Here is a 144,179-nt window from a genome sequence, read left to right on the forward strand (position 1 = left end):
AGTATTATACCACCATATTGGATCATCATTCCAGTTTTACTTCCCACACGGGTAGATATCACTAACCTGTCCATTACTACCGTAATGCATTAGTCAACAAATAAACCAGCAGCATAAATATTTTGCTTATACAAATTTATATACAGAACTGTCAATCTTATTATCTCTCTGTCTCATATTTCTTCAGGGCAATCGAGGACCAATTAAAACCCGCAACTGGATTTAGAAGTTCGGAAACCTTTCATGGCTATAGCTGGGACAGGTATCACAATTTAGAAACAATAAATACTTGGATGAATACCTTAGTACAAAATTATCCTGGTATAGTACGACCAGTTGTTATGGGAAGATCAGTTGAGAACAGAGAAATTAGAGGTATCATCATCAATTATAAGCCAGAAAAGACTAATAAGCTAATGGGGATCCTGGAAGGAACTCTTCATGCTAGAGAATGGATCGCACCGGCTACTGTAACATGGATAGTCAAAGAGTTTTTAACTAGTACAGACCCGCAAGTCAGGGCAATGGCTGAGAATATTGAATGGCATGTATTTCCAGTGGTTAATCCTGATGGATATCACTATAGCTTCACAACTGTGAGTATTTAACCGAATTTTATTTAAGTTCATTCAAATGAATATGAAACCATATTTCCTGATATATTTTTCTGTTTTGATGTTCCCTAAGTCACTTTCACCTATCCTTCTAATAGCTAATATTACATAGATAATTTAAGATAGTTCATGATAAAAAAATCTCGAAGGATGGATATAATATGTAAATACTATACGTACCAACGAAAGTGACTAGAACCAAATTTATCTTATGTATATAAAAAAAAATGTAAAGATGTATTGAAATTGACAGCTACATTTGCGACGAAAGCATTTAGACGCTTTCGTGAGATTTCCATTTATATTTTCGACAGCATCGGATGTGGAGGAAGAATCGTAGCCCTGAAAGTTTTGGAACCTGTGAGGGAGCCGATGACGATATGAGCCATGGAGTAGATTTGAATAGAAACTTTGATTTTGTTTGGATGTGTAAGTTAAAACATAAATTCAGAATTTTACCACACGTACCAGTAACTTAATTCATCAGTGGTGTATAATTATAGTTTTAATCAATTTGTGGTTGTGTTGGCTACGGTCGCGCCTCCTACTTCTGCCAAGCTCTGTCCCACGGTCCGGGGTAGGGCGCCGGCTGTGAGCGGCAGGAGTTTTTGGTAAGGTTCGACTCCCACATACCCCACTTGCCGTGCGGGTGGGGATCCGGCGATTTTATCCTGTGGAAAAAAAAAAATGCTCTGTCCCAAACGGGGCTCAAATGTTTCAGCAATTTGTCAATGTTTCAACAGTTGTTTAATAATAATTAGTGTCGATTCAATCCCACTTTCTACCTTTAATGACCCCTGTCGCTCGGACGCGAATCAATTACATGAAAAGGAGCAATGTTACAAATTAACGTAATTTCCTATGAGCTCATTCAGACTGACAACTCCACCAACTTATTTCTAAACTTATTGCTATAATACTACAAGATAATAATGATTAAGGGTTCGGGTCAGAAGGATGAGTTATATATTCTAATACAATTGTATACCACAGTCTTAGGTAGCTGCCAAATACGAAATGGGTCATCACTTCCCGTGCATGGATACATTGTAGCAAGAAAACCCACCTAAAATGGTCAAGACTTGACACTTTAAAAAATACATTTATGAAAAATCTGAATAATTAAAATTAAATTATATCTTTAATGCTGCTAAGAACTTAAAGCATAAGATTTTCTCTTGTATAACGTCTGCTACATGACATGCTGATGATAAGGAATACCCAAACAAACCAGAAATGCCTAAACCAAATCTTTAACAAACATTTGAGTCTGAGCGGAATTGGGACACGGACTGTATTGAAATACACTAGACATTTCAAAAACTGGTCAGAAATCACTGCTTTTCTAACTTGTTTTCACAATTTTTTTAGCTGTAGGAGCATCAAATAATCCTTGTTCTAACACTTTCGCGGGACCGAGACCATTTTCTGAACCCGAATCTAGAGCCATATCTCAGTATGTCCTCAACTTGAAGCAACAGGGAGAGATAATATATTATCTTGCTTACCACTCCTATACTCAACTCATAGTGATTCCGTACAGTCATGTCACTGGATCTGACGTTCTGCTTGCCAATAATTATGCTGATATGGTAAGTAATAAATTCTGCAGCTAATGATTTTTAATTGTGAAACCGCGTTATTGCTATGTAAGTAACATTCTTGCAATGACGTAATTTCAGGAATAAGGATATGTGTTCATGCCTAATCTAGGATGTGCAATTATTCATGACACCTAGCCCACGAATCCATTGAATACACAATGTTTGAATACAATAATTAAACTACAATTTTATTTATTACTTTATTTCAGTATGAAATTGGTATACGAAGTGCCGATGCTATCGCAAAAAGATACGGTACAGTTTATAGGGTCGGCGTTTCGTCGGAAATCCTGTGTAAGTATTGAAATCTTTTTTTTTTTTTGATCGGGATCGAACCTCCTACGAGGTTGCCGCACCTAAGGGGCGTGCGGAGTATGTGGGACTGCGAAACCGCGGACCCAAGGATGTTTTCGGGATCCTACTCACAAAACGACTCCCCTGTACTCTTCGACCAAACATCCGATTCCCTGAGAGGGGGGTGATCGCGGTCAATACAACCAGATAGCGCAGTTCACCCCAAGCTCACCCGACTGACGGAGCCTTTGAGGCGAATCGAAGGCTCTGAAAGGTTAGCCACATGGGGCCATGAGTTCCTTAATCGAATTATTCCAATAAAAAAATTCTTTATAATTAATTCGTACCTACACAGTTATATGAATATTAGTGCTGTTGTTTCAGATCCCATTAGTGGCGGCAGTTTTGATTGGGTCAAGAAAGTGGCAGATGTACCTATCACTTTCTTGATTGAGCTGCGTGATCTTGGAGAATACGGGTTTCTTCTTCCGCCAGAACAGATCATCCCCAACAACCTTGAAACTATGGATGGACTTATCGAGATGGATCGCGTTACTAAGCTTCTTGGCTATTACTCGGCTGGTGCAATTAGTAAAGTAATTTCTTTGTCTGTTTTAGTTTTATGCTCAATGGTTATAGTTTTGTTTAATTAATTTTTAATTAAATTATTAGACTAATTGCTGATTTTATTTCTTATTCCCTTATCAATGTACATTTTCTTGATTGTTTGTTAACGAAATATAAAAAAATATATATTTATTGACACTAAAACACGTCAATAAAATAAATAAGCAAAAAAATAAGCAAACAAAAAAAATGGACAAAAAAGGACATCTGAAACGAGGAGAAAATGGTATAAACATCTTTCATTTTTTTCGTCTTGATACATAAATACCTTCTTTTTGGTTTTGCCTATTTATAGTTAATTATTTTACTCTTATGAAGTTATAGTATTTTATCCGCAAATTATGTGGTCCTGGAAGGTGAAGAGATTCAATGACAGCAATATTTTTTTAGTTACCTATAAACTTAAGCCCAAAAGATCTTCCATAACGATAGACGGCTCTATATGATACCTCTGGTTCCTCCACCAGACTGTGATAATCTAGCATTAGTTGAATTAACTAGGTTTAATAAGGCCCTATTGGAGATTCGATTCTAAGATTCTTGCCTATTTCGGAACAATTAGCATTATTATCAAACGAAATCGAACGAAGTGGAGAATATTGTTTGGCATATATTCCCGGTCACTAATCCTGGTGGATATAGCTATACTTTACTAACGTACGTTGGAATTTTATTTTATCCTGCTCATGAATATTCACAAGTAAGGATAACAAGTTTGAGTTAGTTATCTTTGTTTTAATTAGCATGAGTACTTACGTAGTATAGTTTTGTCACATTTGAGAACAGGATGTGGAGGAAAATAGGAAAATCGCTCACTCTACATAATGTGCTGAATGGAATATAAACCATGAATTGAGCAACGGAATTGATTTGAATTTCGGATTTTTGTGGATGAGTTATTTTTTAAACAAACATGATTTCTTTATATTCTATTAGTTACATTTTTAAAGGAGTATAGTATTTTAATTTATAAAAAGATTTTCGTAAAGAGCTTATTAAATTCGATTCCTTTAAAAAATATCATATATATAGCACGTGTTAGATACCGAATTATTATGATAATGCAAATACTTTGGTTATCAATCTGATATGATTATCATTAGGAAGCGATAAATTATAGGGTAATGGTAGAACAACATAATCTTCAACGACCGATGAAGATAATGAAAATATGTATAACAAAGTGGGTTTCGTTACTTGACAAGACATAGAATTTTATCTAACCAGTAACGTCTTTCATTATATGACATGAAGTCGGAAGTCTAGGTCGAAACTTATCCTATCTCTTAAGCTTTTATAAAATGAGAAACTAAGTTCTCGCTGTTAAGCCAAAACGCTGTCTGAGCTAAAGTATTATAACATGTTACTACTTCTACAACTGTAGGAGATTCACTTAATCCATGTTCAGAAGTATTTGCCGGTTCTAAAGTATTTCCGAACCAGAATCCAGAGACTACGCACTGAGAATTCAAAGAGAAGGCAACCTCGTGTACTATTTTGCGTTCCATTCATTCTCTCAAATGGTTCTAGTACCTCACAGCTTGTCGTTGCTGAGTGTTGTGGTATCGATGCTCGGTGACGACAAGTCGTGGAAGGCGATGCTTGGCGAGTGCACCATCTCGCAGAAGGAGGTGGCGGGGCGCGTGAGAGATGCACAGGCCCGCCGCCGTCGAGCGGGGCCAGGGAGGCGGATGTCGCCCAAGCCCTGGCCCACTAAGTGTTTCGGGTCTCCCTCACATGTCGGCCTGGGCACCGGCGAATTGGGCCTAAGAAGACGACGTGCAAGCTGCTCTGCACGCGTTTTATGCATGAGCATCCGAGTGATGGAAGGCCGGCTATCCTCAACCCACGCCGGTTCTGACTCAGCGGGGTATTCCGTAGGATAGACCATTCTAACCGGCGCCATCTAGGCAGGCTTCGGATTGCCTGCCGACCGAGAGGGCTGGTGGTCGTAGCACCGACGACCGCCAGTCCGGCGTCCGGAGGGGGAGGGGGATTGGAGAGACGTGCTCCGCACTAAGCGCTTCACTTTCCCCCCTTTGCCTTTTCATGAGCTCTGTCTCATGCGAGGTTTGGATGCTGGTTGTTGAGTAACAAGAGGTTTTAGTCAGTTCGACTCCGAGATTCCCCGCCCCCTTCATCCCCAGTGAAGGGCGGAAGTCCGGCGATTTCCTCCTGACAAAAAAAAACAACATGTTCCGACTCGAGCAGCCTCTCTGTGGTTATTGTTGTTCACTTTAAATTCAATAAGTAATTTAGATATAACATTACAATTACTTTCAAAACAACTAATATAATTTACACAACATAGACACATTAATTCAATCTCGAAGAATAGCACATTAGATAGTTGCTCATGATCATAAAAGCTCTAAAATATTCAAAGTATGTTTAATAATACATATACAGACAATAAAAAATATTGTATTAATATTTATATTAAACTGTACAAAGTAATGTTGGTTGTAACTAGTGATCATCTAATAAAAAAACCGGTTTATAATTCTTATAATTGAAGTTTATGACATTTCCACAGCAAAAAAAAAACAACAACAAATTGATGATAATGGTATCCATAGATCTTTATTAATTCTCAACTTTTTAAAAATAAACGATTTTTTCTTTTCAATTTGAAATATCAATAAAGGGTATGGATAAGCTTCAAGCTCGGCATGAAACAACTGATCTTGTTGGTACATCAGCCGAAATACTTTGTAAGTATTTAATACTCTGTTCATTTATTTCATGATATATCAAGTAATTACAATGAACATACATTATGTTAGGGTGAAACCTGTTCCTCTGTGACGTATATTCTGCCGCATAAGTAAGGAGGATTTTGGCATCAATTAATGTGAACAACAAGTTCTTAATTTGATCTCGACTAATTAAAATTATGTTAGGTAGGTACCTCGAATGTTTTAGAGACGCTGTCAGTGGCTCCACTTTCGACTGAGTAAAGGGTGGAACTAATGTGCCTATAGTATATTTGTTTGAGCTACGTGATATTGGAGAATATGGCTTCTTTATACCACCAGAACTGATTATCCCTAATAATGAAGATATCATGGATGGACTCATCGATATGGACAGAGTTACAAGAAAATTAGGATATGACCAGAATTCCTCGAATGTATTAGAGCTTAGTTTAATTTTATTGTTATGTGTTATCGTAAGGTTTTCCTATGATTGTTCTGCAGAATACATTTCTGAATTGACATGCTTTTCTCTCATTAAATAGAATCGAAATGTCGAAAAGCGGTCAGATATACTAGTCACTTAATATACCGTAACCAACTGCAAATGTCACCCAACTTTTAAATTTTAAGTAAAAATTTATCAAATGTTTTTTTTTAAATATCGAATGATCTATCCAAAAAACGAGAAAACACAATTTTGTGGCTTCATAATACCATGTTACGAAAACAATTGATTCTTACTGTTTGATTTTTATCACGTTATCTAATTCTTTCTTGGCGAAAATCATTCGTGAAAACTTATAAGATGCTTACTCGTACTAATGCCGATTTCACATACCAATATCACCAATAACGGTCACTTTTATTTATCGCAAATAAATTTTCTTAGTAAATTTTATTAGAATTGAATTTTGTAATGGCCGCTATCGCTTGGTACCACAAAAATCTATATAAAATTATCATAAGGCCTTACCTGATTTTGTTTACAATTTTACGACCTGACGTCATTGTGATTTCTAGGGAATGACATGACATAGAATAGTAAATCTGGGTCAGATTAAACTAGATAATCAAAAGAAGAAGAAGAAATAAAAAGTCTGAATAAATTAGAAACTAAATCTAGTATAAAATGTTCCTGCACAGCTATGGACAGACTGTTGATGGAAATGTGTAGAATGTGTTCGGAATTATTTTTGTTTTGACATTTGTATGCAGACGAGCATGTAGCCCAGATCAAAGTGAGTACTTACCATAGCTCAGATGTTAGCAACTCCCTAGATAGACAAGTCGCTGCTTACCGCTAATTATTCTTCACAATGATTGTTTGAAGAAGGACATGTTAAAATGCTCAGGAAACAACATGGACGGATGGGAGCTCTTTTCAGAGCCGGATGCTATGTTGCAAAATTATCTCTGGAGACGCACTATAGATGAAAACACCGGTTTCAGATATTGTGGATGAGCTCTGTTCTGTTTCTGCATACGTTCTGATTAAATTCCAGACATATACTTAAATTGTTATCTTCCTAATGCATGCGCATTCTACACTCTTGACAGAGTGGTTGTGGTCATGGTCGTGGTCAGTGGTCGTGGTCGTGGTCAGTCGAATCCTGCGATATGGATGCTCTTGCGATGCGACGCCATGTGGTACGATGTTTCGCAGAGTGAGAGCAATCATTTATGTCGGAGCGAGTCACAGATTTTATGAGGTCGGCCCATCGTGTTGGAGATCGTCCGCGAAATGTTATAATGCGCATACTTTCTGATTAATAGACATACAAATTGAATCTGAATAATGGCTATTTTGGATCTTGCAAAGAAATCAAGCGTTTCGATGTTCATTGTGAATTATATCTAGTACTTTATGACCGCAGATAATTATTTATCGAAAATCATAAAGACATATCTTCAATTTTTTTTATAGCTTTCAATTTATAAGTTTCCATCAGACATTGCCGAAACGGAATTCAAAGTACCATGCTATTTAAAACATTAACATTTTTTTGTTTCGCTGGAGCAAGTTTCGCCTACAGAAGCTATGAAAACCACAAAGTATACAATGTATTGCCTACGTCAGAAATTCACATACAAATGCTCGGTGATCTTAAGAAAGCCGGATACGATTTTTGGACCGATATCCTCACGATCGGTGGAAACGCAAGAGTGATGGTAGCCCCTGAACAGGAGCAAGAGTTTGTGAACTACGCACACAGTGTTGGTTTGAAACCTAATGTGACAATATCGAATGTTCAAGCGTAAGTACGTTTAATAAAATTTGTGAATATCAATTATTATTAAGTCGTGAAAACGTTGAAAGTGTAGGTAGTTCTCAGAATTAGCTCCCTTATAATTATAACTATCAAAATATATGTTTTGTACAATTAACTGGTTTAAAAAATCCATTTCTTTTGATTGAGTTTCTTTCAAAAGAATTGCACAATTTTTATGTTTCTATAGTCATCTTTCTACAAAGATGGCTGACTATAGAAAAAAGTAATTTATACCACGTTAAATTACTTGTTGGATTATTTTTAACTATGAAAGTAATTTAAGATATTGAATTTGAATAAAGACTAGTATTTATTTGTGTAATTACTGATGGTAATTGTATGGGAATGTTTAAGTCCACATTATTTAAAAAATGGAATAGTTATTTAAAAAAATCAGTTTAGACTTCAAATTCATGTCTCCAAATAAGAAGTAGTGTTCAAATTGTAACTACGAGTTCATGCAATCGATTAGTATTCCCTTAGACATAGCCCACTGAGTTTCTCGCTGGATCTTCTCAGTACGTTGCGATTCCGATCTATTGACAGATTGAGCGAAGCTCCGCTCTTGCTAGGGCTATTGTTAGCAAGTCTTCCCACATTGAAGTAGCCTACCTACGAAACCGTGAGTAGCCCTACAGGCTACCAGCAACTAGATAGGAAAAAAAAAAGATTAGCATTGAATGAACCGTGAACTCCTTCACTAAAAACAATAAAAATGACTTAATTAAATGATGACGAATTAATTGAATGACGGATGGCCGTTGGGGCCAGAAAGTTCTTGAGTGGCGACCGCGTACCGGAAGACGTAGCGTGGGTAGGCCTCCCACAAGATGGACCGACGATCTATTGAAGTTGGCGGGGATCCGCTGGATGCAGGCAGCGCTGGACCGGTCTTTGTGGAGAGGCTTGGGGGAGGCCTATGTCCAGCAGTGAACGTCTGTGGGCTGATAAAAAGAAGAAGAAGAATTAAATTATTGAAGCCACTTTTTTTTGCAGGCTAATCAACTCCCAACTACGACCTGCGACAAATGCACGTTCCAGCACTCTGGGTTCCTTCAGCTGGGACAGATACTATAATCTAGCTCAAATTCACGCATGGCTAGATGAGCTGGTCACTCTGTATCCCGAAGTCGTCACTACCATGGTCATTGGCACGTCATTTGAAGGCCGCGAACTTAAAGGCATCGTAATTGATTTCAAGAAAGGAGAAAGAGGCAACAATCCTCTGATTGGGATGATTGAGGGAGGTATTCACTCCCGTGAATGGATATCTCCGGCGACTGTCACTTGGATCATCAAAGAGTTCTTGACGAGCGATGATCCTGATGTGAGATTCTTGGCCGAGACCTTTATCTGGCACATTGTTCCGGTCACAAATCCTGATGGATACACGTACACATTCTCGGAGGTGAGACTTATTAAATTTCGATACTAGTTATACTCGTATTACTTACTAGCTGACCCGGCAAACTTCGTAGTGCTTCAATCGTTAAATAAAATACCTAAGCTTTTGTGTAAAATAAACTTAAAACAAACAAAAGGAATCCGTCCGACGGGGGACACATCAAAACACAACAAAATTGTTATTTTTATTTAATTCCGAGCACTTTCATATTTATCTACCTTTTAAACCTACTCTGGACTTTCATAAATAATTCAAGACCAAAATTAGCCAAATCGGTCCAGCCGTTCTTGAATTTTAGCGAGACTAACGAACAGCAATTCATTTTTATATATAGAGATGTAGAAGAAGATTATAATTTCATTCCGATAGAGGCACCCGTCACGTGCGGACGTGCTCATCGTCCACTCGATCGCCCGGTCTTTGTTCGCCCGGCTTTTGTTAGCCCGGCCATTGTTCGCGCGGCCTGTGTTCGTGATACATCTGCCGACCAAGTGTGTTTCCTGGAAGCTTTTATTTGTTTTGTTTTAGTTATTTTTGTGTTCGTGGAACATTTGCCGACAAAGTGTTTTCCTGCAAGTATTTATTTGTTTTGCTTCTTTTTGTAATTTCTGTTTTGTTGTGCTTTTTCTTTGTCCTGTAGTAATCGCGCCGCATTGCCACCTGTGTTCAATAGAACCGCTCAGGTCCGAGAAGTTGGGGCCTCGCCGCAAGGCGAGTGTTTTCAAGACCCGGGGCCGCCCCACCTGGGTACTCAGCGATCATGGACGCTGTATTCGTGGAATTCCTCCGACTTCGTCACCCACAGCTCGCCTCAGAGTTTCTGGCTTTCAAGGCCAATCACACTGCGAGCTCTCTCGAAGACTCCGCCGTGCTCGCTGCTCCTGCGTCGCCTTCGTGCAAAGCGTCTACATCGAGCACCGCAGCCTCCGTCGTGCCTGCCGTTCCTGCGTCGCCTATACTGGCGAGTAAAACTACTGCGTCGTCCGCCGTGGCCACCGTTCCAGCAGCGCGATCATCCGCGGCCTCCGTCGCGCCCTCCAAAACTCCTGCTTGTAGGTCACCTGCGCCCGCCTCCTCGTCCTCCGACTCTGACTCGGAGATGGAGGTCGACCTCGCCCCGCCTCATCGACGGATGGATTCACCCTGGTACAAAAGGGTAAGAAGCGTGCCGCGGAGTCTCGAGCTCTCGCGGCCGCTAAAATTAGCAAAGCCGCGAACGCGTCGCGCCCCCGCCCTCAGACTCCCGTTGCGCCTCCAGCCCGTGCCACTCCGTCGCCGCGACCGGTGGCGCAATCTAAAACTCAGACCCCTCCCCCGGTTATCCTTCAAGAGAAGGCAGCTTGGGACCGAGTTTCCCTGGCCCTTAAGGCCAAAAATATTAATTTTGCCAGCGCCCGTAATCTCGCCAACGGGATTCAAATAAAAGTAACGACACCCGACGACCATAGGGCCCTCTCAAGTTACCTCCGAAAGGAGCGTATAAGTTTCCACACTTATACGCTCCAGGAGGAGCGCGAACTCCGCGTTGTCATACGTGGAATCCCGAAGGAGCTAGATGCCGATCTCGTCAAGGCAGATCTGATAGAACAAGGCCTACCAGTAAATTCCGTGCACCGCATGCACACCGGCCGCGGTAGGGAGCCATACAATATGGTTTTAGTCGCCCTCCAGCCTACCCCCGAGGGTAAGCAAATTTTTAACATTCGGACCGTCTGTAGGCTCTCCGGTATTGCCGTCGAAGTCCCCCATAAAAAAGGCACTCCTAGTCAGTGCCATAACTGCCAACTGTACGGGCACTCTTCCCGTAACTGTCACGCGCGCCCCCGATGTGTTAAGTGTTTGGGCGATCACGCCACGGCCCTCTGCGCTCGCGACCAAAAAACCGCGACGGAACCGCCTAGCTGTGTCCTGTGCCGAACACAAGGTCACCCCGCGAACTACCGTGGATGCCCCCGAGCTCCAAAAATAAATCGCCGCGTCGCCCGTCAAAACCGCCTCCGAGCTTCCGGCCCAGACATCAAAGCCACGGTACCCTCTGTGCCGAAGGCTAAGCCTGCTTTCGTGCCGGCGTCGGTGCCCAGCGTCTCGGCTTGGGCTAAACCGTTGCCGTACACGAACACGGCTACAACTCTCTCCCCCGCGACTCGTCCCACCCCCGCGATACGTCCCTCCCCCGCGACCTGCCCTCCGACCGCGTCCGAAAATCTCGCTCTAGCGATTGACTTTTTTCAGTCGATCAACTTTGAGCGTGTTAACGCTTTGGGTGACGCCATTCGCGCCGCCTCCACTGCACAACATTTCATCGCCGTTGTGCAAGAATACGCTGACGTATACGCGTCGTTAAATACGTACGTCCTCCCCTCACTCCGCCGGTAATCAATGGCGTACATTAGTAGAATAAAACCCTTAACCGTAACAATAGGATTTTTTAACGCTTACGGTCTCGCAAATCAACGTGATCAGGTTTGTGATTTTTTGCGTGACCATCAAATTGACATTTTCTTAGTGCAGGAGACCTTACTTAAGCCGGCGCGCCGTGACCCTAAAATCGCGAACTATAACATGGTCAGGAACGACAGGCTCTCTGCCCGTGGTGGTGGTACCGTTATTTACTATAGAAGAGCCCTGCATTGCGTCCCGCTCGATCCTCCCGCGCTCGCTAATATCGAAGCATCAGTGTGCCGAATCTCACTGACGGGACACGCGCCGATCGTTATCGCGTCCGTTTATCTTCCACCGGATAAGATCGTTCTAAGCAGTGATATTGAGGCGCTGCTCGGTATGGGGAGCTCTGTCATTCTGGCGGGCGACCTAAATTGTAAACACATCAGGTGGAACTCACACACCACAACCCCGAATGGCAGGCGGCTTGACGCGTTAGTCGATGATCTCGCCTTCGATATCGTCGCTCCGTTAACCCCGACTCACTACCCGCTAAATATCGCGCATCGCCCGGATATACTCGACATAGCGTTATTAAAAAACGTAACTCTGCGCTTACACTCGATCGAAGTCGTTTCAGAGTTAGATTCAGACCACCGTCCCGTCGTCATGAAGCTCGGTCGCGCTCCCGATTCCGTTCCCGTCACGAGGACTGTGGTGGATTGGCACACGCTGGGCATCAGCCTGGCTGAATCTGATCCACCATCGCTCCCGTTTAACCCGGACTCTACCCCGTCTCCTCAGGATACCGCTGAAGCCATAGACATCTTAACATCACACATCACCTCGACATTAGATAGGTCATCGAAACAAGTTGTAGCGGAGGACTTCCTTCACCGCTTCAAATTGTGCGACGATATTAGGGAACTCCTTAGAGCTAAGAACGCCTCGATACGCGCCTACGACAGGTATCCTACCGCGGAAAATCGTATTCGAATGCGTGCCCTACAACGCGACGTAAAGTCTCGCATCGCCGAAGTCCGAGATGCCAGATGGTCTGATTTCTTAGAAGGACTCGCGCCCTCCCAAAGGTCTTACTACCGCTTAGCTCGTACTCTCAAATCGGATACGGTAGTAACTATGCCCCCCTCGTAGGCCCCTCAGGCCGACTCGCGGCCTTTGATGATGACGAAAAAGCAGAGCTGCTAGCCGATACATTGCAAACCCAGTGCACGCCCAGCACTCAATCCGTGGACCCTGTTCATGTAGAATTAGTAGACAGTGAGGTAGAACGCAGAGCCTCCTTGCCACCCTCGGATGCGTTACCACCCGTCACCCCGATGGAAGTTAAAGACTTGATCAAAGACCTACGTCCTCGCAAGGCTCCCGGTTCCGACGGTATATCTAACCGCGTTATTAAACTTCTACCCGTCCAACTCATCGTGATGTTGGCATCTATTTTTAATGCCGCTATGGCGAACTGTATCTTTCCCGCGGTGTGGAAAGAAGCGGACGTTATCGGCATACATAAACCCGGTAAACCAAAAAATCATCCGACGAGCTACCGCCCGATTAGCCTCCTCATGTCTCTAGGCAAACTGTATGAGCGTCTGCTCTACAAGCGCCTCAGAGATTTCGTCTCATCCAAGGGCATTCTCATCGATGAACAATTCGGATTCCGTACAAATCATTCATGCGTTCAACAGGTGCACCGCCTCACGGAGCACATTCTTGTGGGGCTTAATCGACCAAAACCGTTATACACGGGAGCTCTCTTCTTCGACGTCGCAAAAGCGTTCGACAAAGTCTGGCACAATGGTTTGATTTTCAAACTATTCAACATGGGCGTGCCGGATAGTCTCGTGCTCATCATACGGGACTTCTTGTCGAACCGCTCTTTTCGATATCGAGTCGAGGGAACCCGCTCCTCCCCACGACCTCTCACAGCTGGAGTCCCGCAAGGCTCTGTCCTCTCACCCCTCCTATTTAGCTTATTCGTCAACGATATTCCCCGGTCGCCGCCGACCCATTTAGCTTTATTCGCCGACGACACGACTGTTTACTATTCTAGTAGAAATAAGTCCCTAATCGCGAAGAAGCTTCAGAGCGCAGCCCTAGCCCTAGGACAGTGGTTCCGAAAATGGCGCATAGACATCAACCCAGCGAAAAGTACTGCGGTGCTATTTCAGAGGGGAAGCTCCACACGGATTTCCTCCCGGATTAGGAGGAGGAATCTCACACCCCCGATTACTCTCTTTAGACAACCCATACCCTGGGCCAGGAAGGTCAAGTACCTGGGCGTTACCCTGGATGCATCGATGACATTCCGCCCGCATATAAAATCAGTCCGTGACCGTGCCGCGTTTATTCTCGGTAGACTCTACCCCATGATCTGTAAGCGGAGTAAAATGTCCCTTCGGAACAAGGTGACACTTTACAAAACTTGCATAAGGCCCGTCATGACTTACGCGAGTGTGGTGTTCGCTCACGCGGCCCGCACACACATAGACACCCTCCAATCCCTACAATCCCGCTTTTGCAGGTTAGCTGTCGGCGCTCCGTGGTTCGTGAGGAACGTTGACCTACACGACGACCTGGGCCTCGAATCAATTCGGAAATACATGAAGTCAGCGTCGGAACGATACTTCGATAAGGCTATGCGTCATGATAATCGCCTTATCGTTGCCGCCGCTGACTACTCTCCGAATCCTGATCATGCAGGAGCCAGTCACCGTCGACGCCCTAGACACGTCCTTACGGATCCATCAGATCCAATAACCTTTGCATTAGATGCCTTCAGCTCTAATACTAGGGGCAGGCTTAGGGACCCCGGTAACCGTACTCGTCGAACTCGACAAAGAGGTCGACGTGCAACCTAACCCATGCATCAGCCCGCTGAGTTTCTCGCCGGATCTTCTCAGCGGGTCGCGATTCCGATCCGGTAGTAGATTCATTCGCGAAACAATTGCTCTTGAGTTGTTAGGTCTCCTTCGGAGGCGCTCGGGCAGTTGTTAGCAAATCCCACCCCTCTTGGCTGAGCCTTAGCTCGCCCACCTGTCCTGGTGAAACTGGAAAGGCCTTCGGGCCACCAGTAAACTTTCAATCATAAAAAAAAAAAAAAAAAAAGATTATAATTTACAGCTTTACCTCATTTTTTTATACTATAATATTTTCTAACAGGATCGTATGTGGAGAAAGAACAGGAATCCTGTGAATTATGTTCCGTGCGCTACTGGAAATTTAGATTTGGGCAACGGTATCGACTTGAACAGGAATTTCAATTTTCTTTGGATGAGTGTGTTTTTGTTTTTACATAATATTTTATGCTTTTCTTTGTATTGGGATTGTGTAGTCTATAAAATTTATATTAATGGTGGTAGGACCTCTGGAGAATCCGCGCGGGTACGTACCACCACCCTGCTTATTTCTGCCGTGAAGCAGTAATGCGTTTCGGTTTGAAGGGTGAGGCAGCTGTTGTAACTATACTTGAGACCTTAGAACTTATATATCAAGATGGGTGGCGCATTTACGTTACAGATCTATCTATGGTCTATGGTCTATGGGCTCCAGTAACCACTTAACACCAGGTGGGCTGTGCGCTCGTCCACCGAACTAAGCAATAAAAAAAAAATAAAAAAAATATTAACATTGTTGTAATTACCAAAACTGTTAGAACTAGTTAAGTTAGTGACATTCCATTTTTATTTCTTCAGCGACTGGCGCATCTTCGAACCCTTGTACACAAACTTACGCCGGACCTTCTCCGTCGTCCGAATTAGAAGCTCAGGCTATCTCCAACTACGTTCTCCGCTTAAAAGAAACTGGCAGCTTCCTCTACTATTTCGCATTCCACTCCTATTCCCAGATGATACTGGTTCCTTACAGCCATGTGTCAGGCCAGAATGTGTTGGAAGCTAGTAATTACGCAGACATGGTAAGAAAATATTATAATATTAAGTTTTATTTCATTAAAAATTGTATACAACTTTTGAGTGTGTATAATTTTAAGGGCATTCGCACGCTCAAAATCCATTTCGTAGACTTCTATGTTCTATGAAAATTGTTACAATAAAGCTATTACATACTGGTGGGTGGAGGACCTCTTGTGAGCCTGCTGGGAGCCTTGTAACCATAATATATATTACACTTATTCGATTGGTCTATTGAACATGAGTTTTCATTTAGAATCAGGAACATAGATTATAATATAATATCAGAGATTACCAATATATAAAACGGCTTCAATAAAATAAAAAGAGAATATCATCAATCTGGACGGAGTCAATTAAATATCCATTATTAAATATATTTATACAATTTAAGTATGTGCTTCTCTTGCTAGACAGCAGCTAGCAGCTTTCTAATAAGTAAATAAGTCATCAAAATCTATTCACCTAGAAAAAAAATCTAAGAGCACATACAAAACAGTCGACAGAATTCAGAACCTCCTCTTTTTTTGAATTGGTTAAAAATATAACTTACCTAAACGTTAATATGATAATTTTCCTTGTTCCCAGTACGAAATTGCTATCCGTGGCGCTGAAAAGCTGACGGCCAGACATGGAACTCAGTATCAGGTTGGAACCTCAGCGGACATTCTCTGTAAGGACGTTGACAATCAATCCTAAATATAAATCAATAAAAAACAAGATGTGTGGTGTCGTGGGATACCGGATAGGAACGAAGTTCTTTATTATAAAAATATTAATTTTAAGTTCTATTCGAGGTATAAAGAAAATAATTATTCGGGTATACATTTTTTATTATGATTTTTTTATTGATAAAAATAAAAATAAAAAACTACTTTACAAAGTTATTTCACAATGATTTATAAAAAATATATAATAATAGTAATATACACTGTATAGCCATTATACTAAGACTATACATAAGTAATAAAAATCTTACGTTACGGACGTTTTTTCCCGGTTAGTGTACCCCTCCGCATCGTCCCGCAAGGAACTTCGTTCCAAAAACCAGTCATTTACGAAGTAGCTTGCTTTTCCAGTATTTATTCTTAAAGGTCTTTTTCCGAAGCTCTGCCCGAAATTTTATCAGCATTTAATACAGCGTATTTTCATTTTAAATATTTTGTTTCTTTTTCATTTTCTCTTAGTAAATTGAATAACTTGGATTCGATAAAATTACATTACGCAATATTTTTATTACTGTAGATAGGTAGAGAAGGTTGTGGCCTATCTCAGAGATTCCTCAACGTGATTCCCGGTAATCCTTCTTGACATATACGGTCAAAGTCTCAATCCTATGATTTAACGGTAGTCCGATCCGTGAAATTGAGACATAACAGCAGAATCGAGCAAGGCTTTTGTATCTGTTCATGCCGATTAAAATAATCTACACCACTAATAATAATAACTGAAATTTACCATATAAGTTTTTATCTTTTTTTTTTTTTTTTTTTTTTTTTTTTTTTTTTTTTTTTTTTATTGCTTAGCTGTGTGGACGAGCTCACAGCCCACCTGATGTTAAGTGGTTACTGGAGCCCATAGACATTTACAACGTAAATGCGCCACACACCTTGAGATATAGTTCTAAGGTCTCAGTATAGTCACAACGGCTGCCCCACCCTTCAAACCGAAACGCATTACTGCTTCACGGCAGAAATAGGCGGGGCGGTGGTACCTACCCGTGCGGACTCACAAGAGGTCCTACCACCAGTAAGTCTTTATTGAGTACACAATATTGAGCTAACGTCGTAACAGTCTTTCGTTAAGACTTATATAAAACAATAGATCGTAATTTAAAAAAAAAAGACAGACGAACTTTGATTAAATCAACTCTTAGTTTAAGTCAATTGAAGTGTTTTAAAATTAAAAGGACAAAGATGTCTTAGGAATTTGGTTTAAATTATTTTTTTGTATCACTTAACTTAAATATTTTGCAACTTTGTTTTTTCAGACGAAGTCAGTGGTTCCAGTTTTGATTGGGTCAAAGGAGTCGCCGATATTCCTATAGTTTACCTATTCGAGCTTAGAGACGTCGGTGAGTTTGGATTCCTTCTCCCCAGCGAGCAGATTATTCCTAACAACGAAGAAATCGTGGACTGTTTGGTTGAAATGGATAAAACAACTAGACAGTTGAGATATTACTCTGGTACCGTCCCAATATACGCTTCGTTTATATCTTTAGCGACTAGTCTTCTGTTTCTGATATTAATGAAATAATTTTCATGAAATAAAAACTCTATTCGGTATTTTGGTTTTTCTTATTAACCGACTTCAAAAAAGGAGAAGGTTCTCAATTCGACTGTATGTTTTTTTCTTTACCTTATAACTTTTGACTGGGTGAATCGATTTTACATTTTTTTTTTTTTTTATTGCTTAGATGGGTGGACGAGCTCACAGCCCACCTGATGTTAAGTGGTTACTGGAGCCCATAGACATCTACAACGTAAATGCGCCACCCACCTTGAGATATAAGTTGTAAGGTCTCAGTATAGTTACAACGGCTGCCCCACTCTTCCAACCGAAACGCATTACTGCTTCACGGCAGAAATAGGCAGGGCGGTGGTACCTACCCGCGCGGACTCACAACAGGTCCTACCACCAGTAATTACGCAAATTATAATTTTGCGGGTTTCACTTTTATTACACGATGTTATTCCTTCACCGTGGAAGTCAGTCGTGAACATTTGTTGAGTACGTATTTCATTAGAAAAATTGGTACCCCGCCTGCGGGATTCGAACACCGGTGCATCGCTTCAACACTATTGCACCGGACGTCTTATCTTTTAGGCCACGACGACTTCAAAATACATACACATATAACATAGATATACATATAAGCAAGCTTATCAGTTTTTTTATCACGTTAGCTATGCTCTTGCTAAGTCTTGTTATGATGTCTATAGCCTTCAATAATCAGGCAGGATGTGATTTCATTTCTTCTTCTCCTAATTTTAATTTCAGCTTAAAAATGATAGGCACGGCATTAGCGTTCATTATAATTATCAAAATTAACAAAAAAACCTAAATTAATAACTAATGATTTGTACAGTTTTTTAAGATTTTTTCAGGGAATTTTTATTTCAATCAATTAAACTTCGATAAAGTATATCAATTGTTTTTCACAAATAATAAACTGCATTTATAACCACCGTGACGGGCAAGATAGAGGACAAACGTCCCAGAGGAGACAGTCCCACGAGATGGTCGGACCAAATACTGGTGGTAGGACCTCTTGTGAGTCCGCGCGGGTAGGTACCACCACCCTGCCTATTTCTGCCGTGAAGCAGTAATGCGTTACGGTTTGAAGGGTGGGGCAGCCGTTGTAACTATACGGAGATCTTAGAACTTATATCTCAAGGTGGGTGGCGCATTTACGTTGTAGATGTCCATGGGCTCCAGTAACCACTTTACACCAGATGGGTTGTGAGCTCGTCCAACAATCTAAGCAACAACAAAAAAAATTCGATCTTGACTGAGCATCGCGATGCCCTCCACGAAGTTAAAGATCGGACACGGAGGGTAATTAATTGTACACGAGCAATCACGACCCTCAGTAATGAGGGAAGCGATGCAAGGAGGATAATCAACACGAAATACTAACACAAACCGAAATCTAAAAAAAGGGTGCGTGTACTTATGTACGCGCGTAAGAAGTTATACTTTATTTTTATTAAATTTATTTCTTTTTTTTATATTAAATAATTAGTAATAAATATTTAACGTTAATAACTTAATAATGTTTAGTATGAATTATATTAAATAATAATCTTGTCATTTATATTACTAAAAAATGAATGCTAATGACACTTTTTTTTACGAGTGTACATGCGTGAAAGTTCACCTGCGGCTTTAATCAGACTCGCCAAGTTACGTCGGTCGTATTGTAATGAGCGATTTAGTGGACAACTTCATTCTGTTAATTTTGTGTCACGGTGCGCGTGCATCGTAAAACTTCACTCTCATCAATTTTTCATAACGCGCCTAAAGAAGTATAACTTCAAAAAAATTATCGTCATTAAGTACTTTAACGCCAAAAGAACATTTGGATCGTTATAGGGGAATGACGGTACACTATTAATATAACAATCCTTTACCGGTGCGCGCGGCGTCGTAGCAAAAAAAGACTCAAATAATAATAATAATAATAAATGAATTGTGTACACCCCTGACGATACGCGGCGTGCCTGAAATCAAATGTCACATCACACGACAAATCATAATCTTTTCGGCACAAGAATACTGTGGAGTCCACGTATTTTATATATTATTTAAATGTTTATATTTCAATTATAGTATGTATCAATGGAAATAAATACAAGCCAAAATCAAATTCTAGCCATTTGAATGATTTAACTTAGACGATTTACCTTCACCTATACTCAAGTGATGATTCACTTGATGATTATTTTTAGGTCAAGATAAAAAATAGCACCTAGTGTAATAAGAATTTTCAGAAGTAATCAAGCGTTCTGGTCTGAGATGGTTATTATTAGCAGTTATTATTCCAACGGCGTTCGAATCCCGCAGGCGGGTACCAATTTTTCTAATGAAATATTTACTTAACTAATATTCACGATTGACTTCCACGGTAAAGGAATAACATGTAATAAGAATTAAACTCGCAAAATTGTAATTTGCTTAGTTACTGATGGTAGGACCTCATGAGAGTCCGCATGGGTAGGTACCACCACCCTGCCTATTTCTGTCGTGAAGCACTTATGTGCTTTGGTTTGAAAGGTGGGGCAGCCGTTGTAACTATACTGAGACCTTAGAACGCATATCTCAAGGTGGGTGGCGGCATTTACGTTGTAGATGTCCATGGGCTCCGGTAACCACTTAACACCAGGTGGGCTGTGAGCTACTCCACCCACCTACGCAATAAAATTTTTTTTTGTCAAGTCTGTGTGTGTCCGTTATAGGACGGTATGTATAGGTACATACCGACTTACGCGTGATGATTCACAAAACGGCAAAGTTCTACAAGGGTTATTTTCTATTAGCACCATAGATTTCACTAAAATGTAATGGGTAAAGTTTAAACTACATTAATAGTGTTAATGATTTTAGAAAGAAATATATGAAAATGAAAGACATCTCCATTCCATTCACTGTCCATCAGCTGAACACTTTCAATTTATATGATAATATCTCGTAATGATCCCGTTTTTATTGTTTCCTTTTCTAACGTTGCGTAAAATTGAGCTGTTTAGGGAATATGACGCCATATGTGATATTAATTTCATTTACGTTCGATTTTAAGGTACATTTTTGGTTGACTTTGTACAAGTAATTTTATTCTGACAATAAATTTATGGTTATATATTATAATTTTTTTTTTGTTTTTTTTTTTTATCGCTTAGATGGGTGGACGAGCTCACAGTCCTCCTGAGAATTTTAAATAATAATATAAAAATATAAGAATAAAATAGAAAAATATAAGAATTTAAAATTTATAGTTCCAAGTTTCGAAGGGTCAAGATTCTCTGGTCACTTGCGATCACGAATATACTGTCATAAACTACAACTTATGTGTAAGCGGGATGCACCGAGGCGAACACCATCATGTCTGCGTGGTTCTAGACTAGAATCTTCTATTTCGGTTACAACCATTACGTTACATACCGTTATACGTCTGTTTTTTTTATTGCTTAGATGGGTGGACGAGCTTACAGCCCACCTGATGTTGAGTGGTTACTGGAGTCCATAGATATCTACAACGTAAATACGGCACTGCGGCATTACTACTTCACGGCAGAAATAGGCAGGGTGGAACCTACCCTTGAGGACTCACAAGAGGTCCTACCACCTATACCTATTTCTGCCGAGGAACAGTAATAAGTTTCGGTTTAAGTACTGGAGCAGCCGTTGTATCTTAAAACGGAGACTTAGAAATCATTCCTCAAGTTGGGCATTTACGTTGTTGATGTCCATAGGCTCCGGTTGCAACATAATACTAGGTGGGCCGTGAGCTCGTCCAACCATCTAAGCAATAAAAACAATCCTTCTTTATATTAGGTATCTACCACCTATATATAAAAGTCCTATCGCAAGTAAAGTGAAAGGAAGTCGCTATCTTATTTAAACCAAACAGCATTGAAACGTTACTGATTGTCAACCCTTCACAAAACCATCAATCATCTAAAAGCTGTTAATTACCTTGAAAAGTTTTGGAGAAACAAAAACCACCACATTAACTAGACCCCTCAATGGAGACATCTTAAATGACACAAAAGATCGACATTAAATCAACTAGACCAGTTTAAAAAGAACTGCCAACATTTATGAAATGTATGGCGCAAAAGATTATCTAATTTTGGATTTGTTTTAATTTCTTTGCCGCTTCTGTTCCAGTCAAGACCTTTTACAATAACAGTAAACCACTGTCGCGTTCGTTTATATATTACTGAAGTTTACGAATTATTATTAAGTTATTGTTGTGTTTGAAGTGGAAACTTCCGGAGAATTGGATCTTTCAAGCAAAAGCGACACAGTGGATGTCATTTTTAAAATGCTACAAGATTCTAAAGCATAAATTTGTTAGATAATCAAAACTTTATTGTGCAAATGAATGAACGATGATTTTAATTACCGATTAGACTCAAAATATCTCCAATTAGCTCGATACGTGGATGCAAGGGTATTAAAATTCTTCTGTCAAGTAACTTGTCGTGTAAAGCAATCAATAATAAGCGTGCCTTTGTTTGGGTACATTCCTATAAAAGTTAATAGTTAGCAACCATAGTTGATCCCCCAAGTTGATACCCCAAGGCGAGTTTTACCTTTTATTTATTTATTTATTTAAGGATTACCGACAGGGTTTACAGTAAGACATAAAATAACATTGACAAGTATAGAGCAATTGATAGCTGCAACTCTAATTATAGGCAATCACAGCATGCATTACATTAATATAATAATAGAGATTTAACAATACTATTAATAATAATAATAAAAAATTAAAAACAAAAGAAAGACAACAAGGGCAGTAATACCCGAGTACTCAGACCAAGGCTCAGACCAAGGCTGAGGCTGAGGTTCAACAACAACTTTTTATAATTTTGTTCTTAAAAGAAAGACAACAAGGGCAGTAATACCCGAGTACTCAGACCAAGGCAGACCAAGGCTGAGGCTGAGGTTCAACAACAACTTATTATAATTTTGTTCTTAAATATTGGAAGGGAATCGCCAAATATGTCAAGGTTTTCAACTTTTCTAACTAGATTATTATAAAGGTTAGTTAGTTTTTGTACGAATAGGTCGGGATATTGAGGATATCAAAATACTTAAAGTATAATTAAAATAACTTTACCATTTTAAACTAACGTGATTTTTATTGGCATTAACATTCTTGGTCACGAACCATTCTCCGAAGAAAAATGAAAACTATTGGAAACTCCGAAAGGGAAATCTTCTTCTTCGTCGTTCGCTCATTACTGAGGATCGCGACCATGAAGATTGGTCCGGTGAAAGGTGGATCGCATGTTGGATGCTGTCTCCAAGTGTCCTCTTAGTGTCAAACCGTCTTGTGGTACCCTGCTATTGGCTCGTTTCCCCTCTATCCGACCGAGAATGCGAAGCTTTTCCTAGTGACTATGCCTTGGAGACCGCGTGATGTGTCCGATAAAGCTAAGTGTTCGATCTTGGCAAATGGCGGAGAGCCACCTTGTGATGCAGAAAATAATAAAGCGATATTAAAAAACAACGCGAGATGAAACCGTCAAAATAGTTTTAATTATTTTTACGATTCGCGAAATTCGGCGAAAGTACATTGGTTGGTAGTCCTAAGGCACCTGGTACATAGGGCCCTCATAAGTTGTCTCCGCTTCACCCTGTCTTGGGCTTGCTCTTTAACATCACTCCGAGTCAGGCCGGCAACCCTCATCATGCTCTCCACGGTGCTTGGCCAAATGTGTACAGGGTGACCAGGTCTTCTGCAACGCGGTTGCCACTCAAACACGATCGATGCTGCGTTGCGCAGCGGATTCAACGCAGCAAATGGTTGAGGTATCTCTAGGTAATAGTAAATTCATTATCTGCTAACCAAACACATGTCTGCGGATGTGTGAACCAGACTATTTTGACGTTTACTGAAATTATGTGACACGTGTTTATCAGTGGCGCCTATCGTTTAGACACTCACATTAGACTACGGGCTTGTTAAATATTGCGAATTTTGTGTATACATTTTTATTTTTATTAGTAAGTACGGTTTTCACGTATCGCTGAAATAATTAATCATACTTTTTTGGTTTTATTGCAAAGATGGATGAAAGAGCATGGCCCATCTGCTGTTAAGTGGTTACTGGAGCCCATAGACATCAGAAACACGAATGCCGCCACCCACCTTGGGACATGAGTTCTAAGTTTCAGTTTGTACAGGACAACAGCTACCCACCCTTCAAACTAAAACCCATTACTGTTTTGCGACAGAAATAGGCAGGGTGGTGGTACCTAACCGTACGAGCTCACAAGATGCGCTACCACCAGTAATTATACAAATTATAATGTTTGAGAATTTGATTTACGGTGGAAGTTAAACTATAAAACTAATAAACAGAACGTCCATGGGTTTGGCTCCCTGGTTCTAGGGCGTAATTACAAATTATCTACATCGCCGAAAAAAGGTACTTGTGTATTAATTAACAAGAGAGAACTAAACCGTGCTCTGTGAAATGAACAAAACATTTAACGATATCACAATATAATATATTTCTCATCTATATACATAAAAGAGAATGTATGTTGAGAATATATGTAGTTCGCTTGTAGTACGTTTTCTGAATCGTCTTATGGCTTCTGTGTTTTAACATAAAATTGCATTTTGTTGCGGACGAAGCCGCGGGCACAGCTAGTTTTCAATAAAGTGTGATCTATCCCCAGTCCTTTTCACTCGTCTTAATATCACATCATCAGAAACCACTTTAAGATCGTACGCCAATCCAACTTTTGCGCACAAATCAATGAAGAGCTTTGTATAGTTTAGCCAGGTCCTTCCTAACTCTGTGCACCGGTAATCCCAGGGGAATACATGATGGTAATTATGATATCCTTCCCCTAAAGTAGCGAACGCCACCAGATTGTTCTCAGCTGATTTGATTGTTTTATCATAAGGCTTGTTGCCCCAGATATGAGCAGCACTGTTCACTAAGAAGAACACGTGGAAGTTGATAACGTATCTCATGATGGTGAGGTTCCAGGCGACTACTAACAATTCGTCCCATAATATTACTGGAAGTATTGTTGGGAGTCCAAAGCAGACAATAGGGATGAATGTTTTCGAATACCTGTGGACAATAGACAGCTTGATCTCATTAAATAAAAATGTACCCCATATCAGCATCGATGACTATTTTTACGTGAAAAAGATTTAGTGTGATGGCTTATCAAACATTAGATATAATTTAAGTCAAATCATCTCAATCATCATAAAGTGGATTTTAAATATGATTGATGACTCTTCTCCATTTGGACTTCGGCTGGTTCTCTTATGGCCTATATTAATTGGTACCAATGCTTTGGCTATAAATGGAGAAGAATAATATTGTGTTCGGGCTTAAAGGATTTTATAATACAAAGACAGTTGCGACCTCTCACTGAAGGGTTATGATATTGTGCCTCGCTATCCATTTAAGACGCCAGTCAGAGCAACAAAAAACTCACCGGTGCTGAAACATTAATGTAGGATTATCGAACAAATCCGAGAGGTCTATTAGTTTTCCTCTTTTCTTCACTTCAGGGTGTTTTCTGACGAACAACCAACCTATATGAGAATAAAAGAAGCCACGGCTTGCGTTATGTGGATCTGCGTCCGTATCGCTGTACTTGTGATGAACTCTATGGTCTCGAACCCAATGGGTGGCTCTTTGATTGGCCAGTGAAAGAAAGACCATTAGTAGGATTTGAAGAGGTAGCTTGGCTTTGTATGATTTGTGGGACCACAGTCTGTGAGCTCCAGCTGTAACGCCAATCGTTGCTGCTACATAACACAGGTACGCTGTCAAGCAAATTCATAAAAATTGACTATGCTATCAAAGAAACACTGTCGAAAACAAAGTGCTCGTGAATGCTTATAATAATATGTATATTAATCAATTTATGATTCATTTACATTTATGTACAAAATAATGATCGTTACGTAAGAAAAATATGGAAATAACAGTTGTACAAACATAAAAATAAAAAAAAAGTGACGTAATTAAAATTTTCGCGGAACGCCCAATGTATTGTATTCAAATAGTATTGAATTTAAAATCGCAATCTCTATACATTTTCGTAATGATGATCAAATCGTTTACTTTTTTGTCTTTGTTTGTTTTTAATACGCTTTTATTAGCTTCATACGTAGCATATATCAGTATGTATGTTAGTATGTAACGGAATCTTTGAACATGATTTTGACCCCCTTTAACTCGAAATTTAGCAAACTTATTAAGGACCGATGACAATTTAATATTTTAAGCAGTTTGATCCGTTATCCTTACTAGGGTAATCAGGATTAGCGATTTTTTGTTATCCTGAGACCCGGAGTGTGTGCGTCAAGACCAAGAAGGGAAACTACCAGGCGCTCCGATCACCTATTTCTCGGATAAGTTACCGACTGATTCAGATGAAATTTTTGCAAAATTTAAAAAATATGTTGGAAAAAATTCAAATTCAACCAAAAAATAAAAAATAAATAATAGTTTGAAAAAAAAACTAAAAATATGCTTTTATAGAAAATCCATAAATTTTAATAAATTTGAATTATAAATAGTGTAAGAAAAAATGTCTCTTTATTGTTAAAAAAAGCGTGAGTTGTATGGTAACAATAGTTATAAATATTTTATTTACATTAAAACACACGCAGATAAATAGCTTACCGAATCCAACTGAAGGCCACTTCGCTGTCGTACAACAAAGATATAGGCCATAAAATGTTGTAACGTGTAGATAAATATGTATGAATATATTCTTATAGACGATTTCATATTCCCTAGGTCCGACCACTGAAGGTTTGACACTATCATGTTCTAGTCTAGAATCTTCTATTTCGGTTACAGCCAATCCGTTATACGTCTGACTTTGTACCATTTTCGCTGCAATAAATTAATTAGTTACACCTTATCTTTTTCAGTTTCTTTTGAGGAGTATACATCGCAATGTGAATAATATTGAAATCTAAAAACCTTTCGGAGCCATTCAGAAAGCATAACTACTCCGTGGCAAAAATAAACAGGATATTGGTACCCACGCTTACGCCTTACGTGTTAATCACATATATTTATAATAATTAAATTCAGAAATTTTATAACACAATGCTATTTGTAGGTACATCGTAGAAGTCAAAGGACAGCATGCCTTTTCTTTGGTTGAGTTGAATCGCCGGGTCCCAACACTCACATATTGGGGCTATTGAATTGTGAGATAATACATAATACATATAATACATATTTACTAACAATCACGCCACGTTAACTGGTCCCGTGCTAAGTTCGTAAAGAACTTGTGTTACAGGTACCAGATAACGGAAATAAATGTAAGATTTTTATTATACACATACATATATTTAATATACATCCATAACCCTGGAAAAGACATTTATATTTATCATACAAATATCTTCCCTTGGCGGGATTCGAACCCGCGACCCCCTTGTGAAGTGACCATGTCACTTACCACTACACCAGACGGCCGTTAAGAGCCGTGAGATATATATACATACTGACGACGTGCGATATTGATGTGAAAAAAAATCAATATTTCTGCGAATCTTGTCATTTTATCAATGCTTTCCGCTCCTCTTATGACTAACACAACACGTTAATGATTCGAGAACTTTTTTTTTCGCGTTCTTGTCACATTTACAGAATAATAAACCGACGGCCGTGGGTAATTACGTGAAAGTTTGTGACTTCCTTCACTCGGTATTTTCGTTTGAATATTTAGTTGGGTTCGGTTACTAATTAGTTTCGTTAAAATTGTTTGAGTTACTTCGATTACTGCCTGGGTAATAATTCAGGGAAAGCTTTAAGGGTACAATAACAACAGTAAAATTACGAACGAAAAATCAAACCTGCAAAATTATAATTTGCGTAATTACTGGTGGTAGGACCTCTTGTGAGTCCGCACGGGTAGGTCATACCCTGCCTATTTCTGCCGTGAGGCAGTAATGCGTTTCGGTTTGAGGGGTGGGTAGCCGTTGCACTGTTAAACCTGTTGTAAAGTGAAACCTTACAACTCATGTCTCAAGGTGGGTGGGTGCATTTAGGTTGTAGATGTCCATGGACTCCAGTAACCAATTAACACCAGGCGGACTGTGAGCTCGTCCACACATCTAAGCAATAAAAAAAATGAAACTCTGTTAAAACATCACAGAGAACGGTTTGGCTTTACCGCGATTTAGAATAGATATGGATGTACCAAAAGACGTAGCTTGGGTAAGCTTCCCACAAGATGCACTAATGACCTATTGAGATTCGCGGGGATTCGGTGAATGCAAGCAGCCCGGTCATTGTGGTGAGTTTTGGGTGAGGCCTATTTCCAACAGTGGACGTCAGTGAGCTTGAGAAAGGTAGAAGATAGTTTTCAAAGTATATTTAGACTGAGCACACAAACCAACCACTCACCTTTAAACGTAAATAAATCTGTCAGAAATTCTTAACCAGTATTTGATATAAAATATATGTATAATCCAAAAAAAGATATACATTAAGAACTAAATAAAAAGTCTTAGCTTTGAAGATATATCTAGACAAAATTGTTAGTGCGATTTGTAACCATGAAATTCAGTGCGTGTGAACGCCGCCATTGTCCACAGAGCAATTTAAGCCAGTAATGAAATACAATAGTTTTGTTGAACCGTGTTTTATGTTTATACTATGTTTTATAACTACCCAGCTAAAGTTTTCAACAACGAACGTTTGTATACAAATATTAATCTGTAACAATAACTACACCGAGGGCAAGTTGGGACTTTTTGGCGGGAACGCGAGGAGTTAAATTGTGTGATTTGTTTTATTTTGTCTATTTAGTGTTTCTTCAGGTTTAAATGTGTAATAATGGTGGTTTATTAACTGTTTAATATCTGTGAAAGTGCACAAATGTGGGAAAATGAAACAAAGCTGCTGGACGTAACTTCTCGGGTTCCTCCAAAAAGTCCACTGAAAAAATCTCAGTAAATGACCACCATTTTACTGCGATTATATTTCATCCCATATCATCTCATTCCATTAAATTTCATCCCAGTTGATTAATGTCTCAAATTAATCATCTTCATTTCATTTCACTCCATATTATCATTTTTCATAAAATTAAGAATATAAAGTAAAATAAGACATGACTTAAAGGTCTTAGTTACCAGGTCATAAAATCTCTTAAAAAAAAGAGAGCAAGTTGGATTTATTAAATCACGTTTGTAAACAAGCTCGCTTAAAATACAAAACTATTTTGATTCGAACACCGGAAACCAATGAGCAACCCTCACTACTCCCGGGACGGACACAAAAAAACCGACACATCATAATTGATGGGGATACGACGCGCCATTTCGTCGGTTGTCGCCGCGTGATGACATTTGAGATGACGTTTCGAATGCCCGATGGCATTTACAGTAAACGATTTTGGCAACACCAAATCTTAACTAGACGTTGACTTATTCGTATGTTTTATTTGCATAATTCGATATAAGCGTCATAAAATTTTTTGACGTGACAACGTCTTATAATTCGATGGAGCCGGCTGCACGCACGAAAAAACATGACTCATGTAACACTCGTCAATTATTTATAGCAACGATACTTGCGGCGATAAAGGTAATGATTCTTTCGATATTAAATATATGTTCAGTGATATATTGTCGAATATTCGTGCTTTCATCATTAAAACAAATAGCATTGGTCCGCTAGCGCAGCAATTGTAGGTTATGCTGTAATTGACAAAACTATAACAATAGGTTAACAGAACTATTTCATGATGAGTAAAAAACCATTCCATCAGTATTTTCTTATGACGTTGTTACGTTCAACTATCGTCAGTAAACCGACTCTATAGACAACCGATATTTTTTTAAAATGGATATTGTTAAATATCTTTAACGATATTTTTGAAGAAAACTTTAAAATGTGTGTTTTTTATTCTTAAGCGTCAAATTTATTAAATCTAAAACTAACTTTGAGCTCCAATGATGCAAATCTTTTAGAATACAAACACTGACACGTTTACGACTGATTTTATTTTATGTCACACGATAAATCGTATCGTCTTCGATCGGCGGTTAAAAAAGCATTTCTAAGCTTTAGGGTGTTAGCCTACTGTGTTTTGAAAGTTAAAGTTTATTATTATTACTAATAGGTTTACTAATGTTCGTTTATTTATGATTGCATAGAAAACCTTTATAGTTCAGGTGACGAGAAACGTAAGATCAAAATGACGTGTTTCAAAAAACGTACGAGACAGATCGGCAGACTGAATTATGTTTTAACGCTATATAAATACGTTTTATACTACATTATACTTAATATACATTCATACACTTGTCCGTATATCGTGATTGGGTCTTCTGCGAAGCACCGTTCTTGCTAGGGCCAGTGAGCCCCGTGAGCTCATCTACTAACTCGGTGAATCTAGAGCAACTCAAAAAAAAAGTGTTGGTTAACCGGTCATCGTAAACTAACCCATAGACACAGCCCACTGAGTTTCTCGCCGGATCTCCTCAGTGGGTCGCGTTTCCGATCCGGTGGTAGATTCTGCAAAGCACGGCTTTTGCTAGGGTTTGTGTTAGCAACGACGTCAGGTTTGAGCCCCGTGAGCTCACCTACTAGTTTGCTGAATCTTGAATAACCCCTCGAAGTTACTAGAATAGGTAGGGGAAAAATTTTTTTGGGTACATGATACAAACTCCATTAATGTGGACATCTTTTACTGTATATCATGACTTGCTAATTATAGAGATGTTATTTTTGAATTTTTCGTACGATGATTTAGGTCTAGTATTAATATAAATTTTATATTGCTTTAATTTCCTATTTTAAATTTTAAGTCATTAATTTCAGCCATTTTAGTTCATTCAATCATTCGTTGTTAATGGTGGATTTTTTATGTTTGTTTGCCTATCTTTAATATTCAATGTGGATCTATTGTAATAATAGTTTCTCAAATAAAAATAAATAGACCTAATTTTTATTTTAACGCGCATACTAACATAAGTCTTGAAAAAATATATATATTAAAACTATTCATTTAAACTAATTTGAATGATATATTCATAGGAATGAGTATAGGGGAAAACCGAAAGTAGCGCTAGTGACGGAGAAAATAAAGAATTGAAGGTTTTAACGGTATGTGCATGCTATACGAAGAGAGGATGATCATGTGGCCATAAAGTCTCTGGGTATGAAAGTAGATGGTAATTTGAGACGGGGGCATCCTAAAAAAGTCTTGGATGGAGTTTATGAAAAAATATATCCGGAGAAGGGTATGAGTATGGAGATGATGTATGATAGGCCTGAATGGAAAAAATGACACGCTGCATCGACGCCACATAGTGGGATTAGGCCAAGAAGAGAAAAAGATTTAAGAAGGAGAGAGAGAGAGAGAATAATTCACCGAAACCTCATAGTGTCTCTGCTTCCCCGGAAGCAAAACAATACAGATAAAGTACTATCTGTATACAGTATTCATGTGTCTACAAAATTTACTCACTCAGGGCTTAACTACCCAAGTCTTGTAATGAGTATTGAATTATCTGGTAGTGTAGGCTACGAATAGGCCAGCACACGCACACGGTGACATCAAAAGGCGACGAAGGTAGTGGTTAGATTGCGGTATAATAGTGGGTATTCAGAGCTCGTATAGGTTAGGTATCGCCATCCTATTTAAGCCCCGAAGCAATCATGTGTTTGAAGGATGTGGGTCATATTTTGAAGGGCTCCGCAGTTATTGTGCAATAAAGACATCGACCTCATGTCTCAAAATGGATGATGGTGTTCACTTTATGTTGTTTCGCAGATTTAGTAGTAAACCGGCCACTCCGGGCAACACTCAAGATAATTAAGGTAATTTGACAAGATGACAAAGTGTATACAAAATCCACGAGTGCTCGTGATCCCAACGTGAATGTCCGGGCCAATCCGCGTACCTTAACATCAACTATATTAGAAGAAAAAAAACAAATCACACGTCCTCTATTTGTTCGATTGTGCTCAAACAAAACACGGTTACTCCATTAGCCAGTCAAGTCGCTTCTACACATTGACAGATGATGCCATTTCGGTCGGGAATCGAACCCGGGACTGGGGGAACGCGCCTAACGATCCGTATGATTTATTACTGTCATTACCGTTGTTTGGTGACGAAACGGGAAATATGCCAAAAAATGTATACGCGAAAATGCGTCTTAGGCGTACGCGTTAGGAGCGATAGTTTTGCTTGTTGCGTTATGATGTTGAGTTCATTTGGCAGTTATCGTCGACGAGAAGTCCTTTGTGTGATGATTGCGTTTTCGAAATGTCCATGTAACGCACTGATGAATGTATTAAAGAGTTTGGAACAGTCCAGAAGTGGGGTAATTATGGTTGTAATATAAATCTAATTACCTTTCAATTTGAGGTAAGCAGATGAATTTATGGTTTGGTAAATTATTTGATGAATGCAATTTAATAGTACGTCGTCTTATGAATTTGGGATAATAACACACAAAAAAAACATCACAAAAACAATAACCAACCCTACCTATAGATTGGTGAACAAGCTCGCGGTTCTCCTGATGCAAGACAAGAGTTCGATGTCTTAATAGCATTATATAACGAAGACGAATACTCACCATTATGTAAACTCCAGGAACAGGCGCGCTACACTTTACTTGATTAGTTTTAGTCACTATTACGTCTTAAGCTAATTAATTATTCTTACGATAAGCATTTGAAATCAGAAAAACAAATGTATATATTTATTCATCTATCTAATTTTGTGTTAAATTGCGAACTGGCTGGAAACATCCCATATGTTGTCTTCATGACTGAAACCCACTTGCTCTAAGCATTGGAGTAATTACGACGTAAGGAGGATCTTCCACCGAGCGGGTTATATTGCTCGGTAGACCGTCGCCGCGTCGGTCCGTTTTTTTATTTCTTTTTCATAAGGGGTCATACTAGATTCACCGAACGAGTAGGTGAGCTCACGGGGCTCTAACCTAGTGACGTTGCTAACACTAGCCAAGAGCAGTGCTTCGCAGAATCTAGCACCGGATCGGAAACGCGACCCACTGAGAAGGTTAGGTGAGAAGATCAGTGGACTCGACCCGAATGCTGCTGTTCGGAACTTTATATATATATAAGGTTATCTTCAAAATATCGTAAGGGAGATTCACCACAACATAACAGTCACCTTTTTTTTTGTTGTTGCTTAGATGGGTGGACGAGCTCACAGCCCACCTGGTGGTTAAGTGGTTACTGGAACACATAGACATTTACAACGTAAATGCGCCACACACTTTGAGATATAAGTTCTAAGGTCTCAGTATAGTTACAACGGCTGCCCCACCCTTCAAACCGAAACGCATTACTGCTTCACTGCAGAAATAGGCGGGGCGGTGGTACCTACCCGTGCGGACTCACAAGAGGTCCCACCACCAGTAAAAACCTTGAGACATGAGATCAAAACATTAATTGGTGCGAAGCGATGAGTGTCCCATACTTGATTGTTTCGCGTTGGAACGAGATACGGTTTCAAATGAGAACCAAACACTCGCTAGGATACAGAGCGGTGATTCATGAGCCAAGTAAACTTTTTGTCGTTTTGCTTTCAACCAATAAAATTCTCAAGACTATTCAACTTCAGAAATTACATACAAAATTGCCTAGACGCGATTTACATCGTAGGCGTTGTTCACACAAAACTTCACTATGAACAATCACAAACTTTTGCTCGAGTCGGGCGTGAGTTTTCAAAAGATTTTGTGCGCGTCCTTATCGTGTAAAAAAGGACGGTGTCACACAAGATACACTCAACTGTTTGTTATTAATTTCATCGTTGCCGATTATATGAGATTTCAAGAAATTCGGCTTCTCGAAATAAGAACTCGTGACTCACTATTGCATAAAAGTGAATAAATAGAGTTGACTTTAAGTACGGATGGAATAGTGAGAAGCTCATGGGCTATTTTAGAATGGTTACGTTAAATGTCCCATGAAAATAATTTGAATTTAATCCAATGAACGTTGCGCGTGATATATGGTTCCTACCTAATCGTTGGGAGGCCAAGGGTCTATTCCAACTATGCGCGGACCGGTAAGTGAGCTCGCGGGGTCAATCTTAAAGAATTGTTACAACTGATCCTAGCAAGAGCAGTGCACCGGATCGGAATCGCGACCCTCTGAGAAGATCCGGCGAGAAAAATGTAAATACTTAAAGCGATATGGATAATGGTCGATAATGTGGATAAAGATTCATAATAATATGTGGATAATAATTAATATTATCCACATAATATTATTATTAGTCATTAAGACTTCAGCAATCTCAGCCATATTCTAATCCGGGAGCTTAACAGATTATGATAGCAAAAATTTTTTGTAGACATTAATAACCATATGACAAATAGGTATCTTATTTTTACAATAATTAACCCATTACGAAATGAAATTTCAAATGTACTTTTTAGTGCTTTTTTTTTGGTCAGGTGGAAATCGCCGGACTTCCGCCCTCCCCTGGGGATGGAGGGCGGGGCATGTCGGAGTCGAACTGACTAAAACCTCCTGTCGCTCAACAAACCGCATCCGAACCTCGCATGAGACAAAACTCATAAAAAGGCAAAGGGGGGAAAGTGAAGCGTTTAGTGCGGAGCATATCTCTTCCATCACCCTCCCCCTCGGGACGCCGGAACAGCGGTCGTCGGCGCCACGACCACCAGCCCTCTCGGTCGGCAGGCTATCCGGAGCCCGCCTAGATGGCGCCGGTTAGAATGGGTTATCCTACGGAAACTTTTTAATGCTTACCTAAGTTATCTTAGTGACTTTTTCCTGAACTTATTGTCAGTCCTACGGTTTCCAATTTTAATTAGGTAGCCTGAAAATTGATTAAATTTTAAGGTTCACATCCACAGCTTCCAATTTAATATTAATAAAACATTAAATATACTATCGTAAATTTCTCTTTTGACTAGATGAGCTTGAAGTGGCTGGTTGTACTAGCCTTCAGCCACTTGCAATTCACTGGTTGTATAATATTTTCAAAACAGATCTGACGTGAAGAAGTACCCGTGGTATAGAAAAACCAATTTTACAAAGCAAACTAAATGAATATAAACATAACACGCATGTAATACAAAACTAATAATGCTCGCTGGTACAAAACGTCAGGTAAGATGACTTGCCTACCCGCTACATACTAATGTTGAGAAATAAAGGAGACATCTCCTTTCCTTTATCCCACATTATGTGGAGTAGGCGCAGCATGACCTCTTATCATGCTGTATAGGAGATTTGACATGAATTTACACGACTGGCCGATGGCTGGACATGAACCCATCTTGGGTAAGTTGGCAAATAAATACGACATATTGGTATCACAAAGTAAAAGTCCTCATCAAACTTAAGTGAGAATTATCAATTCATCATTCAATGTTAATGTTGATGATTTCAGAGAGTAACAAGTAAATAAACTACATACCGCACGCTTAGTATTAAAGGGACCTAATTCCTAAGAAGTCTAAAATGAGTTAGATATACTTACAAGACTTTTACAACGCCATCTAGAACGTGACGCTAAGAAACTAATATAAAAGTAGTTCTATCTTACTTTTATAAACTTTCGGTCTTTTTCACACTCGTGTCCTTGATCACGTTTTTTGAAATAACACAGACATATTCAGTGTTCGATCAACTGTTACGATTGAAATATTTCGGCGGTTATTTTAAAAGTGTCTTGTTAGTGTTTAGGTCAGTTTCATAGTATTATTTAAGGTAAGTTTTAGGCATATTTTTTGTAATATTTTGACTTTCTAAGCAATGAGACTTTTTAATAGTAAAATTGTTTTGTAGTAAAACAGGTTAATCAGTTTTAAGTCCATTTAAAACTAAAAAACGATAATGTTTCTTGATCACATTCGTGATTAAGTCAGTTCGTAAGTAAAATTTAGTCAAAAATATTTGTATTGGCGTACAATTTAGTGTTAGATCTATTTATTACAAATATTGATAACATGTCTAGAGTTACATATAGTTAAGGGTCTGTACTTTATTACTAATAATGCATATTTTTATTCACGGAATTTGCGATGTAGCTGTGTTCAGGATTGAGTCTTATTATAACTAATAATTGCTAAACATTCATTCTTTGCTTTTGGATTTATCAGAGTTTACTTTTAGAATGTCATCGCGATCAAGAAAAATTCTTGATTTAATTCAGACTGAAGATAGTAAAAGTCCTCATCAAAATCTTGACAACCAGGTAAGTAATTATTGAATTGAAGGCACTTTATTTCGCCTATGCTTACCTATATTAATCACCTAAAATATAATTATTTATCATTTATAGGCAGATACTTCATCTAATGAGCTGTTAAAACCTAGTGATACTATTGGAAGTCAGAGTATTGAAGTTCAGGTACGTTCTTTACTTTACTTTTATTTTCTATTTATTGATGTAATATTATTATATATATATTTAGCGTTGTATGTAAATAACAGGAAATTACCTTATCTTTATTTATATGAATCTAAAGTGTATGTGTGTGTAATAATAATTTAGTAACCTTTCCTAATTACTTACAGATATTATGTGATGTTAAAGATAAACCTGAAAATCAACAATATATGGATGTATCAGAATATTTTGAAGCTACTAAAGGCCGTAAAAGACACCTATAGATTATCGCGTTTCACCTGTTAATCCTGAGGAAAGCGATGCAGATTTAAGCGATGGTGACCCTTCTTTTCAAATACAAACGAGAAACGGGTAATGTTTTATTTACATCTATTTATCGTTCGAGTTCTAGTAGTAGTTCTTCTTCTACCTCAAGATCAAGTTCATCATCTAATAGCTCTAGCGATGAGTCTGCGGAAGAACATAATGCTCATAGCAAGGAAAATACTAAATCGGGACCGTCAATACAACTTGATAAAAGAACAAGTGACATAATGCAAGATACTATAATACATGATTCAACTTCGGCAGCAAATAAAGCAGCTGTTGCAGTTTTTAATAAAGGTAGAAAACGCACTAGACAACCGGAAAATTGGAAACAAAGGAAATCTAAAATTTTGAGAAATTCGGGTAACTCATATATTAATAGCAAAATACAATAACTAAAGCACGTCAACTCAAACCACCATGTAATGATACATGCAGATTGCGATGTTTTACCATTAATTTAATTAATTTTATTATTAATACTGTTCAAAGGCAAAATATTTTTGATACATATTGGGGAATTGGGGATATTTATATTCGGATAATTGTGGAGGGCAGAACAAGAATAAGTTTATCGTTACGGTATATCTTTACGCAGTGACACATTTGAATATAAAATCTATTACACATAAATACCTAATAAAGGGCCATACACAAAATGAGGCTGACAATGTACACAGCCTTATAGAGAAGGAAATTAAAAAGAATTTGAAATCGGGACCAATATATTCTCCCCATCAATATGTATCGATCATTAAAAATGCACGAAAAAAGGTTGCAGGTTTATAGTTAATGAGTGTTCTTTTAATAACTTATATGGTTTTAAAAATCTACAAGGATGTTGGGGGTATAATTTTAGTAGAACCAAAGATGGGAAACTGTTGTATGGAATGACATAAAAATGATTAAGGTAACAAAGAATACCCCGTTTTCTTTTTTTATTAAAGAATCATACAAACAGCAGAATTTTTCTGAAGTATATGTCCGGAACAGGCGAACTAAAATGTTGCCTTTAAACCAATTAACACTAGTTAAGGCTTACACAGGCAAACAAGAGTTGAGCGAGAATAAAAAAAAGATTTACGCGAGTTACTAAGAATTTGATACCTAATTTTTATTCTGATTTTTATGATTCCATTCTGTAATGTTAGCTGCAAAGAAACTGATTTAATTTTTATAATTTTAAATTATGTAAATTTAATTTATAAAAAAAGGATTAGAAAAGGTTTGTGAAACCTTTGTGTTGGAATTATACGATTAACTAATTTTGAAAATTATTATAAGAGAAGCTGCTGGAACTGATTTAAACCAAAGCAGCCCAATCAAGTTTAATGTGAGACTGATTAAATTATGTCTTAGAATTTTATTACTTATAGTTTGCTAGTTAATTAGATAATGATTGGTATCAAATTAAAAAGTTCTGTGAAACTATTAATTATGTTACTAAATAAACATAACCAGATTATATTAATTAGTTTTACAATGAAAGTGTATTTTTTAAGTTCTAGTAACATAAGTGCAACAACGTTAATAATTTTCGGAGTTTTAATACAAATTTGTCTTTATTGTTGATTTTAGTTTCCATTAAAAGAGACCAAACTGAGAAAAAATGTTATTATTTTTAGTAATAGTTTGACTTATACCTAGAAAGGACAGTCGCTTTATATGCGTGTTTAAAATTAAAATGACTTAAAACAAACTAAGTTGTTATACTTTTTAATGAATAACCTTTCATTTAATATTAAAAAGACCTAAAACTACATTCACAATTTTAACAGCCAGTAATATACAAAATAAATAATATATAATAAAAATTTAAACTACGTTTAAATCCTAATTTCATATACTTTGATAAACGCAAAAGTTAAACTGTACAATTATCATATTGCAACATTTATAGCTAGATAAACAGCCCGAGCTCTAATTGCAAATTGTTTTTAGCGATTTGCCAAAAAAGTGATTTTTTTAATTTAGTCACTTTAATACTAAGCGTGCGATACGGTCATTTGGTCTCAAACTAGGACCTATTATGTACTATGAGAACTAAAGACATGTACTAAATATATAAAATACTTATTCAAAGCAAAGAACCACTTTGTTGCACAAAAAAGTTTGCCCGATGCGGGAGTAGAATTCAGGACCCTCACCAACCAACAGCCAGGAGCGCGAATTACTGCGCCACAGAGTCTTTCATTATAAAATTTGAAAATTTTTTTTAAATTAAATTCAAGTTACTCGGCGTGGTTCACACTTGGCATACAACCGACAATGTAGTGAAGACGAACAGTAAACAAAATACTTATGATCGTAAATTTAGTCTATTGTGACTTTCTTATCATGACCTAGCGGTCGGAACTCTAGATGGCAACAGCTATAGCAAGTCGTTCGTTGAAATAACTGCGTAAATTAACACTAGCTCATGACTCGCCTGGCGTTAAATGGTCACCGGAGTTAGATAGTAAATGCCGCCACCCATCTAGCGACTCTAGGTCTATGTTTCATTATATGGTTATCACGCCGATTGTATGTTTTTGGATTTGTTTTTATTTCACGATTTTATTCCTTAACCGTAGAGGTATTTCGTGAAAATGATAAGATAAGTGCGTATTTCATTAGGAAATTTGATACATCTCTATGGATTCGAACATCGGTACAGTCGCATAAGCATTTAAAAAGAGCAAGTCCCGAATTTCGTACCGCTTCCTTTAATTTTGATTTTCTATAAAATAGTGTTTTTTAATTGTTTTTATTAAAACGCTTTTATTAGCGAATGTATGTTGGTATGAAACAGAATCATTCTAAATTGGTATGAAACAGAATCGTTTTAAAGGGTGTCAAAATCATGTCAAAATGATTTTGACACCCTTTAAAACGTCGGATTAACTCAAAATTTGGTATACTTATTAAGGACCGATGACAATTCAATATTAAAATAAAGGTATTTATTATATACTAGCTTTTGCCCGCGACTTCGTCCGCGTGGAATAGTTACTTTGGCATAACGCAAAATTTTACCCGCGACCTCATTTACAGCACTCAGGATTCGAACTTCATTACTGAACCGGTAGATGGCGTTGAAGAAGCTAGATTTTGAGATTTTTTGACAAACAATTTTTTTAATTTTTCGTAAAAAATATTTTTTTTTTCTTAATAAAATGTATCCTATGTTACTTCTAATACCTACAAGAATATGTGTACAAAGTTTCATGATGATCGGTTGAGTAGTTTTCGCGTGAAAGCGTAATAAACAAACTTACATTTACATTTATATATTAGTAGGGATTGCTTTTCAGGATATTATCAAAATAACCCTACTACTCATATCTGTTCATAAAATATTATAATTACGGATACCATGCACCTCACGCTTTTTTTTCTTTACGATAAAATCATTTAATTTTTTTCTTACACTATTTATAACTCAAAATTTTAAAAATTTATTTTCTATTTTTTAGTTGGATTTTCTATAAAAGCGTCTATTTATTAATTTTTAAAACTATTCTTTTTTTACATATTAAATTTATATCATCCGACGTTATTATTTCATAGCGAATGTAGTTTTCCAATTGGCAAAATAATGTGGCGAAACATCAACATAAGCCACGTGACATGTTGTTAATTTAAGAGCGCAACTGACACAGTATTATTAGGGTCGTCCATCACATCTGACGGTAAATGTTGCTCATTGTTTTAGTTGATTGTCATCGTACACGCGGCCCGTTGTTAATGAAATCTATATATTAATACGTGAAGCAAAAACTTTGTATCCCTTTTTACGAAAATTGCACGGACGGAGGAGTACGAAATTTTCCACGCTTATAGAGAACATAGAGAAGCAGTGCACAATGCTAATATTTTTTTTATATAATGCATAAAAGATACATTAATACAATAAAGAAAACATTACACACACTACATACCATGTATTTGATGCACACACGCATGCATACTATTTATTGACAAACTTTTGTTCTTGACGTCTGTGGTCAAATTGAGAATAGATTAAATATTGTTTGTCTTTATTAATATTTTTTTATAGTGTAGTCTTGGCGAAATTTGTGATTATAGAAGTATAAAATACAATCATAATAGTGTACAAACTTACAATTCCAATTAATTATAGTCGAATTTCGACTACTGCGGGGCCTTTTATTTAATCGTTGACTGAATAGGTTATCCGTGTGTTGCTCTTTGCTTTCATTCAATAAGTCTTTATTGTCCTTGTAGATAGACAAGCATACGACCTATCTGACGGTGAATGATTACCGTTACTTACAAAAACATATTTTAAATTAAACATAATTTATGTAGTTAACTATTCACAAACTGTTTGAATGTAACATAGGCCTCAAATAATATAATTGGTATCTCCTCGAGCATGAGAGCTGAGAGCTTTTTTTTATTGCTGAGGTGGGTGGACTAGCTCACGGCCCACCTGGTGTTAGGGGGTTACCGGAGCCCATAGATATCTACAACGTTAATGCCGCCACCTACCTTGAGATGTAAGCTCTAAAGGTCTCATAGGTACAACGGCTGCCCCACCCTTCAAACCAAAAGGCATTACGGCAGAAATTGGCAGGGTACCGTTGTACCTACCCGGAATCACAAGAGGTCCTACCATCAGTAATTACGCAAATTATAATTTTGCGGGTTTGATTTTTACTACACGATGTTATTCCTTCACCGTCGAAGACAATCGTGAACATTAAATTTGTTAAGGACGTATTTCATTAGCAAAATTGGTACCCGCCTGCGGGATTCGAACACCGGTACATCGCTAGATACGAATGCACCGGAGGTCTTATTCTTTAGGCCACGTCGACTTCAAAATTCGCCTCACGTTCGAGAATTCGTTATGTCATTTATTTCACTGATTATTGAAAATGTATGTGGTAAGGGCGGATATGGAGGAGAATAACCTCACCCAGAAGGATGCCAAAGACCGGGCAAAGTGAAGGAGTTTAAGAAAAGCGAACATTGGCACTAGACCGGGAAAACGCTAGGAAGAAGAAGATATATGTTTTCTCTATTCTAAATGTATATAATGAATTTAAGTCTTACCTGCCTTTATATAACAATTTAATAATTCTGCTGCAATTGTTTTATTAAAAGTACTTTTATGGCTTTACTTTTGGCTTTTTTTATTTTTATAGTATACTAGCTGACCCGGCAGACTTCGTAGTGCATCAATCGATAAACAAAAGACCTACAAAACTTAAAACAAATCAAAGGGAAAACAAAATTGTGATTTTTATTTAATTCCAAAGATTTTCATATTTATCTACCTTTTAAACCTTCTCTGGACTTCCACAAATAATTCAAGACCAAAATTAGCCAAATCGGTCCAGCCGTTCTCGAGTTTTAGCGAGACTAATGAACAGCAATTCATTTTTATATATTATATAGATTTTGAAAGCCGATGAGTATTAGTGTAATACTAAGAGAATACCTAAATACCTAACAATAAACAGACGTAGATAGAGAAATAAACAGGAACATGGCACCTGGCTGTGCCTTTAATGATTAGCAGAGCTAAAGTCTTTGACTTCGGGCCCATAGATTCGCACGAGAGCCCAATCACTTGAATGAAGTTTTTAATACGCTTTTATTAGCTTCAGACATATGTATGTTACATACAAGAGTATGTAACGGAATCTTTGAACATGATTTTGACCCCCTTCAAAACGTCGGATTAACTCGAAATTTGGTATACTTTTATTAAGGACCGATGACTATTCCTTAACAAAAAAATTTTTGAAAAATTGCAATTCAACTAAAAAGCAATAATAGACAACACAACAAAAGAAATGATAATCTAAAAAAAAAACAAAATGCGCTTTTATAGAAAATCCAACTAAAAAATATAAATTTTAATTAAAAATAATGCAAGAAAAAATGATTTTATTGTAAAAAAAGAGTGAGGTGCATGGTATCAGTAGTTATAAATATTTTATGAACAGATATGAGTAGAAGGGTTATTTTGATAATATTCTGAAAAGTACCCCACACTTTTTTTACAATAAATTTTTTTTTCTTACACTATTTTTAATTCATTTTCTATTTTTTAGTTGGATTTTCTATAAAAGCGTATTTTGTTAGTTTTTTTTTAAACTATTATTTATTTATTGTTAGAATCAACATAAAAGTCTACTAAAGTATCAGGAAATAAATGCTTTCTCTGGTCTAACGTTTTCACTTTTAGCATGTAGCACAAAAAAATAATGATAATTAATCTTTAGTTAGTAATAAAATCAATTTACCTTAAAATAATGTCCCAAAAAATATTACGAGACTAAGATAAAGTTAAACTATGGAATCACTCTGAAGTTTTAACTGAAAATTGACCTGCTCGAGCCATTAAAATATATGCTGAAATATTTAAACAGTTGAAATTTTATTTGCATAGCCACATTGTACGCAAAAACATATTAACTTCTCGTGGTATTTGTTGCATATTTTTAGGATTTTAAGCGGCTCTATTGAATTTCATTATACTTAGGTTCATTAGATTTTTAATAAAAAAATGTAGTCATTGTTATCAGATAAATCAAATAAACGAAATCATGTTAAAGAGAAGCGCTCAAAACACTCAAGACAAGTTTTTCTTATTGCCTGTGTAGGCAGGCGAGCACACGGCCCACCTGATGGTCAGTGGTTACCGTCACCCATGGACTTCAGCAATTTTTTTTATTGCTTAGATGGGTGGACGAGCTCACAGCCCACCTGGTGTTAAGTGGTTACTGGAGCCCATAGACATCTACAACGTAAATGCGCCACCCACCTTGAGATATAAGTTCTAAGATCTCAGTATAGTCACAACGGCTACCCTACCCTTCAAACCGAAACGCATTACTGCTTGACGGCAGAAATAGGCAGGGCGGTGGTACCTACCCGTGCCGACTCACAAGAGGTCCTACCACCAGTAAGAATTCCAGGGGCAGAGCCAAGCCGCTGCCCACCACTAAATGAAGTTAACCAGGATTTTTTGTTGCTCCAATTTCAATTCTATCTCACACAGCAATATTTTTACAGCTACATCACCATGTTTATCTTTAGGATGATGAGAAGTTCCTTCTAGACGTCTATTAGCTACGTGCTACTAAGAAATAAATAATTGCAGGCGTTATTTGAATGGCGAGATTGACGCAACACTGGAGACGAATACTTTTGACCATGCCGTGCTTATTATGCGTCTCGTTTTTAATCACATCTTCGAATGCTAATTTTAATATCTATATATTAATACGTGAAGCAAAAACTTTGTATCCCTTTTTACGAAAATTGTGCGGACGGAGGAGTATGAAATTTTCTTCACTTATAGAGAATACAGAGAAGAAGTGCACAATGCTAATATTTTTTTAAAATAATGTATAAAAGATACATTAAATCAATAAAGAAAACATTACACACCCTACATTTTTTTTTTTTTTTTTCCACAGGAGAAAATCGCCGGATCCCCACCCGCACGGCAGGTGGGGTATGTGGGAGTCGAACCTCACTAAAAACTCCTGCCGCTCACAGCCGGCGCCCTACCCCGGACCGGGTGGGAACCCAGTCGGAGTTATTGAGACGGCGGGACAGGGTTTACGCAGAGCACATTACATCCATCCCGCAACACACCCTACATACCATATATTTGACGCACACACGCATGCATACTATTTATTGTCAAACTTTTGTTCTTGACGTCTGTTGTCAAATTGAGAATAGATTAAATATTGTTTGTCTTAATATTTTTTATAGGCGAAATGTGTGATTATAGAAGTATAAAATACAATCATAATAGTGTACAAACTTACAATTCCAATTAATTATAGTCGAATTTCGACTACTGCGGGACCTCTAGTTTCAATTATTATTCCTGTCTTAATATCATTAGCTTACGATCGGGTATGATGTTACGGATAAAGGAAAAAGTACTATCTTCTTGTGTGAGTTAAGTGTGTAGGTAAAAAAGGCTATGTTATGTCAAATCCCTTTAAGAAAGTTTTAAATTGATTAATTATTTAAATGAATTAACTAACAGATGTCCAAGTTACTTTAATCAAATGAAGAGTGAGCGGTAACAAGATAGGCATTAAAAAAATTCAGTAACGAGCTAGACAGTCTAGGTTCATTAAAAGTTGAGATTTTAATGAAAACGAAGCATCTGATGCTGTCAATTTAATTACATGTAGTGAATGCGTTCAGTTAGATGCTACATTGAATTTTCTTTCTTTATTCGCATCTGCATTTTAGGAGCATTAAAAAATATTTAAAAAATTATGAGGATTTTTTTGTCTCTATTATCTATAGAAAACCTTCAGAATCTTTTAAATATTTCTTAATACTCCTAAAATGCAAATGGGATTAAAAATTAATGAAAGAGAAAATGTAGAAGAATTTTCAGAGGTTTTTTTCATGATAATATTATATAGTGTAGGGACACGCAAGCGCTTACGTGTCCCTACAATATTCCTCCCCTTAAAAATTTTTGTTACAATTATATAAATTTTTTAAGTTTAAAATTATACAATATATCTATATAATATATAATCCTAGTAGTTAGCAACGCACTGTGCAACAGCAGCCCGCCACCAACGCAACTGATACGGCTGGTTATATTTAAAGTGTGATTATATGTGATTATATTTGAAGTGTTTATTAATAACTCTATTTTATTTATTAAGCATTTATATACCTAATGCCCCAAAAGAGAGGCAATTGTACGAAGTATGTTATTGTTAACTGTGTTTTGTTTACGTCATTACTGTGTATTAGTTCTTTATTACTGAAGTCACAATTGGTAACAACATCTACAGTAGTGATCCAAAATATAGATAGGTAAGATATGATATTCGAACCGTTTCCATGTAAACTAAAATTAAATGTCAAATTTCAGAACAGTTCAATTTGATTTGGACTCATATTTCATTGTACTTGAAAAATGGCCTCGTTCAAAATAAGAAGGCAAATTGTGAAGAAGTGTACAGTTGTCTTATACTGGAGATTTTTAGGTGTTTTTAGATAACTCGATTAACTGCGACTGTGAAAAGTACAAAATTCTCTACTTCATGTTTGCCAATAAGAGAATCTTCCGCCTCCGAAAAAACTTCCGCTAGTGACTGGAATCGTTATGAAAACGATACTTCACAAAACAAAACAGGATAAAAAAGATAGTTTTCCAAAATTAATACGTGTTATTAGATATTTCACCTTAGTTAATGTAGCAGAAAAGGGTAGAAGAATTTATGACTTGCTATAAATTTTTGCAGCCAGGAAACACGCCCTGATACTCAGAGGTCAGGTAGATGTTGAAAAAATTAGGTAAATAAAAGTTAAGTTCTAGTTAGAGTGGATTTCCACTATTGAAAACCGTTAAAGTTTTAGTTTCTTGGATAATAGATTATTTTGAAAAATAGATAACAGCTTAAGTTAGTTAGCTTAAGGTAGATATGGATAATACTAAGATAATACTAAGATGCATTCAAAAACAATTAGATCGTCAATATAAATAAAAATTCAACAAAGCGAATGTTGCGCATCTAGATAAGACTCTAAGACAAGAGACTGATGAATAGACTAATATCCAAATAAACTAAAATCCATGTGGCCTAGTTGCTATAAATTTCACTATTAAAAATTAAATCCGCAAGATCGATGTTTTCAACGCGAATACATTTTAATCTCAATTGGACATGAGTAACCGCAGTTCTAAAGGACAGCTTGGTCACTGAGCTAATAGAGGTCACGATTTATGGCCACCCCATAAATTTGCGGGGCGACTTAACATGAACGTACATCGTAATATGGGAACACTGGCTTTTGTTCGTACATTTGGATTTGACTTCTTGAAATATTAAATTCCTTGTTCGAATAGGCAAGGGAATCGGATTCCGGTTGCAGTCAAAGACGGAACTATAATAATCTTTAATGCAGGAACATCTGGTCGAAATGAAAAATACAAATCCTATCATTTCATATTTGAATTACGATGAAATTTAGTGTTTAGTGCTATTGATTTGAGATCAATCTAAAGAATGGACGCTGTGGACCACGTAAGGTTTAAACGTGACGAGTCAGAAGGAATAATGGGAAAGGAAAGTTACTATTGACGGAACAGTAACTTGACATAATCAAATTATCATCAAAATAAACAAAAAATATACTCCCAAAATCATAGCTCAATAAACTCATAAGCATATAGGATTAAAAAAAAAATTTTTTTTTCGTATTAGTAAATAAAATTTATTCAGATTTTGAAATTTGATTTTATTCATGAAAAGAAAATATCAGATCAAGTAAGCAGAAAGCTGAAAAGTAATAGCAAAACTTTTTATGTTTTATTTGAAAATCAAGTTTGACAGTAAATTCATAGACTTACGCTGGAAGTTTGATAAGCTGCGAGGAAAATAATTAAAAAAAAATTTTAATGAAAAAACAATGCATTTTAAATGTCTAATGGCAATAGCTTTATTTTGTGCCAATATTATAATAACCCGAAGCAAAAGATATGATAACTTCATACTCTATAAAGCGACTCCCGTCGAACCAGATCACTTGATATTCTTTCAGAATCTGGACCGCAAAAAATATATCGATGTTGTGTTTTGGAAGAAGCCAAACAAGTTGTTCGAAGACGTCCACTTTATTGTGAACCCTTCAGACAAGGAGCTGCTATTGGAGAGAGCTCAACATTTTAATTTGGACCTAGACGTGCTATCAGAAAATATTCAAAGGTAATTTTCATTATTTCGTAATAGTATCGTAGTTTTTATTTCCTTACTAGCTGACTTGGCAGATTTCGTAGTACCTCAATCTATACTAATATTATAAAGAGGAAAGATTTGTTTGTTTGTTTGTTTCGAATAGGCTCTGAAACTACTGGACCGATTTGATAAATTCTTTTTCCATTAGAAGCCGACATTGTCCCTGATGAACATAGGCTACTTTTTTTTATTTATTTTTTTTGGTTTCATGTGTGTTTTAATGTTTCCGAAGCGAAGCGAGGGCGGGTCGCTAGTCGATAAATAAAAGACCTAAACTTTTGTATAAATAAAATTAAAACAAACAAAAGGAATCCGTCCGACGGGGGACACATCAAAGGAAAAACAAAATTGTTATTATTATTTAATTCCGTGCATTTTCATATTTATCTACCTTTTAAACCTTCTCTGGACTTCCACAAATAATTCAAGATCAAAATTAGCCAAAGCGGTCCAGCCGTTCTCGTGTTTTAGCGAGACTAATGAACAGCAATTCAGTTTTTATTTCCTTATTTGTGTTTTTAATTTAAAAGAAAATAGTACTAACTTTATAGATAAGTTTTGTAGCTTAATTCGACACGGCTTTTTATTATGATAATTTAAATAAATATATAGTTGCACACGCTGCGGTAGCTGCGGTGAAATGTATAAATCGAGTCTTGTTACAAATTGACATATTATAATTATACTTAAAACTGATCTTTAACCTTGTAGCTTTTTTTTAACCGTTTATTTTTAATAACCCGTTTATTTTCTTATTTAATTCGATATCCAAACTGTGCCAATATTTGAGTGTTGACATGAATTTTTTCCGTAAGGTAATTTTACAGACAGTGAAATTGTGGTACGAATTTTAAACAGCTAAGAGGTACACAGTTTTGCTCTGCAGAAGATAGTCTGATCCATTGATTAATGCCTTATAAAACTAAACGTAAAACATGTGTAAGTAACCAAGCAACTTGGTAACTACACTCCAACGGTACATTCATAGTAAAATATTTAGTTTTAACTAGCTGACCCGGCAGACTTCGTAGTGCCTCAATTGATAAATAAAATACTTAAACTTTTGTATAAAATAAAGTTAAAACAAACAAAAGGAATCCGTCCGATGGGGGGACATCATAGGAAAAACAAAATTGTTATTTTTATTTAATTCCGAACATTTTCATATTTATTTTAAACCTTTTAAACCTTCTCTGGACTTCCACAAATCATTCAAGATCAAAATTAGCCAAATCGGTCCAGCCGTTCTCGAGTTTTAGCGAGACTAACGAACAGCAATTCATTTTTATATATAGAGATTTGAAGTAAAAACGAAATACCATACATTTCTTTCCATAAATTGTTTCTATAAATAGCCAGGACCTCAATATTGTCGTCATTTTCGATAACTTTAACAACTATTCCAAGCACAAGTTTATTATAGCCTACCAGCTAATTTATAAAATAATCTCATTTTCAGAGCATTCGACAGTCAAATAGTAAAAAATTACCTTCGATTACGTGTGGAATCTTATACCTGGACTAATTACCACAATTTAGTGGATATCTATCAATGGCTAGCAGATTTAGCTCTGAAAAATCCTTCCGTAACAGGACTTATGTCTATTGGAAAGTCTGCGGAAGATCGAGATATATTTGTGATTGGCATTAACCGGTCGGGGGCCAAATCTAAAGTTATTGTCGAAGGCGGTATGCACGGAAATGAATGGATATCTACAGAATTCCTGTTATATTTGGCTTATAATCTCATAATGTCCAATCGCACTACAAACGAACGATTGTTTGAATTGTCTAACAACTATCACTGGTATCTGTTACCTGTCTGCAACCCCGATGGATACGAATTTAGCCATAGTGAAGTAAGATTTTATTTGCATTAACAAGTATGTAGCTATATTCTGATGGGCGTTTTACATGTTTCTTAATTCAAATTAAATCTTGGGTTAATTTGGACACGCTCACTACACGTCTTGAAAATTTGCGTTTCAGCCTAGAAGACGTAATGGATAAGTATTGCTGAAGCAGTATGAATCTAGTTAAAGTTTCTATTGTTAATAGCACTGTTAAAATTGAGATAGATTATATACATATAGAATATTGAAGTAGACTTAGATGAACAAACTCCGACCTTACGTTGTGTTTGTAATTACTTATCACAAGGGGAACCCTTAGTATAGGCGTTGCTCATCAAAGCATTAAATCTTGTAGTTAATGAAACCTAACCTACTTTCGAAGATAATAATTGAACGAAAGTTATTTAAGAGACTTTATTGAATTACAGGACCGTTTGTGGATGAGGAATAGAAGGAACGTGGGTCATGGATATTTCGGTGTAGATTTGAATAGGAATTTCGATTATAAGTTTGGAAGTGAGTTTGGATTTTTTTAAATACCTATTTTTTTCCCTTGCTGATGAGTACTACATATTTGGTGATAGACGATACAACAAGGATCCTATTCTTCAAATAAGAACATTCAAGATTCAACCACGTCTACATGACAGGGTGGTTGTATCGACCTATAGATACTGGCAACATGTACCTCGTTGATAAGAAAACAAATACAAAAATGCAGTCAAGGAAGAATTTTAGATAAGGAGTGGTAGTACGTCTAGGATTAACAAAGTCACTTACTTGTATTTTCTGATTAAAAGCGGGCCTGATTATCATTATTATGATAATACGATTTAGAACATTTTAAGTGTTCTAAGGTGAAACTAAAGGTCAATGTAACGATGTTTGACCGAACAAAAAATGCGAAAATTGATTAGAAGATTTAATTTTAATTCAACCAAGGCGTCATAATAATGATAGAACTCAATTCACGCTATAAATTATTTATTCAGTTTTTGTTAATGTGTGAGAAAAATATGAAGAGTTACGGTATCAAAGTCTATTTCCGCCACAGGTCATTTTTATTGTCTTATTTAAGTATAGCTTGACCATTACTTAAACTTAACTTATTGTGGAAATTGATTAGGCATTTTCTTTGTAATAAAATCTTCAAACTAGTTAGGTGGCTTAATAGTATAGATACAATTCTCAAGGCTGCATCATATATCAAAGCGGAACGCATTACTGCTTCACGGTAGAAATAGGCGGAGTACCTTCACATGCAAGTTCACAAGACGCCCTACCGGTATGCAATTAACAACTAAGCTACCCAACTAAGCTAACAAATACCTAACTAATGTATAAATATATATATTTAATTAATATCCTTATATTGTTTGGCCGTCAGAGCATAACATAATTCCCAATTCAAAAGACGACAGCTACGGTGGACCGGTTCCGTTTTCGGAACCAGAATCAAGAGTCATCAGGGACTTTGTTACGAAGGAGAGCGAAGGCCTCAAATATTATTTTTCGTTTCATGCATACGGTCAAAAAATTGTAATACCGTACTCGGAGAGCAAAAACAATATGGAGCACGATGAATTGGTAAGTCGTTGTTCAATTGAGGCATTTATTGGTCTTGCAGTAATTCAAGTTAGAACTGAAATAATCGAAACATGACTGTAAATTGAAATTTTGGAGTAGATAGTACAATCATCCGTAATAGTCGTATCTTGAACTTATTTAATATATTTTGCGATTATCCAGCCTATTGGTAGTGGTGTGGCATAGCGATTATCCACCCGATGTCTTCCTGTGGGTGTAGCAAAAGGTGAATTAGAGACATCAGCATCACCATAGGCATCAGCTGTTTTGAGTATGAAACCGATTGACCGCCGATTGACTTTGATCGCCAATGGGTAATTGTCTTTGGTAGGGTGTATTCTGATCTTCCACGAACGAATATTTTCATTCTGTCCTTTTCTCTCCTGAAGTAACGATGCAATCCAATTAGATGAGCAGGGTAGTATATTCCTATGAAACCGACACCCACTTTCTGTTCTAAAACAATATTCAGTTCATTGGCAATGAGCTCGAGGGACTTCAGGTAAGCCAATGAATAGACCAGCCCGTCCAAACAAGTAAAAAATACTATTAAAGAACTAGCCCTAATAACTATTTTGGAACAGGACAATTTGGGAAAACAAGCCATCATAAAAATGTTTAGAACAAGCGGAGTGAAATACAGTATCAGCACTGGTTACGGTGAGTATATTTATATAAAAATTTAATTGTTTTCAATCGTCCATGATTAGCCTATTCGTTCTACATGTGTACTATTGCACAAGCACTTATTCCATGTGGTGCCATTTGGTTACCGGAACCCATAAGTTGTATATATGTAGCCGTATACCTTGAAAGAAGAGGAACTCCAAATGATTCAACAGCTAGATTATATAGGATGCTTCGCTGCAGAATATTCAAGGCTATAGTTGGTACCGCTGGTACCGCTACTGTTTTAGAATCAAGAGAGTTTATAATTGAAGAATTAGACAGTTAGATATTAGTGAGTATTCTGCGAGGGAATGCATTCTGGTTTAAATTACAACATTCGTTGTAATATTTAACTCGTAATTGTGAATTCAACCTTATTTGAAAAATTCACAATTACAGTTTCAAATCAGGTAGCGTTATGCTATTCCCAGATTACCTTAACCGCTGAGCGGCAGGTGAGTTCGTGTTCCTAAGGTAGCGAAAAAACTATGTAATCATGTACTTAACTATCGTTTTTAAAGTCATTTTAGAGATTTAATATTTTGTTAAACGAGACCAAACCCTACCAAAACCTACTGGTGGTAGGACCTCTTGTAAGTCCTGACGGGTAGGTACCACCACCCCGCCTATTTCTGCCGTGAAGCAGTAATGCGTTTCGGTTTAAAGGGTGGGGCAGCCGTTGTAACTATACTTGAAACCTTAGAACCTATACCTCAAGCTGGGTGGCGCATTTACGTTGTAGATGTCTATGGGCTCCAGTAACAACTTAAGACGCAGTAAAAGCAATAAAAAAAAGCGAGATTTGGATACTTCTAATCCTTTATATAATATAACATTATACATTATCATTAACATATCATGAAATCATTGGAAAACGACTTTATTTTTCTCATAAAACATTTCTTTATGTTTAGGAACACGTATAGCAGGCAACAGCGCTGCTTGGGTAAAGAAAGATCACAAAGTAAAGTGAGTACATTAAACATATTTCGCTTCTCTTATTTTTCATCTTCACTAAGAGGATTATTCTTGGGAATAAAGCTTATTGATTCCTTTGAAACTTTAGATACTGAGGCGTCATTTTTTCTTACGTAATCAGCTGGAACAAATTGCGTACCATATTGATTTCGCATATCCAATACGCGACGTCGCCTACGTCAATTTATTTAATATTTTGTTATGCTTATTACAATCTAGTACCATGAAATAGCTATTTAATACATATCACTGGTGGTAGGACCCTCTTGGGAGTCCGCACGGGTAGGTGCCACCACCCTGCCTATTTCTGCCGTGAAGCAGTAATGCGTTTCGGTTTGAAGGGTGGAGCAGCAGTTGTAACTATACCTGAGACCTTAGACCTTATGTCTCAAGGTGGGTGGCGCATTTACGTTGTAAATGTCTATGAGTTCCAGTAACCACTTAACACCAGGCGGGCTGTGATATCGTCCAGCCAGCTAAGCAATAGAAAAAAATATATATATTAATACATATGTATATGGCATTGCTTGTAGATGAAAAATCCGAGATTGTCTCATCTTGCTTCCTTTGAGCAAGCGGGTGAACTAATGTTGGACATTGATTTGCTCTTACAACTTGCGATATCATTTTTATAGGTACGTCTACACATTTTTTCTACGAGATAACGGAACATACGGCCACGCGTTACCCCCTGATCAAATTCAGCCTACCTGTGAAGAAGCCCTCAGCGGATTAGTTGAAATCATGACAGCCAAACCGAAGCGCGTCAGGTCTAATTTGTTTAGCCCGGCATCAAGAGCAGCAGCAAATCTAATTTTGCTACCGTGTCTGGCTTTGATAATTAATTGTATCATTCAATTTCTTGCAGTCTTTTGATTATGATGCTTTGGAATATTCTCGTTTGTTTTTGATTTTAATAATTTATGGTCTATATTATTATCCTCTATAGTAGAAACAGACACTAAGAAACAAAAAGCCGAATAAACCAGTAATAATTATTGAAGGTAAATTGTTAGGGCTGCGGAGAAAATGAAATAAATTAATATCACAAGATGATATACATAAATAACAAGAATAGTGGATAGTGGAGTTAGTGAACTTGTTCTTATTGGACTAGTGTTTGTCTTGTATGTGTCAGTCCGTCTCGAGCTTCCATATCCATAAAAATCTATAATAGCTTGTCTCTATTGCTGGCTGTTGTATGTAGAACGCTAAGCTGTAGTTCTTTTTATGTACTTATGAGTCGTTAGTAAAGTGAATTGTGAAAGTAGCTTATCTATAGGTGTTTGAGAGCCTGATTACGAAAGGCCATTATCTAAACTATACACTTGGCATGAGCAACAAGAATTATAAGCAAGTGGCTCCTTAAGCCGCCCATTAGAGTCCCCAAGATACCGCAACTTGGTTGCACGCCAGATGCCAAATGACCGCCACTTGAACTTACTGCCTGCACAATAGCTGCACCTTGGCATATCTTGTGTTTTATGAGGCTTGGTGAGGTTATTGTCAAATTTCATTAGGATAATTTCGGTATCACTTCGAGCTATAAGACATTGGAGGGTTGTTTTTTCTTTTTACAATGAATAGTTCGGAATAGTGATGGCAGTTGCTTATGGACAATAAGGTATAAATATGGATAATGTTCGGATCGTCGTCAACCACCTACCTATTGAGAAGAACTTAAAGCTCTCTTTGAAGAAAAACGTCCTATTAGTATGTTCAAGATGAGCATGGAAGAAGCTTCCTTCCAGAGCTCAGTTGTATGCAACAGAAATAATCTCTAGAAATGTAAAAACTGTAAACGAACTCAGTGATTCTAGATAATAATAAAAATCGGTAAAAAAACTTTTAAGTTAAACGGTTTTATGTGCACTGAAAACTACAAAATAAATAAATAGTTACTTACCTATCAACCTACGTAAGTGATCTCGGTCATTAATATCTCTGATGGTAGTGGTTGTTATAACATGAACCATGTCAGCGGCCGAAAGGCAGTTCATGAAAGAACACTAACACCAGGGTTTGCTTGGTAGGTAAACTAAGCAGCCCACACTATAACAAGTAGGTATTTAGACCTTCTAGTTCAGAAATATTTTAGTACTAGGCAGAATAGCTTTTAGGCATATTAGAATAAAATAAAAACGTGGGGCCCCTCTGAAATCATACCTATGGCAGAGCATATCTTATACTTTGGTAGATCATGAGCTCGGCGCTCGCTGGTGAAGCCGCCACGGCTGGTTATTGATGGTCAAAACCTCCAGTTACGATTATAGTAAGTCGATTCAGCGGACCCTGGACTCCGGAGCTATGAGGTTTCGGATGCGACCGGGATAAACCGCTAGGATGATAATGATGACGATTATAATAAGTCGATACAATCCACACTTAGTATAGTAGAAAGTAATATAGAAATAATAATGGGCCCCACGTTTTTATTTTAGTCTAATATGCCTAAAAGCTATTCTGCCTAGTACTAAAATATTTCTGAACTAGAAGGTCTAAATACCTACTTGTTATAGTGTGGGCTGCTTAGTTTACCTACCAAGCAAACCCTGGTGTTAGTGTTCTTTCATGAACTGCCTTTCGGCCGCTGACATGGTTCATGTTATAACAACCACTACCATCAGAGATATTAATGACCGAGATCACTTACGTAGGTTGATAGGTAAGTAACTATTTATTTATTTTGTAGTTTTCAGTGCACATAAAACCGTTTAACTTAAAAGTTTTTTTACCGATTTTTATTATTTTATTCTAATATGCCTAAAAGCTATTCTGCCTAGTACTAAAATATTTCTGAACTAGAAGGTCTAAATACCTACTTGTTATAGTGTGGGCTGCTTAGTTTACCTACCAAGCAAACCCTGGTGTTAGTGTTCTTTCATGAACTGCCTTTCGGCCGCTGACATGGTTCATGTTATAACAACCACTACCATCAGAGATATTAATGACCGAGATCACTTACGTAGGTTGATAGGTAAGTAACTATTTATTTATTTTGTAGTTTTCAGTGCACATAAAACCGTTTAACTTAAAAGTTTTTTTACCGATTTTTATTTTCTTGTTTTTAGTATTTAGTGAAATTGTCTACCAAATATTCCTCATTCTATTTAATTCATTCAGTGCATCATTATTACATGGTTTCTTACCTGATAATTTAGTACAATCTAATTCCTCAATTCATAGCCCTTCCAGAGACTTGACTCGACTTAGAGCCACGTATGCTTGTCCTTCCTCAAACAATTTTGAGCCCAAATATACTACTGCATGGTCGACGGTGCTGCCCTGAATTTTATGGACGGTGAATGCCCATGACAAAACTAAGGGCAACGTCCTTCTTTCAGCCGTACCATAATTGAATTTTGCTGGAAACTGTATGGCTTTAGGGTAAATAACGTGCATGCCGTTACATTGCACGCCGGCAAATCCCGAAGTGAAAACGCTGTGGTCACCTTGATGCCATGAAGCCCGAATAATTCTAGCAACGTCATTAATACTAATGAATACATTTGGAATTTCAATTCTTTCAGGTTCACCGTTTTCAGGTATATCTGGCACACTAAGTCGTATTAATTCTTGTTCACTAATCTGGACATTTTCGTCAATGCGTACATCTCTATAAAGCGGGTTATTTCTAGTTAACCATCTTAAAGCGCTGTAGACTTTTTCGCGAGATATTGTGAATTCTCTTGTGATGTTCAAATTCTCCAAACGTTCTGTAACTACAACGATACCCACCTGGCTGGAAGATCTTGGAAGCATATTAGATAATCTTTCACTGACCTCAAAGATATCTTGGGCAACAACACTGCTTGTCCGCGGAAACCGTACTGCCCGTATAGCCCAGTAAATTTTACGATTTTAACAAACGGGATGATTCTACACAGCAAGCGCTGCTCTGCTTGCGTCAGCGTTTGAATCTCATCTGGTATTGAACCTGGATCCAGATTATTCCAATACGCCTTTGATTGTGTTATTGTTTTATTACTGGTCACATGTGTTTGGCAGCGCAAACATAAAAGTAATGTTGTTTTTGAAGACAGTTCTGCAGGTAGATATCCTAATGCAGCTGTGTTGTAACGTACAGTATGAATTTGGTTAGGATAACAATGCTTCGTGCAAATGTCACAAACGTGTATACACGATGTGTTAATAGCATTTTCAAACGCTTGTACATGATTTTCAGCTCTGCGTTGCTGTGCACGCTCACGTTGGTTATTTCACCTGTCGTGGCGTTGCTCTGTGTGGGCGTGTTTCTGAAGCTTCTAACTCCTTTCGTCTCTCACGCCGTCCTGTTAGCCTGGCCTCGTGTTGCTCAGATGTTTCTGACGCTAATAGCTCTCTTTGTCTGTTACGTTGTAATCTTAGCCTGGAGTCATGACGCTCAAGTGTTTCTGACGCTATAAGCTCTCTTCGTCTGTCACGTTGTGATGCTAGCCTAGACTCATGACGCTCAGATGTTTCTGATGCTAACAACTCTCTTTGTCTGCCACGTTGTGATGCTAGCCTGGACTCATGACGCTCGGGTGTTTCTGATGCTATTAGCTCTCTTCGTCTGTCACGTTGTGATGCTAGCCTGCACTCATGACGCTCAGGTGTTTCTGACTCTACCAGCTGCCTTTGTCTCTCACGTTGTGCCATTAACCTGGTATCATGTTGCTCAGGTGTTTCTGTTGCTAACCGTTCTCTTCGTTTCTTGTTCTCTTCGTTCTTTTTCGTTGTGTAGCAGTTTCGTTTTTATTTTTGTTTGCTTTTTTATTTATTGTTACCATGTTGTTCCCACGATTAAGGGGAATTTTGACGGTCGACCCCCCAGAGGTCCAGTAAAGGGGCAAGGCTTAATATACAACAAGATGCGCCCAATCTTGAGGGGGAAGCGGTTACGACATTACATTTTTATCCACCCTAATGCCATACAGTCCTCGGCACGTTTTAACCTATTATTTTCATCGCCGGATCATCATGCCATCGTCTTTAGTGACTGTGGTCGTAATCATAATGGATTGGATCGGAAGACCCCCGAGATTCTCACCCTCCCGATCGTGGCCGTACGCCGGCGAAATTGGATCAGTAGATGTTTAATGTCTGTTTCTGATGTTAAATAATAAGGGAAGCCCAGGGAGCGGGCTCCGGGGGAGAAACAGACGGGCCTGATCTACACCCTCTCCGCTGGACTACTGTGCGAAGCTCAACCAACGCCGCCCCCCATGACGGACGTCATCTGATTGAACCTGGTCCAGTTCATATGCGATCCTCTCAACACTAAGATTGTAACAGTCTGCAGTGTCGGTTCCCGAAGCCCGATTATGGTCCTCAACTCGTTAAAAGAAGCCAGGCTCCATACTCCCCTCCAAGATATCGTGCACGAAGTGGCTCGCACGCACTCAGCTTTCGGAAGTCCTAGTCTACCTGCGACCAACTCAACCAGCTCCCCGTGATTCCCGTATTTATTACGTTTCTCACGGTGGAGCTCATCAAGCGACCGCTGGCCCGAGACGACCTGCACGTCCACGATCATTCCGACACCATCCCTGGAGGCGATAATATCCGGCTTACGGAGACCCACCGATGCTCGTAGCCTAGGCTCCAGCTCAACCGTCCACTTGTTCTCTTCCATAGCTTTCGCCACGAAAGAGACAATCTTGTTATGTCGTAGAATCCGGCCGCCGTGTGTTCTGTGACACTGCTGTAGGATGTGAGCCGTCGTCTCCCTGACCCTGCAACCAGCACGGCAGGTCAACGCCGACTCACTCCCACCTCTACGCCCTCTCGATCCGCGAATGCGGGATGGGAGGGCGTTGATGTGCGTGTGCACGAACTGCACGAAGTCCCGTCCGGTTATCTGCGCGCATCGCTCCCTCATCCATTTAACTTGGGTGGTATAGCTACCGCTTACTAACGAGGTATCTAATTACCTAATTTTTTTTATCTGCCTCTCTAACGTCACACAATCTTGGACGCAATCTGTTCAATCTGTTCTCGACACGACTAATCATGCCCCCACCTAATACGCCATTTTGTAACAGCGTCCATCTTGAGTTTGAAATTTTGACATAATGACAGTATTCTGCTAGTGTAGTCCTATTATTTGATACCCATATTGTGGTGGTTGTGGAAAAATATGTACCTAGTCCGCCATATTGGAACGGCGTCCATCTTGAATTTTAAATTTTGACATAATCATCGTGTTTTACTAGTGTAGCCCTTTCATTTGATACCCATATTAAGGGGGTTAAAGTAAAATATGTAATCCGCCATTTTGTATCGGCGGCCATCTTAGATTTATAATGTTATTGATTTTATTATATTATATTGTCATCTAAATTACATGTGTGTACCAAATTTCAGATCAATCTGACAACGGGAAGGTGCTTAAATTTCAATTTCTAATTTTGACCCAAATAAATAAAAAACAAATTCCGTACGGGTCGAGCTAAATAAAACCGTTTAAAAACGAAATCTGCTCCAGTGGCAAGTGATACAATGATAAAGGAAGATGACTGAACCTTTAGTAACTCTTCAGAGCACTCATTTCTTTTTATCGCTTCGATGTATGAACGAGCTCACAGCAAACCTGGTGTTAAGTGATTACTGGAGCCCTTAGACATCTACAACGTAAAAGCGCCACCCACCTTGAGTTATAAGTTCTAAGGTCTCAAGTATAGTTACAACGGCTACCACTCCCTTCAAACCGAAACGCATTACTGCTTTACGGCAGAAATAGACAGGGTGGTGGTACCTACCTACCCACCTGCGCGGACTCACAGGAAGTCCTACCACCAGTAATCACGCAAATTATAATTTTGCAGGTTTGATTTTTATTACACGATGTTATTCCTTCACCGTGGAAGTCAATCGTGAACATTTGTCGAGTACGTATTTCATTAGAAAAATTGGTACCCACCTGGAATTCGCAAACCGGTGCATCGCTCAACACTGCTCGCACCGGACGTCTTATTCTTTGGGCCACGACGACTTAAGCAGGCGATTTTAAATACAGTGGACCAAAGACTTCAAATGATCCCTAAAATCAGGATTTTTGATAAACCTCGTAGTGTATTAGATTGTTGAACTAAGTTCAGTATCATGTCGCATATAGGTATGTCATCAATGCTATCTTTACGGTATCGTCTCGCGATTATTATTTTGCGAAATAGCACAGTTTGTAAAATTGTGTTTTGCAACGTCTTTGGTTTATATTATATTAGCTATATATTATATTAGCTATATATTTATATATTATATTAGCTAAGGAACCTTCTGTACTCATACCAAACAATGTGGTTTTACGGCATTTCGGATGGTGGTACAAGGAGAGGTGTTTAAAAAAGTCGCGAGGAGGTTTTTGCGGAGTTAAAATATAGGATAAGTACACAAATCGCAGTCATAAGTATGAGTGATGATGGAGAAATATGATGACATAATAAAATGAAATCCTACTTAGTGCAATGGGATCTATGAAAAAAAAAAAAAAAAAAAAAAATGTTTCAAGGTAGGTGACGGAATTGACTGTAGTGTCCAGTAATCGTGCTACTTAACCACCTATTTCAGCTCGTGCTTAACCATTTCAGCGCCTGCTAAGCCTATGGACATCACTAACGTGAATTCTGTCACTAACCTTGAGACATTAATTCTAGGTTTCAGTTTTATAGTACAACGGCTGCATCAACCTTCAAAACGAAAGGCGTTCATAATTACTGCTTCACGGCAGAAACAGGTAAGATTGGTGTTACATACTGGTGCAGGCTAATAAGATACCACCGTTAATTGGATTGCAGACATTTATGAAACCAATTTAGCATAAGATTTCTAAAATTAACGATCCAAAAATTATAGATAAAATTTTAGAAAATACAGGATATGAAAAAAAAATTATTGAAAGAGACTGAGAAAAGTAAATCTGTTCTGATCCTATATTTATATTATTCGTCAACGAAAAGATTTATATCGCTTTGGAGTTAAATCGAATTACAGGTAAATTAGACAGCCTTCACGCTTCATCAACATGTAACAGCAATTCGCTATTCACTAAATAATTCGATATTACATAAATTATATTGGTTAAAATATACTCATAACTGGAGCACTCCAAACAAAATTAAACATTTATACGAAAAAGTATTGCTTCTGAAATAATTGTGGCCATGGAATAATTGTCAAAACAATGTCGAATATATTTGGCAGCACGAAATCTATGTACGTCGTCAAAATTCATTTTGTCCCCAAAAAATGTCTTTATTCTATTTGATTTCGTTTCTCCTCTTCCATCCAAACTATTGCGCGATCAAAAAATACACAAACTACACACTGTATAGAGGTATACCAGTCAATAAAAGTCATTTGGTTTTCTTCAACAGCTTGAGTGAGATGTTTGACGTTAATTTTTGGACCCCTCCTGGCTCTTTATACAAACCTATAGATTTTGTTTTGGCTCCCGGAGACAAAAAAGCTTTCCTGAAAATGGCAGAAGAATACGATGTATATTTATCAACGCCCATTGCTGATGTGCAAAGGTTGGTAGTTATGTTTGATTATATTCATTCATATTTGATCAAACTGAAACGCATTACTGCTTCACGGCAGAAATAAGCAGGGTGGTGCGTGGTGGTACCTACCCGTGCGAACTCACAAGAAGTCCTACCACTAGTAATTACGCAAATAATAATTTTGCGCTTTTCATTTTTATTACACGATGTTATTCCTTCACCGTGGAAATCAATCGTGAACATTACATGAAGATTAGTATTTCATTACAAAAATTGGTACCCGCCGGCGGGATTCGAACACCGGTGCATCGCTACAGACGAATGCACCGGACGACTTATCGTTTAGGCCACGACGACTCCACGTAATACAAAACATGTTAGATATTATCTAAATTCAAAAGAACTTTGTTTAATCGAAAACAATATACACCGGCAGGGTCTATTTAAATGAGTTTAATATTGTACAGTTGTTGATACCGGAGGGATTTTTATCTACGACAAACCTAAGAATAGAGTACTGCTCGATGTGTTTTCTTCTTAATATAGGAATGTCTCTTACTAGCTAAATAATCTTACCGAATTAGTGACATTTATTCGACTTACTTAAAACTATGCGGTACATCGTCCACAGATTAGATATAAAAAAATGATAACAACTAGAGGAAAAATAACCAATAAACGTAATCACTGATTAGTCTAGACGACTGCCTATTGTACTTTGAAATGTTGTGCTCGAATGGATTGAAGGAGGATTGAAAATTTTCTCAGATTTATCAACGCTTTCGTAGATTCAGTCTTGTACCGTTGAGTAATTAGGTCGAGTAACGGATACAGTAGTTTCACTTTTTATAACTTTATCATTAATGTAAAAATTATATTGATTAGTATATCAAGAGAGTCATACGCGAAGGGCTTAAGCATATAAGGATATAATTACTGGTGGTAGGACCTCTTGTGAGTTCGCGCGAGTAGGTACCACCAACCTGCCTATTTCTGCCGTAAAGCAGTAATGCGTTTCGGTTTGAAGGGTAGAGCAGCCATTGTAACTATACTTGAGACCTTAGAACTTATATCTCAAGGTGGGTGGCGCATTTACGTTGTGGATGTCTATGAGCTCCAGTAACCACTTAACACCAGGTGCGGTGTGAGCTCGTCCACCCTAAGCAATAAATATATATATATATAAAATAAATTAAAAATAAATATACTAAGAATATTAAGGTGCTTATTACATTTCAGAGCGTTTGATATGCAAAGAGTCAAATCGTACATAAGAAGGAATTTGGGTTCATTCGATTGGAACGATTTTTATAGGATTAATGACATCTATAATTGGTTGAAGGATCTAAAAGATAAATATCCTGAATTCGTGAAAGTAGAAAGTATTGGTACTACCTATGAAAAACGTCCCATTCTCGCTGTGCATGTCACTTTGCCTGGAAGTAAATTGAGGTACTTAAAATAATGTTTTATTTTTGAAGTGAAACTTCTTTATAGACTTAGGGAGGAAAAAACGTATGTAACGTTTTTCGGTTATGCGCCATTTTAATTTCTTCCGTTACGCGCCATGTATATTTTATTTCTATTTAGTCTGTTATCAACAGATGTCGCTGCACGTAAATTCAACAATTCCTGAATCGCTGTGACGAGATGTTACACAGTTGATAGTCGTCCTCGTATTTTTCTTGCTTAATCATACATACCCGGCGTCGGGATACCGTGATCATGCAGGCGGTTCCCCCGGGGTACGACTGCTCCATTGCACTGCGGAGTGGTTGACCCTTGCGATTATTTCTATATTTTATAAGTTTCACTTCTACCGTGTGTGACTTGCACACACATACACATTTTTTTTTATACGCGCACACCAGGCGCCAGTGACCAAAAGCTGCCTCGAGTGATTTAAGCGTGGATCTTGTATTCATATTTTTCATTGTTTACAACTTCCTTTCTTATTACGACACTGTGGTATAAGTGAAATGAGGCAGATAATTACAACTTAGCAGCACGCATCCACACACACCACAAAATTGGAATTGGACTTCGACTTCTGATAGATGCGGTTCGAATCACCAAAACCAAATTTATTAATACAAAAATAACGAATGTCTAAGCATTTTTAACTTCTTCAGGTCCAAAGTGATTGTGGAAGGCGGTATTCACGCCAGAGAATGGATAGGTCCGTGTTTTGTGACGTACATGCTTCAGCAGATTCTCGACTCGCCGAAATCGAATAATTCGAATTTAAAAGACATTGCGTTGACCTACGAATGGTTCTTTGTGCCCGTTCTCAATCCTGATGGTTACGAGTATACTCACACAAATGTTAGTATCTGTCAGTTTTGGCTGTCAGTTTGTAAAAGTATATTTAGTTTTACGTCCTTTTTGAAATAGACTGACATTAATCTACCTATATGGTTACGCCATGCTGAGCATCGATTCAATAGATTGGGTTCGTAATATCTAGATTTGTTTTTATTGCCCGTGTAGTTACAGATTTTGGTTCTTACCAACTCTATATTTCAAGAGTTAAATTGAAGGACATGGACAAAGCGTTCACGTAAAAATAACGTATATAGATATAGGAGCGAAAAGGTATACGAGGGAATGATCCCTGAAAACTCACAAAAAATTGCCGTAGTTCTAACTAGTAGGTAAGGATACCACTTTAGTAGCGGGAGGTGCGATGTTATAAAGAGGAGATGCTATTTTGAAATTTTGTTAATCTTATCCTTAATTAAAACTTAATATGTGAAACAATTGATTATTTTAATCGCACAACGGCTATAGGTTTGTTTTATTTTATATTATTAGTTATATAAAAAATAAATACCTGTACTATGTATATATTGTAAAATCGTTTGTTTTTTCCTCATCCAGAACAGACTTTGGCGTAAGAACAGAAATAACGATTACGGAGTTGATTTGAATAGAAACTTCGACCATGCTTTTGGGAGTAAGTAACGATCGATCCTAAGTTTTAATATATATTTTAAGTTTTATATATCCTAAGTTTTGTCTCATCATCATCATCATCACCATCATCAACAGCACACAGTCGTCCACTGCTGGACATAGGCCTCTCCCAATCCACACCACTGAGCCCGGTCTGCGGCTCTCCTCATCCACTTCTTGCCGGCCACCGTGCGGAGGTCATCGCGCCACCTAGCCAGGGGGCATCCCACGTTACGTCTTCTTGAAGTTTTGTCTATACCCGCAAAATTATAATTTGCGTAATTACTGGTGGTAGGACCTCTTTTGAGTCCGCACGGGTAGTTACCACTGCCCTGCCTATTTCTACCGTGAAGCAATAATGCGTTTCGGTTTGAAGGGTGGGGCAGCCGTTGTATCTATACTGAGACCTTAGAACTTATATCTCAAGGTGGGTGGCACATTTACGTTGTAGATGTCTATGGGCTCCAGTATTCACAACAGGTGGGCTGTGAGATCGTCCACACATATAAGAAAAAATAAATAAAAGAAATATATATAATAAATATAATAATGAGGATATATTAGGAAGCCTATCAGCTCTTGGTAAGTGGCTATAATGGCCAGTGACCACCGGCAACGCTAAGAAGACAGCTGGGTCAATAATATCTATCGAATTCTGGCCACTGTCCACTAATTTGTAGAAAGTAATACTTTAATTCTATAATCATCATTCTCCTGCTCTTCTCCCAGTCACCAGGTGTCGGCGCAACATGTTTTGTTTTTAACTCCGTGATAACTATTCTAGTTATTGTTTCTATTTATTTGCAAACAAATACTTTTAAATGAGGTAGGATATAATTTGGTGTTTTTCAAAACTACATAACTCTTTTATCGAAAAAAATATCCTAACGAAAACCTCATTTATTTTTAAACATCTCCGAAATAGATCACGCGTTCAAGTGATCTATATTGATTCGATTTTTATACAATAATCTTATTTATGGTGCAGGTCTTAAGTATTTTTTTTTTGTCTACAGTTCATTATACTATGGTAGTCCATAGATACCTTACGTTCAAATATCATGCATATATCTAATGCCATTTCTTTCTATCACCAGCCGTTGGAGTCAGTTTTTCCCACTACGAGGATACGTATTGTGGCGCGAAAGCGTTTTCCGAACAAGAAACAATAGCGATGTCTCATTTCGTGAGAAACCACAGTAAACATCTGGAATACTATTTGGCCTTCCATTCGTACGGGCAAGCCATGATCCTGCCTTACGCGAATACAAGAGTTCACATGGAGAATTTTGATACTGTGGTAAGATTTTATATTCGACTAGCTGTACCCGTCCGCATCGCTGGGCATTTAAAATTAACATTATTATTTCTCACCGCCACAAAGATTCTCGTCACTAACGCCCCCGCAACCGGTGTAGGGAGTCCAACACTCATATAAATATTAGCCTATCCATATATTTTCTACATGGATACCAAGTTTCAAGTCAATCGGATGCATGGTTCAGTAGTTATAACGGAACATCCGTAAAAACCACTGTAGATTTATATCTTAGTATAGATTACAATTAGCTTCGATATCGACATAATTTGTTGAAAGGTTTCGCGCGCTTCATGCTGCGCTGTTGACAATAATATCGCAGTAGGCTTACTGGTGGTAGGACATCTTGTGAGTCCGCATCGGTAAGTTCCATCACCTCGCCTATTTCTTCCGTGAAGCAGTAATGCGTTTCGGTTTCAAGGGCGGGGCAGCCGTTGCAACTATACTGAGACCTTAGAACTTATATCTCAAGATGGGTGGCGCATTTACGTCGTAGATGTATATGGGCTCCAGTAACCACTTAACACCAGGTGGGTTGTGAGCTCGTCCACCCATCTAAACAATAAGAAAAAAAATGTGCTTGCTTGATCCTTTATGGTAAAAGTCATTATCGACCTGGTTTGGCTTTTCCAGTAATATTAGACCTACCTTTACCTTAATGATAATATCCAATAGTAAATAAGATTAGTAACGATTTTAAGGTAGAATTTTTACTGAAAATGTATGCAGCCTAAATTACGACATTATCGTAAACTTAATTTAATCTTAAATTCTTATCTGTGCAGGCAGCCATGGCTAAACAAGCAGCAGACCACATAGCTCTCAGATACAATACTAGATACGTGTATGGAACAGCTTATGACACTGTAGGTGAGAAACTGAACTTATTTTGGCGATGATACGTCGTATTTCATTTTTAGGAGAGGACTTTTCTAAATAATCGATCTATAAATTATAGCCACTAAAAATATTAAGAAACAAAAATTAGCTAGATGAATATGGATAAAATAATGCTTTCGAAATATGTGTCACTGCACTTCTGAAATCATGAGTTGATCAGAAACAACGCGTGTTTCTAACGCGAATGAAAATCACGCTTTAAGTTTTGCTGTTAGTAAGATGTGGTCACGAATGCTCACGTTGCGTAGCCATTAAAAATGCATCGGTTTACATTGATAATGTCATTGGCGAAGGTTGCGAAGTCGTTTGGTAATCTGCCAAGGCAAGTAAATATTCTGTTTTCTATTTGGCGATTTGCTGTTGTTTGATTTTATTATGCGGAGGTCTCTGGAATCAGCATAGGGGCGTTTTGCTGTTGTGTGATTGTATTACACGGAGGTCTCTGGAATCAGCATAACGATATCTAATTTTATAGGTATTTCTTCGTTTGAAGGGTCTTGAAGTTGAATCTCATGTCTGAAGGTGGGTGGCGGTAATCCTTTCGTAATATCTATGGGCTCCGGTGACGATTTAATACCTAGTGGGTTGTGAGATCGTTCACCTGTCTATGCAAAAAAACAACAAAATTAATGACTACATCAGGATTGAACTAGAGCCCTATCGCACGGCTACGATTGTTTGATTATGTTTGGAATCAATATACAACTATTATTTATATGAATCGGAAGAATCAATCGCCATTAAGAAGTTATAGTAATTTTATGTATATATTTTAAGTGTTAAGTTGATAATGTAGAGATAAACAATAATGATAAACGTGGTATCTTGACAGTCTTCAAGCTATAATTTCGTGCAATATTTTGAGACAGATACTGATTTTTTTCATAATTTTAGGTTACGTGACATCCGGCGTCAGTGGTTGCTGGGTTAAAGAAACATTTAGTGTTCCGTAAGCTACATATTAACGCATTTAAGATTGTATATTTATTTCGATTATATTGGTCAGGGTGTTAAGCCAAAGTGTAATGATATCGATTCTTAACACGTGTGCAATTTTACAAGTTAATTCGATGTCTAGATTTTTACGATAATTACGTTCAAATATTCTGTTACATAGATACAAGCTATCAATGTTTCCTAGTCCGTCATCTGTCTGTTTGTTTTCCATCTTCTACCACCGCTTAGCCTATTTGAACTTGAACCAATCGAAACTGTTCTGAGCCCATATTGCAAAGTATGTTTTTTTTTTTTTATTTATTGCTTAGATGGGTAGATGAGCTCACAGCCCACCTGGTGTTAAGTGGTTAATGGAGCCCATATACATCTACAACGTAAATGCCGCCACCCACCTTGAGATATGAGTTCTAAGGTCTCAGTATAGATACAACGGTTGCCCCATCCTTCAAACCGAAACGTATTACTGCTTCACGGCAGAAATAGACAGGGTGGTGGTACCTACCCGTGCGGACTCACAAGAGGTCCAGTCAACAGTGGCGGTGATTACATTATGTCTATTCGCCCCAATCATCATATAGCATCAGGCCGACCATGAGCCACTCCACTACTCCCCTTTATTTAAGTGTCAGTAGTAGAATTTTCGCAACCAATCTTGGGTTATGGAATCGAAGCCCTGATTATATTTATAGCAGCTCTCTCAGTCTTCATATTCGCGTATCTGCTTTAATCAGAATCCTTTTGTTTAAATATAATACATTAAAAATTTTGGTCGTCAGCGTAAAAGAGACACTGTGATCTCGTATAAAGTGGTTTTTGGCCCTTGACCGTGAATGTCCCAACAATACAAGTTCGAAGTCTTTGTAGATTGGTTGTGTTAAATTCCCAATCCTCTCTCGGTGCTTTTAAGCCCCTCAAGCATCGGTCACTGTCCTCGTCGAAGTCATCAATTACAATAATTTCGACTAGTGAACTAATCCAAAGGCCACTGATTATCTCGCCGGATCTTCTCAGTGGGCCGCGATTCCAATCCTGTGGTAGATTCTGCGAAGCGCCGCTCTTGCTAGGGTTAATGTTAGCAAATTCTCTAAGATTGAGCCCGTGAGCTCATCTACCTTTCGGGGCGTGGCTGGAATAGCCCCTAGGCTATCTAATGTATTAAATTTTTTAGATACGTCCTGACATTTGAACTTCCCGACCGAGGGCAGTATGGTTTCGCTCTGCCCAATGAGAAGATCACGCCAACATGTATAGAAACCATGGATGGTGTTTTGTCACTATTGAAACCTCGCACGAAATTTTACGATAAACTAAGACACGAGCACAGGGGTCTCGATGACGGTCAAAGGACGAAGTTCTTGGATAAATTGGTGATCCTTTTTAATGTGTGCCTGTTTGTTATTGTTCGTTTTGATTAAACTATGTTTTTGTACGAAATATGATTTTTAATGGCTCATTATAATAGTCGCCCAAGTAAATTTTCTTCAGTAGATACGCACAGATAGAGTCGACAGGCAGGAAGAACTAAGCTCTTTTGGACGGCCCGCAAACAAGTCAGTTGGGTTGGGAGGATTAACTTGTAACCTTTGCCGCTTATCCAGGACGAGAGGGTGTATTTAAGGGTTCAGTCGGGTGGTAAGAGATTGTTAATAATTGCACGAGCGCCCTTAAAGGATGACTAGCGGCTCCAAGCTGTCCTGCGAGTGTTTCTACCACCAGATCAGAATCACGATCCACTAAGAAGTCATGGTTGTCTAAAGAAGAAAAGTCCTTTCATAAAAAACTCCACTCTACCTCGCCTTGGACTACTCCGCATTTATTTTCGGACACCATACACTATAAGTAACATTACGTCCAAATAAGACAATCTACAACACGATTTAACTATTAGAATTTTTAAATTAGACTACATAAATATACATAATATCGCACCCTTAAAACATAAATGGCACTATACAAAAAATGCTATTTTTTAGTTAAGTATAGTGTCAAAATGCGTAAGACGAAACGCGCCTAATGCAAAGACTCCTGTAGCTCTAACGCGCTTAATTTTCGCTAGATGTTGCTAGTGTCACTTATGAATTTGTAACAGCTTGCACGGTCGGTAATTAATAAACCGGCACTATGCCAGATCGCGACAAGTCACCGGAGGGATCCCTTTTCGAGGTGAGTAAAAAACTGGCACATTTCGTTAAGTGTCACTTATTAAATAAATATACTTTCGAATATTTACAGTGAGTAAGTGCATAAGTGGCAGTTTGAGTTTAACGTCAGTTATTTAATAACTTTAATTAGGATTTTGTTTTCTGTCTTCTACAAGTCAAAGATAAATTGTTTGAATTTTACGATCTCTGAGCTTGCAAGACATAATACTGAATGTTTTTTTCTGGGACGAATCGCAAGGTAACCGTGGAGCAAATGCAAGAGCAAATAGGCAGTTGTGTCTTGAAATACTTTCAAAGAAATCTTCTTTAGCTGACAAAAACATAGATTTATTTTCTATTCAGATAACTGCTGCGGCCAGCAGAAAAATCAATTCATCATCGGTATGTACATCTCGCATAGATGTACATACCGATGATGTGCACTTAACTGGAAAGTAACATCTATAACACACAAGTTTTGAATCCGTGGACACACAGAGAACGAAGGAGATGCAGCACATTTAACGATTGAGCAACATATAAAAGAATACTTAAATCTGGACTCATTTATGTGCCTTCCCAGTACGTAACCGACATCAGAAGTGCAAAAAAACATGGCACACCATTCAAAGTAAACGAAATGGCTTATAACGATTTTATTGACATCAAACAACTGCCCGTTCCTAGACTGAACAAAAGCGTTGAAAGTGAACTTGTAAAGGTGTCTGATATAAAAGTCATCAAAGTGGTGAAAGTTGAAGATGATAAGGTAAAATTTTGTTACAAAACATCCTACGTTGATGATTTCAAAGAACTTAACCTGGGAACTAAAAGAGCCAGTGCAAGGAACCAGAGGACTGAAGAATTGCAACAGCTGTATATCCAAAAGTTAGATTTATCCGAAAGAAAGAAGAGTGACGTGAATAGCCTTCTAGATGCTGGTTTGATACCCAACTTTTACAATTCCTACTTTGACAGAGTTTTGAACTAGGTGGGTAGTGTCCACCCTTTAAAAATGTAGTTGATTAATTATTTTTTGTAAGAAGAGGTTTTTGATAGGTTTTTTTTGTGATCTATTTTACGGATTTTTGTGCGAAAATGTTTTTAAGTTACTGTAACTTTATTAATATTTTTCTCGGTTCTAGAACTTGATGCTTAAAGACCGAATTGCTAAAAGACGACAGGTTCTTACATAATTCAGTTTTACAACATTTTATAGGATGTACCTACATGATGTTGATACAATATTTTTTATTATTACTTACGGTTTTTTTGTGTAAAACAATATTTTTAAGTTAAGTACCTACTGTAAGTTATAATAAATAATATTTTTGCTGACTCTTTTGATTAAGCCTTTAATACGCTTATTTATACGTAACTTTTACAGTTCCTACTTTGAAAGACTTTTAACCTTGGTATTTAATTTGGAATACCTGTATTAATTTGTATTGATTAGTAAGTAGTAAGAACAAGATTTTAATATAATGTTAATTATAATAAAATTATGAATTTTATTCAAACACAAATCCTAAGTTTCAGTTTTTTTGACAATACCTTTGTCTAGATTTAGACAGATTTGTTATTATGATTATTTGCGGTAGTTTTGACATAAAACTGTGTGCGTGTGTCAAATAAATAGTATTATTTAATATTTCAGTAATTATATTGTTTTATTTGTCTCTTTTTTATCATTACAATGTAGGTAAAATAACGACTTAGAGGTCATTAAGCAAAAATTATTGAATAACTATCAAACTATAACCGACACTATACAAGACTTTTTTTTTAAATGCTTCTCCATTGATAAGTAATCAATAATTTTATGGTATGCCACTGGATTCTGAAACAGCGTTAGTTAAACTGTTATTTTAAGCCGATCACGAAGCTTTATTTACATTTTTTATGTTCCATATCACCCATACAATACTTAAAAAAACTTAAAACGGCCATACTGTAAAATGAACATTTTCGTATAGTGTCATTTATATTTTAAGGGTGCGATATTATGTTCTAAGACCTACATCTTTCTGTCGTGAGCAATTCGGTTTAGTTCAAAGGATGGGATAGTCATTCTTAACTATGCAGCCGAGGCTTGGATAAATTTTAAGGTCTATTGTGGTCTATTCTCTCCGGAAGCTGTTTAACATTAGCTAGGCCGTGAATTTTCTAGCAGAGGGCGGTGATTTGGTTGTGCCCTTATGTTTGTTATTATATTTGTATAGTGACAAAGACCACTAACCTGGTTGTTAGTGGTATTTGATAAGGTTGACACTCGAATCACGAGCTAACAATATTATTCAAATTCAAATTCAAATTCAAAATCATTTATTTCAACTTGGATGTCATCAAAAACACACTTGTTGAATGTCAAAATGTAAAAGAAAATGTTAACTCTACCACCGGTTCCAAAAAAAGCCACAGTCCTGAGAAGAACCGGCGAAACAAACTCAGCGGGCTTTTTTTTTTTTTTGTATTTTCTCAACTATTTTCTTTTTTTTAAACAAGAAAACATATTTACAGTATACAAAAAACAAGTCAAAAAAATACAATTCAAATAAATAATAATAATAATGAAAAATGAAAAATGAAAAGGCCAGGAGCGAACGCCTCATTCCCACGTAGTGCCATCTAGTAAAAAATCCTTAACTTTATAATATGCCTTGTTGCACAAACGTTCCTTGACAGTTTTCTTAAATCTATGAACAGGTAGTAGTTGAACGTTTTGTGGGATCTTGTTGAAAAGCTGTACACCCAGCCCCCTGAAAGAGTTGCTTATTTTCTTAATTCGAGCCGCCGGCAACGCAAGCCTATGTTTGTTCCTAGTGTTCACATTATGCAAATCGCAGACTCTGGGGAATTCTACAATGTTTTTACGCACGTACAATAAATTTTCAAAAATGTATTGGGACGCTAAAGTTAGAATTTTGATTTCCTTAAACTTGTCCCTCAAGGATTCCCTCGGGTGCATATTATAAATAGCACGAATAGCCCTCTTCTGCAGGATGAAAATCGTTTCGACATCGGCAGCATTGCCCCATAGCAAAATGCCATAGGACATAACACTATGAAAATAACTGAAATAAACTAGACGTGCCGTATCTTCATCAGTATACGTTCGTATTTTTTTTACCGCAAACGCTGCAGAACTAAGTCTATTCGCTAACTTGCATATGTGAGGACCCCACTGCAGCCTGGAATCAACTGTTATACCAAGAAAAACTGTCGAATCAACAAGCTCCAGTGTCTCTCCACTTACAATGATATTAGTGTCTAGTTGTCTAACATTAGGTGTGGTAAATTTTATACATTTTGTTTTTTTGTTATTTAATAACAGATTATTAACACTAAACCAATGTACCACGCGCGAGATAGCATCATTCACATCGTCATAATCTTCCAATTGTCGTTTAATTTTAAACAATAAGGATGTATCATCAGCGAATAATACGACCTCGTGACGGGTTTCAATAAACTTTGGTAAATCATTGATATACACAAGAAATAAGAAGGGACCCAATATGGAACCCTGAGGAACACCCATATTAAGTAAGACACCGGAAGATCTCTTTCCTTTAACGTCTACCTTTTGGATTCTTCCGGATAAATAATATTTAATAAGTTCTAATGAAACGCCCCTAATACCATAATGGTGTAATTTCCTCAACAATGTATTATGCTCAACACAATCAAAAGCTTTAGATAAGTCGCAGAATACCCCAAGGGCATTATGCGATTCCTCCCAAGCCTGAAAAATATTTTTAATAAGATCTACACCTGCATCAATAGTCGAACGGCCTCTAGTGAATCCATATTGTTTGTTATGAAGCAGGTTATTGGAATAGAAATGGTTCAAAAGCTGTTCCAAAATAATTTTTTCAAAAATTTTACTCAAAGTTGGTAGTACTGAAATGGGTCTAAAGTTAGTGGGGTCAAAAGTACTACCAGATTTAAACAGAGGTATTATTTTACTATATTTCATTAGATCAGGAAACACACCACTATCAATACAGTCATTAAATATTGTAGCAAGGTAAGGTGCGATTATATCAATAATGGATTTTATAACCTTAATTGATATTCCCCATAAATCACCAGTTTTTTAATATTAATGAGCTTGAAATTATCAATTATGTCCTTTATAGCAATATTTGTGAACTTAAAGTTAACACTGCATTTATCAACATGATCTTGCAGTAATGATTCGGCGACGGTAGGAGATGAAATTAAAGATTTTGTAGTAGAAGCTGGGATATCAGCAAAGTAGCGCTCAAAAGCACTGGCCACTTCTTGATGAGAAGTTATTATTTTATCATTGATTTTCAAAATTGATTCAGCATTGCTGTTTCTGACATTCCCAGTCTCCCTATTAATGATATTCCAAGTCATTTTAATTTTGTCAGGTGCATTTTTTATAAGATTGCCTAAGTGCAATGACTTGGCCAATGTACATACTTTTTTAAACAACTTGGAATATTTACAGACATACTCATGAAATGACTTATTATGATTATATGATTTTTCATGATAAAGGTCATATAATCTCTGCCTACTTTTGTGAATTCCAATTATGCATGCGAATCGAAAACAATATGAACAATAAAATCTCCATAGATATACTACATATAATAATGAGAGATAACGTCGCAATCATGAAAAACGGGACGTATTTTTGTAATGGCAACTTAAAACGGTATGTTTGTATGTATCGCAGTATGGTAGCCTGCCCTCGATACGAATACCCTTCTTTGGAAAAAAGAAATATCGCTCGAAGAATATCGAGAGTACTTATCTAAACAAATTCACACTTATTGGGCAAGCAGTTCGAAAAATTAAATGAGTAATCTGGTCTGGTGGCGAGTGGTCTCCAAACATAAACTATTACCAACCTTGTCTTCGTGGTCTTTTGATTACTGCAGTCTTAATTTCAAAAGAGTCTCGTAGAATTTTTCCAAGGTTAAGTCTGAGTAATTTTTTTACTCTATGTTGCTCAGAAGAGTAAAATAAATTAATCTAGAAACAGTTTATGAACACTCCAACAAATGTAGGTCAAAACGAAGCGCTCAACTAAATACTCTGTTGTCTTGCTTTGTACTGCTTCCAAGAATTGAGGAGGTCGACTCGAGTATGAGGGCCACTACGTTCTTGGCAAGATTTCAGCCTTTTCTTTGAAAATTTCGTTTTGTTTCATGCATGAGATTCGCACAATTTACTTACATGCATCTGGTTTTTTACTGTAGATCTTTGGTGAGTCTATCATAATAGGTAGTTTATTAACTTTTACACCTACGTACTGTATAAAAGCTTTTATCAAATGTGCTAGTGACACGCACGCCCTAAATATGATACGTTCTTTGCAAAATTTCTTATCTCAAATAGTCATATTAATATAATTCCTTTTCTTTAACAGCCGCCATTATCGATTGATTACATCCATACTTTGTAGATCGGTAAAATTTTCTTATCAACATCATTATGTTTGAGTCTTTATTAATTTTTGTTTAGCATGTGCTTCTTTTAATTTTATATATTTACTTTAAAAATAAGTGAATGTAATTTACACCGAAAAATTTATTAATATATATATATTTTTTTTTTTAATATTAGCGTCCACATTTTAGAAACTTGATAAAAATATATTCGCCCCTTCATAAATAAAGTACATTAAAAATTGTATTTTGATTTTATAGGCTCTGGTTTATTGCAATCTACTTAAAAAAAAACCTTTGAACTAAGAAGATTTATAAACTTTTCAATGTACTCTTCATTTGGATTTGTGGTAGTCCTTATATCTGTGATACTGTTACGACGGTAACAGCAACGCCATTTATCGCTGAATAGCAGAAACGCATATCAAAGGTATTAGTAACACCGAGAACGCTCGAGAAGTACAACGCCATCTATTGTCAGAGCGGAAACACACATAGAAGCTAGTCGACTTGCCCAGAATGTTCTCGATAAATCTAGGGATGTCGTATCGTCTATAAAGCGTTGCAGAGATGGCACGAACTTAGTAAATGATCAGATCTACTCGAAGCGAAACAGCAAACGGATCACCTGAAGCGAAGCCGAAGAAGTGAATTGAGAATTTTAAAGTATTCGTTAAGTGCTCTAAGTTTTGAATACAGTTTTTATTCCGAATCCCAGCGCGTAGCTATACTATCTTATCTATGTACGCAATGGACGTACATAATATAGGTATGCATACGTAATAAAGACCGATAATAATACAATATTTTAACTAACTCTGCCTAATATCCTGATTATAATCGACATGATAAAATAAACTTTATTTTTTATTTTTTTATTGCTTAGATGGATGGACGAGCCCACAGCCCACCTGCTGTTAAGTGGTTACTGGAACCCATAGACATCTACAACGTAAATGCGCCACCCACCCTGAGATATAAGTTCTAAGGTCTCAGTATAGTTACAACGGCTACCCCACCCTTCAAATCGAAACGCATTACTGCTCCACGGCGGAAATAGGCAGGGTGGTGGCACCTACCCGTGCGGACTCCCATGAGGTCCTACTACCAGTGAACTTGCGGTATTGACAAATCTTTTATGTTTTTGCACTTTTTCTTCTTCTAGTTCTTATTCCACATCATATAGAGTCGGAGCATCATGCCTCTTGGCATACAGCGTAGGGATTTGGCGTGAGGCTTAGGACTGGCAGCCAGCATGTCTTCAACCCTCCTGGTGATGTATCTCCAGCGGTATATCCATTGCAACATGCCATAGAGAGAGACTCTTCTGTTTCTTCTTTCGGTTTTTCTTTTACTTCGTCGGTTCTTGGTTTCGTGATTTATGTTTTGTTATTATAAATATTAACACGAAATTTTAGATTGCTTTATTTGTATTTCAATTATATTGTTAAAATAACTAATAATTGGTATTTCAGCATTATATTTACTTCAAATATCTGGCTTCATAGCGCATCACGATTTCGATTTCAACTCGGAATCAGGGTCCTTGTGCTAAATATTTAAGGTTCTAGATTATTCCCCCGAAGTCGTCGTGGCCTAAAGGATAAAATGTCCGGTGCATTCGTATCTACTGATGCATCGGTGTCGAATCCCATAGGCAGGCGGGTCTTGCGAGTCCACACGTGTAAGTACCACCACCCCGCCTATTTCTGCCGTGAAGCAGTAATGCGTTTCGGTTTGAAGGGTGGTGCAGCCGTTGTGAGACCTTAGAACTCATATCTCAAAATGGGTGGCGGCATTTACTTGGTAGATGTCTATGGGTCCCAATAACCACCTAACACCAGATGGTCTGTGAGCTCGTCCACACATCTAAGCAATAAATAAAAAATCCTACCTACCTTGGAACGTGTAACGTCTACATTAAAATGATTTATTTCCAAAATAAATAGGCTACATTAAAACTCTACACGCTTTTGGCGTGTTACTTGCTTCTCCTAGTCTGAAGAAGCGAGATGACTCGCACTTGAGGGCCACTCCGGACTTGGCAAGAATTCTGCTGTGTCTTTAAATTGTCCGCTTAATCTAAAAGTGTTTGCTGGAGATTGTTAATGTTAATAAGATTTATTATTTTAACACGACCTTATCTATATGACGGGTACTTTCAACTTAATTTTTATAAGCCTCGAGACCATTAACTGGGAAATTGGCACGAACGCTTGACACGTTCGACGACCGACCACAAAACAGTTTTGTTATTTCGAACTCTGATACTGACCGAGAAAAAAACATGTTTTATTTTTAATTTGTTTATTTTATTTAGGATTTATTACATATTATAGTTTTATAAATCCATAAAAGAGTGAAAAAGTTGTCGGTCCATATAATGCAAATTGGTTGACGGGGCACAGTAATATTAAGGGGCGATTTCTAGAAATCATTTGTGAAATTCGGCTAAATTTTGAATTGTGGTATGTTACAGAAATGCAATACGGTGTCTGCATTGTTTCTGACCTCAAATAAGTTCGTCGTCTCATTATTAAAGTATTTTTGATTGTGTCCGATGGCAATCAATGTAAGCATTACGAGTTCGTTGAATTTAATAAAATCGAATTTCCAACTAAATGTTAATGGATCATTAATATTAGCACAAAATACTTCGGGCTCTAATAAAATGAAAATACAGTGAAAAGTCAACTGTAGCTCTTTTCTGTTAAGTTCCTTATCCAAAAACTACAAGCGGGGGAATAATATCCACTAAAAAAGAACCGTTCCGTCCCGGTGTTTTTCTGAGCACTGATATAGCACAACAGGCCACATTAAACTGGTCTTTGCTCCTGATATAAATGACATGGAGTCACGTGATACAGTAATTTGTCGTGGCTTCCAAACGATTGGTCGGCTCATTAGTCATATTACCACCTTTTGATAACATCATTTCGGTATTCGTTAGTGAATTTATTCCCTACCGCAGGGAAGGGCCGGTAATTTTTCATGTGTAATTCAACGAGAGTGAATTTTGTCATTTTTCCTAATTGTAAAACTGGGATGACAGATTCATGTACAGATCATTCATTCAGGAATGAAGAAAAATTTCGATAAGAGGATCTAAACAAATAAACATTCCACATTGAAAGAACCTCAGTCTGTGGAAGCCGAAAACACATGAAATAACCAGAGCGCTCAGAAACCGAATACCTACTAATGATTTTTCACCAAGACACAGATGGCTCCGACCAAGTTACCGTATGGTCACTTCTTCGCGATTGACGTCATCAAACGATCATAACAGTCGCTATATAGGAGACTTTAACATCCCCACAGCTAATAAATATTTTGATAGTTTCATGGCATACAAGCTCTGCAATTGCACATAGCCCGTAGGATTAGCAGGTGAAGTGGCAGTGGGCAGGCCACATAGCGCAAAATCGGACTGCCGATGGGGCAGAAAGATTCTTGTATGGAAACCACACACTGGCAAGAACAGGTAGGTGGTAGACCCATAGGTCTAGGTAGGCCCATAGGTCTACCACCTACCAGATGGACCAACGACCTAGTGAAAATTGCTGGGTCACGTTGGATGCAGGTGACAACGGACCGGCCGCACTGGAGATCGATTGGAGAGGCCTATGTTTAGCAGGGGACAGTTATAGACTGAAATAGTGATGATGATGTTGATCATGCTATTCGTGAGCTCAATATCTGCCGACAAAGATATAGATGATCCATAGGACTGTCAGGTCGATTACCGATAAAAATTGTTCATTTTATTATTTGACAAATCGAGAACATTCCAAGGCACGTCAAAGCTGCTCTTAACCAATTTCGATTAAATGGTCTGTTCGGATTTCAAACATCTACAGATTAAACACACAAACAGAAATAGCTGATGATCGTATTTTCAGTAATATAACAGGATTCCTTTGTGTACCCGTAGTGCGGTCACGGTCTGGCTTCACTCCAGCATTTACGATTAATTAATTGGGACATTGGTACATTCCCGGACTCGGTTGTTCAGTAAGTAGTTCCGAGAAATTTTAACTTGGTTTAACAGTCTTTAACTATTCGACGGAAGTGGATTAATTGTGTATGCTATTCGGAATATAATAATGTATAGGGCTTTTCAATAGGTACGTTAAAACTTTGACAGCTCATAGCGGCCATCTTGGTACAGTGGTGGTAAAGTAGTCATCTCGGTGACATTCTATCATGGAACGCTACACGGTCGTCCGGTCGTCGTCTGATCGGCCATTATTTTTTTGAAGAGGCGCAAGGAGCCGCACTCATTGTCAATGGTGACCGATATTGTTCGATGATAATCAACTTTTTGTGGCCTAGGATAGATGGTATAGATCTCACAAACATGTGGTTCCGACAGGACGGCGTCACTTGCCATACAGAGCTTTCGTGGCGTTGTTTTCCTCATCACTGAGGGTCGTGACTCCCCCGCTGCATCAATTTCTCCCATACGGTTTCTCTCCATCTGCTAGCTCATACAGCACGGGAAACATTAAAATTTATTGGATGAGAAATTCGAAGGCGTGTGACTTAACACCGCTCGAGGTGGAGCTACTTGAAATTTCTAGTCTATGCAGACAAACTACTGTCAATTGCCGCCCTAAGGGCCAACTCGCGCCCTTCGTGAAATAAGATCCCATTTATGCGAAGATTTCATACAAAATCGGTCCACAAGGATAGACCATCTACAGCGGAGTCGCGACGGCCATTGAGCTGAAATTATCTCTATATATAAAAATGAATTGCTGTTCGTTAGTCTCGCTAAAACTCGAGAACGGCTGGACCGATTTGGCTAATTTTGGTCTTGAATTATTCGTGGAAGTCCAGGGAAGGTTTAAAAGGTGAGAAAATATAAAAAAGCTCGGAATTATATAAAAACAAACAATTTTGTTTTTCCTTTGATACGTCCCCTTGATGTGTCTTTTATTTATCGATTAAAGCACTACGAAGTCTGCCGGATCAGCTAGTATTCCATAAATATTGTCATCAAATACCTTGTAAATAAAAAAAAAAATGTGGCAATATCACATAAAACGGATTTTTTTTATTTTGAAGTTCCATCGCTAGTAATAAAAAACCTCTAATATTTTACTTCTAATAAAAGAAATTACAGTAATGAAGTTTCCGTACAAGAAGTTGTTTACTGCCTTCCTTATGAAAAATGGCAATGGTATATTTGAAAAAAAAAAAAATGTCTGTCCAATGAAATATCTCCATAAATCAGTGCTTACAGGTACAGTCAACATAAAGTACCGTTAAGGCTATAAGTACAGATCATATGATAAGATTTTACAATTTTAGTGGTAATAAAAAAAAAATTGGTAGCTTTTAATCAGACTTTTCGATTAACTTTTTTAGTTTTCTTGAACGAAATTGCAGTTTTTTTTTTTTTTTTTATTGTTTAGATGAGTGGACGAGCTCACAGCCCACCTGGTGTTAAGTGGTTACTGGAGCCCATAGACATCTACAACGTAAATGCGCCACCCACCTTGAGATATAAGTTCTAAGGTCTCAATTATAGTTACAACGGCTGCCCCACCCTTCAAACCGAAACGCATTACTGCTTCACGGCAGAAATAGGCAGGGTGGTGGTACCTACCCGTGCGGACTCACAAGAGGTCCTACCACCAGTAATCACAAGAGATCCTACCACCAGTAAAAGTTGCAGTTGTTTACTTGTACAAAATTTGAAATGGCCACCATTTCAAAATGCCTGTTAATTAAATAAGTAGACGCCCAATCAAAGTTGGCAAACACCAATCTCGTTATAAATAATATTTATCTGAGGCAATTATTAATTTCGAAACACTTCGTAACATTTTAATTGAGTCGCGTAAACTTTATAAAGTTTTTTTTTTTTTTTAATTAATATATTTTTATTCTTAACTTGGAGCGGAGTTTATATTTTGAGAAAATTAATTAAATGTACCATAAATATTACACTTGAAAGAAAAGTTTTTCAAGTATACTTTTGAACTGTGTCTAGAGAAAGAACGTTGTTAGAATATCAATTTAGGCAGGCGGCTTTAACTTAATTCAACTAAGTAATTAATATTTGTGATCAAAATAAATGTTGAATATCGGACAAAAATCTTATACCTTTAAACGAGCAAATTATAATATATTATAATCTGAATATCGGAAACGGCTCCAACGATTTTCATAAAATTTAGTATACAGGGGATTTCGGGGGCGATAAATCGATCTAGCTACGATTTAGTTTCAGAAAATGTTGTTTTATTCGTGTTTTCAATAATCAACTCTTCCCGACATCTATTGGCGAATAATAATACGATTTTTCTTAATTGAGGGCAACTAACCGCTTTAATGACACAACAAGATGGCGTTATCATAAAAAAAAGCCGAGCAGAGCTCGGTTATCGTCTGCTTATTTCTAATGTTACGCGCTGGGGTTCGGGATAAATAAAAAGTTCCACCAAAATACAAATTAACACTGTATTAGCACTTAGAACACTTATAACACTTTTAAATCACTTTGAAATTCTAAATTCGCTTGTCCCGCTTCGCTTCAGATGATCCGTTCGCTGTTTCGCTTCGAGTAGTTCCGATTACTAACTGACTGCGTGCCATTACTGCAACGCTTTTATAATCGATACGACATCCTAATCTGGTAACATAATTATCTAGTCAATGAATTTTTTTAATAATAATAAAGTTAACTAGAATTACTTAGAGATACGAGTCAGCATCCATATCCACTATGCTATACATATTGTAACGCTCTCCAGAACACCTATTTCCAGTGCAAGCGAAAGGAATTGTCAGTCAGTACGTACACGTAGTAAATCACAGTACATCGGAAACTTGAAAATGAAGTCACACGCTGAAAAATGTAATTTTGAGGTACCGATAACATACTAAAACCCGATCGTTTTTAAAGATACTATTTTATTATTACAAAATATGAACTTTCGTCCCTTTTACCCCAATTAGAGAACTATTTCGAAATTCCAATCAATAATACAGAGCAGAAACAAAAATTGGATGTTGTGTCCAACAACATCTTAAAGACTAATTAAAAACTAGAGAGCAAGATCTATAAAATTAAATATAAAACTTCAGTCACAAAATTAATAAACAAATCAGGAAACATTTTACGGTACTGAAAAGCTTAACCAACCTTAACTAGTAACCCATTAAAGAAACCACAACAGGGATACATCGGGGTACCAATTAAAACCGCGACTGGCTATTTGCCAGATCGGGATCAAAACAATGAATTTAATGGTGTTCGTATGAGTCGATATACATGAGAGACCAAAGTTGATGATTTGAGTAAATATTTGGATAAGTATAATCCTTCTTTGAGTACCAAGCACCAATGACCAGAAGAATAAATCAAATCCTTCTAAAGTTTTCGTTGGTCTAATAGCTAACGACTCTAGCCATTGTACCGTTTCACTGGTGGTAGGACCTCTTGCGAGTTTGCACGGGTAGGTACCGCCACCCTGCCTATTTCTGCCACGAAGCAGTAATGCGTTTCGGTTTGAAGGCTAGGGCAGCCGTTGTAACTATACTGAACTTTGTTTCTTTTAAAGTGAGAATTTTAGGTCAGCTAATAATATTATGAATGCAGAAATGAGTTTATTTGTTAAGGACTAACGTCCTAACTACTAAATCGTTAGTTTTTTTAATTTATGATGGGGAATATAAATATTTATCCTACATTAACGTGAATACAATTTTATTTATTACGTTTTATACAAGGCACATTACCAATCTAAAATCAATTTAAAATGATATCCAATTTTATTTTAACTTTCCCTACACAAGTCCCTAACAGATAATTTGGGGTTTGAGCGTCTTTATGTTGGTCTTAAATTTAGGCGATGTGATAATGATTGGAATACAAAACAATGCATTTCCTTGCAAATTTATTGTAAGTCGTTGGCGTGTAAGCCGTTTGCAACTCCATTAACATGATTTTTCTGATACAATACAAAAAGAGCCTCACAAATTTTCGGTTCTCTATTGAGATAAATAGTCATAGCTTTACCGCTTCAATTTGAGCTCGATGGTTGTTTTTATTTGTTCCAAAAAGAGTTTTAACTCTTTATGAAGTGCTCGACGAAGAAACAACACGCTCACAATAACAACAGTACTTTTTAATCTATTTAAGTGAACATAAATCTTTCGCGTCCAATAAATTTACATGTTGGATTCCGGAGACTGTCTCTCGGAGATCTAAGCTGTGGCAGATCTAAATTTAAAAATCGCTAGACCATCAGAGATGTGATCTCATTCATTACAAAAGCGCGCATTAGCGAGTGCAGGCGGACGAAAAAGTAGGAAACCTGATTTATTGGGCCACCTCCTGCCCTTAACGACACGTCGTGATGTACGACTGAACGTAATTGGTCTAAGATATAGAAGGAAGCGGTAGGCTCATTTCATGGTTTGTTTATATTGTTTATTGAATTATTTTGTTTTCTTTAATGATGAATAATCATTCAGACTTGCTCTGTAGAAGCACATCCCTCTCGCTTTTTACTACAACGGTGAGATTTTCCAGTGATCGGGAATGTTGTTTAATATTCAAGATATACTGAATTTAGTGTGTATTACTTCTATTTGTCGATAATTATCGCTTAATTTGTTAATTAATCCTCAACGGTAATTAATTACTCTAATATTTTTTTACCATTGTCTTGTTTCTTAAGACCTAATAAATTGTGTCTTGGATACCAGTGTTTTACCTTACATACGGAAGCCAAACGTAGACATACAACAACAAAAAAACTAGTATATCTTACAAGATACATTGTAGAAAAAAGCGTACTAAAAATAATAAGAATATAAAAAGTAAAAAGCTAAAAAACGAAAGCTATATATGCCTTATAATATGCCCTCAAAAAGTAAGGTAGTGAGCATATAGCAAGATACACATTAAAGAAAACTATATTAATTAAGGAAAGGATCAGGGCGAAAAAGAAAAAAAAGGGGCCACAGAAAAAAGTGGACAGAAGCAGGAACAGGAAGCAAATGGATAAAGAAAGCTATGATGAAAGCTAGATAGAGAAGTTCGGAAAAAGTTACGATAACGAGTAAAAGAAATATAATATTAAAATTATTACTTACGTTAAAAACCGTATATTTATAGTAAATGTTAAAATGCACGTAGTAACAATTGTAGATTCGAAATAAACGGACTATTATTATTTATTGTTGTGTTTATTTACAATAATAGGGAAGAATATAAATGTAAATCATAAGCGTGTAGCTTGTACCACGCGATAAAACGGCAGAACGCCGACAGCAAAGAACAAAGGGAATTATTCGGAGATGAAGTCAACCGTGTTATTGTGGCGGCATAAGACGTCCCTGATAAATGAACAATGTAATTTACACAGCAGTTTTGTGTGTCAGAGTACTGTCTGGTCTTTTTGTATTTGGACAACGCCTTGATGGAAAAACAACGCACTATATGTTATGTAGCTTCTTTGAAACAGACTGATTAAACTAGTTAAATAAATAAAAAAAAATCTGTAGATATTAACAATCGAATACATGATACTCTTACAGATTTTCACAGAAGTCTTGATAGGTTTCCTATACGTTATTACAATGAAGCAGTTGGCAGTATATATATTTTGGCTGCTGCTTATACAATAACTGAAGTCTCCTAAAGGTTGAAAATCAAACTTATTAAAACAAAGAATTTTTAAAAACGAAACATAAATATTGCAACACCTTAAACATTATTATGGTTCTATTGTCAAAGACTTTTATACTCGTACTTCTAAAATCACAGATGTCGCCAAGACTACACTATAGACAAATTATATTAAAGACCAAACAATACTAATTTACATTCAATTTGACTACTGAAATTAAACAGTAAACAAAACAGTCTACTTATACGTGTGTGTGTGTCAAGTACTTTGGTAGTGTGTGTAATGTTTTTTTTTTATTGATTTAATGTAGTTTTATGCATAATTGTAAAAAAATATATTTGCATTGTGCACTTCTTCTATATATTTTCTATAAGTGGGAGAATATACTGCTACGTCCGGACAATTTTCGTAGAAAGGGGTACAAAGTTTTTGCTTCACGTATTAATATAATATAGATACTATACACAAATACAGCATTATAGTAATACGAAGGGTTCACTGTATATGCCCACACTTATCTCGCCCACCAAATATCCCATCTCACACTTTTGAGTGAAATCGCACTAGCCCCATCCTGTCCTATTTCACACACTAAGTTCAGAACAGCTACACATGGAGTTGATGCGCAGAAAACATGTAAAATGAGAAAGAATAAAAATAATAAATTATAAAACAAAATTATTAAGTCACTCAAGTAGATTAACAATCCAGACCCAAAGGAGCAATACAAACGTAGGATTCAATTGCAGACATCGGCATCTCGGTCATCGGCATTTGGGCAGTACTTTGGTACTGAGAACAGAGTCAGAACGGTGCTCCTTTTTTATGGTTGAGAGTTTACTGGTGGCCCTGGGCCTTTCCAGTTTCACCAGGACAGGTGGACAAGCAAAGGCTCAGACAAGAGGGGTGGGATTTGCTAACAGCTGCCCGAGCGCCTAACAACTCAAGAGCAGCTGCTTCGCGAATGAATCTACTACCGGATCGGAACCGCGACCCGCTGAGAAGATCCGGCGAGAAACTCAGCGAGCTGATTCATGGGTCAGGTTGCACGTCGAACTCCTTGTCGAGTTCGACGAGTACGGTTACCGGGGTCCCTAAGCCTGCTCCTAGTGTTAGAGCTGAAGCATCTAATGCAAATATTATTGGATCTGATGGATCCGTAAGGACGTGAACGGTGCTCCTGTCTTCTCGCGACGATACCGAAACATTTGAACATAATTTCGGTTCCACGCTGTTTACCGCAGCGGAGTCACCGTTAATTGTGATTAATGTTTCAGTGGCCGAGACGTCGTCCGTCTTGTGTGACTCGAATCGCAACAGTTTGCTCTCCGCATGACGTTTGTTGGTTGCAGACGAGCTGTTTTTGACGTGACAACGTCTTATAATTCGATGGAGACGGCTGCACGCACGAAAAATCATGACTCATGCGGCGTTACCTAGCTCTGATGCGTTCCATTTAAGGCTTGAAGTGCAAGCGAGAGCGCGCAACGAGCGACAAAGAGGCACAATCGGCCTCCACGTTCGGCAGCGTTCGACATCTGCCTCTCTACTACTTGAGTGAGCGATGAGTTGTATTTATGCGTACAAATAAATGTAACTTGATCAATTCAATAGGGATTTCCATTTGCCACCTTATCTATATCCATACAAAATATCTATCAAACAAATAAAATTAAAATTTTCTTTTGAAAAATAAAACCATTCCATCAGTATTTTCTTATGACGTTGTCACGTTCAACTATCGTCAGTAAACCGAATTTACAGAAAGCCGATATTTTTTTGGATTACTCATTTTAATGCCTGCAATGAAAACAACGGAGTAGAGCTCATCCATACTACCTGGAGCCACTGCGTTCACCCACAGTGCGTTTCCAGATATATTTTCTGCGACGTACCATCCCGCTTATACGAGTAATATAGCCGTATAATTAATGATGGTAGGCACCTTTTGATGTCCATGTTCTCTGATTTCCCTATATTAGATGAGCCCTAAACAGAATAATAACACTAATTTGGAATAATAATTATGTATCAGCGTTCCGGCGTCTCGTTTGCAACTCCAATAAACGCAATGTAGCTATATTTAATTCGTAACTCGTAGGACTTCTGGATAATCGAGACGTTTCAAACAGAACATTGAGAATGTGTTTCGCACCGCTTATAATAAGATTAACATCTTGATCGGCTTTAATATTCATTTAAGTTTATGGTTGCAATTTATTTTTGTTTATTATTCTTTTTTAGAATCTCTCGTTGGTTTGTTTCTGTATTTTTTATAATCAGAATTCTTCTTCCTAAAGTTGCCTGATCCAAATAGCCTGATCTTAGAAAAAATGGCGTTTTAGAATTATTATTTTTTTCTCTTTATTCGTCTAAGTAAAAATTATAGTCTACGAAGGAAGTTCAGCATCCTTAACTGATTTTGAATCATGAAGCACAGACATCAGAGATGCCAAGGCCCAGTCTAGCCGCCACTAAGCGCTTAAAACTCTTCGTGTGAAGTGTGTCCCAAGTGATGCTTGGGAATCATCGTAAAGGGAAGCTTATTCAAGAATATGTGGTATACCCAACTAATTCTATAACCCACTAATTTTAATATGGATGACCGCTTCTTGAAGCGGTTGTCCGATCCATCAACGGTGCTTTTAGGAACCACAACTATCGGTCACCGTCCTCGCCGAACCCGTCACTTGCGACGAAGGGCTCGACGAGCGAATTAACCCATAGACACAGCCCACTGAGTTTCTCGCCGGATCTTCTCAGTGGGTCGCGTTTCCGATCCGGTGGTAGATTCTGTGAAGCACTGCTCTTGCTAGGGTCAGTGTTAGCAGCACTCCAGTTTGAGCTCCATGAGCTCACCTACGCACGTTAGGGTGAAGCTGAAATAGCCTCTCAAGGCTATCAGCATAGGTAGGGGAAAAAAAAGAAGCGGTTGGTGCGCTAACAGCTCTAAATACCGGGATCATTTCAAAAAATCCCTCAGAGTATAACTAGTAACAGCAACATGATGTGCACAGCGTGAAATCGCATTTATTCCTTTTTTTCGGGCAAGAGACCGAACCTCCTACGAAATTTCCCCGCCTAGGTGGCACGTGGGATATGTGGGACTTGACGGTCTGCGGATGTTGGAAGCAGACCACGGGCCCAAAGATGTTTTTAGGGCCCTACTGCACCAAACCACTCCCCTTGCACTCTCACACCCGACGTCCGATCTCCGCCCTGGGTCAGAACCCGGTAAGAGTAGAGGAGTTCACGCGGAGGAGTCAACACTACTACCAGAGTAAATTGCACTCATACCTACCTTAAATATACTCTCGTTATTACAAACGCTGAATCAAGTGTGATCAATACCACAAAAACGGTGATTCAGCAATCATTTGCATTTATTGACGCAGAATCGGATATTCAGAATGTGTTCAGAATTGGCATGAGAACTCATTATGGGTATACGAATAGAATGTATTTTAGCAAAGATCAAAGCAAGATAGTTTGGCCAATAATACTACTGCTAATTACACTATTTAAATCCGTAATTAGTGCTGGTACCGTCTCATTGAGACGCACGTATTTTTGCTGTGTTTTAGCAGGTTTAACGTTTGCAGCGAACTAAAAGTTTTTTTTTTTTAAATGGAACAAAATTTTAATTACAATTAAAATAATGTCTGATGCTCTATTGGTTCCAAAATAGTGAAGATGATCGATTAAAAAAATAACGCTTTTCTCAAATGTGAAATCCATGAATCTTTGCTTTGAGATGAGAGAAATCATTCCTATAAATCTTGAATAAAAAATCAGTCGTGAATCGCGAGATTTTATAGGAATTTCGAAATCTCAATAATAAGATGACGGTTGAATATGAGAGCGCATTACATATAAAAAGTTAGTAGGTTTTTTTTGTAGATTGGACTAATTTTTTTTTTTTTAAATACCTTGCTATTGAATACCTAGAGGAGTAGAGTAGGAGCATGTCCGTAAAAGAATATCTAACCTAATACTTACGCTTACCTAATATTGTCCCTTTTTTGAGAAGGTATGCGGAAATAGCGACAATCTCCTTATTAAGGGTATATTTTAAAAAGGGAATTAAAGACAAAACGTTTTTTATGTGTTCACACAACATAATTTGTGTTGGCTCTAGAATTAATTATCTTTTAATTTGCCGCAAGCATTAACATGTCCTCAATATAACCAGGTTTGAAATGTGTCTTCAGCGGTAGTGGATTGGTTGCGCTCGAGATCACCAAGGCGTTCATAATTCTGTCAATACAAAACACAAAATAAAATCTTAGCTATATTGCAACCTTTATCAAACAAAGCAAGAATCATACACTAGTCTTGGTAAAATTTCATCGAAAGTATCCCTCGAGTCGGAGATGCCTTCCTTAATATTTATGAGACGCAGATGGTTAAGCTTGGAATTAATTATATAAAAACCATTGTTGACCTACATACCGTTAAACAATTCAGTTTCTGGAATTATTCGATTGAATAAAATATACGTTTAAGTGTCTGGTTTTCGAGCTGATATTTTCAATAAATTTTGAGATAATTTTATAGCAGATTTAAAGGTGATCTCTTATTATAATTTAGTATTATTTATTTTCATTTTTTTTTTGCTTAGATGGATGAACGAGCTCACAGCCCACCTGGCGTTAAGTGATTACTGGAGCCCATAGACATCTACAACGTTTTTTTTTTATTGCCTTTGTAGGTAGACGGGCATACGACCCACCTGATGGTGAGTGGTTACCGTCGCCCATGGACTTCAGCAATGCCAGGGGCAGAGCCAAGCCGCTGCCCACCGCTTAATACTCTCCACAAGCCTCGTTTGAAGAAGGACATGTCATAGCGCTCGGGAAACACCGTGGAGGGAAGCTCATTCCATAGCCGGATGGTACGTAGCAAAAAATATATCTGGAAACGCACTGTGGATGACCGCAGTGGCTCCAGGTAGTATGGATGAACTCTACTCCGGTGGCGGGCGGTGCGATGTTAAAAACGAGATGCTGGTATCATCTCGAACAATTCCTCAGAGCACTCCCCATGGAACATAAGGTATAAAATACAGAGGGAACCGAAGTCCCTCCGCAGACCCAGAGGCTCCAAATGCGCCACACACCTTGAGATATAAGTTCTAAGGTATCAGCATAGCTACAACGGCTGCCCCACCTTTCAAATCGAAACGCATTACTGCTTCACGACAGAAATAGGCGGGGCGGTGGTACCTACCCGTGCGGACTCACAAGAGGTCCTACCACCAGTTAGAGTTTGGTTAATGCAGATCTCATGAGCACCTGAGTGAATAACATTTAGAGTTTTTGTTAAGTTTTCACGAGTGGTTTACGTATTTGTGGTTGAATGTCGCGTTTAATCTAACACCTAGTATCCTCTTCTCGTGAAGATGAGTGAAAAAAGTCAACCAACCTGCCAGACTACACGATACTACCTACTGTTAGTTCGTTTTGTGTGAAATGAAAAGTAAAACTCTAGAAATACGTATTTTTATAGAAAGATAAATTTAGTTATTCGTGATTAGAAAATTACCAAGTAGATAGACAGTATTCGGAACATCGGAGATTATCACAATAAAAAAATGCAAGATTAAATCCTAAAAACTAGTTTTAATCTATCACAATTGTATTGCATAATACAAATTCCACCCTTCAAATTGGAAAGAATTTAGGTTCCCAGCACGTACAACCGTTAGTCATTACGCAAATTTAATAAACTTTTTTTACTAGTATCTGCATATTATGTCTTTTTTTCCTACCTATTCTAACAACCTCGAGGGGTTATTCTAGATTCGCCGAATTAGTAGATAAGCTCACGGGGCTCAAACCTGACGATGTTGCTAACGCGAACCCTAGCAAGAGTCGTGTTTCGCAGAATCTACCACCGGATCGGAAACGCGACCCACTGAGAAGATCCGGCGAGAAACTCAGTGGGCAACATATGTCTATGTCTCTCTAAAGAGATAAAATTACCTGTCGAATCAGAACCCAATTTCTTGCAGAAATATGCAGACAAGTTGGTGATAACTAACTAAGGCTGACGTTTTTTTATTAATTTATTGCTTAGATGGGTGAACGAGCTCACAGCCGACCTGGCGTTAAGTGGTTACTGGAGCCAGAAACATCTACAACGTAAATGCGCCACCTATCTTGAGATATAAGTTCTAAGGTCTCAGTATAGTTACAACGACTACCCCACCCTTCAAACCGAAACGCATTACTGCTTCACGGTAGTATGGTATGTATGTATGTATGTTTTTTTTTTTATTTTATTTATTTATTCATAAAAAGTTATACTTTCATTTAAACCATGCCCCGCAAAACTCCTTACGCAGTTTGACTGCAGGTAACTCGTTTTATATAAACAGAGCTTATAAATTATTGTGTAACATGCCCTACCGCAACGCTTAACTAGGGAGAAATTTGGGAAAAAAGAATACAGTACTGCTATTACAAGCGGATGATAGAGGAGTAGCTCGCAGAGTTTTTTTTTGCTTCTATTACCAGGCCTTTTTTTTTTTTTTAACGCTGGCGAATCCATTTACGGATACCCGGTCCGGGGGGGTAACGAACCGGGTTATGTCGGACTCCGGCGCCTCCTGAGAGGAAAAGGGGGACGAGAAGGTCCTCCACCTCCCCGAATTCCTCGCAAGAGACTACGCCTTGAAAAAGGCGCGCGAAGCACTTGCCCCGCAGAACGACTACCGACTAAACCCCATCGAGCTCCACCACACCGGCTATACCAGACCTACGGTACCGCAGTGCGCGCCGAAAAGGCCTACTTTTATCTGGTTAAGGTCTGTGCCATGACTGCCTAGTATATCGAAATTTCTTTAAAAATTAACTCCCGCTTTCAAACAATAACTCTTAAAACCGAGTGCCACGGCCCTCAATTTCCGTCCTGAAATACACCAGTCGCTGAATCTGCGCTGTCAAAACGTCAACAGTTAAAAATGAACTGCAAAGAGCTCGGTTTAACTGATCCGTTGCTAATTACCTTCGAGGCGATCGATCTTGTGAATTCGCATTACAGGGTTGTGCTTTAGAAAACGTGATATAACTTAGCAGATATTTATCATAAAAATATTTGCTGATGCCATGCGAGAGGACATTGAAAACCGGCACGGATTGGCATCACCACTCTGCCCTTTTATGGCGCGAAATAATTGCATGATTCGTACTGAAGGGTGGTACAGCCCTTACACAATAAATTGGAACTTCGATCTTGTCTTTAAAGATGGCTGGAGGCTGGAGGCAGTTGCGGTATATTTAACTAGGCAATGCCAGGGGCACAACCAAGCAACTATTTACTATATCGTGCGACTAATAAAAGTGTTCACAATTTAAACATTGTCTTCACTCTAAATTGGAGCTGCAAGCCTTAAAAACACATCTACACTAATATATAAATCTACAGTGGTTTTTACGGATGCTCCGTTATAACTACTGAACTATGCATCCGATTGACTTGACACTTGGTATACATGTAAAAAATACATGTACCTAATGGATAGGCTAATATTTATATGAGTATTGGACTCCCTACACCAGTTGCGGGGGCGTTAATGATGATAATCTTTGTGGGGGTGAAAAATAATAATGTTCATTTTAAATGCTCAGCGAAGCGGCCGGGTACGGCTAGTTTTAGTATAAAAATATGCCCAACCCTACAGCGGCGACAAATTGTCATTGTGACCGCTTCGTGACACCAACTTAATGGCCGGAGCACATTAACAGATTTATGATGATCCTCATTATAACGTTAAATTGTAAAATTTTACGAATGGAGCTTCCGGGATTTCAGAAACCTCGACCTAACGCTACACGACATATTGTGTGCGTGTGCTTAATGAATTGAAAAATTTGTATGAAAATTTTTGTACAACGAAAATGTAGATTGAAAATTTGTATGCAAATTGATAGTAGTAATGAGTGATAACCAAGAGTGGAGATGGGCTGGTAGTAATGAATATATTTTCGAGGTCTTTATTAGGAAATAAGATGGAACTACTAATACTACAGATGCAGACGTGACGGCAGAAGTAATAATAAGTAGTTGAAACAGATTTAAGTCGCATTAACATGACGGAGTCTAAATTAATATTAAAGACATAAATATATCTACCAAGATAGTTTACTGGAACATTTATTTGATAATGATTTTTTACCCTACCTATTCATTGGTAGCCTGAGACGATATTATAGTTACAATATTGAATAATTTCGTAAAAATATTTTTTTTATACGCTGGGATTTTACAATGATATAATCATGCAAATTACGGTGTGTCAACTATTCGGGGATTTCCCTATCGAATCAGTGGGATATTTGTGTTACAATTACAATATAATATATTTATGTACCTTAATTCGCTTTTATGGTTTCATTAAGTACATTATATTTACTCATTTATGATATTTTGATATTATAATATTATTCCTGTGCTAACGTACGTAGGTTTGTAATTAAGCTATCTGAAGCTACCTTTAGTTTTAACATCGTAACTGGTATTTAAGTAAGTATATTTTAGGCATGCAACACAAGCGGTTGTAACGTAAATAATGTCAGCTACTATTATCTAAATTAATTGATTTACAATACTTGATATTATTTTAAATTATAAAGTATGATAAGATATCGATTAGATATTCCTATTATCTTTCTTGAGGACCTGGCCTCAATTGTATTATTGCACTGAATGCACTCTTAATTTGGTCATGTTAAAATTTAGTATCATAACGATAAGATCTATTTCATTTGCGTCTCAATTACTCTAGAAGAATGTTCACGAAACTATTGGTACTTAGTATATTGAGTGGATCAATACTTAGTGATAAGGTTCGTTATGATAACTATACTTTGTATAAAGTTCAACCAGAAAGAGAAGAACATGTAGCTTTTCTAAAAGATTTGTTCGAAGCTGACGATGGCCTAGATTTTTGGAAACCGCCCAGTGTGGTGGGTGAGTATGTGAGTGTTGTGGCGCCACCTGAAATGAGAGCAGAATTTGAGCTTGCTTTAAATAAAAGGAGTATCAGTTCTGAATTGATGTTGGAGAATATACAAGAGTAAGTAGTAAAATTAGAATAATTTTGTCCTGTAAGTGCTTTATGAAACGTGTCGTGAAAGTTTATTATTAAAGAAAACAATGATGGATATGAATATGCGGTATTCTGGAATGATTCTACCCTATCTCTTTCTAGTATCTTAATAGGCAACTAAGGAGTACACCAGAGAAAGGGCGGTAGTGTTTTCTGAGTATTTTACAAGCGTACTGAGATTGTCAATTGGCATTTTCTAATTGTATAACATATTATTCTAATACCGCAAAGGTGGTGGCAATTTACCTTTTGTCTATTTCTGCCGCGAAATAAATAAACATTTCGATTTCAAGGGCAGGAAAGCTGCTATGTTGTACTACAATTGACAGACTATAATTTCAGTTCGGTAATCAACAGTTATTAATTAATACTATTAAAAAGCTACAGCATTAAAATTATTGCAACTATGTCGTACGAAAGAAAACTTGGGTATTGAATAAAGAAGACTTTAAAATTAAAAAAGAACATACAATAGAAACGTAAAAGATATGAAATTAAAATAAATCAAAAGTAATTTGCTTTGTTGCAGAGCATTCGACGCTCAAATTGTAAGCAGAAGAAAACGTGAATCTTCAAGGGAGCTATTTTGGACTAACTATCAGACTATAGAAGATATTTACGACTGGTTCAACTATTTAGCTGAAACTCGAAGCGATATTGTTTCTGTTGTAACAATTGGACAATCTTATGAAGGTAGTCAAAAATAACGAGTTGCTATTTGGCTGATTCGTTTCATCCACTATAAATCATGAGATCGAAGATTCTATTGCATAAGTTTGTCTCATGCTTTTAAGCAACAGCATGGTCAATGCCCGTGTGGGCTTACATTAGACCCTAAAACTAATAATTACGGGAATTGATAAATATATATGGAAATACTTGATTTTTAGGTAGAAATATAACCGGTATTAAAATTGCTCGGGGCACCGGCAAAAAGGCTTTCGTGCTAGAAGGCGGACAAGTAGGAGCCGATTGGCTGTCACCGACAGTCCTCACTTATTTAGTTGATCAGTTGGTCAAGGGAACAGACGCTGAGGCCAGAGCCGCTTCGGAGGATTTCGAGTGGCACATATTCCCTATTGTCAATCCTGATGGACATCAATTTACTCAAGATTCTGTGAGTTTTGATTTTTTCGTTAATCTAGAATTAATTTGCCTACTTTTGAATTTCGAATTTGAATATTTTAAATGCATTCATGATTTTGAATTTTGTTTACCTTCTTAGATAGACAGAGTACTTAGTGCTAATTTTGTAACGTTCTCGACAGAGTAAAAGTTAATTCCAATTTGTATGGAGTTGAAACGTTTGCCCACGTTTGCCGCTAGGGGCGCTGTTCCAACTGCATACAAATTTCAGTTAACTTTTACGCTATCGAGAACGTTAAGAAACTCGCACCAAACACACAGGTGAATTTACGACCAACCTTCAAACATAGTGCGATTTTCAAAATTGGGTAAATAACTTAACAAGCACTTTTATAGAGTCAACTTTACTCCCGTCGAAATATTTTCACTACGAAAATCTATGTACCTGGTACGACGAGGTACGGAAAATACCATAGATTTATTTATAGTAGAGATAATTTTGTATGGTATTCATTGCAGGTAAGACTTTGGGTGAAAAATAGAAGGCCAACAACTAGAACCACTATCGGTGTAGATCTTACCAAAAACTGGAACTCACAATGGGGAAGTAAGAAGTTAAAATTTATCTTTGTTATATCCTTTTATTCTGTTGAATTAATTTAAGATCTAATCAAGGATTATGTTTTGATTGATGAACGCGAAGCTGAGGATTGAATTTCAAAGATAAATTCTAAAGTAATAGTCATGGATGAATTTTAACTAATTGTAAATAGCTGTTTCATCTATAGAAATAACTACTCTGACTATTAAGTACTGTAGGTCAAAATTAATCAATTTAATTATTAGATTCTAAACTAATAATTGTATATAAGCTACCAAATAAAAATCTAACAATACCACAAATGCGTAAGAGGGAAAATTATCGGTTTTATTTTGAAAGCGTTCTGCGTGTGTGTTGTGTTGTGTTTATGATTCTTCTTTTAACAAGAAATTCTAATTTAACATTAGTATTATATAATCCTTTAGCCAAAGATCTCTGCTTCCCTATGGATTCTATAAAGATTTTCTAGATTGTCTATATAGGTTTTTTTATTGCTTACACTTTTTAACGAGGCTATGGTCCACCTAGTAATTATCAGTACCTAAAGACACAACGTGAATGCCACCACTCATCTTGAGATCTGACATTTATGTCTTAATTGCTTTATTAACTATGCATATTAAAATAGCGGGTTTGATTTTTAATACACGATGTTACTCCTGCATTGTGGTAGTCGTTCGTAAACATTTTTAAGTACGCATTTTGATAGAAAAATTGCTTGCGGGATTTGACCATTGACGTAACCGTCACTCCACATGAGCATACCAAGCGTCTTATTCTTTACGCCACGAATACTATTTTAAGGCTAAGCTTTGTGGATTGCTATTTACTTCTTGCACTAGCTGGAAATTAGTACTCAGAATAAATTTTAATATAATATTAACGAAAAAGGAGAAAACGACGCTAGGCACTAGACAATACTAGTCTTTTCTTTTTTTATTGCTTAGATGGGTGGACGAGCTGGTGTTAAGTTGTTACTGGAGCCCATAGACATCTACAACGTAAATGCGCCACCCACCTTGAGATATAAGTTCTAAGGTCTCAAGTATAATAACAACAGCTGCCCCATCCTTCAAACCCAAACACATTATTTACTGCTTCACGGCAGAAATAGGCAGAAGGTGGTACCTACCGGCACGGACTCGCAAGAGGTCCTACCAACAGTAATTACGCAAATTATAATTTTACGGGTTTCATTTTTATTACACGATGCTATTCTTTCACCGTGGAAGTCAATCGTGAACATTTGTTGAGTACGTATTTCATTAGAAAAATTGGTACCCGCCTGCGGGATTCGAACACCGGTGCATCGCTCCAACACGAACGCACTGGACGTCTTATCCTTTAGGCCACGACGACTTCAAAAATACATTTAAAAGTGTATCGCTTTTTCAGTTATCGGCGGCAGTTTCACTCCCGCAGCAAGCAACTACATTGGTTTGGGGCCGTTCTCGGAAGTGGAAACAAGATCACTGGCGCGCTACATCGAGGGCATCGGCCCGAACTTGGTCGGTTTCCTATCGTTAAGATCATTTGGACAACGCCTTCTAGTTCCTTTCGCTCACAGCACTGTACCTATGTATAACTATCAGGATGTGGTAAGTGATCATTTGTGTACGTCTTTTTATTTAACTGACCAAATGAGCTTTTTTTTAAATTCAAAACCTTTGGAATCAATATTGGAAACCTTTAATGGCGGTAGAGTGTCTTGTGAGCCCGCATGGATAGGTTATCTCAAGTCTGCTTATTTCCGCCATGAATCTGTGCAATTCGGTTTGTAGAGTGGGCAGCTGTTGTACTTACTGTAAAAACTGAGACATAAAACTCATGTCTCAAGATGGGTGGCGGCATTTACGTTGTTGATGTCTTTGGGCTCCGGTGACCAATTAACACCAGGAGGGCGTGAGTTTCTCCAGCTGTCGAAGTAATAAATTAAATCTAAATCAACATGAATACCAAATTTTATTATTGACAGTTGTAATCCATTTTGTAGAACAATGATGTAATATTATAGTGTAATTGTGAGACTCCGACCTCATATTTCAAGGTCAGTTTGGATATTCACATAGGCATGTCTATAGGCTTTGATGACCTCTTAAATCAACGTTGACTATTATGATAGATCAATCTCAAATATACTCAATCAGAAAATTTAATAATCCTGTCTGTTCCCAGTTGACTGTTGGCAGGAGAGCTATGGGATCATTATCTGTCCGTTACGGGACAATGTACATCACTGGCACTTCTAGATTAGTACACTGTAAGTATGAACTGAATTTACTGTTTACAATATTATTACACGCTGGGGTTCGGGATAAATAAAAATTCTACCGAAGTTTATATTAAAATTGTATTAACATTTAGAACACATAAAACACTTAAAGAGGACTTTAAAATTCTCAATTCTCTTCCTCCACTTCGCTTCGGGTAATCCGTTCGCAGTTTCGCTTCGAGTAAATCCGATTACTGACTGCCTTTGCGTCATCTCTGCAACGCTTTTATAGTCGATACGACATCCCTAGAATTATCAAGAACATTCCTAACAGAGTAGTTTCGATATGGGTTTCCGCTATTTGATAATAGATGACGTTGTACTTCGCGAGCGTTCTCGATTTTACTAGTTCTTATGATAATGGGTTCTGCTATTCGACGATAGATGGCGTTGCTCTTACCGACGTAACAATATTACTGCGATTAATTTCGATGGTTTGATAATATGATTAATTATACGATTTATTGCTTTTATGTGAAAAACAGAACTGGTTTTTTATTCTATTGTAGGATAGTTTCTTCTTGAGAGCGAACATTGTATTGACAACATACCAGATTAAATATTGACATAGAAAATGACATGCTAATAGTACCAGTAAATTAGTTGTATACAATTAACGCGAACTTGTAAGTTTCATTCTAAGATTTATTTTATCAACAGCTGGAAATACAGGAGCAGCTGAGGATTGGGTGAAACATAGGTTTAATCCTCCTATATCTGCAGCATACTTACTCCGTGATACAGGGTCTTGGGGCTACACTCTCCCCGTGAACCAGGTACTGCCAACCTGTGAGGAAACCTTCGATTCTGTAATGGCTGTAATTAGGGAAGCTAAATTTATTAACATACTGTAAGAATACATAATAAATTAAAATAATTATACTAATTACAGACTGTATTTTTAATTACTACTAGCCCTCCCGGCAGACTTCGTAGTGCCTCAATCGCTAAATAAAAGACCTAAACTTTTGTATAAAATAAACTTCAAACAAACAAAAGGAATCCGTCCGACGGGCGACACATCAAAGGGAAAACAAAATTGTTATTTTTATTTAATTCCGAGCATTTTCATATTTATTTTCCTTTTAAACCTCTGGACTTCCACAAATAATTCAAGACCAAAATTACCCAAATCGGTCCAGCCGTTCTCGAGTTTTAGCGAGACTAACGAACAGCAATTCATTTTTATATATATTATTATTTGGTTGCGCCAGCGTCATAACAGATTTGTAGATAGATGTTTTATAATAATATGGCAGCTATGACACTTTTCCCTTCCCCTTCCTCACCCATCCCCCGCGTCCTGGACTGGCTAGTACGAGCGACGCGGGCACACAGAAAAGAAAAAAGAAGAAAAATATGGCGGTTACCTCGCGCGCGCTCCGCATTACAGAAATCAGTTATTTTGTGATTTAATTATTATTGAGATGGCCTAAGACTTTATTCTTATACAACATTAGTGTCAGTGTATCACAGTGTCGCGCAAGATAGAAGATACACCAACTGGCTTCAAGCACTTCTAGCAGCCGTGATTCGGACGACTCCATCGTCTCCAGGTACGGCGTTTTCCTTCACAATTTCCCTCGGGTTGTGTTCCTTTGTTTCTTCCCGCCACGGCCCGAGAAAGTGTCATAGTTAAACAACGCAAATACAGTCCACACTCATTTTTGTAATAGATGACCGTTACAATTTTGGTCTACCAACCGCATAGCGCAACCATTATTATTATTATTAATTGCAGATTATATTGGGGTATTTGGTCATTTTGACTTGTTCGGGTCATTAGTGACCGCATCTATTATTGCCAGCGTTGGGTTCGAGTTTAAGTCAAAGTCTGGACCAATGTTTTTTGTTATAGATGAAAAAAATATCAGGGTCAGACCCTGAAAATGTACGTGTTTATCTTATACATATATGAAACATGTATCATTAGTGATAAAAGTTTGATCAGTGATTAGTTTAATACCGGATGCTCACTCAGTCTTCTTAAGTGACAATTGCGATTATTTGCTGGCAATTTTAGTATCAAGCGGTTTTTCTAGCCAAATATGTTTGGTTTGGAGGATTTGGAGGATTATACCTCTTTGATTATCGAGAGCCTACAGCTTATGAGTATTCACTAGTTGCGACCCTATTTAACTACTAGCAACCCGATCACTTACTTCGCGGCACAAGTGAAACTTGACGACAGAAACACAAAAAGAGCATGTCGAGATTTTTAGGCTAGGAATTTCTGCTGAAAACGTTGCACCCAGTTTGTTAACAGTGACTTGTCAGTTTTCAACGTGACCATAGAAATGTCCGTGGTCCAAAATCTAAGAAAGTGTCCAGTGTGAACAAATAGACTATTGCGGCAATACCGGAGTCGAAATCCGGTGGGCGCTTACCGTTTACCTAATGCAATAAGGCCCTTCGTACACAAGGCTACGCAAATATTCGATACTAATGTTGTCAACGACATTAGTATCAAGTCGCGAGTATCGAGTAGCACACGGTCCGTACACACGACAATGTATCGCAAGACGCGAGTTGCCTATTTAGTCACTATATCATTAATTTAACATCAGATATTACTTGTTGTATTGGTTATGGTATACTGGATACGGATATCTGGTACGCTAGATAATTATCCTAGATCATAACAACAGCGTCAGCAATCCGGCTTACAGCATCGGCTATCATAATAAAATGTACACAAAATTCGTGTAAATACCTAAAACAAAAGCTTAATAAAAAGAATATACCGCCTAAAAGTGTTTTTTCATTACAAAACTATGTACTGACTATTTTTAAAACTATCAAAATATACCAATCTGTTATATTAACGGCCTTTCCTACGACTATGGAAAGCTTTTTCTGTTATTTGCTTTTTTGAGTATTCCTTTAATTTATAATTATATAAACAAGGATATTTTTCCACCTCAGAAATAAATGTATTATTAAAAAATTGCTCCGCTATCTTGGAAATCGCCGAGACTTATGTAGCGAAGATCTCGACAAGCAGGTAGCGCGCGATTGGCACGACGCGAGTCGCGGAACGAATATCGGCGACGCGACTCGTGTACGAACCTCAATGGATTTCTATGGCGGTAGTCGTTTGGAGACTAAAATAGTCGAGTATCTAAGATTTACGTAGCCTTATGTACGAAGGGCCTAAGTGTTTTGACACTTCACGAATTACTTCCATGATAAAATAATGGAATAGCATCGTGTTATAAAAATGAAATCCTGACGATTTATTAATCTGCGTAATTGCTCTTGATAGAGTCTAGTGTTAGTCCGGACAGTCCTGCTTATAGTTAATGTGACACAGTTATGTTTTGCAGCTTAAAGATTGGGTGCAATAAACACAATTGAGGTTTCTACTCTTGGCTTTTCTAAAAAATAGCTAATACTTATTGGGAACAAATCGCGCACGGCCATGCGGCCTCAATTTAGGATTCCCTGTGCTATGGGTACCAGAGACCGATAGACATGTAATACTGAGATCTTCGAATTTATAATATCTCAAGGTGGGTGGCGCATTTACGTTTTAGATGTCTATGGACTCCAGTAACCAATTAACACCAGGTGAGCTGTCAGCTCGTCCAACTATCTAAGCAATAAAAAACGTATATATTTTTACTTAAATACATATATAGATAATAAACACCCGAACAAAAGAGCAAACAAAACTGTTTATAAGACAATGTTTGCCGGATGTGGAAATCGAACCCACGATCCTCGACGCAACAGTCAGGACCGCTAACTACTGCACCACTGAGTCACCAAAATATTACTTCTACTTTATGGGTCACTTTGTTATTGAGATATTTGGGTTCTGGAAACCAATTAATACCCAGCTTAAAGCTTGTAATAAAAAATGTATCATCTTTTTTTTTATTGCTTAGATGTGTGGACGAGCTCACAGCCCACCTGGTGTTAAGTGGTTAGTGGAGCCCATAGAAATCTACAACGTGAAATGCGCCACACACCTTGAGATATAGTTCTAAGGTCATAGTATAGTCACAACGGCTGCCCCACCCTTCAAACCGAAACGCATTACTGCTTCACGGCAGAAATAGGCGGGGCGGTGGTACCTACCCGTGCGGACTCACAAGAGGTCCTACCACCAGTAATCCTTTGACAAGAAATTTTTGTCGCACGTGGCAAAATTGAACTTGAAATATTCGAAGCCGAACATCACGTATACATCAGCATTATAATTGTACTCCGTAATCAAATAGATTAAAAAACGATGACAACCAGAATATTGGTAATAAAACATATATCAATAAAGGTTGCATCGTAAAGATATTAAGAACTGGAAAAGTTTTATAGTGGCCATCATTGGAATTAGTTGCTTCGTTTGAAGAAATATTTATGACTTGTAAACGAGCTTACGAGGTTCAGGTGTTTTTGGTACTTTTAATTGCTATAATTATCTTTGCTTTAAGTTAATAGAGCTTTGGCTGGATACATCTAAAATCAGGTCGCCGATTTACTGGTGGTAGGACCTCTTGTGAGTCCCACGGGTAGGTACCACCGCCCCACCTATTTCTGCCGTGAAGAGTAATGCGTTTCGGTTTGAAAGATGGGACAGCCGTTGTAAGTATACTGAGACCTTAGAACTTATATCTCAAGGTGGGTGGCGCATTTACGTTGTAGATGTCTATGGACTCCAGTAATCATTTAACACCAACTTATAAGAAATAAATTTTAGCCAAGACGGGCCGGTGATGATATATGCCATATGTATACCATTGTTATCCCTTAGGAATCACAACACTGTCTACCTTGAGACATTAGGTTGTAGTCTCAATAAAAGATTAGATAATTAGATAAATGATAAAATCGATTGTAAATTTCCATTATATCCTAAAGGTATCCTAAAAAATATTTACTGCACCAAATTATTTTACAGCACCAATTAGTTTATGGTTTAACACAATTTTTAATATCAACTTTATTTATTTAGATACAGTAAACAGCTACAACTAGTTTGGTTGTAGCATAATTACAGCATACGAAAATGATTTTAATTTTTTTCATTTTATTTCTGGCTGGTTCTTTTGTGGCAAGTGAAAGATTTAAATTCGATAATTATACTCTTTACAAAATATTACCGAAGGATAGTAGTGACTTTGTGATTTTGCAAGAATTGTACGAAAATGATAGAAGGTTCGATTTCTGGGACGATCCTATTCCTACTGCTGAATATTTGAACGTAGTAGCTGCACCACATGATAAAATAGACCTTGAAAATATTTTAATTCAGAATAATGTGGCATTTATACCAACTATTCAAAACATACAAGAGTGAGTATCTTATGTTATTGCCATACAAGGCGAAGGAAAGTATGGTTTGAATGTCGCTTATGGACCTTGGCGATGATAAAGCCATGGCTTTCCGTAAGCATATGGTTTTTTTTTCCTACCTATGCTGATAGCCTTGAGAGGCTATTTCAGCTTCGCTCTAACGTTTGTAGGTGAACTCACCGGGCTCAAACCGGAGAGTTGCTAACACTGACCATAGCAAGAGCAGTGCTACGCAGAATCTACCACCGGATCGGAAACACGACCCACTGAGAAGATCTGACGAGAAACTCAGTGGGCTGTGTGTGGTTTAATTCGCTCGTCGAGCCCTTCGTCGCAAGCGACGGGTTCGACGAGGACAGTGACCGGTGCTTGTGATGCCTAAAAGCACCGTTAATGGATCAGGAGGATCCGTAATGACGTGCTACCGTTAGCATATGACAATACAGTATTTTTTTATTTGAAATTATATTTTATTTCCCCTTTCCTTTATTTACGATTCCGTAATAAAATTCTATAATTAGTTTAATACATATACTACCGATTACAAATATTTATCGCAAAAAAATAGGTGTTTGTATGTTTTTCTTTTTGGCCATTTAAAATTTACTTAGTCTTATTATTTAATTTTTCTTATTATTTATCAGTTTTTAGTTGTTGTAAGTAAAACCATGTACTAAGTTTTATTGGATAAAATCGCTGAAAGGAATAAGTCTCAAGCCTGCATCGTGCTATATATAATTTCAATATTTTTTACATAATGTCATCATCATCTTCGTCGTTTTCTTCATTGCTGAAGGTCGTGTTCCTGAAACTTGACCGTTGCCTGTCTTGTTTTTGTTTTACATAATGTACAAGTTACAAAAATAATTATTTTGAACCATCGGTCCGTTTTGTATCCACCTAACAAACCCAACGACTCTGTTGCAAACGGCAGTATCAGCCTGTCCTATTAGCTATTATTAATTAAAGTGCCAAATGATTTCCCGCACCGAACATGTTGAAACTTTCAGAGCCATTGACCGACAGACAGTTAAAAAGTATACACGCAATAATATCCGAAGTATGCAATGGGATGCGTATTACGAACTGGAAGAAATATACGCCTGGATAGATGATTTAGCAAAAACATATCCAGATATTGTCACAACTGAAGTCGCTGGTACTTCATATGAAGGTATTTTTTTTGCATAAATAGATGACTTAGCAACTCAGTTCTGCTCCTAAAAAGCTACTTCTCTAAGTCACAGATTTAATACGTGAATAGAACCGTCCGAATTCCATCAATGAACTAATCCTATCGTGAAATGGAAATCTTAATTGTATCAACCTAATGATGATCGTGTCCATGATGCAGCCTACACATAATGGCTTTAGAGGCAATAGAGCAGTGGTATCAAATTTCTCATCATATGTGCTCAAACTAGGAATATTGATTCTACGGCAAATTTAAGCAAAATTAGGAGTAGAATTTTTAAGTTGAGATGGTTGTGATGGTCTCATTATTAAGACAGATAAACCATTTAAAATTTATTATAATAATAATGAGACATTGATATTTGGGTCTACAGAAATATTTGTAGCATAATTAAATAGGTTCTTGAAATAATCTCCCTATATTATATTTATTACCCAGTTATAGTTTCTGCAGCTAATTTAAAATAATCTTTTTGATAGTCTTCCCTATTCTCTATCTTACTAAGCTCCTGCTTCTTCAGTCGATCGCTCATTGCTGAGTATCGTGATGAACCCGCCTGTGACCTTTTTTTTGTAATTTGTAGCCAATTATGTTGGTCAGTGGTACAGTGAAGTGCGTGACTCAGTCTCGTGACCAGATGCTCGGCCACTTAGTCACTCCATCTTTTTTAGCTCCAACCTCTGGTTCGTCTTCCATTCACTTTAGCCAGCACTATAGCTATACTATTACTATACTAACTATAACTATACTTACTGGTAGTAGGACCTCTTGTGAGTCCGCGTGGGTAGGTACCACCACCCTGCCTATTTCTGCCGTGAAGCAGTAATGCGTTTCGGTTTGTAACTATACTTGAGACCTTACAACTTATATCTCAAGGTGAGTGGCGCATTTGCGTTGTAGATGTCTATGGGCTCCAGTAACCACTTACCACCAGGTGGGCTGTCCACCCATCAAATCAAGAAATAAAAAATTAAAAAAGTCTCTTACTAGACTATGCAAATAAAATCAAATTAAATTCAGGTCGAGAAATTAAGGGATTGAAAATATCCCATGGGTCCGGTAGAAGGATAGTGTTTATCGAAAGCGGTATTCATGCTAGAGAATGGATCACTCCAGCTACAGTATGCTATATCACCGCCCAGTTGCTTACTAGTAACGATCCAGAGACAAGGGCAGCAGCAAGAGATTTCGACTGGTATATATTCCCTGTGACGAACCCAGATGGGTATGTTTGGACACACACTGATGTAAGTGTATATGGAAATAAGTGTTTATGTATTACTCGTATAAGAAATATGTGGTAATTTGTTATTTTATGTATTTTATATGAATGATTTTTAAAACCACATTAAAGGAATGATTTCGATTGACAGTGTATGTTTCCATCTAATTTTTTTTTTAATGCTTAGTGCAAGTCATAATCTTTATCACTTAATTTTCCTTCAGTCCATTTTAACCTGTCATCTAAAGCATATGGTTTTAGTTTCTGATTAAAAGAAAAACATACGGTTGAACAGTCGCATTGAGTGATTCAAGTTCTCACTCAATGCAAGACAACATTGTCTTTAAATCTTCAACTAATTAGAATGGAATTGATATACATATTTCATTTAAAATTCAATAACAATATACCTAAACTAGATTATAATATAGTATAATTTATTTTATTTCTACCTTTTTGTTACTAATAATGTTAGAAATACCTACCTTTTACCTTTTATCTACAACCTACGAGGGCTGCACTAAAAGTATCGGGAATGGAATATGTCCACTGTTCCTGTCATATCAAAATCTTTTTAATTGAAAACTCCTTGGTTTTAAAAATCGAATACCATTTATTTATTTAAAAAAAGATTCTCGGTCTTGTCAGGAGGTTTTGTCAAACTTGTTTAGTCGTTGAGAAAATGGAATTGACTCGAGAAAATTCAAGAGCGATGATTTATTATGACTTTCGAAGTGGCTTAACACAAAAACAGTGTGTTGACCGGATGATTTCTGCATTTGGTGATGAAGCCCCATCCAAAACCACAATTTTTCGCTGGTTTGCTGAGTTTCAACGTGGACGTGTCAAGCTCAGTGATGATCCCCGTCAAGGTCGTCCAAAAACTGCAGTCACCCAAGAAAACGTTGATGCTGTGCGTAAGCTGATTGAGGAAGATTGACATGTGACATACCGCGAAATTCAGGCAACTTTAGACATTGGCATGAGTCAAATACAAATAATCTTGCATGAACAATTAGGTGTAAAAAAGTTGTTTTCCCGATGGATACCGCATTCGCTCTGTGAAGAGCAAAAAGCGGCTCGCGTTACTTGGTGCGTCAGAACTCTCGAATGATTCCACGCAGGATCCTCAAATGCTGTATACAACATTGTATCACGTGACGAATCCTGGATATACGCGTACGAACCCGAAACAAAAAACCACTCACGAGTTTGGGTGTTCGAAAATGAGTTAAAGCCAACAAAAATTGTTCGTTCACGGAGTGTTGCAAAAAAAATGGTGGCCACGTTTGCCTCCAAAACCGGCCATATTACGACTATTCTTCTTGAGGGACAAAGAAAGGTTAATGAGAATGGTATGCTAGCATTTGTTTGCCACAGGTCGTTTTTGAACTCCGTAAAGAGAACTGCAACCGCCGCATCATCCTCCATCACGACAATGCGAGTTCTCACACCGCGCACAGAACAAAAGAGTTTTTAGAGCAAGAAAACGTAGAATTATTAGACCATCCGCCGTACAGCCCCGACCTAAGCCCTAATGATTTCTATACTTTCCCTAAAATAAAGAATAAATCGCGTGGACAGAGATTTTCATCACCTGCAGAAGCTGTGGACGCCTACAAAACGGCCATTTTGGAGACCCCAACTTCCGAATGGAATGGTTGCTTCAATGATTGGTTCCATCGTATGGAAAAATGTGTCCAATTTCGCGGAGAATACTTCGAAAAGCAATAAATACATTTTTATATAGTAATGTTGTGTCACTTCGTTAATTCCCGAAATTTTCAGTGCCGCCTAGGTAACATGGTTCTGCAATGTATGATTTTAGTCACTCACCGTAACAAATTGCAGGATGTTGAAGAGTTTTTATTGAAAATATAAGTAATTTAGGCAAATACTTGGTATTTTGAAGTATCTTTATCAAATAACTAATTTATTATTTTTTGTATTTTTTTTTAGTTTAGACTGTGGCGCAAAAACAGAAAGCCAGTCGGTACAGAATTTGGTATTGATTTAAATAGAAACTGGAACAGTAACTGGTTGGGTATGTGATTAACATAATATTCATTTATTGATTGATGTTGTAAGGAATAGGGCATAGTATTTTTATATTAGGACAATAGACAAAACTTTATTAATAACATGAAAATTATTTATGAAATAATATGACAAACGAACAAAGCTTTGCGCCATATATTTCGGTGTTTATCCCACGCTGTCAATCAGCCTGGGATAGGGTGACGACTCAATCATGCTGAAATAACACAATGTACAATATAAAATTGTGATCATTTAAGCGAGTTCTCCATGCTACGCGACGTAGTTAACGCTAGTCATACAAATCAGTCATATTCAAGGCACATCTAAGTCATACTTGCAATAAAAAGTGTCTTGATATCTTATTTAAATATACTCAGAGCGTGCTCTCAATGCGCAAGGAGTTTTGCCGCGAAGATAGGCTATATAAGCCATCTTCGAGCGCACGAGCGCCAAACCGACGGATAGGAGTCAAAGTGGTCGCCATGGCCGAAATCGGTCGGATGATCATCATCATCATCATCATCATACTCAGAGCTTAAGTGGAGAAATAGACGAGCTTTAGATCCACCTGATCTTTAACGTCCACCGAAACCCATAAAGTCATGAGGTTGGAACAGTAGCATAGGAATTGAAATGCCAGCCGGAGCATATTTTTTTCCTACCTATGCTGATAGCCTTGAGAGGCTATTTCAGCTTCACCCTAACGTGTAGGTGAGTTCACGGGGCTCAAACCGGAGTGGTGCTAACACTAGCCCTAGCAAGGGCAGTGCTACGCAGAATCTACCACCGGATCGCAAACGCGACCCACTGAGAAGATTCGGCGAGAAACTCAGTGGGCTACCAGCCGAAGCTTAAGATCGATTAGTAGCACACAGTGTTTTATGGCATTAAAATTAAATATAGTAGAGGCTTGCAATTGTTTTTAAACTAAACTCTTGGTGGTTACCATGAGTGTACCTATGAATCGGGAATCAGATGTAAATACAAAGAAAGCAGTAGAAGATTTTTTAACTTTTTAGTGTGATTTTCTGTTACTTTGATATTTTATCCTTATTTTTCCCTATTTCAGTTAAAGGCTCCAGTACTAATCCGTCTTCAAATAACTACGCTGGTCTTGGACCATTCTCGGAACCCGAAACCCGCACTCTTTCCACATACATAACGGCTATCGGAAATAAAATTGATATATACCTGTCGATGCATTCCTCTGGCCAGCTGTTATTGGTACCTTTTGGCAACACAACTCAGCCTTTGGCAAATTATTATGATGTGGTAAGTGCTTAGAAGCTTATTTTTTTTCACTAGATAAATAGCTGAGATTATGGCCTATGTAGTAATTAAGAACAGAAATTACTCCACCTGCCTTAAACTTAAACTCGTGGAGTTCGAATTCTAGTATATTGGATGTACCGGTTTTTCTAATCTTGTTCTCCTAAATCATAGACGTTACTTAGGGATTATGGCAAACAATTAACTCTAAGTTAGCCACAAGTTGGTCAGCCTATCTCAGTTAATAAATAGAAAAATTAACGAAACGAACAAAAAGAAAAACAATGGATTATAACTGATTGGATGGTAAAATCTTATAATCATGATAATTTCATAATAATCCCTTATAATTTTGTGAATTTATACTGAGCATGAAATTCTTACGTGTTGGAATTAAGATCTAACTACTTAATTTTGTAACGTTGGTTGTATGTTTTATGATTCTTGATACATATACCAAGATGTCCACGATCATTCTTTGGTCTGACTCGGTATCAGTGTGATAAAAATTTCATATTCAGAGTGTTTTGTATGAATGATGTCCTTGTCTTTTATGAATGTTTGACATTACACAGAAGACTGTGTCATTACACAGGAGAAAATCTTAGTTTGTAGCCATCGAATATTTTTTTTCTTTTTTTATTTATTTATAGCTTAGATGGGTGGACGAGCTCACAGCCCACCTGGTGTTAAGTGGTTACTGGAGCCCATAGACTTCTACAATGTAAATGCGCCACCCACCTTGAGATAAGTCCTAAGGTCTCAGTATAGTTACAATGGCTGCCCCACCCTTCAAACCGAAACGCATTACTGCTTTATTTTCTTTATAACTAGATTATTGAAGTTTATTTCTTTTATGCAGGTGAATATTGGAAGGCGTGCGATGGGAGCTTTATCCGTGAGATACGGTACAGAATATACAACAGGAAATATAGCTGAAGCCATATGTGAGTAATTAATAATACAATCTAGAAATTCGCGGGTCGTGGACGAACTTAATAATACTTTTGTGGTCACGGAAAACTATAGTTGGATATACTATAATGAAAATAAAAACGCGAGCCTAAACAGTAAAATTAGTTTTCACTGATCAGTGATTGGTATATTTTATTTTATTTATTTATTTGAGAAACCGACAGCACAAAACAAAAAAAAATATTTAAAAAAATTGCTAAAACAATAACCAAACGTGTTTACATAATTAAAACCACATATAAGTAGATAACAAAGAAAAAAAAAGAGAAATTTAGAAATTTTAGTTTACACTAGCGACCCGCCTTCGCTTCGCTTCGGAAACATTAAAAGACATATGACACCAAAAAAAAAAAAAAAAAGTAGCCTATGTTCATCAGGGACAATGTCGGCTTCTAATGGAAAAAGAATTTTTCAAATCGGTCCAGTAGTTTCGGAGCCTATTCGAAACAAACAAACAAACAAATCTTTCCTCTTTATAATATTAGTATAGACAAAAAAACAAAAGCAACACAATACGCACATATTATTATGTACATCAACTTACTCTCTTCGGATTAAATCACCTTATGTATATAATTAAAAGTATATCAATATGTTTATCAGTCTCTGGTACAAAATATAACACAGTGAATCCTAAATCGGGACCGAATGACCGTGTATGATTTGTTCTCATTTATTAGTTATTATTATTATGATAATTAAAATGTGAACTTTTGAAGCCTCATCGTTTCGATCGGCATATCCTGAATACTGGCATATTGGAAGCCATTACGAATTGTTGAATTAGCATTCAATATTTTAATGATATAGATAATAATCGAGATCGTAATAATTACCCGATATAAAACAACTAGCTATCTTGAATTATTACGGCTCTCAATTTTTTTTTATCAGGAATAACATAATCTATACTAATATTATAAAGCTGAAGAGTTTTTTCGTTTGAACGCGCTAATCTCAGGAACTACTGGTTCGATTTGAAAAATTCTTTCAGTGTTAGATAGCTTATTTATTGAGGAAGGCTATTTATAACATCATGCTAAGACCAATACGAGCAGAGCCCTAATAACCTCCTCTTTTGAAGTCGGCTAAAAAGCATGATTTTGGTACCTTAAATAGCTCCTTAACATTTTATTATTCAAAAATACACTTACTTCTACGTAAATGAAGTCGCGGGTAAAATTTAGCGTTATACCAAAGTAACTATTCCACGCGGACGAAGCCGCGGGCAAAAGCTAGTATTATTATAATAGTAACTCTTCATTTATCAGACCATGCAACGGGAAGCAGCGCAGATTGGGTCAAAGAATTCCTTGACGTTCCCTTAGTCTACATATACGAGCTCCGTGACAGGGGAACTTTCGGTCATCTCCTGCCTCCTGATCAGATCTTGCCCACCAGCGAAGAGACAATGGACTCTATAATAGACCTCATCCACCAAGCCAAGAGATTTGGATACATGAACAGCGGAAACGGACTAAAATTTTCATTTTTAACTCCACTACTGCTTTTCGTTGTTAAATCTGTTGTGTGATGTTTATTAACCTAGCAATCAAAATTCACAAAAAAGTTACGAGTCTGATTCCCTCGTCTGACATTTTATAACTACTTTCTGATTTCGATGGTTTCTCTACATGCATATAATTTGAAAAGTGCTAGTTTAGGTGTGATTATTTGTAATCAAGATAAATCATTATTGTACTTCAATTAATTTGTAACATTCAGTGCGTTTTGTCTTTAGTAGACATGACATCTGTACTATTTTATTTTTGAAAAATCTATTCCGATTATTTATATTCACTTCTACGAGTATATAAACTTCTATACCTAGTCAACCATCTACATTATTCATATATTATTATGTTCTATGTATTTCCAAAAAAATAAACATACAAAATACCAACTTTTTTTTTAAGTTGAACACAATATAATACAATAATATGAATAGTGTGGATAGGATACTAGGCATAAAAGTGCATTATTGTGAACTCTTCCACTAATAGGAAGGTTATGTGTATTTTAATAATAATCACGCCTGTCCCAACAAGTTTTGAAACATTCCACTGCACTTTGCATTATTCTTGGTCGAAACGAGTTAATTAAAAATTAAATAATAATTAATGTAATTCGCCAAGAACGGAAACTGCATATTTTTCGACAGAAAGATTAGATTCGTAGAACATAGCAAACAAAAATGCACAAGCAAAATAATTTTTACAATCCTAATTTCATACAAATTAAAAGCATTTCGTGAATTTTTTAGCACTGTTTACTTATTTTACTTCTACTACTTAATATTTTAATAAATAATGATGTAGCAAAATATATATATTTTTTTTATTGCCTTTGCAGGCAGACGGGCATACGGCCCACCTGATGGTGAGTGGTTATCGTCGCCCATAGACAACATGGCAATGCCAGGGGCAGAGCCAAGCCGCTGCCTACCGCTTAATACTCTTCACAACCCTCGTTTGAAGAAGTACATGTCATAGCGCTCGTGAAACACCGTGGAGGGGAAGCTCATTCCATAGCCGGATGGTACGTGGCAAAAAAGATCTCTGGAAACGCACTGTGGATGACCGCAGTGGCTCCAGGTAATGTGGATGAACTCTACTCCGGTGGCGGGCGGTGCGATGGTAAAAACGAGATGCTGGTATCATCTCGAAAAATTCCTCAAATCATGTCCCTTATAGGTAAATAAATTAAAAGTATAAACGAACAAGTATCAAAGCGGTTGTTTTTATCCGTTTTATCGATAAGATTATTTAAAATTGTTATCATCGTTTTTTTACCCACGTTTAAGTATCATTATAATTCACTATAGATCCATCAAATTTTCAACATAAATGTTGATACTGTTTTGGATTTTAGTTGTGTGAAACTTATCGTCAACGTAATATACTAGCTAGTGTCAAAATGATGCGTTTTTTATTTAATTTTAGTTTTCTTTTACTCGCCCCAGTCGTTTTGAGTGAAAAGTTTAGATTCGATAATTATACTTTATTCAAAGTTCTACCAGAAAATGAACGACAGATCGAAATACTACAGAACCTTCAGGATAACGATTTAAGATTCGATTTCTGGTCAAGTCCTGGTATCAAAGCCGAATTCGTGAATATCATGAGCAAACCTGAGAACAAAATTGATTTGGATAATTTTCTAAGCAGCAATGGAATTAATTATGAGATTGTCATGTCCAATATTCAAGAGTAAGTATGCATATGTTTCTAATTAGCAATTTTTGATGGTTCGATGATTGTATAGTAAGCAAGCATAGATCTACTACTGATGAACGGTAAAAAAACAACCCTTGGAAATATTAGGCCTGAGATTTACAAGGTAGCAAGGTATTCATATTGACGTAAAATGTAAATAAAGGCGAGAAAGCGAAATATTACTGGTTAAAATACAATAAATTCGGTTTTCCAGAGCTATTGATAAAGAGACAGTTAGCCCTTACACAAGAGGACGCACACCGAGCATGCGATTTGATACTTACTACAATTTAGAAGGAATCAATGCCTGGATCAATGATTTAGTCCGAACTTATTCGGAAGTGACGAAATTAGTTGGAGGCGTCAGTTACGAGGGTCGAGAAATCGAAGGTTTCAGAATATCTCACGGCAGCGGTAGAAAGATTATATTCTTGGAAGGAGGCCTACATGCCAGAGAATGGATATCGCCAGCTACCGTCTGTTTCATTGCTAATGAACTACTTACCAGTACTAACCCAGAGACGAGAGCAGCTGCTCGTGATTTTGACTGGTATATCTTTCCAGTGACCAATCCTGATGGCTATGTATGGAGTCATACTAATGTAAGTAATTGTTTCTAACATATTTAATTAGACGTGACGACTTTTAAGTTTAAATGAATACAAATTTTATGAAAGAATAATAGGTGAATGACAGTACGCATGAAAAATTCACGAAAGTTTCATGAATAAAATGATTAAAATATAACTACTATGCAAGAATTCACCATCGAGATAATGAGGGGACTGATAATTGACATACAAATGAGGACTTTAAGTAAATCTATAAATTTGTATTGTTCAACCAATAAAACTAAGGTACACAAAAATAGCATCTATAGATTTCTATTCTTTTAGTTCCGTATGTGGCGTAAGAACAGGCGTCCTATCGGCAACTTCTTCGGTGTCGATTTGAACAGAAATTGGAACAGCAATTGGCTCGGTAAGTTTATTGAACTGCCAACTTATATTGGACGTTTACAAGACTTTAATATAGACTATAATAGACTATAATAGATAATAATTATAGAGAATAATCATGTTTTTTTGAATGGCCAAGCAAACGATCTCAAAAGCCATCAGATATGCAATTACTGCGGTCTTTTCAGCATATATGTCAATGTTAATCTAGAAAGATTTCTAAATCTGAGTCGCATTAGACTAGCAGTTAACTGAGTTGTGCTGATTAATGACGCATCGAATAGTATTGGTAGTATTTAATTATTTAAACAAGTGTAGGTATAACTTTTTTTTTAATCTAGAATATTTTATTTCAATTATCAGAATAGTTTAAAACTACTAAATAAACTACTTCAAATATATACTTATACCAAATTCAAAATAAAACTTGATAATGTAAAAAATCGACCCCAAATCGCTGCGCTCATAGGGTAGGGTGCTCAAGAGGCTGGCGGCATTTCCCCGTTAAATGGCCAGGCTCAACCTTTGTCCAAAATGCGCGCCAGCCCTTGGATCCCTTGAGGCGTCGATGAGGCGTGCGGAAATCTCCTTGATCAGGTTATAATTATAAGTGAATTTAATTTAATTTATATAATTATTCGAAAATAATATGGCTGCTAGATGTCGTAGATTTTTACATCGCTTTCAATAATTAATATCTACAAAAATAACAGTCAGTGGAGCCAGCACCAATCCAGCTACTGACACCTACGCCGGTCCAGGACCGTTTTCTGAACCCGAGAGCAGATCATTATCGACGTATTTGAGGAGCCTTGGAGACAGAATCGATATGTATCTCTCTTTCCATTCGTTTGGAGAACTTCTTCTGATTCCGTTCGGCAACTCAACAGCTCCTTACGCCAATTACCACGACGCAGTAAGTAGTACGTTTAATTATACATTACTAGCTGACCTGGCAGACTTCGTAGTGCCTCAATCGATAAATAAAAGACCTAAACTTTTGTATAAAATAAACTAATAAAAGGAATCCGTCCGACGGGGGGGACATCAAAGGGAAACATCAAAATTGTTATTTTTATTTGTTTCTGGGTATTTTCATATTTATCTCTGTTTTAAACCTTCCCTGGACTTCCACGAATAATTCAAGACTAAACTTAGCCAAATTGGTCCAGCCGTTCTCGAGTTTTAGCGAGACTAATTAAACTAACAGCAATTCATTTTTATATACAGTCAAACCTGGATAAGCGAGAGTTCAAGGGAGCACAATCTCATTCTCGCTTATAGAGGTTTCTCACTAACCCGAGTTTCTCGCTAATGCTCCCTCTGAATTTCGATTCGGGATTTTCCGCATTCAAATGCATTCACTATTTTAAGTTTATGACTTTAATGACAGTACTTTAATTTTCCGTTTTTACATGATGCAGAATAGAACTTTCCTTCGCAATTGATTAACGATGAACTGAGTAAGTCCGACAAACAGGACAGTACACAGGCACACGTGTCCATTCGAAAAGAATGCGATAAAATAACAACGTTATTTTTTGGTTCCACGAAATAGAATAGGTTCAATATTGACGAGAAAACATAACAAAAACAATGATAGGAAGTTCCACGAAAGTTAAGAATGAGTCATAAAATAGGTTTTGTCATTTGTTCCTCCTAAATAATATAAATAAATAAATAAAACTCGGCTGTCGCTTATAGAGGTATAGATAGGTAGCAGTCTCACTTACGGAGGTCCATGAGGGAAAAACGACTCACTCTTACAGAGGTTTCTGTTTCTCGCTAATAGAGGTTTTGGGAGCTTAAAATGACGGGTCCTGGCTATTACTCTCACTTATAGAGTTTTCTTACTTATCCAGTTCTCACTTACCCAGGTTTGACTGTATATACCTATTCAGGTCATAAATTCTGTCACATGTTTAATGTAAAATAATTGAAACAAGTTTATTCATTATGTAACCATTCATATACCAAAATGAACTTAACAAAACATAGATTCTTATGACACTAAAGTTTATTCAAAATTACCTCCGAGATTTTGAATACAGGCCTTCAATCTGCGCGGCCAGTCGTCTATCGCAGCACGAACGAGGTCCATGTCAATATCGGCGGCTGCCTTAATCAAGGATGTCTTGAGTGACTCCAAATTGGGATGAGGCTTTGAGCACGCCTTTTCCTCCAAGTGTTGCCATATCTTGTAATCTAACGGATTCAAATCTGGACTGGAGGAGGGCCAGTCTTCGTGCCGGATGAAGTCGATTTCACGCGCCGCCAGCCAGTCTTGTGTGCTCTTCGCTCTATGAGCTGGCGCCGAATCTTGTTGGAATACCCAGTGCCTGTTATTGAACATGGTATGAGAAACAGGTTCCGCAAGGTTCGTCAGGACTGTATTTTGATACACAGCTGCATTCGTTTTTACACCTTTCTCATAAAAATGTACCTCTGTTAAGCCCCAATAAGAAACTCCCAACCATACCATGAGCGAGGATGGAAAATGACCTCGTTGGACACGCGGAATACGGTTGCTCGCTTCTTCATTACTGTGTGCGTACACCTTATCATTTTGTTTGTTGTAGCTTTCTTCTACGGTAAAAATTTTTTCATCCGAAAAAAGAATTTCCCGATATTTTTTTCCCGCGTACCGCTTCAACAAAGCGCGGCATCTCTTCAGTCTCAGGTCCATTAGACGAGCATTCAAACGATGTCCTGTTTTTGTTCGATATGCCCGAAGCCCTAAGTCTTCATTTAACACCCTTTTCACCGTGGTTCTGCTTAACCCCATCTGAAGGGCCAACAGTTTCTGCTTACGTTTGGGATTTCTTTGAATTCGCGCCTTCACAGCTTTTATCACTGTTGGAGTCCTAACAGACCGAGGGCGACCACTTCTTGACCTGTCATCTACACTAGAGTCTTCATTGTATCGTTTGATGGTACGATAAACGAATCTTTTGGTTATATTAAAAATTTTCAGAATGTTAAAAATTTGAATTGGCGCGTAACCGCAACGATGCAACGCAATAACTGCAACACGGTCTTCTTTAAGCGTCCACTCCATATTTAAAAATGAGTAAAATTCTAAAAGTATACATTTTTATTTTCGTGAACAATTCGAAATTCGAATTCAATAATCTTTTTTGTGGCCAGCATTCTAAAAGAAAAGTTTTTACTGTGTGACAATACTTATGACCTGACTAGTTATATATAAATGAAATACTGTTCGTTAGCCTCGCTAAAACTCGAGAACGGCTGGACCGATTTGACTAATTTTGGTCTCGAATTATTTGTGGAAGTTCAGAGAAGGTTTAAAAGGTAGATAAATATGAAAATGCTCGGACTTAAATAAAAATAACAATTTTGTTTTTCCTCTGATGTGTCCCCCGTCGGACGGATGCTTTTTGTCTGTTTTAAATTTATTTTATACAAAAGTTTAGGTCTTTTATTTATCGATTGAGGCACTACGAAGTCTGCTGGGTCAGCTAGTCAGAAATGAAGATATTGAAACACCTTACAAACTATAATCAATAATATAGAAGTAAGTAGAATACAGTAGTACCTACAGTAAGGTGGTACTTTCCTAAACTTAAAAATACTTTTCAATAAATATATATATATTTACAAAAAACGTATAGGTATTCGATAACAAAATACCATTATTTATGTGTAAAGTACATATTAGCGGATAAATAAATTCCATTTCCTTTAGATAAAATACCAGACAGCGTTTAACAATAAAATATCATTTAGTTAGATAAAATATTAATTGAATACGAGATAAGATTAATTCATGGTGCCTACGATTTTTGAAGGATTATCGATCACATGTCACACATTTTACGTAGACATTTAGAGTTATAGACAATTATCCGGCACTGGTTATAGCTTATCTTGTGAGTCCGCATGGGTAGGTACCACCACTCTGCCGTTTTCTGCCGTGAAGTAATAATGCGTTTCGTTGTGCTGTACTGTAAAAACTGAGACAATTGAACTCATGTCTCGAGGTGGGTAGCGGCATTTACGTTGTAGTGTCTATATGTTCCGGTAAACACTTAACTTAATGCGACATAAATGGTCAGGGTAGTGGTACATACTCTTCCGGGTTCACCAGACGTCCTACAGGCAGTACCTAATTATGACATTTTTTACTAGTTTCATTTTGATTACACAATGTTATTCTTTTACCGTGGAAGTCATTCGTGAATATTTGTCGAAAACGTTTTTCATTCGATAAATTGGTACCCTTGTTAAGTAAGTAGTGATATGGTTTCCATAAAACTGAGGACATAGTTCGCACCAGCCTCATATAGAAAGCATTTTACCGATAGTTGGCAACTGTGTCCATGTGTCCACAAATTAATTTCATTAACATGCTGATATTGTACCCTATTTTTTTACTAGCACCTAAGCTAAGTAGCACCTAACTACCTATGTTGAGATCAGAGCGAAGTGTCAGTATCATTGAATATTTTATGCTTAAATTTTGATGGCGGTATATTTGTATATTTATATTTTGGCTGCCCATGCGATGGACCGACCAGATCAAGTCGGCAGTTGGCGGCTGTTTGCATGAGTGTACCAGGCTCACCACAGACCGGGAGGAGTGGCGATTGCTCGTGAGACGCATAACATCTGCACACACCAATGATACTGGATGACGACCACGACCGCTCTGACAAGAGTGATACGACATATGATACGATACGATAATTGTATTTAGTAAAATTTATTCATGTCTCAGAATCCTGATAGCAGTTTTGTCAAATGACGAACAAATTGGGTTGCAGACGCATCAAAACTTATCATATCTACCATGTATAGGCTTCTTCCATTAATGAGTGACCCGTTCGTTCGTGCATAAAACAGCACCAGTATAGTTTTACTGGTGAAAGAAAAATACCACATTATTTTAACTTTTCAATTAAAATGCCTATTTAGATTACAATACTAAATGTACAGATTCCCGGAACCATAACAAATATTCCAGTCTGACGGACGTCAAATATACCTAGTCAGGTCATAAGTATTGTCACACAGTAAAAACTTTTCTTTTAGAATGCTGGTCACAAAAAAGTTTATTGAATTCGAATTTCGAATTGTTCATGAAAATAAAAATAGTATACATTTAGAATTTTACTCATTTTTAAATATGGAGTGGACGCTTAAAGAAGACCGTGTTGCAGTTATTGCGTTGCATCGTTGCGGTTACGCGCCAATTCAAATTTTTAACATATTGAAAAATTTTAATATAACCAAAAGATTCGTTTATCGTACCATCAAACGATACAATGAAGACTCTAGTGTAGATGACAGGTCAAGAAGTGGTCGCCCTCGGTCTGTTAGGATTCCAGCAGTGATAAAAGCTGTGAAGGCGCGAATTCAAAGAAATCCCAAACGTAAGCAGAAACTGTTGGCCCTCTAGATGGGGTTAAGCAGAACCACGGTGAAAGGGGTGTTAAATGAAGACTTAGGGCTTCGGGCATTTCGAAGAAAAACAGGAAATCGTTTGAATGCTCGTCTAACGGACCTGAGACTGAAGAGATGCCGCGCTTTGTTGAAGCGGTACGCGGGAAAAAAATATCGGGAAATTCTTTTTTCGGATGAAAAAATTTTTACCGTAGAAGGGAGCTACAACAAAAAAAATGATAAGGTGTACGCACACAGTAATGAAGAAGCGAGCAACCGTATTCCGCGTATCCAACGAGGTCATTTTCCATCCTCGCTCATGGTATGGTTGGGAGTTTCTTATTGGGGCTTAACAGAGGTACATTTTTGTGAGAAAGGTGTAAAAACGAATGCAGTTGTGTATCAAAATACAGTCCTGACGAACCTTGTGGTACCTGTTTCTTATATCATGTTCAATAACAGGCACTGGGTATTCCAACAAGATTCGGCGCCAGCTCATAGAGCGAAGAGCACACAAGACTGGCTGGCGGCGCGTGAAATCGACTTCATCCGGCACGAAGACTGGCCCTCCTCCAGTCCAGATTTGAATCCGTTAGATTACAAGATATGGCAACACTTGGAGGAAAAGGCGTGCTCAAAGCCTCATCCCAATTTGGAGTCACTCAAGACATCCTTGATTAAGTCAGCCGCCGATATTGACATGGACCTCGTTCGTGCTGCGATAGACGACTGGCCGCGCAGATTGAAGGCCTATATTCAAAATCACGGAGGTCATTTTGAATAAACTTTAGTGTCATAAGAATCTATGTTTTGTTAAGTACATTTTGGTATATGAATGGTTACATAATGAATAACCTTGTTTCAATTATTTTACATTAAACATGTGACAGAATTTATGACCTGACTATGTATAAAAAATTTCATTATTTATTGCAGATAAACATCGGAAGACGCGCCATGGGAGCTTTGTCTGTCAGATTTGGAACTCTCTACAGGACCGGGAATATAGCTGAGGCTATCTGTGAGTAAAACTCGATCTATTAAAAATTTAAGTAACCTGGAAAAAAAAACGTTTGGGATGGGTGATGCCTAAATGTTTTCAGACAACTGTTCGGTTCTTCATAGGTAAAAACTTTTTATCAACAAATTTTCCAACCTATACTAATAGCCTTGAGAGGCTATTTCTGTTCTCCTTGATGTCTAGATGAGCTCACGGGGTTCAAACCGGGAGTGTTGCTAACACTGGCCCTAGCAAAAGCAATGCTTCGCAGAATCTACCCCCGGAACGGAAACGCGACCCACTGAGAAGATCCGGCGAGGAACTCAGTGGGCTGTGTCTATGGGTTAATTCACTCGTCGAGCCCTTTGTCGCAAGCGACGGGTTCAATGAGGACGGTGCTTGTGGTTACTTAGGGCACATTAAAAAATATTTTTGTTAGTTACAAATATATATTTTATTGTTATAGTTAACCAAACGAATTCATATCCCACATTTTCTATTTAGTCTCATATTTCTGCTTTGAGAGCAGCTGTAACCTTTAAGCTGGATTAGGCATGATAGTAATACGTTTATACATATACCAGTTACTACGAAAATTAACAGATTTTTAATAGGTCTTATTTTATCGATATATTTTAGGAAGCTATTCATTTACGACGTGATTGGTATTTTTTAAGGTAAAACTTTTAGCTGTTTCAGCTTCGAGTTTGAAGAGTGGAACCTTGACTACATGTCTCAAGGTGAATAAGGGCATTCATGATGCAATGTTGATGGGCCCCAATGACCACTTAAAACTCGGGCCGTGAGTTTGTACGCAAAATCGTTTCACTCAGGCATTTGGTTGCTTTAACACGTCTGGTAACTACCTAATGTCCTATATTTGATACAGGATCATTTTATTTTTATTTTCCAGACCTCGCTACTGGAGGTAGCATTGATTGGGTTAAAGAGGACTTAAACGTTCCACTCGTGTACTGTTACGAGTCTCGCGATAGAGGCCAATACGGTTTCCTGCTTCCGCCAGAGCAGATTCTGCCCAATAGTCAAGAAACAATGGATTCTGTGCTGGAATTAATCCATCAGGGCAGAAGATTTGGGTACTTAAACAGCAGCGGAAGAACACTGTCTCCGCTACTTTGGGTAATGATCGTGGCATTGGCTAAATTGCTATGGGTATAGAAATTTTGATTTAAGATTTTAGCGTCGAAATAAATGACTATTTATTTGTTTTGTTGTTTTTTATTTATTTATTATTTATTCCTTCAGAGATCTTGGCTCAGTAAAAAGTTAACCTTAAAAATGTGTTTGTCACATCGAATGGAATATCTAAAAATATTGTTAAATGCTAATAATTGATTTATATTTTTATGGCAACATATTACCGTTACCCGAGTAACGTTATTTTTAATTTACTATCCTATTTTTTATTTCAATTTTATAAACTAAACATTGCAGTCCCACAACCAATCCGAGTATTACTTTATAGAATTACTTTTCATATTAATACAAAAGTGCTATTAAAATATACTATAAATTATTCATTATGCTTTTATAAGAAAAGGAACAAATAGAATACTACTGCGGCTTAAAATGTGAGAGCTTCTATTGACTGAGACTGCCGTATAACACTATGTGAAGATTTAGCCGGCGGCCATTACGTTATATGAGAGGGCGGACAGCGGATGGTCGGTGTTATACAACATGAGACATTTCTCAATATTATGGGACCTCCTCGTTCTAATGCGATCTTTGTTTGATCGCCTTGTTTGTCTAACATTGTCTAAAATGTACGTCATGTAAATTTAAGGGGGCAGACGGGCTTTTTGAAATAGTTAATTTCGACAAGAGTTTGAAGATTTTAATTAAATTGCGTAGGATCAGAGAAACGTTCATTCGTTCGAGTTCAAACACACACTATACATAGGGTAAACTATACATACGGTACACTGTACGTTAGTTTTCGATGTCATGTCTTAAGATTGGTGAAATTCTCATTATGTTCACGGTCTTCGATATTTTGATTACTTAATAATAAGTGAAATGAAAACTTATCCGTATATCAATTATCTATTAATCCTCAATTATCAATATAGATAATATTATTAATTAATCCGTCTATCGATTAATCACATTTATTTAAAATTCATCAATTCTACCCATTCTCAATTTTCAATTTATATTAACACAGTACAATAATGTTATTATGCTTTAAGAACATTATTGAAATTCATCCTGATTACTTAATAATAAGTGAGATGAAAAGTTATCCGTCTACGGCAATCACAAATAATGATCAATAAGATTTATTTAAAATTCATCAATTCTACCCATTCTCAATTTTCAATTTATATTGACACAGTACATTAATATTATTATGCTTTAAGAACATTATTGATATTCGTCCATTTTATCTTAATCCCAACCGCAGTTTATGTTGTTTACGCATTTTACTTTTGTATTTTTTTAACAGTAAAAACGTGATGCACAGTTAGGAGAGTAACAAAAAAATACTCTTTAATGAACTTTATGGCCACGAGTGCATTTAATACGTCACTGCGGCGCGTCGAGGATGTTTGCGGATGCGCGAATAGATGCTTCGCAGCAATCATTCGTAAACGAATTGCTTCCCTGATTCACCGCGTGCGGGTCAGTCGCAACAGCTACCTACGGCTGTTCGCCTCACGAATGGATCTGGACTGCCCAATAATTCAGCACTGGACACGTGTGCATGTTGAGCACTCTGGATCCAAACCAGCCCTTTCATTAAGGTAGTTTTGACGTTAATTTTGAGTTTTTGTTTTGTTATTATTATTATTTGATTTTTTGTTATATTATTATTATTATTGCTATTGTTCTATTCCGAGATTGTAGTTATTGTTTTTATTTAATTCTGGTATACTATATAAAATGTTAATGAATTTAATATGGATGCAAAATCTGAAGAAAATGAAATAAATTAATTAAAGAATCAGCTCTTGAAATCCACTTACCGGAGCGGTAATATTACAAATTAACTTTCCTAGATTCCAGAGATTGGCTAATGTTGCATACCGCCCTCCCCGGAACCACGACTGGTCGCGCGTTATCGCGATCTCTCTTTGAGCCACACTCCACGAGCCCCAAGCTCTGTACTGCGGATAGCTACGGCCTTTGTGAGGTTAAATTTATAAGCGCAGAGCCGCAACATGTGGAAGTGGTAACGACAAGGGTAAGGCTATTGATAATTCGGAGATGTTACCGTTAGCTATTCTTATTCATATACCCGAACCCGAATTTTTCGGCCAAAAACGTTCCTCTCAGATATTAGAGTGCTCTTTATAGTCGCAGCATATAGTCTTAGCAAAACTGAATGACGTCACTCATCTTCAGATACCTATAAATTGGATTTCTATTGTGTAACATCTATCCCGACTTTTAAGCTGGAATCAGGAATAATACGAAGTGGCAGTAGTGCTGCCTATATTCATCCACTTTTCTTCATGAGACAGGAAAGGCCTTGCAAAAGTGAATCATTGAATCGACAAAAAGGTTGACTTCGGTACTAATCTTTGCGGTAGCAATTACGAAATTTTGAAATTACCACGTGCTTACTAGATACGGATACCAGGCATACCAAATGCTACCTGTTTAGAACATGGTCATTTATGTGAAACCTATCGAAGTAGGTTCAATTTACGATTTTGTATAGCGTAGTGGTATATCTAAGCTCCGAGATCCACTTGACAACAGGTGGTCGATGAGATCGTCTCCATATTATCTAGTCACAAACAACATGTTTTATCGATCACGTGTTCTTAAACACAAAAAGCTTTTGAAAATCATATTATCATAAATCATGGCAACCATAAGGCGATTATCGTGATCCGCTGCCTTATCGAAGTACCTTTCCGACGGTAACTTCAAGTGTTTCCGGATCGATTCAAGACCCAGATTATCGTTTAGGAAAAAAGCATGTATAAAGAGCTCGTTGATGAGTTTACCAGAGTTTACCAGCATACCACAAAAGAAGACAAAGAATCGAAACAGCAACATATTGACAGTTACGTAGTTTTTACGCAAGGTTCGAACTAAAAAAGTAACAAATGTAGAATGAGCAGTCAGAAATAACCTAATTAGGATGTTCTGAAACCATTTCTATCACCGTTTTAGAATAGCTAAATTACTTGACGGGAAATAGTGCTACAATGAATCTTTGTGCACTAATGAACAGGACCTATTGCATGTTTATTAAAGAGCGGCCAAGTTATTGTTACCTGTTTCACGGAAAAGCACTCAACTATAATGGATTTTGGGTGAAATTAATTATTTTCACCGTTGCGTGGGTTCAGCTCGGGAATTTTTGATGTGTGAAATTCAAACGATGCAGCGTTGGAGGAATTCCGACGTTGATTGTGTTGACTTTAAAACGGTTTTTGTTTGCCTGCCCCCGACAAAAGTGTTGCCATTGGCTCTGAAATTTAATTTGTAACGATACAGGAATTTTCGTAGTTCGAAGAATAGTGTTTCGTTCATTAATTATAAAACAGTTTATTTGAATTATTATAACCTTTTATTGAAAGAGTTTCCGTTTTTAACTTTCACTTGAGGTTTATCGCTGGTTTTTATAGTCCTTTATATGGTCACATTTTTGCAAATTTCCAAATCGCTTAAAAACATTATCACATTTCCAATATAAATGTCGTGGATAACGACTTTACTAATATTCAGACATTGTTTTGATTATTATTTTAAATGATAAAATGTTGTTTCGATAAATATCACAGAAATGTAGGGTGGACGCCGTAACGCTAAAGTATAAAATGGCGGTACATGGACAGAGTCGTCCCAGGCAGTCAGTCAGTCTCAGTCAATCTCAGGCAGTCTGTCAGTCTCAGGCAGTCTGTCAGTCTCAGTCAGTCTCAGGCAGTCAGTCAGTCTCAGGCAGTCTGTCAGTCTCAGTCAGTCTCAGGCAGTCAGTCAGTCTTAGTCAGTCTCAGGCAGTCTGTCAGTCGGTCAGTTGAAACGAAACTGTCGGTTGTGAAAATTATATGTGAGAGTTTCAACAATTATTATTCAAAAGGTTTTTATGACCTTTATTGCAATAAACTAAGTTCAACCGGATACTAATGGTGACGGAATCTGCCGCTCAGCCATAACTGGCGCCGTCATATACTTACTATGTGTTGACCAAGAATTAACCTTTACCCAGATCTGCAGACAAACACACAGTCTATCTGGTATTTAGTGATGCTGGAGCACTTGACAGTATGGTGGTTAAGAAGCGTTTGAAAACTAAGCTCACGTACGAAAATGGGGCCATTTGTTTTCCTCCGAAATAGAGGAACGGTCACCTAGTTTTTGTTCGGGCACAAATTGAATTTCTGTTCTGTTCGCCAGCGCAGTTTTGTTGTTCAAATATTTTCGTAGGCCTCGAAAACTGAATTTGATTTGTGGTCTTTTTTCTCAATCCAAACACACCGTCTGTGTTTATTTAGCATGTGACGTATTCGAGTGTGTTCGCGTCATATTTAGATCACTGGAGTAGTTCCATTAAATTCTTTCATTCATTCTATCATCGGTATAATCACTTTAGTTCTCAAATTTCTAACAAACTATAATCTGTTAATATGAAAATTAAGAATTTCTCTAACGGTGAAGAAAATAATTATTCGGGTATACGTTTTTTATTATGATTTTTTTATTGATAAAAAAAAAACTACTTTACAAAGTTATCAATTTTATTTTATTCACAATGTTTTATAAAAAATATATAATAATAATATACAAAAAAACAGCTATTTCTATGAATAATAATAATAACATCACGTAGACTATACATTAGACACTGTATAGCCATCATACTGAGACTATACATGAATAATAAAAATCTTACGTTACGGACGTTTTTTCCCGGTTAGGGTACCCCCCCCCCCCACATCGTCCCATAAGGAACTTCGTTCCAATAGGTTTAATTCAACTCGAAAGGTGATCAAATTCAAACGAATATATTTGGAACATAGTTATTTTTCTTTCTCAATGGAAACTATGCATGAGGCCATTAATTTCTTTGATTTTACTGACACACGCAAAATCGATTTTTTTTTATTGCCCTTGTAGGCAGACGAGCATACGGCCCACCTGATGGTGAGTGGTTACCGTTGCCCATGGACTTCAGCAATGCCAGGGGCAGAACCAAGCCGCTGCCTACCGCAAATTGAATTTGACAATGAAGTGTCTAATGAAGTTCAGTTTATCAGAATACTAATTCGAACTAAACCTTTTTAATATCAACTTTTATGAGAAGAAGAAGAAGAAGAAGGGTCGTCGTACCCCCTTACGGGGGTACGGAACGGGCCTCGGGGCGAACCCCACTGCCCGGGCAGAAGCTCCCTACCACATAGGGCAGGGGTGAGTTGATGCAGGGGGGAATGGGAAGAGGGTTCGTATGCGCGTTCGGCGCACTCCACATCGACAAAATATATACATATACATAATACGATGAGCTTGATGTAAGCGACGGATTGATGCCCGCGGAGGTGGCACCCCGGCGCCGGCTGCTGTCCTTGGCTTCGGTTTTTTTTTTTTTTTTTTTTTTTTTCCCCTTACAATCTAACTAATTCTAACTAAACTAACTACAACTAACTATACTACTATATACATCTATATACAAGAAACCAGGGCAACAGACAGCATACGAGGGGCCCGCCACCGGCCCCATGCCGCGGCCCCACCTCTACAATTCAGAGGGGGGGCCGCGGCACTAGTTTGGCGCTCTCCCGCTAAGAACTCACCAAAAGGGGAAGGCCGTCGCGGGGAGGGACCGACTTTTAGTCACTCCCCATAAGGGGGAGTGGTCCACCCAACGGGGGTGGGAAATGGGTCCCCATAAGGGGGCACCCCAACAATGTGGGGGGAACTGACGAGTGTGGACAGCTCAGTCCCATGGGGGCACTCATTATGAGCACTCCCATATCACTCCGGTTAAGCCGACTATCTTACCATAGAAGGGGGTTCTAGTAGCTCCCTTGGTAGCGCCAGACCATCAGGTGGTCTGGCGTGCAAGGGAGCTAAATTGTGGAGATGCTCGTGGGGTCCACCGTCAGCCCGCTCGTAAAGATTACGAGCTAGCCTCCGGATGAACTCCTCGAGCGACTCCACATCCAGATCCCGGGCGATTACGGCATTACTGACGTAACGCCCTGCTCCGACTATCGTGCGAAGAGCCAGATTCTGCTGGGCCTGTAACTTCACCCGCATGACCTGCGGGATGAGGTGATACCAGGCCGCAGCTGCGTACGTGATACGGGAACGGACATACGTCTTATAAATGCCGAGCTTAGTCCTGACCGGCAACCCGGAGGCTAACACCGGCCGGAGGAGGAATCTCGCGTAGCGAGCGGCCGCCAACGCCGATTTGGCGTGGGCGGTCATCCTCAAACTCCGGTCGATATCGACCCCCAAGTACCGGACGCTGGATCTAAACTCGACATTAGCGCCACGGAGACTGAGCTGTCCCGGGACGACTCTTGTGCGGACCGGACCGAAGAGGATAGCCGCAGTCTTCCCCACGTTGACCGCGACCCTCCATCGGTCCAGCCACTGGGGCAGTAAGTCCAATAGCCTCTGCATCCTCGAGATGGCCGCAGAGGGGAAGTTGGATGACGCGAAGTAGGCGCTGTCGTCGGCAAACAGCGCCAACTTCACGTCGGCTTCCCACGCTTGGAGGTTGCCCTCAAGCGTGGGAATGTCGTTTAGCGTAGAGGAGTGGTGCCAGGACACTCCCTTGAGGAACTCCGGCCGTGACTGGGCGCACCGACGACTTGGCGCCCTCGACCGCGACAAGGAAGGATCTTCCCTCCAGGTACGACCCCAGCAGTCGCACGTAGGCGTGCTGGAGGTCCGTGTTCCGCAACAACTTGTGAACCAGTCCCGCATGCCAGACACGGTCGAAGGCCTTCTCGATATCGAGAAAGACTGCGGCCGTGTACTGGCGCGCGTTGGACCGATCCGCCAAGTGATGCATAACTCGGACCAATTGCAGCGTTGTCGAGTGACCGCTGCGAAACCCGAATTGCTCGGGTCTGAGAAGGATGTGCGGCGACACCCTTCTCAGCAGCAGCCGCTCGAACAACTTGCCCACATGCGACAGCAAGGTGATCGGACGGTAACTGGAGGGATTTCTCCTATCCTTGCCGGGCCTAAGGTCATTGCCTTGCCCAATTTCCAAATTCCCGGGAAGTGTCCTGTGGACAGAATGGAATTGAACAGCCGTGTCATGTATGACACGACCGTTTCAGGGAAGTGGAAGAATGCGAGGGAGGGAATACCGTCCTCACCCGGCGCCTTGCGCCTCTTCATCCGCTTGATGGAGAGGCGCAATTCGCCGGGAGTGATGAAATCATCGTCTCCCAACGGTGGCACCGGGGAGGAGAGTAGGTTCGCTACGCTCTCTTCCACCGATTGGTGGAATGCGGCCTCTGAGGATACAGAGTCATTTGGAGCGAACTGCCGCTCCAGCATTGCGGCCAGGACATCGGCGCGAGCCTGAGCCGAGAAGCATCGGTTGCCCCTCTCGTCCACAAGTGGACTAGTGGGGGCAGGCCGATTTGAGAGCTGGCGGCAAAGTCGGTGGAGGGACACGGAAGAGGGGTCCTCACGGGCCTCCTCAATCCGTTCCTCCCACGCATAGCCCCGAAAGGAGCTAATCTTCGCCGCCAACTCCGCTTCCAACTCATTAAGCTCGCGCTTGATCCTGGGACAACGAGTTGTCGCCCAGAGCCTCCTCAGGCCCCTCTTCCGGCGAATAATCGCTTTCAGATGGGCCGGGAGTATACCTCTGGGCCCGCCGCTGGGCACAAGAGTCGTCGCCTGGTCGATCGCTCCCCTGATGGAGTCGACAAGGCGGACCGCCGCGTCGTCGACCCCCTCAGGGGTGTTGGGGTCCTGAATTACGGGAAGGTCGACCAGTCGTCTCTTAACGAGCTCCCAGTCGACCTTCGGTCGTAGGGGCGAGGTCGCAACCCGGGTGAGCCCCATACCCAGTGTCACCAGGATAGGGAGATGGGGGGTACCCAGGTCGTACAGTGCCTCGATCGTTACGGGGCACCGTAGCCCCTTATGAACACACACGTCCAGTACGTCGGGCTGATATCGCGCGGCGGACGGGACGTGCGTGGGTTCGTCAGGGCCGACCACGGAGTAGTCGCCCCTATCGGCATCTTCTAACAGCCGCCTGCCCACTGCTGTGTTAAGTCGGGAGCCCCACGCGACATGCTTCGCGTTGAGGTCCCCGACCAGCAGAGCTGGGCGGCTGTCGTAATTCAGGGCCCGTCTTATATCCTCAGGGTGGAACTCAGGCCCCGGGGGTCTATACGCGGCATAAATCCGCATATCTCCCCCCGAGGTGTGTACCCTCACACCGACTGACCTTGTCGATGTGAAGGACAGCAAATCCAACCCATCATGTACCACGTCCCGCCTGACGAGGGCCGCAGTGCCCCTGAACGGCCGCCCGGCAGGGGTAAGCTCGTCACGTCGGTACATGAAGTAGTTTGGAATCCTGAACACATCCTGAGGACGTAGCTTGGTCTCGCCCAGGAGCACAACCTCAGGGTTGTACTCCCGGGCGAGAATCAAGAGGTCGTTCTTACGGGATTTAATCCCGTCGGGGTTCCAGTAGATGATGCGCAACTCCTGGCTAGCCATTGAGCTGCGCAATCATCTGGTAGAACCCCGACAGGAGCGCCCCGAAAGGGCTGGCTCCTGAGGCGATCTCACGGATTACTCCGGAGATCACCTCAGACAGTTTCTCCCATAGCTTGAGCAGCCATGCAGCAAAGCCGGCAGGCTGGGAGGCCTGCCGACCGCTGCGCCGCTCACGCTGCGGGCGGGGTGGGAGGGTTTGCAGATTTGGGCCCGAGGTCGTTGGGTCTTGGGGCTTCTCGATCGACGTTTTTTTTATTGGCCTGGATGTAGAGGAGGTGGAGGCTACTGCCTCTTCCGGCTCCACATACTCCACCTCCATTTGTTGAGGCGCCTCTTTTTGTGGCTTGGATTGGGCAGTTAAGGTACTGCCTGTGGCCTGAGTTTGCAAGGCTTGTTCTTGAGCCTTTGCCGCAAGTTTCTTCTCCTTTTTCTTTAATTTTTTGTTTTTATTTTTTTTTGCATTTCTTGCGGCTTTCCCTCCGGTAGTGCGTACCTGTTTTGCGGACGCAACAGCTGGAGCTCTTGGGACGGGAGCGGAGGATGTGGAAGGGCGTGGTGGGTTAGCCTCCGCCATCAGCGTTGCCGCTGTGGCGTGGGCCTCCACATTCGTAAGGAGGAGTGTGGGTTGGGAGGGAGGAAGAGAAGATTTTCCCTTCCCCTTACCCTTCCCTTGGGGGATCGGTAAAGGGGCAACGGTGGGAGTAAGAACTGGGTTCGCCCTTGGCCGCGGCACCGGTGGTAATGGAGGGGGAGCGGATACCCCCATCATCCTTAGCCTCCTGCGGTAGGTTACACACCGTCTGTCGACGGCGGCATGATCCTTACCACAGTTGGCACAGGTGAAGGGGCCCTCCCTCGGCCTCGGGCAGTCCGCCACAACGTGCTCACCTGCACATCGCACGCAGCGGACCGCTCGATGACAATTGTAGGAGGCGTGACCAAAGGCCTGGCAGCGGTGACACTGCGCAGGACCCTTGCCAGGACGCCAACCCTCAACCGTCACCCCCGGCAAGTATAGCAGTTCACTGACTGCATACAGGCGGGCGAGGTCGACCTTCGAGAGGTGGTCTAGAGCTACATGAAAAATGCAGCTCGGCCTACCTCTCATGGCCTCTATACACCGGGCATAGCGTGCCGGGAATCCCAGTTCTTTAAGGGCGTTGATGACTGCTGCCGAGTCCGTGTCGGCAGGGAGGCCCCGAATCGCTACCTTAGTGGGAATGTCCTCCGACATTGCGTAACAGTACCACTTAATGGTACTGTCCGCGGCGGAGGCCCCCGACAGGTACGACTGGACCGCCCTGTATTCCTCCACGGATGTAGGCAGGAATCGAAAACCGGACCCATGGGGTCTCACCGAAGGAGCCCGGCCTAATCGCTCCCTAATGGCGGCCATGTGGCTAGGCCAATTAGGGAGCACCTCCACCAATATAGGTGGGTGGCGTTTGAGCTCTGGGGCGCGGCCCCTAGTGCCCGGGGTAGGAATGGATGATGTTGATGGGACTGAAGCTCTTGGAGGGATGGAACGAGCTGGAGGACGAGCTGCGGCTTTAGCCGCGTACGACGTTCTTGGGATGGTAGCTGGGGCAGCTGGGATCACATGAGACTGCGTGTGCGTATGCAACTGCGTGGCCTCTAAGTCCATATACCTCGTGGATTCGAGGTTGCCTGCCGTGCTGCTTAGGGCAGGGGCACCTCGAGGCCGAACAGAAGGGATGGGAGATATAGGAGGAGAAGGGGAACGAGGAGGGGTTCTCTTGCACCGTCGTACTTCCGCCGTACTGGCAAGAGCCCTTGGCATAGGAGTGGGTTTAGGAGTGGGAGTGGGTTCAGGACTACCACTGCGAGAGGAGGAACAAGAAGAGGAGGGAGTCGTGGTATAGGAGGGAGAAGAAGAGGAAGACTCCTCGCTGTTGTTATCCTCCCTAGACCTAGACGACGGTCCTATCCTGGCGCGCTTGTCACCTCCGGATGAGCCCTGGTCCGACTCAGACCTGGCCTTCTTTCGAGACTGAGTGGCCCCCGAACGAGCGGCCGGAGTAGGAAAGGTACTTTCCCCCGGACCGGTCTTCGGGGACCCCTGGGCCTCTCTGGAAGGTCCAGGCCGATTGGCCAGGTCAGGGTCCATAAGACCGGGGTTAGAGGTCGAAGGGCGGTGGGCAAACATGCGTGAGACCGCAGAGCGTCCCTTATTGGACGGGCCGGGTGTGCTGACTATGGGGGGTGATGTCCCCCCAGACATGTTTTTGCCGACTCCTATCTTACCGAGTTCATCGGTCTTCCGAAGTAGTACGGATAAAGTAAAGTAAGAAGAATCTAAGGTTTAACCGGTAAGGAAAGCAACTTAAAATATGACGAATATAACTAAAACTACTTTATTATCAAACTGAACTGAACAATTAAGCAGGTGGCCGGTCGATGCTACCGCTATCTATTAAATTTATTGTAAACCTGTCAATGAAATATCTATACTTTAATAATTATTAATGAACTGAAATTATTGGTAGTTTATGAATCAACTACTAGGTGGAGCTGTAGCTAGTGTTATTATTGAATCTAATTTATTTTGTAATAATAAGTGAATACTGAATTAATAAAAAAAAACTAAGGGAGTCACACTCCGCGCAACGCGACAGTGGCTCAACTAATGTTTTTAACTAATTATCAACTTTTATGAGGATGTTACGTGAACGGTTATTCGTCAAATCAATAGTCCATTAGTACTTTGATAAAATAGGTTTCGTTACAATGTATTAATCGCCTTTTTGATAACCCCAAAACAAAAAATGCCTCGTCATTCACGAAGAACAGATATGTCGGATCATTAATAGTTATGGATATTATCATTAAGATTTTTTATACTGGTCACTATGTAGTTTGTATTGCGAGCCAAACATGAGCGCTTCGTTTAAGAAAAGTATGGGAATTAGATGTTAATACTTATGCTTTTTTTTGGTTATGGTTTAATTTAATTTTCAAATTCATTTATATGAAAATAGTTTCACCGGCCACTGAGGCTAGAATGTGTGGTATGTATTTAATATAAAAAACAATTCTATACATGTAACCTCTATATGATTTATGACAAAATTAAATACTAAATTAATAATATTAAAATAGTATTCATAATAATAAATAATAAAAACAATAATTTAATAACTAAAATATATTATTAAAAGGAGTCCCTTTAGGCAAGGTTCCGAAGATACTGACAGCGTTTCCCCTTTGAATAGCTAGACTAATTCTTTGTCCGTGGTAGCTGCCAGCTCTTCGGTCTCCTTTGGTGTCGACTAACCTTTTCGCTATTTCCTTAAAAAGCCTTATAGCGCTAGGACCCCACGGACCAAGGGTCTCGACACCGAATGGGACAAAAACATATTCCGAGTCTAAATCCCTGTATTTACATGCTTTGGCTTTTTCAGCCACATCACAAGCCGCACCAGCTCCATTGTTGGTTCCATGTAGATGGGAAGGGGCCAGCGTGTCTGAACAGGTTGCATCCCATAAAATACATTCTTAACGTACCGTTGTGCTGTGTATGTATTTCATTTCAATTCATTTTGTATGTTATTCTAAAATTCAAGATTATCAGAGGCAGTGGGAAAGTAGCCCCGAGTAATCAACAAATTAAAGAGCGGACGGTTAGCGTCGTATGGACATGAAATGTGTAGAGAGAAAATGCATGTGACTAGGAGATGTATGGAAATGGTAGTGCAAGGTAGAGGGGGAAGAGGTCGACCAAAGAAGACATGGATGGAGTGTGGGAATGGCGATATGGCGAGAGAGGGGGGAGTGAGTGTTGAAATGACGGCTGATAGAATGGAAGAGAAAAATTAGCTGTGCCGACCCAGTGGAATAAGGTGGAAAAAAAGAAGATTCTAAAAGTCAAGATTAGAACTTGTCTCTCCTGTTGAATATGCGATAACTTAAAACAGTTTTTACTGTTTCATTTCGCGTTTTTATTTGTATTTCTACTATTTCCGACGCGTGAATTAATTAATTACTATTTCTAGTATTACTACTACCCGTACACTAAAGTGTTATTCGGCGAAATTGGAATATTCGAATTAAATTTAAAAACCGAAGAAAGCGCTATGCAACAACTTATCATAGCTTAGGTACTAATGTTTTCTCTTTCTCTTTTAATGTTTGATGCTAATTGTGAGTATATGAGGACTTTTAATATAACACGCGCGTTTATTTATATGGCATCATATTTAAAGTGTCGGAAGCGAGTTTTTCTACATGAACTGGTTGGGTAATAATTGAAAACAAAAAAAAACAATTGGAACAAACAAAAATTATTTTTAATGACGTCATTGAACAACCAAAACAGTACGCTTTGGTCTAAAAGATCTAAGTCTAAAGATCGCTTGTCAAAATGTGGACGGTGTTAATAAAATACAAAATTAATGCTTAAGCCCTTCAAATTGAAACGCATTACTGCTTCACGGCAGAAATAGGCAGGGTAGTGGTACCTACCCGTGCGAAATCACAAGAGATCCTACCACCAGTAATTCAGAAACGAATATACTGGAGTGATTTTTAAATATGAATACTTAAGTTCCCTTCAGACATCAGTAATATAACACAATAAAAACACCTTTATGGTTTAATTTAAAAAAAATCGTAAGATTCAATTTAACTCCTCTATTAAATTATCTGATTCTATTTTTGATACAGACGAAATATTCTGAGCTGATACCTCAATGCTGCGAGATAAAATTGATCACACACCACAACACCTTAAGATATGAAGGATTAATTGTTATCTAACTAGAACTCATGATTACGTCGCCACGTAAATAGGAAAAAGGAGTACGAGAACATTAATATTTGAATTGTGTCCTAAATATATTACAATAGCACACGCTAAATATACGAACGTACAAATAAAATCGGCTTCTTTTGATACATTAAAAGCGCCGTATCCAAATATTTGTGGCTCCAAGATCTAAGTGAGCTTCTAAGCGCACAATAGATTTTTATTTGTAGGAAGCCACTAGACTCCGTGTTTGTGTAGCTGACGTCCGCTTTAGCAGGTTTTCACTTAAATGCTGACCGTACCGGTACCGATAGCAAAGTAATTGTTTTTTTTTTATTTAAGCACGTCTACAATTTTATTGCTGAACTTTCGAAGTCTGTTAAGGATAATTAGACAAATTTCGTTGTATGATAATAATATGTAATACATACCAAACACTCATCATCATCAGGATATTGCGATGATTAGTTTGTTCAACTGCTAATCAGAAGTATGAAAGCTATGAAAGCGAATACTTACGACGCAAGATCTTTGAGGTGAACTGTTTCTGTGGTGGTAACTTTGGCTCTTCAGAATAGTCATAAGCGGCAGACACAGATCCATTTATAAATACCATACAGTATTCGAATTTCGACTATAATTAATTGAAATTATAAGTTTCAACATTATTATGGTCCTATTGTTACAGATTTCACCAAGACTACACTATAGACAAATACTCGTAATATTAAAAATAAACATTACTAACCTATTCTCAATTGATTGACAGATTTTAAGCAATAACAAAAGTTTGAAAATAAACAAAGAGTATATGTGTGTGTGTCAAATACATGGTAGTGTATTTAATGTTTTCTTTATTGATTTAATATATCTATTATGCATAAATTTTAAAAAATATTAGCTTTGTACACTTCCTCTCTATATCCTCTATAAGTGTGGAAAATTTCATACTCCTCCGCACGCGCAATTTTCTTAAAAAGGGTTACAAAGTTTTTGCTTCACGTATTAATATATAGATAGGTATATTATGATACCATATACCTCAGGCAATAAAAGACTTCACTGCGTCTACTGAATTATAAATACGAAAACAACATTAAAAGCCGATAATATATCTATGTCAATTAATATTATAATATGTAGGATTGAATTATTATCTACATTAAACGACAGATAAGTAACTAGTCTAAGAAAAATATTTTTAAAACTAAAGAAGTTTTTCTTTACCTTGACCTTATATATAAGTATGTATATCTACAAAAAAATTAAAACTTTAGGGTTGTTTCTAGATCCGTGTGACTCGTATTGACTGATGCGTTGATATTCTCAATAACCTCTGCCATCAATAAGGACCTTAGGTTTGTTTATTGTTATTGCCGGAGATGAAAACTATAGATGAATAAACTGACTTGATGAATGCTGTCAAATACATTGCGTAAAGCCTGTTCCACCGTTTAAATCGTAACACATGATTACTTCACAGCAGAAACTGGCAGGAAAATTCGCACGGACTCATAATAAGCCCTAAGTGCGGTTTTAAGATCGAAGTATGTTGCTCAGAGAACGCTTCATACCGATTCTGCCTTGAATTGTTAATACCATTTTGTAATAAGCAAGGAAAATATGTCGTAATGCTAATCTAGGCACGTTGTGTGTACTATAGAGTGAAGTAGTCGAATGTACAAATATACCTATTGACCAAATAGAAACATTTAAGCACGCTTTAGCATTTCCACTAATAAAGCAATAAAAAAAAAAGTTGAAAATGTTACGACTTCAGATGCGATTATTGAGATTGTTATTGACGTCCCATTGAGAATGTTATCCGATAATTATGAAATCTCTTGGAAATTATAGTCACACCAAAACTATAAGACGTCAGAAATCGAGATGAAGGAATTTCCTTGGTGAATATGGGCCGATCGGGTAAGGCTCAGTATTCAATTACCTAGTCAGACCGATATCTGGCCCCCGGGGTATATGGTGGAACCCAAAATTGCCTGTATTCCTGTACAGACAACCTTGAATAATTCTAAGAGCTATACCAATAACGTCAAAGTCGAAAACGGTTTGATGGGACGATCGCCTGTGATTGGATATCCAAACGTTGCTTACCAATTACTTAAGCTAAGTGATTGTCTTGCTTACTGCTGGATGCAAATACGTTTTATTGTGCATTCAGTGAAGTGCAACAGACCGTGAACTGTTGGTTTTTGTATTGTATTTTTATTGTTATTTACGGCACTGCAGGATTCGCTTTTAGCAATTTCACCTAATACCTAGGAAAGGTACTATTTTGGTATCAATGTTAAGGGATTTTGCTGAGGCTCTATTAATACTTTTTACGACTTCACAAACATCCCCACCCGATACTTACTTTTTTATCAAGTAAATACGTACCTAATACGTAATACTGGCGATAAAATAATAAAGTCGTGTCAAAACAATATTTCAAAATCTGGAAAGGTAAGTAGGTACCGCGATTTTGCCTAGTTTAGCTGCAAAACATCCGCACGCTCTGATTTAGAGAAATTAATAGTCGTGTTAGTATTAGCCCTTCACTTGTGTTGCTCAGCGCAAAGTAAATATAATTTTACCGATTATTAGTGTTAATGAAATATCAGACAAAAATCAAGAACATATCTTCCAAGCTCTTAAGCCGATTATACATTACAAAAAAATATCTACTACCTTCTAAGCTGCTGGATTACCAACAGTTTCGGTGGCCACTTTCAAAGCTATTGAAAAGAGACAGAGAAACAAGACCATTAAAGAGTTGTGCTTGTGGAACATTCAGGAATGGACTGAAATTACCATAACCTTTTATTCTGCATGGGCCAAAAATGGGGCATTTCAATTTCGTAGCAAAAATTTAGCAACGGTGAGACAGTTTTGCGCAATTATAAGAATATCAATCAAATCATAAGCCATGCAATAAGCAAGAAAATACTCCAGTAAGTACCTACCATTTCAACATAAAAGAAGTATTTCACCATAAATCCAACAGGCATAAATAATAATGGATTCACTGTGAACATACCCGAATCTGCCTATTGAGCGTTAAAAACTCGAACAGCCCAAAATGGACTCGAGGCATGAATGGCCTCTATCGCAAATATTCGATGGCATTACCATATGAATGATACAAGCTAAAAAAGCCCCCAGGTGCCGTGTCCGGACCGGATATAGGTTCTAGCCTCGCTGCCGTAAGCTTTGCTGTGGTTCAGATTAAAAACTTTAGCGGTAATTAGTTTCTAATTCGACGTTTAAATCAATAGAGCAATGATCTCCTACGTTCTTTGAGAAGAAGATGCTTTCGACTAACATCTTCTTCGGTGATCATATTATTTTCAAAGTTTTAAACAGTTTTTGTGCTTCAATTTAAGTACATATTTAACTCGTATCTCTTGGATGTGTAGCTTAGCCCTTGAAATGATTTGGATTTGAGCACTCTACGAACAAGAACACAATTAATTTAAACCATACATATCCACAAAAACTACACTACTTATACACTAAAAACCATATTTAATTTGATTCCGCCATTGTACATTGGAATCGAATCCAGATATAAGTTAAACATTCCGAGATCCCGCTTGAAGAAATTTTAATCTATCTATATATATAAAAATGAATTGCTGTTCGTTAGTCTCGCTAAAACTCGAGAACGCCTGGACTGATTTGGCTAATTTTGGTCTTGAATTATTTGTCGAAGTCCAGAGAAGGTTTAAAAGGTAGATAAATATGAAAATGCTCAGAATGAAATAAAAATGTCAATTTTGTGTTTCCTTTAATGTGTACCCCAAAAGCTTAGGTCTTTTATTTATCGATTGAGGCACTACGAAGTCTGCCGGGTCAGCTAGTACTAATTAAGATTATGTACTAAGCTCGCCCTAGCTTATGTTTTGGGGGCGATTACACCAAAACATGCCAGGCACGTCTAACCCGGAACGACGCGACTGCGCTGATTTCAACCTATTTTTACTTCCCAATGATAGATACAGTCGATTCTTTTATTAGGAGGTGCCAAAGTTGAGCTCCTTTTGTTGCGGTATCAGTCTATTTTCGGATTGCACCGAGATTGAGTTCGTGTAGAGAGAATAGTTGCTTCAATCGAGTTATTTCCAGTTTTGTCTGGTTTCCGATTTACAGTTTGAAAGTCGATTCACGTTTAGGACTTCCTCTATATTTCATTGTTCGCGAATAAATTTCCTTAACTGTTCAAAATATCTCTTCGGGCCTCTACCTTTTCATCTCATTTAGTTTATTGAATTTATTTCTTCTTATCAATATTTTTCGTAAAAGATTTTTATTAGGAGGCTGTAAATGGATTAAATCGTGTAATATTTTTATATTTTAATATTAAATTATTTTTTTATATTGAATTTTTTTATTGCTTCGAAGTATGATCAAGCTCGCGGCCCACCTGGTGTTAAATGGTTACTGGAGACCGTAGATATCATCCACGTACACACATACCTTGAGACATGATTTCTAGTTCTCATAATTTACTGCCTGCCCCACCCTTGAAACCAAAGTATGCATTACTGTTTCCCGGTAGAAATAGGTGGTTGTAGCTACCCGTGCGAACTCATAAAATGCCCAACCACCAATAATTATGTACTCAATAGATAAGCAGACGACCACGGCGCTGGACCTTTGATGGAAATATCCAAGTTGAAATCCATAGTACACTTTTTATCATTGAACCTAGCGACCCGCCCTCGCTTCGCTTCGGAAACATTAAAACACACATGAAACCAAAAAAATAAAATAAAAAATAAATTTAAAAAAGTAGCCTATGTTCATCAGGGACAATGTCGGCATCTAATGGAAAAAGAATTTTTCAAATCGGTCCAGTAGTTTCGGAGCCTATTCGAAACAAACAAACAAACAAATCTTTCCTCTTTATAATATTAGTATAGATACAGGTAAGTGTACCGTCACGTGATGCTGAGTAGTCAATTCAAATAAGAATCTAAGATCCTTCATAAAAAAAAGGCTGATATTTTCTACTACTTAATCAGCGCATCCCAAAACACTAATTTAACTTATTCAAAATCTTTGGGTCCTAAGTTTATAACTAAGTTTATTTGTATGTTTTCTATTATCTATATAGTAGAAACTTGTTTTAGACTTTAAAATTAATAGGTTAAGTTTTTCCTGCCTACCTACTGCTAGTAACCTCATGAGATTATACTAGCTTTACCGAATGTGTAGGGGAGCTCATGGGGCTGAGCCTGGAAGCCTTTGTTAATATCCTAGCAAGAACAGTGTTTCATTGTATCTACTACCGCATCGGAATGACGACCCACTGAGGAGATCCGGCGAGAAACTCAGTGGGCTGCGAATAAGCTTATCAGATTTTAATAAAGTTAAAACTAGATAGAAAATAGTACGAATATGTTCGAGAATATGTTAGAGGAAGTCTGAAAGTGGCATCTGTGACAGGGAAGTGAAGGCGTTTGGGATAGAGGGTATGGACATGTGATGAGGCGTAATGAAAATGAGGTTGGTAAAAGAGTGTTAACTATGAATTTGGAGGGACATAGAGGAAGAGGTAGACCTAAGAAGAAATGGATGGATTGCGTGAAAGACGATATGTGTAAGAGGAAAGTAAGCGAAGAAATGGTATCAGATAGAGGAGTGTGGAAGGAGTAAACATGTCGCGCCGACCTCAGGTGACAGGGAGAAGGGCAGGAGAATGATGATATTAGATAAAATAGCTTCTTCTTCTTAGTCGAATACTTCATTTCTGAAGGTCGTGTCCTTGAAAGCCCTTCGTGGCTCTTTGTACCCTCAGCTTCCATTTGCTTCGGTTTTTGGTTTCTCTCAGGGCGTTCGCAACAGAGAGTCCAGTGAGCGCAGTTATCTGATCCGACCAACGGTTTGGTGGCCGGCCGGTGGGTCTTTTCCCTTCTACCTTGCCCACCACAATCAATCATTCAAAGTTTTCTGGTGGCCGCCGAGCAATATGACCAAAGTAACCAAGAACCTTCTGGTAGCAAATCGGCGACAGTCTCGTTTCTATACGAAGTTGCTCGAGGACAGATTTGTTTGTTCTCTTGGCGGTCCACGGTAATATAATAGCACGTATGTATTTATATATAATGAAATAAAGTTTTTGGTCTACAATCAACCGGAGTAATATAATTTTATGATAAATATTTGAATATATATATATACATACATTTAGATATAACAACGAATTTGAATCCAATCTTAGAACTATTCCTCCAAAAATCCATTAGAAACAAAATCTATTGGTATACTCTGCCACCCAGTTTTTCGTAAATAATTATAGATTAGTACTTACATGTATGTATGTATAGATCAAAGAAATAGAAGAGCATTAGGTTCATAATGGACGCATTTTAATAATGAAAGTACTACATCACGAATTTGTGACATAGAGTAAAATTAACATAGAGTAAAATTAACATAGAGTAACATTTGGAAAATAAATTTATTGAGTCGAAAAATCATATTTTTTCTATAATTGTATAGACCTCAGCCGTGGTTAATAGTTTTTTAAAACCCTCATTAAAATTAAACCAAATTGCGAGGCTATAAAATGTTAGAGACTACCTAAGTACCTACTTAAGTTAATCACCTAAGATTACCTAAGTACTAATAACTATTTAAAAAATGTATACAACAAGTAAAGATAATTTGTTTCGTAAAATGATTTTGGTTGCTCAACATACTTTTTTAACATAAAATGTTTATCTAAGTTCGTAATACCGTTAATAATGCGTTTGCTAATTAACGTATTCCGAGGTACTGAAATAAAATTTAAGCAAAATAATTACCTAAGTACCTATCTATCAAAAAAGTTATAATTTTGTGCTAGTATTTTTTTATTGCTTAAATGGGTGGACGAGCTCACAGCCCACCAGTTGTTAAGTGGTTACTGGAGCCCATAGACATCTACGACGTAAATGCGCTACCCACCTTGAAGTAGTATTCTAGAAATAACAATCTAACAGCATTTTTGTCCATGTTAATGTGATAGTCTAATTAGTAGGTACAGCGATCTTCTTCTAAACTAGTTTCGTCGTTCTTCGTCTTCTAACCTAGCTGAATGATTCCACACGGCTTGTGAATATGTTCAGGAAGGCGGTAAGAGCCAACTTAAATAAAATTCTCATCAATAACGACTGTTCCCTCTATGCCTAATATACTCTGTAGTCTGCACTACGCACATCACTTAAGCCGAATCGAAATCAAAAAAGACCGTAAATGTGTTTACCGGCTTACAGATTTAAAACGTTTAAGCGTAAACAAAAGCTTTCGGTTTAAAAGCTGCGTGTTTGAAAAGTTAATTAATTAATGTCTTTTGTTATTAATTAGCTTTTAATGTTCGGCATTGCAGTGTGCTTATTAAATTGAGCTTTGTCATGGCGTAAGTGCTTTTCGGGCGAGAATTTTATAGTCATCAGCAATTGATGTTAGTCTAACGTTTTCAGCTCACGCCCAACCTTATGTTAAATGATTACTAAATCCGTAGGTAATTCGCTACATAGCCCTAATCTACCTTCAATATGACATATTCATGTCATCGGCTAGTATAAGTCCCACGGACGCCTTCGAGTTCTAGCTTCATCTTAACCTACGCAAAATTATCGGTATCATTCCTCTGAATGTTGACTAATTTTATTCGACATGGATGGACTAGCTTAGAGCTTGGCTGCCGACAGTCATCATAGACGATCTAATTTATCGTAATTGACATCATTAGCCGAGTCATTGTTACGAGAAAATATATTTTTGTAAACAAGGGTACAACGTATTGGGTTTATTGTGGCCTAAAGGATAAGACGTCCAGTACATTCGTATCACCGGTGTTCGAATCCCGCAGGCAGGTACATACCAATTTTTCTAATGAAACGCGTACTTAAGAAATGTTCATGAATGAATTTCGCGATGAAGGAAAACAGCGTGCAATCCAAATCAATCTCGCAAAATTATAATTTGCGATATTGGTGGTGTTCGGGCATCTTGTGAGTCCGCACGGGTAGGTACCACCGCCCCGCCTAGTTCTGCCGTGAAGCAGTAATGCGTTTCGTTTTGAGGGGTGGGGCAGCCGTTGTACTGTAAAAATTTAGAACTTAGAAGTCAGGTTTCGAAGTGGGTGGCAGCATTTTCATTGTAGATTTATTAATAAAAAAAAAATCGATACTTTTTTGGCAGAGATAGAACATATGTCACTCAAGACACGAGGAAGGAGAAACAGTTCGGCATATCTAGTTGTCCTTTTTTTTGGGCTGAATCGAATTACAAAATTCCCAAAAATTAAACTATAGTTGGATGAGAATTTACAAGCGCCGCGGCGCAGCGCAACGCACTCATTTATCGACGCAATAAAATAAATCAAGCCCAGTTTAGAAGCGGCGACGTTTACGCGCGGTTGACACGTCGTTGGAAATAAGGCGGGCCGGGAACCTGCGATTTGCGTTTTACGACTTTTTAACGGGTTCCTTCAAGACGATTTACTCGTAGCTTCAAAAGAGTTTGTAGTAAGCTTTTTAGTTTGTAGACTAATTTAACTCAAAACGAGCAACTTTTTTTTTTATTGCTTAGATTGGTGGACGAGCTCACAGCCCACCTGGTATTAAGTGGTTACTGGAGTCCATAGACATCTACGACGTAAATGCGTCACCCACCTTGAGATATAAGTTCTAAGGTCTCAAGTATAGTTACAACGGCTGCCCCACCCTTCAAACCGAAACGCATTAGTGCTTCACGGCAAAAATAGGCGGAGTGGTGGTACCTACCCGCGCGGATTCACAAGAGGTCCTACCACCAGTCAGTTACAAATGAGTTAAAAAAAATCATATAGATATGTAAGTATGATGATGATATGTAAGTATGATGATGATATGTAAGTATAGATATGTAAGTATCTATATATTAATACGTGAAGCAAAAACTTTGTATCCCTTTTTACGAAAATTGTGCGGACAGAGGAGTATGAAATTTTCCACACTTATAGAGAATAAAGAGAAGAAGTGCACAATGCTAATATTTTTTAAAATAATGCATAAAAGATACATTAAATCAATAAAGAAAACATTACACACACTACATACCATCTATTTGACACACACGCAAGCATACTATTAATTGTCAAACGTCGTCTGTTGTCAAATTGAGAATAGATTAAATATTGTTTGTCTTTGTTAATATTTTTTATAGTATAGTCTTGGCGAAATTTGTGATTATAGAAGTATAAAATACAATCATAATGGTGTACAAACTTACAATTGCAATTAACTATAGTTTAATTTCGACTACAGCGGGATCTCTAGTAGTTATTATTAAAAAACAGTTAAATTTGCATTTTCCTCGGCACCTATTGGCCCTTTCGCTTTATTAAGCAAAATATTTGCCGTTTTCGTTATGAAAAACTAACTCCTGGACCGAAGGTATGTGTACTGAACGGCCGTCTGGTGTAGTGGTAAGTGACATGGTCACTACACAAGGGGGTCGCGGGTTGGAATCCCGCCAATATTTAATATTTGTATGATAAATATAAATGTCTTTTCCAGGGTTATGGATGCATATTAAATATGTGTATGTGTATAATAAAAATCTTACATTTATTTCCGTTATCTGGTACATGTAACACAAGTTCTTTACGAACTTATCACGGGACCAGTTAAC

The 144,179-nt window shown here is 38.0% G+C and overlaps 8 protein-coding genes across 9 annotated transcripts in view; 7 read left to right on the forward strand and 1 right to left on the reverse strand.

Moving 5' to 3' along the window:
- Nucleotides 1-3,189, forward strand: part of LOC114243966 (zinc carboxypeptidase) — a 3,762-nt gene extending 573 nt beyond the window's left edge. Inside the window, exons 2-6 of the mRNA XM_028175635.2 lie at nt 188-596; nt 929-1,043; nt 1,986-2,206; nt 2,428-2,512; nt 2,897-3,189. Coding sequence (XP_028031436.2) covers nt 188-596; nt 929-1,043; nt 1,986-2,206; nt 2,428-2,512; nt 2,897-3,165 — 1,099 coding nt within the window. The 3' untranslated portion in view covers nt 3,166-3,189. The remainder of the gene's footprint in view (nt 1-187; nt 597-928; nt 1,044-1,985; nt 2,207-2,427; nt 2,513-2,896) is intronic.
- Nucleotides 3,190-7,790: 4,601 nt separating this feature from the next.
- LOC114243959 (zinc carboxypeptidase) lies at nt 7,791-18,107 on the forward strand. The gene is made up of 6 exons (XM_028175626.2): nt 7,791-8,093; nt 9,105-9,516; nt 15,076-15,190; nt 15,609-15,829; nt 16,413-16,497; nt 17,815-18,107. The coding sequence occupies exons 1-6, from the start codon at nt 7,816-7,818 to the stop codon at nt 18,078-18,080; spliced, it is 1,377 nt and encodes a 458-aa protein (XP_028031427.2). The 5' UTR covers nt 7,791-7,815; the 3' UTR covers nt 18,081-18,107.
- A 6,454-nt stretch (nt 18,108-24,561) lies between these two features.
- On the reverse strand, nt 24,562-43,099 carry LOC114243912 (acyl-CoA Delta(11) desaturase). Of its 2 annotated transcripts, none has more exons than XM_089738297.1 (4): nt 40,855-40,965; nt 26,723-26,938; nt 25,524-25,857; nt 24,562-25,147 (listed from the first exon to the last, which is right to left on the reverse strand). In XM_089738297.1, the coding sequence occupies exons 2-4, from the start codon at nt 26,931-26,933 to the stop codon at nt 24,712-24,714; spliced, it is 981 nt and encodes a 326-aa protein (XP_089594423.1). In that variant the 5' UTR covers nt 26,934-26,938; nt 40,855-40,965; the 3' UTR covers nt 24,562-24,711. The 2 variants fall into 2 exon arrangements, with proteins under 2 accessions (XP_089594423.1, XP_028031362.2); XM_028175561.2 differs by lacking the exon at nt 40,855-40,965 and adding an exon at nt 43,010-43,099 and having other exon boundaries at nt 24,573-25,147.
- A 4,072-nt stretch (nt 43,100-47,171) lies between these two features.
- LOC114243899 (carboxypeptidase B) lies at nt 47,172-53,460 on the forward strand. Its single transcript, XM_089738713.1, has 7 exons — nt 47,172-47,467; nt 48,957-49,356; nt 49,779-49,866; nt 50,738-50,937; nt 51,522-51,597; nt 52,521-52,575; nt 53,220-53,460. Exons 1-7 carry the CDS (start codon nt 47,172-47,174, stop codon nt 53,458-53,460), a joined length of 1,356 nt encoding a protein of 451 aa, XP_089594839.1.
- Nucleotides 53,461-60,813: 7,353 nt separating this feature from the next.
- LOC114243901 (zinc carboxypeptidase) lies at nt 60,814-68,615 on the forward strand. Its single transcript, XM_028175550.2, has 8 exons — nt 60,814-61,097; nt 62,310-62,522; nt 63,203-63,395; nt 63,951-64,026; nt 65,123-65,325; nt 66,129-66,213; nt 67,138-67,192; nt 68,369-68,615. Exons 1-8 carry the CDS (start codon nt 60,814-60,816, stop codon nt 68,613-68,615), a joined length of 1,356 nt encoding a protein of 451 aa, XP_028031351.2.
- A 24,501-nt stretch (nt 68,616-93,116) lies between these two features.
- LOC114243968 (zinc carboxypeptidase) lies at nt 93,117-98,379 on the forward strand. The gene is made up of 7 exons (XM_028175637.2): nt 93,117-93,496; nt 94,059-94,222; nt 94,420-94,646; nt 95,135-95,222; nt 96,612-96,814; nt 97,392-97,476; nt 98,149-98,379. The coding sequence occupies exons 1-7, from the start codon at nt 93,210-93,212 to the stop codon at nt 98,340-98,342; spliced, it is 1,248 nt and encodes a 415-aa protein (XP_028031438.2). The 5' UTR covers nt 93,117-93,209; the 3' UTR covers nt 98,343-98,379.
- A 4,077-nt stretch (nt 98,380-102,456) lies between these two features.
- On the forward strand, nt 102,457-111,812 carry LOC114243903 (zinc carboxypeptidase-like). Its single transcript, XM_028175552.2, has 7 exons — nt 102,457-102,786; nt 103,797-103,960; nt 105,002-105,228; nt 107,163-107,247; nt 108,313-108,515; nt 109,375-109,459; nt 110,759-111,812. The coding sequence occupies exons 1-7, from the start codon at nt 102,500-102,502 to the stop codon at nt 111,019-111,021; spliced, it is 1,314 nt and encodes a 437-aa protein (XP_028031353.2). The 5' UTR covers nt 102,457-102,499; the 3' UTR covers nt 111,022-111,812.
- Nucleotides 111,813-111,947: 135 nt separating this feature from the next.
- On the forward strand, nt 111,948-121,293 carry LOC114243904 (zinc carboxypeptidase-like). Its single transcript, XM_089738298.1, has 6 exons — nt 111,948-112,696; nt 112,917-113,304; nt 113,599-113,683; nt 114,375-114,577; nt 120,001-120,085; nt 120,978-121,293. Exons 1-6 carry the CDS (start codon nt 112,404-112,406, stop codon nt 121,241-121,243), a joined length of 1,320 nt encoding a protein of 439 aa, XP_089594424.1. The 5' UTR covers nt 111,948-112,403; the 3' UTR covers nt 121,244-121,293.
- Nucleotides 121,294-144,179: the final 22,886 nt, after the last annotated feature.

The sequence above is a fragment of the Bombyx mandarina genome, chromosome 25 (genome assembly GCF_030267445.1).
Source record: "Bombyx mandarina strain Sakado chromosome 25, ASM3026744v2".
NCBI lineage: Eukaryota > Metazoa > Arthropoda > Insecta > Lepidoptera > Bombycidae > Bombyx > Bombyx mandarina.

Coding starts and splice junctions, on each gene's coding strand:
- LOC114243899 (XM_089738713.1), top strand. CDS start 47,172: ATGCATTTTAAATGTCTAATGGCAATAGCTTTATTTTGTGCCAATATT. Junction 51,598..52,520: donor CAGTATCAGCACTGGTTACG/GTGAGTATATTT, acceptor CTTTATGTTTAG/GAACACGTATAGCAGGCAAC. Junction 52,576..53,219: donor AAGAAAGATCACAAAGTAAA/GTGAGTACATTA, acceptor TCATTTTTATAG/GTACGTCTACACATTTTTTC.
- LOC114243968 (XM_028175637.2), top strand. CDS start 93,210: ATGTTCACGAAACTATTGGTACTTAGTATATTGAGTGGATCAATACTT. Junction 93,497..94,058: donor ATGTTGGAGAATATACAAGA/GTAAGTAGTAAA, acceptor GCTTTGTTGCAG/AGCATTCGACGCTCAAATTG. Junction 94,647..95,134: donor ATCAATTTACTCAAGATTCT/GTGAGTTTTGAT, acceptor TATTCATTGCAG/GTAAGACTTTGGGTGAAAAA.
- LOC114243901 (XM_028175550.2), top strand. CDS start 60,814: ATGTCTTTATTCTATTTGATTTCGTTTCTCCTCTTCCATCCAAACTAT. Junction 62,523..63,202: donor TTGCCTGGAAGTAAATTGAG/GTACTTAAAATA, acceptor TAACTTCTTCAG/GTCCAAAGTGATTGTGGAAG. Junction 64,027..65,122: donor CTTCGACCATGCTTTTGGGA/GTAAGTAACGAT, acceptor TTCTATCACCAG/CCGTTGGAGTCAGTTTTTCC.
- LOC114243912 (XM_089738297.1), bottom strand. CDS start 26,933: ATGGTACAAAGTCAGACGTATAACGGATTGGCTGTAACCGAAATAGAA. Junction 25,858..26,722: donor GTGGCCTTCAGTTGGATTCG/GTAAGCTATTTA, acceptor TTTGCTTGACAG/CGTACCTGTGTTATGTAGCA. Junction 25,148..25,523: donor ACATTAATGTTTCAGCACCG/GTGAGTTTTTTG, acceptor TATTGTCCACAG/GTATTCGAAAACATTCATCC.
- LOC114243959 (XM_028175626.2), top strand. CDS start 7,816: ATGCTATTTAAAACATTAACATTTTTTTGTTTCGCTGGAGCAAGTTTC. Junction 15,830..16,412: donor CTAGTAATTACGCAGACATG/GTAAGAAAATAT, acceptor CCTTGTTCCCAG/TACGAAATTGCTATCCGTGG. Junction 16,498..17,814: donor AACCTCAGCGGACATTCTCT/GTAAGGACGTTG, acceptor TTGTTTTTTCAG/ACGAAGTCAGTGGTTCCAGT.
- LOC114243904 (XM_089738298.1), top strand. CDS start 112,404: ATGATGCGTTTTTTATTTAATTTTAGTTTTCTTTTACTCGCCCCAGTC. Junction 112,697..112,916: donor GTCATGTCCAATATTCAAGA/GTAAGTATGCAT, acceptor TCGGTTTTCCAG/AGCTATTGATAAAGAGACAG. Junction 114,578..120,000: donor ACGCCAATTACCACGACGCA/GTAAGTAGTACG, acceptor TATTTATTGCAG/ATAAACATCGGAAGACGCGC.
- LOC114243903 (XM_028175552.2), top strand. CDS start 102,500: ATGATTTTAATTTTTTTCATTTTATTTCTGGCTGGTTCTTTTGTGGCA. Junction 103,961..105,001: donor CGCTGGTACTTCATATGAAG/GTATTTTTTTTG, acceptor AATTAAATTCAG/GTCGAGAAATTAAGGGATTG. Junction 107,248..108,312: donor CTGGAACAGTAACTGGTTGG/GTATGTGATTAA, acceptor TCCCTATTTCAG/TTAAAGGCTCCAGTACTAAT.